Here is a 144,179-nt window from a genome sequence, read left to right as displayed (position 1 = left end):
TCGGTCATGCCTTTGTTGCAGTAATTGTCAGTCTCTGCTTCTCAGACCGGAGTTCTTTGAACATGAATTGCGCTGGAGCTCAAACCTTCAGCAGAGCGAGGGGGAACATTTTAATTCAGCCACACAAGGGGAAGAGAAACCATGACAGAGTAGCAGGTAGGAGTGGGTTTGAGTGCCTGCAGCGAGTGGTGCCAAACACACACATAACAGGGGAACAGGAACACACACACACACACACACACACACACACACACACACACACACACATACACAGTTGCAGAGGAAAGCGAGACTATGCAAATCGTCGAGCTAATGAATTTCTGAATTCCAGCCTTGGCTCCTGTGATGGTAATGAGCTTATTTTGGCACGAGCTCATAGAGGAGGTAGGAAATGAACAAATCATACGTGCACACACACACACACAGACACACCGACACACACACACACACACACACGGTGATCTAAGCCAAACACAATCTCCTGCTGACAGTAGCTCATCACACCTCCTCAATCTTCCTCTGCCTCCTTGTCTGTTGTCTTTTCAGCCTGCTTCTCTGCGTGATGTCACCTGTGTAAACCTGTTAGCACGTGTACACGACAAACACAACAAAAGATAACAGCAGAGACCAGCCGCCTCGTTTATCATCCCAGTGTACGCTCGTTCCGACAGTGTTTAAGCAAGCTGTAGAGACCCTGTTGTTGGAAAACCCCAAGTCCATGTCAGGTTGGAAACTGCAGGCCAGTCGCACAACCACCCTTCATATCCACAGTGCTGGTTTCACCTCAGTCTCAGACGTCCTCTCTCAGAACAATCCAACAATCCCTCCAGAACAGTCTCACAGGTTTAACAGCCTGAAACTGCACCGCTGTCCTGGAGAAACGATGTCCGGTCATCACTTCTCACCCTACCAGATCTGTTGGTCCACCAGAATCCTCCTGTTCACTCTCTCTGAACCAGACACCTCTGGTCCTCCTGGTTTCATCTTCCAGCTGCTCAGCTCCTTCAACAGGCACTGTTCATGTCTCACCTTGAGTACTGTAAGACCACATTCATCCTTCTAGATCCACAGTGCAGCAGCATGTCTGGTCTTCAACCTGCTGATGATGCCGGCTCCCTGATGTTCCTAAAACTGCAATTAGACGATTTAACACTTCAGTTAAAGGTCCTATTCGTAAGAAAGTTGATTTTTGAGTCTCATTCCCAAGTCGTCAAACACTGATGCTTTGGGACGGTCGGTCGGGATGGTCGCCACCCCAAAGATCACCCCTGATGATCAATGATGTCACTTTCATGGCAATGCAGTGCTCATACTTTGGTTTGGTTTGTGTTGCACTGCCCCCAGGACACATACATAACACATACAACCCTGACAGTGGCATCAGTTTGAACATCATACTAAAGCAAACTATTTTCAGAGGATGTGTTGACCTCTCACAGAGTAGCCACAACAATAAAACCACAAGCAGGTGAAGTAATTAACATCAATCATCTCGTTACAATCCAGTGTTCAGCTGGGAAACCTTGAGTCCTGGCAATCATGTGGAGGCAACTTCACACGTATCACTGACCCAAACACTGCTGGACCATCAGAACGTGACAAAGAGCTCAAGGTGTCGACCTGAACCCAATTCGATCGAGCATCTGTCGAACGTGCTGGAACAAGTCTGATCCATGGTGAGGCCACCTCGTAACCCAGAGGACTCAAAGGACCCAGACACCTCTGGACACCCTCAGAGGTCCTGTATTCATGCCTTGACGGGTCAGAGCCAAGTTCAATCCACAGTGTCGCCTCCGGGGATCCGACATGTTCTGCCACGTCCTATCAGATGAGCAGTTGGATTGGCATTCTTGTTTTTTTTCTTTTTTAAGTAAAAACCTGCAGCAGCAGATGAAACGGGTGAGATTTATTATTGATCAGAGCGTTAAAGGTGTTTGACAGATACTTTATATTTCATACAGGCTCTTGTAACACGCTTGCTGCCCTCCATCGCATCACATCGGCTGTACGTGTTAAACTGGCTCACAGAGAGGTGAAGACACAGACGACCGTAAACTGTTAAAACACAGAGTGAGAGAAAGAGCGATCGATCAGCAGCCAATGAAAAACAGATTACAGGCAGCCGCCCAGCAAACAGCTGTCGGAGTTAAACCCAGACGCTGCTGATTAATGAGGACTTAAATGAAGTTTTATTGAAGATAGAGACGGACTGGAAATTAAAAGGTGAGTGGAAATACCAATAAACAAACCATCTGTGATGTACCTGAGCTCTGGCTCCTCTGCTAACTTATTTTACCTCCATTTACATAGAAGTGAAATGTAACTAAGTACATTTACTCAAGTACACATTTGAGGAACTTGTTCTTAGATTTTACGGGAATATTTCCACTTTATACTTCTACTTTAGTACATTTCACAGGGAAATAATGCATTTTTCACTCGACTACAACAAGACTCTTAGTGGTGGAGACGTTTAAGTCATGTGACCGTGATGTCGTCTGTTTGTAGCCTAGCATTAGCTTTTTACTGCTACACATTTAATTTACGCTTCAAACATCATCTGGAGTTCATCTGTGGAGATTATCTGATGAACAGAACCTGGACGGATCAGAAACTTCAACTTCCATAATCACAAAGTTTATTCACCACTCACACACCTATCCTACAGTACACTGAGGCAAAGAGGCCAGAAACTGTTTTAATATTCAACGTACCATTTCACAAGTTCTGCTGCAACTGTAATTAAGTCCTGGATAGTGTTGATCGTACTCGGTCGGCTGCACCGTCTAACAGACTTAGTAGCACATACACAGTGTTTTTCTTTGGCTTTAAATCCTCAATGCAGTGAATTACACTAATATAACAGAGATTATGTAAAAGCATGAATTAAGAAAAGACAAAAATTAGAAATGACTCAAAACACTAAAACAGAATCTGAACTGGGTGCCGGCTGTGAAGCTGACTGTGAATGGACTTGTGTGCAGACAGTCCTGACGGCCGTCCACTTGAATACTGATGACTTGTTTCCAGCAGAGGCCGGTTGATGAGTATCTTTTGAGCTCCAGCATAAAGGTTGATGTATCAGCAATATTAACTTTTCTGCTGGGTTGCATTTTCCCCAGATTATCTTAACAGAAGCAAGTAAAGCATTAAGAATTCAGTCAGTGTTCAGGTCTGTGGACTCATCAAGGTTCAGTGAAAACAGTCCAGTACAGAAGCACTGATACCTGCAGTTTGATACTCAGCTGCTGTGTTTGACGCAGTGAAATACTGTGACATTCAGAGGTTGATTGACCCTGAGTCAGAGGTCATACTGTCATAAATGTGTCTGTTGGCTCCACACGTGGTCTGGTGAGGCAGCTTTGATGGCTGTCAGAGGCAGTTTACTCCACTACGTCTGACCAAAACAGTTACATTAAGGATTCACATAATCAAAACCCAATTATACCGATAATAAACTAACAACTACTAACAAATTATGATGCAAAATTTTAGATCAAGCCAACAAAAACTGTATGACAACTAGCCTCACCTTTACCAGCTATAACATTTAAGTAATCCTTAAATATTACTATATTATTATTATAATGTATCAACAATTTTAACAGAATGACATAATAAATCTTATTCTTCATTAATATTTAGGGAAATACTTAATTTAGCCGCGTGTTGATCAGACTTGTGATGGTGGGCCCCAGAAGATTTCATTTAGGGCCATGTCATTCTTAGGTTTGGGAATGTCTGGTGTAAAAAACAGGGTTAGTGTTTGTACCAAACCTGTCGTATCGTGTTTACATTATCTGTTTACCAGCCACTGAGATAGCACATACGTCTTGAAGACGCTGACCCAATAAATAGGAGTTACGTTAGAAAGACGTCGTCTGGGGAGTGTTTACTAATTGGGAAGACGTTGAAGAGACATCTGCATTTGGTCTCCCACTCCCCATACTACGTCTTTCCAACGTAACTTGTGCCGTTGTCAGCAAGACGTACGTGGTCCAGTGGGGCACCGGTTGCAGAAGGGGAAGGTGGTGGTGCTATCACAGCAGTTTGAGTCACACCACCAGATATTTCTAACAGCACTTGAAGACGGTTTTATCCGTGTTTTGTGGCATGAAAATTGGGACTTTTTTAGACCTGGGGACATTTTCAGCGATGCTTGTGGGGACCCAAACCAACTATTTTTTCACAGGAAGTCGGACCAACCTCATCCTCGATCTTGGCAACCAAAACTAACCCTAACCGTAACCAAGTGGCTTCTGCACCTAAACTTAACCGGAGCATTATCACAGCGTTGTGACAAGAAACACGGCTGCCTCCGTGTGGCTTCAGCGCGGTGTGTGTTTTTATGAAGCTCACTTTTGAAGACTTCTTTTATTATATAACTGGCAGGATTTTTTTGGTTACACTGTGTGTTTCCAGAGATATAAATACTGTTTGTCTGAAGAGAGTGTCACCGTATGATGCACAGACAACTGTACACACAGTAAAAATAGTCACTGTGTTGACTGGAGTTAGAGGTGAGCTGGGTAATCAGTCAGTTTTTCTCTTCCAGAAGTGACAAAGCACTTCTGCCTCCACATGTCACTCCTCTTCTCTCTTAAAAATAGAGACGGAAGAAAATGAAACACAACAAATAAGTTTCCAGAGAGAGAGAGCGAGACTGCTGGAGTCGTCAGGGATTGTGTCTCGCTGAGCCGTCTTATCAAAGTGATGGCTGCCATTTCTTCCAGCTGACACCTGTGTCTCATCTCTATCTCACACTGTGTGCTGCGTGTGTGTAGATGCATGTGTGATGTACGCAGTGAGGGGGAGAATGACAGTCTGTACCTGACAGTGATGATTACAGGTTGGCAGGAATTTAAAGTCAGGAAAACAGAAACGCAGAGCGTGAAAGGCACAAAAGGACTGATAAGTGAGGAGGGACGCGGCTCGTCGAGAAAGTAAAGTACAGAGTTGCGATTGATGTGACCACAAGTGTTAATCAGAAACAGTATCAGTAAGAAGTACATAAAATGTCAGCTGTCAGAAACGCAGAATCACTGTTTCCTTTCAGTCATGAGGTGATAACGTCGGGGGAAACAAACCAGCAGGAGATGCAGTGCTGCTCCTGATAATAGTCATCTCCTGTTCCCATCTGAGTCAAGAAGGACATTTTCTCCGGTGAATAAGAAACATCAGAGCGGAGACAAAAGGAACTCCATTTATTTCTCTCCCACTCGAACAATCCCCAGAGTCATTTGCATTGTGCGGTGGAAAATAAAGAAGTGTCAGTAAGACCAAGTAATGTCAGGGTGTTTTGATCAGCAGCGTGAAAGAGCAACTCTGTGAATGTTTAAGAGCAAAGAAATGAAGGCTCACCCACTGTGATGATTTAAAGGTTAAGAGTGTGCCGCGTTTTTAATTCACCGTGATGAGAAACAGAAGTGCAATCCGTCTCGTTCAACATTTTGAAAATATTCATGTTGTAGTTTTCCTCTGTTAAGAAAGATTGTTTCTGCCACCAGACAGCATCACTGTTCTGTATTTTGATTGGGTGACAGCATGAAACAGCTCGTCATGGTCACAAACTGCATCTGATCCCTCGAACAGCCTGTTCTGTTCACTGCTCTGCCATCCACCCACTCTGATCTTAAAGTTCACATGCAGTCAAAGTCACCGTTTAAGTGTTTTTATAACATATGTCTCGCTCCATGCTCCAGTATCAGGCCCAATACCGGCAAGAAGCCATTTTGTAGGTATTTCTATTGGTATTTCAGAGTTTGTCATTTCACTACTTGGCTGCTGCCTGTTTTTGCAAATAGCACTCAATTAGCTGTTTCATGGGGACTTTAAAAGCAGTTTGTATACAAAATGCTGAACAATATGAAACGATTTGTCATGTCATGGAAATTAAAAAAAAAAAAATCAGGTAAAAACTTCTATTAAATTCATGGGACGTTGTAAAATCAATGAAAAACAGCCTCAATAGGTATCACACAAAGATAGAAAACCTTGAAGTCAACACAGTACGAAGATAAACACCACTACAGCCAATGAAAAAAATTATAAAGGAAAAATAAATATGTCTGCGATGACTATCAGCACTTTCACATAAAAAAAAGTTTCAAGGAAACTTAAATAATCCTTCTTTGGAGAATGTGCAATCAAAATATCAATAGTGTGTTTCTCAGTCACTCAGATTTTTTTGCAGGACCAAATAACATTCAGCTGAAAATGAAAGATTATTGGTTTATCTTATTAATAGATGCCTTGTAAACATTCTGCAACAACTATTTAAATGAATACATGTTGTGAACGAGTTTCTTGGATGCTCGGGAGAAATTTCAACCCAATCCGGTGAAGATTGGTCTGAAGATGTTGTTGAGGCTGACACATACAAAGACTCACTAACATGATGACGTTTAGCTGTAGGATGTTCCATGAGTTTAACAGAAAGTTTTGACATGAATCTTCAAGAAACAGGAGCTGGGAGCTGGGTTGGTCAGTTGGAATGGACTGACCCTATAACAAGTTTAGCGAAGCAGTATCATAAACATTGTGTATTTCCCTTGAACTGGTTCCACAATATTTAATAATATCTCTCCTCACTGATCCTTCTGCTCTCTGCTGCTGAAGAGATGTTTAATTCAGGAAACTCAGATAAAGTCAAATCCTGTATCGTCTCCCACGCTGTAGTGTCTGTGGCTGCTGCGGCACCAGCTAACTGCTTGCTATCTGAAATAACCTTCAGGGCTTGTTCTGGGTCACATCAGAGTGGCACTTGAGCTGACTAAATGGGGCATTTGTGTCACTGTAACACCCCGGTGGCGTGACACCAGGGCAGAAATGATGCTTGGTCCTCTTAGTGTCTTTAAAGATGAATCCTGTGTTTGAAGGGCTCCAACATAACAGTGCACTTAACACTCAGAGCTGAAAGGGCAGGAGTGGGCGCTCCCCTTCAACACAGAAGTAAATAATCTTTTCGATAGAGGCTGCACTGTGATGTGCATACCATTGTCATCAGACTGGATTGATGGAGCATATTATATTTAGTAAAGTGTGAAGAACTGAACTATAACTGTGAAATGATCCAGATGATCCTGTTTTCCTCCTTCAATATTTTTAACTTGTGTTTTGCACATGAGGGCATTTTTACAAAAGCCCTCAGGAGCAAGTGAAGACATTTTCAATTCTGGTGAGTCTGATCTAAAATGTTTTCTCTCTTATGTTTTATGTCTTGAGACCTGGTTGGAAATAGTTTTGACAGGACAATCTGAAAAAAAAACCTCTGTGCCACGGCACTGTCATGACATTATACATTTTGAGTCACACAATATCGTCAAAGTCTGTGGTTGTGCAAGAACATCACTACTGACCAAAGTGGATCTGAACCCACAATCTCTTGCACTACAAAAGCTGTAGCAGTCCCATTGTTTGAGACTTGTTATCTTTCTTTGTTTTGGGCTGATTTTCCAAAATCACTCAAGACTAATTGCAGGGGATTCACATCACCTGTGTGCAGGTGGGGAGACTGACTCCTGATTGAGGAGTGGAAGCAGCTTGGGGCATTTCCCTCCCAGCCAATCATGGTGTGATGACACCCTTTTTGTGAAGGCTTAAAAGAGGTGGTAACTCTGAAGAAACTCTGGTCTGTTTGGGCCCCATTTGGTTTTCTTGGCTGCCCCACATCATTCTAGTGAGGAAAATTTGTTTATTTGGGAACCCCTTAAACCCAGGCCCCTATACACCTGCAGTTTGACATGTTATTCCTCTGGGGCTTGTAGGAGGCATTTGTTTATTGATTTATTGTCCAAGTAGTGGACACTGGGCATTCCCCTAGATTTCCATGCTTTTTAAAAATATTTTTGTGTAGGTTGGGCTGGCCTGTAAGCAATTTACTGTTAGTACCACCACAAAGCCTCACAGTGAAACAGCTTTCTTATCCACTGAGCTACTTTCACAGTTTTCTCACAGAATTTGTTTGTGTGAATCCAGGCGGAGAAAAACAAAATGAATGTGTGAAACCAAGAGGAATAATTGTTAAATTGATAAATGTAATTGTTTTCCCCCTGAAAAACATTTTTTTCACGTGTTTTAAAAGATTTGGGGAAAAAATTGAGGAAGATTATTCTGGCAAAACTTTTTGTCCCACTAGTTCTCAAGTCGAAAGCCAAGTGGGGAAAAAACAAAACTTGAAAAAACGTTTAATGGGGAGGGGATTGTTTTTTCCTTAACTGTGATTCCCAGTGAGAAAAAAAGTTTTGGTACACGAAAAAATAATCTCCCGCAAAAACTGTTACACACATTTAAAAAAAGTTTCCAGAAGAACTTTTTTTCTTTCGCACATTTTCACAGACAAGCCTGGGGTTGAAATGCCAACCTTGTGGATGCCAGTCAACTGGCTTTACCACTGAACCACCATGGCCTAATAGCAGAGGATTTGTTTTTCCCTTTTAGACTTATGTGCAGTACCGTTGACAGACCAGTAGAGGGCAGACAAAGACCACAAATGTGTGCCACAGCACTGTTTTGCTCAGTAATTTCGTCTCTCTCTTTTCACTGTTGGAGTGATACAAAATATTACAACAAATATGGCAAATATAAAACAGCATATAACATCTCTTAAGAAATATTGACATCCATATGGACAGTGATGAACCTGTGTGAGTCGCACAATACTATCAGAGATAGAGGTTGTGTATAAACATCACTCCTGCCCAAAGTGGGTTTTGAACCCACAATCTCTTGCACCATAAAAGTTTCTTACTACATTAGCTGTCTTATCCACTAAGCTATTTTCCCAGACCTGAGACCATGTCGCATTTTCAATTTTTTTTTTTAAATCCCAAAAATCTAAATTGGGGGAGGGACGAAAATTTTCACTGGCTTTCAAAAAACAAAAATCTTGAAATGTAATTCTAAATATTTTTTACAGATTGAAAAAAAATGCAGAAGATAATTCTGGCAAAACATTTTTCTTCCTCACCAGTGGGGAAAAAAGTCAGTTTTCAGAAGAAAAGTCAGCGTGCTAACTAAAATAAAGTTAATAATGGAAGTGAGCAGTGAGCAGTCTTGCCTTCACCCCCCCTTCACTTGCCTTCACCCCCCCCCCCCCTCAGCAGCCATCGTCCTTAACCTCTGGACTGTCTTCAGCGCTGAGAACAACCAACAATCAGAGAAAGAAAGAGGAGCAGACTGAGGGAGGAATCTGAAGAAAAGTCACCATGAAACTGGACTGAAAGTTTGAAATTCTGTCTGAACAGCTGTCACAGTTATCACTTTATAGCATTTAGCTCTTTTGCTAGAAATTCAAACAAAACTCACCACCAATCTGGAAAGAAACTACAAATAGTCCAAATAAAACATACAGACTTATTAAAATGTGTTAAAGACTGAAACGTGTTCACATTTAAAAATGACAAACTGAAGTTCAAACTCAGAGCTGCAGACAAAAAGGATTTAAATCTTGAAGAGACATAATTATTGTGTGTGAGTCCACCTTCAACACAAAGCTGAATAGCTCAGCTGGTTGATGAGCTGGTCTGTGATTCAGAGGTTTATAGTTCACTTCCTGCTTGTACCTAAAAATAATTTTATTCTGTCTTCAAGAGAGGACATTTTTCTGCTTTCAGGTGCAAACATTAACATGTATAACATGTTACATTAACATGTAACATTAACATGCAAACATTAACATGTATATTGTTAATGCAAACATTAACAATATATATTTGTCAGTTTCTGCATGAAAGCAATCAAATGTCACATATGGTTGTTCAGAGTTCAGGCTCAGAGTTTGAAACCTTCGCAGTTAGCTCTGTGATGGCTCAGTAGATTAACTAGCACACTGGAGAGCAGAAGTTGAAGGTTCAAATCCTGTTTGTGTTTTTCAAAATTTGAACGTGTGTGAGGACATTTTTTTCTAAGTCTGATCTAAAATGTTTTCTCTCTTGTGCTTAAGTGTTAAAATAGTGATTTTTTTGTGTGAAATAAAACAGTTCAAGAGAAAAAGCCTTTTTCTTTATTTTTGCCTGACAATTTTTTTTGTCCACATAATTGCCCTGGGGTTGAACTGTCAACTGGGAGGATGAAAGTCAATTGACTTCGCCACTGAGCCACCGCCACTGAGCCACCGCCACTGAGCCACCGCCACTGAGCCACCGCCACTGAGCCACCGCCACTGAGCCACCGCCACTGAGCCACCGCCACTGAGCCACCGCCACTGAGCCGCACCACCAATGTCTGAGAAAATCAACATGTTTTTGTTTCTCCCTTTAGACTTATGTGCAGTACCACTGACAGACCAGTAGTGGGCAGACAAAGACCACAAATGTGTGCCACAGCACTGTTTTGCTCAGTAATTTCGTCTCTCTCTCTTCACTGTTGGAGTGATACAAAATATTAAAACAAGTAAGGCAAATAAAAAACAGCATATAACATCTCTTAAGAAATATTGACATCCATATGGACAGTGATGAACTTGTGTGAGTCACACAATACTATCAGAGACAGAGGTTGTGTACAAACATCACTCCTGCTCAAAGTGGGATTTGAACCCACAATCTCTTGCTCCATAAAAACCTGTTGTTGCATTGACTGTCTTACCCACTAAGCTATTTTCCCTACCCTTCATTTAGACAACATTTTCAGATGTTTATTGAAAAATCTAAAAAATAAAAACGGAGAGTGGGCAAAAAACTTTCACTGGGTTTCAAAATATTTTTTTTTACTAAAATGTATATCTACATGTTTTTTGCAGATTGAAAAAAGAAATGAAGGAGATCATTCTGGCAAAACATTTTTCTTCCTCACCAGTTGGAAAAAAAACAAAAAATAAATCTTGAAAAAAAGTTTATCGGGGAGGGGATTATTTTTTCCTTAGCTGTGATTCCCAGTGAGGAAAAAAACTTTTGGCAGACGAAAAAATAATCTCCTGCCAAAACTGTTTTTTGTTTCACTTGGTTACACAGAGAAAGAAGATTTCAGGAAGAACTTTTTTCACTTTCACAGACATGCTTTGGTTACTGGTAACTTGTGGTCATTTGGCTTTACCACTGAGCCACTGCCTCCAGGTAAGAAACCCATCATGTTCTGGTTTCTTCCAGTTATGAAACTGTGAGACACAATATTATCACAGTTACAGGTTGTGTTTAAAGATCACTTCTGCCCAAAGTGGGATTTGAACCCACAATCTCTTGCACCGTAAAAGCCTGCCTCTGTACTAGTGGTCTTATCCACTAAGCTCTTTTCCCAGCATCGCATTTTCACACATCGTTGATGAAAAAGTGCAATTTTTTTTACAAGATTTGAAATTTTCATGTGTGACACCGGTTGATTTTTTTTAAAGTGTGAAACTGATTGAAATTTTTTTTCAGGAGAATTTCTTTTTTCAACGTGAGACCAAGCGGAAAAAAAACCCTGTTTTACAGATTGAAAAAAGGATGAAGAAGATGATGCTGGCAAAACATTTTCTTTTCCTCACCAGTGGGAAAAAACAACAGTTTTCGGAAGAAAAGTCAGCATGCTAACTAAAATAAAGTTAATAATTGAAACCAGTCTTGCTAGCTGGCTTTTATCAAGCCAGCTAACTCAACCGGACTTACCTCCTCACTGCTTCCTCTGAGGTCCACTTTGCCACTTTAAGTCGACGACGCAAATTTCGCACGCGAACGCAACGGTTGAAATTTTATTGACGTGTTTGAAGTTTTTGTTTTTTTGTTTTTAGTTTTGATGCCCCACAGACACATACAAACAACACAGACTGAGTATTTCACCTACCTCTGCTCTCCTGAGCCGAGGTTTGATCACACGTCTCCCCGTCAGCAGCCGTCGTCCTTAACCTCTGGACCATCTTCAGCGCTGAGAACAACCAACAATCTGAGAGAGAAAGAGGACGATAAATTGATGTCTTCCAGAAAATATGTTTTCTGCATTCACGTGGAAATATAAAACATTTATATCCAGACTGCCGATTAACTTTTACTTGTCTGGGTTGCAAACACACATCATCATGTTCTTGGTCAGCGTTCTTCAACACTGGACCATCTTCACTGCTGCAAACAACCTCCATCCACAGAGAGCGAGCAGATCAGACTGAAGGAGGCCGTTTGAGTACATCCACACCTCTCCCTGCATCGTTTATAATAGTCCATGAAATGACCTGCAAGTGTGTGTGTGGTTTGTTACGCTAATATTATTTTAAACTGTGAGCAGAGACTGCTGAGAGCTTTAGCAAACACACACACACACACACACACACACACACACACTGTATATATGCATATATGAGTACACTAGAGACAGTAAAATTCAGGCTGTAGCAAACATCCATAACAGCGCATGAGGAATTGTTCTGAGCATTATGGTGGCATATGTGTCTGCATGCAGGTGTGTGTGTGTGTGTGTGTGTGTGTGTGGCTGCTGTTGCATACATGCATGAGGGGCCTTTGATGATCCAGATTGCGTCCTCCCGAGGCTTCATCCGTCTGTTTGTGTAAGTGTTAATGGAGTTTATGGCTCCTTTAGTTCCGCCTGAGTAATGACTGCAGGAGACGGGAGCTGCCGAAAGGGACAACAAAAGACAGAAACAGAGGACAGACAGAGGAGGGACAGAAGGACATGGAGAATTAACATCTTAATACATCTATTAGATTATTTGTGTGTGTAAGTGCGCTAATAAATTGTTTCCTTCACGTTTTGTCTCAGTTGTGCAAACCTCAGAAAGATGTGCGCCGCTGATATCGTAGGAAATTAATGTTTGGCGAGCTGGTGGGTCCACTGAACGCTCCCCGTCATCTGTTTGCACAGGTAGTGATCAGTTCAGAGGAAGATGCTGAATGCTAATTATCTCTGTTTTATATAAACGTTTAAACATTTGAAGAGCTGACAGTCGAGAAGGTCGTTTCAGGAGGACTGTGAGCGAACAGACGAAGAAATATAATTGGCAGATTCACTGAGCGTCATGAGGAGGAAGAAGAGTGTGAAGAGGAGTCCACCAGTACTCGCTCTGTACTGACCCGGCTGTGCTGGGGTTGAACCGGCTACACTACAGTTTGAGTCACGCCAGTGGACATTTTTAAGGAAACCTGGGGACATGTCCAGCCTCTCTTGTTGTGTCAAAAGCAGGTTTGTTTTTAAGGAGAACTGGGACATTTCCAGCTGTTTCTGCAGTGATCAAAACCGACTGTTTCTTGATGGGAAGTCGGACCATCTCCATCCGTGATCGTGGCGACCAAACAGGTATTTTAAACCAAACCGTGATGTTTTCCTAAACCTAACCAGAGCATAAACACAGTGACGAAGATTCAACATAAAGAAACGTTCAGTTCGAACTGATCTGTGGTTTTGCAGAAACAGAACTACCGAACATTTATTCTGGCAACTGGGTCGTGTTTGATACATTTTTCTGTATAAAATATATCGTCTAGCTGCTTCGATTTTGAGAAATGTTGTGAGAGAAACAGTTACTTCCTCCTTCCTCCTCGCAGCTCACCTCCAGCCCATCTCCTCCTTCTCTGCCCGGAGATTATCTACAGTTTCTACACCAGCACTCCTTCCATCCTGCACACTGACTAATCTCTCTAACAACTCTCTAAACAACCTCAGCAGGGAGGTAATTGCTACCTTTCCCTTCCAAACCCTGCGCCACTGTGTGAACTGTATACTTGTTTGTTTTTCAGCGCACTTGTGCATGCTAATGCACTCGTGTTTTGCTCTGCAGGCATCTCGCTCCACAGTGTTTCACTTTAGCTTTGTGATTTCTCGTGATTGTTATATTTGGCAGTAGTAAATGAATTGTTTTAATGGGCAAGAAACATTAAAAAACACACAAACCAAAACAACCCCTATAGTGTGTGTTTGTGTTTGTGAGTGTGTGTCCCTGTGTGTAGAAGTGGGTCACGGATGTTTGTGCAGTGGTGCTAGTTGATGTGATTAACGGTTGTGAGATGGAAAATGAATAAAACAACATGTTTCACTGTAGTTTGTAACGAGACCGTTCCAGTAACGAGCCCTAGTTTCAACTAATGACAGGTCTGGGATATTATATATTCACACACACACACACACACACACACACTACTTAACAGTACATTCGTTTGGTTGGGTGTGCTCGAGAGCTCCTTCAGGTTTGTCTAATTGTTTATTCATGCTTCACAGGCTGTTTGTGCTTTTCTAATTGGACCTATCTCAACATGATGTCTGTCAAAGAATATTTCTCCAATTAGCTTACAAATGTTTGTTCATTTAAGACGAACAAACGTGAACCAAGAATCTTAGAAATGTTTGCTCATCTTGAATCCGGGCGAGCGGCTCTTTGAGGCTCGACGGCTCGCTGTGAGGAAACCAAACTGTCGGAGTGAGAACCAAAACACACACCAATCATTTGCATTTAAAATAATTACACAGACTTCATATGAACCTTAAAATCTTGTCCAACAATTCAGTTGAAATAAAATGCAAATGTGATTTTAGGCTTAAGACCAGACTGGTGGACAGGTGAGGAACGACAAGAAGCAGTCAGAGTGAACGAGAGGCGGCAGTGAGCTTGATGTGAAGAAAAAACAGGCGTTACATCCCGACAGTGAGAGCCGAGCGCTGAGCTTCACCTCTGGATATAAAGAGCATGTTAAACACACATCTGAAGCAAACTGGAGCATGACTGTTACACACTGTAATGTAACAGGCCCAGCCTCAGGCCACGCACTCGCAATCAGACACGCACGCTTCTCACCAGTGCTGGGAAAAATATTGAGATCCGGTCCCTGTAGACCTGCGATGCTCCGACACAGGTGCTCCCTGTTATTCTGCCTGACAGGACGGAGGAGCTCAGTGGGACCAGTCGATTAATCTGCTGACTGTTTTCTGGATTAATCAATTAATCAGTGAGTCTATGAAAATGTCAGAAAATGGTTAAAAATGTCGAATAGTGTTTCATCCACAACCCATAGATGTTCAGTTCACTGTGAGAGAGACCAAGCTGACACCAGAGAACCAAAGATTACTTGTAATCGACTAATCGCTGCAGCTGAGTTATTAATATTAATATTTACTGCACTGTGTTTATTTCACTGCTACAGTTCTGCAGATTCATATTTTACATAAAAGTCTGTGTAATGAAAAAGCAACAACTAGTCATTTGACTTGAGTAGGATTTTGCCTGCAGGACTTTTACTTGTAATAGAGTATTTTTACATTTTTGTATTGATACTTTTACTTGATTAAAGGATCTGAATACATCTTCCACAGCTGTGAACAGGATCCCCTCCAGCTCTTGATAATACTTCATGTAAAATTATTCTCAAACACTGAAGCGTTTGGAGAGCAGACGTGTCTTTGGCCTGTTTGAAAGGTTAAAAGCTGTCAGACGCTTCTCTCATGAATCTGTAGAGTCTGAACACACTCGTAATGTTTTAATGCAAAATAATCCTGCAGACGAGCTGTGACTGGCTCTGTCAGCTGGTCCACATCACACAGTGTAACATGGTCCAAGTTCAAATTAGATGAACACTCAACACGTGTTTTTCTGAGGAAATGTTCAGGCGTCTGGCAAAAAAAAACCATTTTCTGACCTCCACATACTCCAGCCTGAGAGAAACAGGAGCAACAGCTCAGCATTGATCTTAATTTCCATGTTTACATGAACTTTGTGCAAATAAAACAGTGCTGAGCAGAACTAAACTGTAAACCCAGATTTAGTTTTAACTAAACTTTTCAGAGCTCATTAATTATTATGTTTGTTTGCACTCATCAGATGAAGTCTGCAGCACAGCGGCCATGTTCACAGATTACTGAGTGTGTTGAGCGTCGGTGAGGGAGGGGAGGGGCCTGATGTGCAGCTCATGAGCAGACTTCCCAGCATGCATTGTGTGACGGTTAAAACTCTCCTGAAAGCGTCTCCGTTATAGTTTGAAGAAAACATAAATGATGGAAACCTGCTGTGTGTCTTTGAGACATTTTGATAAGAATGATGGTTGTGTGTTTTTACAACAATGATTAAGTGAAAACCACGAAGAAGGTCCGTATTTAATACAGTCACACTCACAGGACACTTTGTACTGGTTTCATCTGGTCATGATGAAGCTCCACTGAAATTATATTAAACAAATTACTTTACAGATAAAAATAAGAAGCAGCATTGATAATCACAGCTGTTTTTTTTCATTTAGACACAACTTGATGATGATTTCTATTGTGAAATGCATCCGGAGGACATTTGGGAAGATGAGAAGACAGAATTTGTTGGAGTTTGCTGACCGGCTGAAACACACGGACACTTCATGGTGAGTTGGCTGAACTTCAGACATGCTGCTTCGTTTGTTTGTTTGTTTGTTTGTTTGATGAGAATCTACACTTTCCAACGCTGTTGGTGTTCAACACAGTCGTCAGACGGCCTGTGGGCTCTTCACTGGACAAATGAAGTGAAATGATGTGTGTGTGTGTGTGTGTGTGTGTGTGTGTGTGCGCGCGCACGCTGTATGTGAACATGCACGTTAGTGTTGGTTTGCGTCTCTGCCGTCAGACTGTGGATCTTAACTCATTTCCTCTCAATAAATTCAGATCATGAACCAGAATGATGATAAACTGTTTTTTTGAATGTGACGAGATGAAATTCATTTGTGGAGTCTTTGCCGCCACAATCAGGTCATCATGTCTGCCGCCGCTCGCTCTCTCTCATTGTGTCGAAGCGTATTCAGTTTAAGTTTTCGTGGTCGAGCAAATCCCACCACTCAGTCAGCTTTATAAATATGTATTCAGAATACTAGAGGCTCTATTTGTCTGCTCTATATTCAATTTATAACTGCGAATAATCTGTGAACCATTAGGTAAAATGTAATCCCTCCTCATTCTCTGCCTTATTGAGTCTATTCACACAGCTGGCTGCTTCCACGCTGCAGCGCGGGGAGGAGAAGGCAGGTGTTAGCATGCTAATTCATCACCGTGTAACATACAGTGTGTGTGAACATGTGAGGGCTCATACAGGCTGTTTACAGTAGATATAATAACTGTGTATAAACCTGGATGCACTTGTCATATATTCATGATGAGCTGAATTAATGTGAAAGTCAACTGCAAAAAATCAAAATAAATAATTGATGTGTGAAGCTCTCGTGAGTTAGTGTCATGGAATCTAATTTAACATCTATATCTAATTATATTTGGGTCTCTCATTAAAAGCAAATGAGCAGAATACTTTAGTATTCTGAGTAATGTAAATGTAAACGCACTCAGCGACACAAAAGTCCCGACAGAAAGAGGCTTTTTAAACTGGAATGGAGGTTAAAGTGAGAGAGACGATGCATTTTAATTGCCCACCGGTCCTTCTTTGTAGACTCCCTGTAATTATATTATGATTATATCTGACATGCTGATGTAAAAAATGTTTGTCAGCAGTGTTTCTCAAACTTTTAATATTAATAACGACACATGTATCCTGCTCACTACAACACTTCATGTCTCCTGTTTCTCAGGTTGGAGGAGATTTTAAAATTACATAAACATCTTGTTTGAATTCAATGTTGGGTCGATTCTGTAATGATTGTGCGTTCAGATGACTTTGTGGACGTGTGGAGAAAATACTGTGTTCTTTATGTGGCATGCGGCCCAAGATGGCGCCGGCTGTCAACACATCCTGGAAGTCAAAGAAAAATTTAAGCTGGTTTTAGTTTCTGACTTTGTCTTTTATTTCAGTTCATTCTAAGTCGATCTGTTACTGGTGTTACAGTTTGATGTGTAGGCTTTGAACAGTATAATCACAACCTTCACTGAACTGACGGTCGTTAGCACGCTGTATTTTTATTTGCCCTGTGCGGGAGGATGAAAGGGAACATGTGAGAACACACTAATTGTACATTTTATATAATATTTCCCTTTAGGCAGCTGTGAGCTAACAAACACTGAGCAGAGCTCTGCTGCACCATTAAAGATTCATCTCTGTGCAGTAAAGTATAAAGTTTATTTATGTAAACAGAGATTTAATGAATGTGGACATGCTGCCAGAGTTAAAGTAAATATGTAAATAAAATCAGGACGGAGACGACGTAATGAGGGTGAAAGTGTTAACTGTCAGCTGCTGTTTCCTAATAAAATGTCACGTTGTTTGCTAGTTAGCCAAAAAATGAGCTCAACCGCTACATCATGCAACACTTCCTGATGCTGCTGCTTTATAATAAAAGCTATTCAATGACACAAGACCTGGTGAGTGAAAAAATTACATTTGAAACTGAAAGTTAAATAAGAAATCAAACTAAAAATGAGTTTTTCACTTTCAGACTTGTGGCTCTGATGTGGTCAGAGGGGACGGCCAGTCGCCTGCCAATTACTACACATTTTTTAAAATGAACAAACCTTGTGGCCTCAGTTTGGCTCCATAGATTTGCACATTGACACATTTCTTCTGCTGAGCGACGTGTTTGCAGCTCGGCTCGTTCTCTCCTGGTTCTGCAGGACTCAGTCTGACACCTGAAGCTCCAGCAGGTCCGACTCTCCTGATTCATCTCAACAACTTATTTGGCACAAAGCTTTGTCAAAGACGTTCACATCAGCCTGAGCTGGACTCTGTGTCTGCTGAGATGTCAGCATGCTAACAGGCTAAAGTCAGACCTTGAACATGGTAAACATCACACCTGCTGTCGCTGTGATGCATGTTAGCATTTAGCTTGAAGAGGCGCTGTGTGAGCGCCGCCTCACAGCGCTGCTGCTGCTGCTGCTGCTGAAATGTTCTTTTCATGCATTTCTGCGCCTCATGTGAAGCGTTTTGAATCGTCTCTGTGTCTGAAAGGTGTTTTTACAAATAAACCAGCGTCTCCCCGCCTCTGCTGGAGGGTGAGAGAGGTGAGAGGGAGGAGGGAGAGAAAGGAGAGTATGGGAGGCAAAAAAAAGATGGATGTCAAAAGGGAGGAGAGAGGGAGACTTTCAGCAAACAGATGAATGATCCTGCATTTCTTATCACGTTCCTGCACATGGTGTGTACATGTGTGTGTGTGTGTGTGTGTGTGTGTGTGTGTATAAACCAGTTTCTCCCCTTCAGACCGAGCACACACTCTTCCTCCTCTCCCTTCCTCGCAGGCTGATCTCGTTGTATTCACAGCGTATTGAATTGCGTATTGTGCTTCGTGTTAATGTTGCTGACAAATTACAACATGTAAATAGTGTCTGTGCAGCCGGTGGTCCCCTGGCAGCCCGATAATGGAGCACAGATTCAGCTGTTTATTGAATGGTTTTCACAGGATTGTAGCTGGAGGCGAGCTGTCCTCTCTTCTGTCATGGTTGTTGTATAAAAGACAGTGGAGGAATGTGTGTGTGTGTGTGTGTGTGTGTGTGTGTGTGTGTGTGTGTGTTTAGCCGAAGGCAAAGGACGTGTCCTTTAGGATGTGGCTGTGTGTTGTTTCGCAGCATGCCGGGCTCTTTGTGCTCAGTATTAATCTCACCCAGGGTGGCAGCGATGCGTCTGCGGCTCGTATGAAACGCTGGGAGCTCGACACGGGTCGCTGTTTGTTTTTACGCTCCGACTTAAATCCTCTGATACAATGAAACAAAAAGAGATGAAGCTCATTTATTTTATTTTTCAGCTTCATCACATCTGTCTGGATAAACAGCGTCTTCATCAGACTGAATTATGGACGGGACGTTCACTCGAGGCCACCGCAGTCGTGTGGTGGTGGAATGTAACTGAGTACATTTACTCTAAAGTACTGAACTACACATATTCAAGGTACTTCAAGTACATTTTATACAACTTCATATGTCCACAACACCAGATTTAGAGGCAGATATTGTACTTTTTACTCCACTACATGTTTTGATATACATGTATGAACTTCTTCACAGATCTGGTTTGACAGCAGACGAGCTGTGTGGAGACATCAGATGTTTTTTTGCTTCACCTGACTTTCATCAGCATGGAGGGAGGAGATGATGACTGGATAAATCCGCTTAGAAATCCTTCAAAAGACGCTCCTCACATGTGCAGAACCTGCCTTAGAAAAATCATGTTTTTAAGTCTTCTTCAGTATCAAAGGGACCAGTGATGTCTGTCTGTACATACATGAGCACGCTGCAAACAGGAAGTGCTAACAGCTAATTGGGCAAAGTTTTAAGAGCGTTTCCGAGCGACAGATGTTTCACAGTTTGTATTAATACATGATTTATTCATGGGTTGATTTTCACTGCTGGGCTGCTCCAGTGAATTTCCAGGAACTATTGAAGAGAGGCTCCACAATCCACCGTTACTTTGAAAATATGGTCCACTGGAGTAAACGGAGACGATGCGACTCTCTCTGGTGAAGAGCTCTGGACATGCCATGGTAGCAACTTGTCAATCAAGTTAGCCACGCCCTAAAACGCACCGTTTGATCGTCTATTTGACTGTAAATGGATCCATAATTTAGTAAATGAACATCGTTCTGTGTTGAAGAAAACTAACGATTGAGACCATGAAACTGTAGCAGGCTCATTTTCTCGTAAGCTTACATGCAATCAGGAACCGGTGGAGTCGCCCCCTGCAGGACAGTGGAGAGAATGCAGGCTTAAGCCACTACAGCATTGGCTTCACTTAAAGCGCCATCCATATTTTACACAGTCGATGGTCTCTGGTCTCTGCTCAGCCTCTTTTGTCGACCACAAGCTTTACAGACACTCCTGTATGCATGAATGCACACACACACACGCACACACACACACACACACACACACACACACACACACACACAGGTTTGTGTCTCGCTCTGGCAGCACTGGTTGGCAGAGCTGCTTCAGGTGAAGTCTTGGCTTCCCACCAGCACCAGAACTGGTCTGAACATCAATAACAGGCTGTGTGTTTTCATTTGAGCTCAGTGAACCACATGTGCTCGATGTTTTTGTCGCCGGAGCACGAGGCGCACCTGTAGCTCTGTCGGCCAACAGGAGGAGATTAGGAGGAAAGGACCATCAGGTGTGGTGACAAAGGGACTGGGCTCTGTACAATAACACCGTGACAACGTCGTGATGGAGAGAAAAGACTGAAGTCAATTTGTCGCCCAAACACAGGAAGCTGAACAGCTCGTGGGGAGTTTAACCGACCCAGCGGCCAGAATAAATGTTCAGAACCACAGATAACCTTCTGTTGGTTTAGGTTGAATTTTCTATTTCTCTGTCTCAGCACTGTGTTTATGCTCTGGTTACGTTCAGGCACAACAAACACTTGGTTAGGGTTAGAAAACATCATGGTTTGGATTATAATATCCGTTTTGGTCGCCTCAATCACTGCTGGAAATGTCCACAGGCCTCCACAAACACACTGCTGCAACTCAAACTGTGATCAGCTGTGTGACCTCGGTCCCGTCGACCTCCTGCTGCAGCTGCGTGAACGTGAGATACCACTTTGGTTCAGCCTTGGATGTGACCAGGGGGAGTGGTTGAGATCTCCCCCATTAGATGGAACAACCCTTCAGGACCCTCACACGTCATGTCTGCTGCTGTGGTGATCCTGCTGTTATCACAACGCCATTTGTATTTATCTGATGGAGATAGAAAATCATGGACGCTTACAATTTGTTGACAACTTCACGCTATCAATCGAGTCATCAAATAAAAAAGAGTCTAACATTAGCAGCCTTCTACCCACTGATATCAGTGGACCGGTACCATGTCACTGCTCGACTGTCGTTAAATGTCAGGCGTCATATCAAAGCGGGGCGAATGCATCGTTGAAATATGTCAAGATGTGAGACTGTCGTGCGCGAATCAGCGATAAGGATGTGAAGTGAGCGAGCAAGTTAGCTACGGCGTCACAGTTGTTTTCTGCTTGTTTTAAAGAAAAGGACACTGAAGGTGTGATCCGTAGCCTGAACCTCCATCCCAACAAGACTCCGGACCCCCTGCACCTCGACGGGAGCTCACAGCAGCAGATGCTCCGTCATCTTCCCCCTGCCAGTGTTTGTCCTGGTGACGTCTGTGTGCTCTGACTGTGCTTCAGCCTGTCTTGTGTGTTTTGTTTTGTTTTATTGCACCAATTTAAAAAGCAGTTCGGAAAAGTAGTAATTTCACACGTCGCTGTAAAAATGAAAACACTTCGGTCGTGTACGCGGGGATATTAGTGGCGGCTGTCATTTAAAGGGGATTATGAGGAGTGTGTCTGGCAAACTGCTGTAATATTGGCACCACAGCAGCTGTATTACTGCGTTAAATCAGGCAAATCTAACAGAATGTATTCTGATAAAAAACAAACTGCAGGCGAACAGAATGAAAACATGTCTCGTGTTCGTCTTCTCTGCACATGCAGCGTGAGTCATCGTCTTACACATATTGTCATGCACAGGAAACGGCAGCGTTATCAGTCCGTGACATGTTTCTTTTTTCTCTGGGACAAATACATCAATGAGAGCGCCGTGACGGGGAGTGCACCGCTGTCCACGAGTCACCTGTTCATGGCTGTGAGGCGCTTTAGTTAACACGTTGGTGATATTAATGAGGAAAATGACAATATTAATCAGATAATTCCTGCTTCTCACAACAGGGTTGGTCTTTTTATTATTCGCACCATCATCTCTGTTGGTAATATTCAACACAATAACAGACTGTTATGATTAAAAAGTCTCATTTCAAGGACGCCTTCAGACACACAAACCTGGAAATAAAAGCAATCCAGTGACAAGAACACACACTTAAAGGTCCCATATTATACTGTTTTTCATCAATTTCACACAGTGGTCCAACAACACTGTATTCGAAATGTACTGCCCCAAACCCATCCTGGTGGAGAGGATGCCACTTACACTAGCAGTAGCATGTGCTAATGTTTACGGTGGATGTATCACTATGGCTCGCCGAGATGCTGTCGTTCAACCACACCAGTTGGACCCAGAATCGGACCCAGAAGGAGGCTCAGAAACATACAGACTCTGCGGCTGCAGCAGGACTCACCAACACAACCACCGGCTCCCATCCCCCACTGACCTGCAACAGGTGACAGCTAAAAACAGCTAGCGAAAGCTGAGTTTGTCTCCAACACAGTCTCCAAACTCTTGGACACTGTTCGCATAGTCTCTGTCTCCAGTCTGCACATGTTTCCAGACTTTTTACTGTGACAACCAAGCTCCCTCGTAATATTATTAACATTAAACTCGCTTCAAACGCCGTTGCATAGCGGACTGAGGAGGAGCTAACTAGTTAGCCAGTTTCAGGCTGACTTCACCAGGCAACTGTAAATACTATCAAACGTGGCGACTCTTACCTGTGGCTCAGGTGCAGCTGCTGGGTTCTGTATGGTTGAGACTGATCCTTTTAGGAGGGTCAGTGTCGAGGCAAAGCCAGCTTTGTACTGACCCTCGTTACAAACAGACTCACAAGAACTGTAGCCGCCACGTTGTTGTTAAAAATGAAACACAACCACTGTCTCTTCTGTAGCTGGGACAGAGTATAGGAGCAATGTGCGTGTCTAGCTCTGAGCAACGACACTGCGAAACACTGCTAGCTTACTGCTGGACACACCGAACTTGAACGCCTCCTCTCAGATATCTCCGGGGAGAGCGGGGAGTGTTTTCGGCCTATGCAAATCACTCCTGTCGTTACGTAACGACAGGAGCTGAATCTGAACAGCCTTAGGAGCGTTAGCCGCTGTAAATCGCCTCTGTACTGTGTCCTCTGTCTTCACGCTGACCTCCGTCGCTCTCAGAGGCTGAGTTCAGTCCCAGTCTGCGGTCCAGACGTCTTCACCGGGAGGCTGCTGAGCCTTGTCGACCACAACGACTCCCCCTGTGATCAGCGGTCTCCATCCAGACGGACTCCAGTCAGCTGATAGGGCCACTTAGCTCCACGGCTAACTGAGCTACTTGCTAACGGCAGCTAGTCGCTACAGCCAAAGAGTTTAGTGAGCAGCAGTTAGTGGTTATACTGCCCCCTATAGTTTTGGAGTGACCCTCGACTCCCATTTTACTTCCTGTTTACATCCTCAAAGCATTATGGGAATGAGCTCTGCATTATTATAACACGTGTATTGTATATCAGTATTAAACCGTGTGTGTGTGTGTTATAGAGGAGTGTGTGTGTTTATAGAGGCGTGTGTGTGTGTGTGTGTGTGTGTGTGTGTGTGTGTGTGTTACAGGACACATGTAGGTGTGGTCTGCTGTGTGTCCAGCTTTAAGGTTCGGTGTTGTGGCTTTACTTTCGGGCCGTGGTCCAGTCCTCAGAAGTGCTGCTGTGTTCAGGGTTTAACAGCTCAGGCTTCAGGTCAAGGTCCAATCAGAGGCTGTAAATCCGGCGGCTCAGTCTCTCTCTCTGTTTTCTCCTTCGATACACTCCTCTCCTGTCCTGCTCCTCTTCTTCTTCACCTCTGTGTTTATCTGCAGCCTGCAGATTTGTCACTTCCTCCTCTCCTCTCCCTCGGGATTTGCTTCGTCCCTCATTTCATCAGAGGAAAATGTCTCCCTCTCTCTCTCTCCCTCTCTCTCTCTCCCTCTCTCTCTCTCCCTCGCTCCCTCTCTCTCCATGGTAACGCCGGCTGTGTTCATCAGGTTGAATTTCATTATTCTGTGTGTTTGTGCATCTTAATAAACACTGTGTGTGTTTTCTGGAGTGTGTGTTGACAGCCTATTAGTGTAAGAGCAGCGACGTCTGTGCAACCATATGTGTGCAATCACTGCTGTGTGTGTGTGTGTGTGTGTGTGTGTGTGTGTGTGTGTGTGTGTGTGTGTGTGTGTGTGTGTGTGCTGGAGATGTAAAGGGTTGACAATCTTTTTGAAGCCTGAATTCCTCCATCAACTGAGGACGAGAGCTGCGAGCGAGGGATGAGAACTGACGAGGGCGAGACAAAGAGAGAAAAAGGAAGCAGGGAGCCGAGAAGGAAACGAGATAAGAAGTAAACAAGAAGAAAAAGGGAAAAAAGACCAGAAGGGACTGATGAGGAAACAAGGGGAGAGGAGACAAGAGGACAAGAGAGAGGACACTAGAGGAAATGAGACAAATAGGAGATGAAAGGAAGCAGGAAACCAACAAGATGAGGAAGGAAGTAATAAGTAAACAACTACAGGAGAAGAGGGATGAGGAAACAAAGTGAGGGGAGACGTGAGGAAAGCAGAAGATTGGGAGGGAAGGAAGGGAGGAAGGGAGGAAGGAAGGAAGGAAGGAAGGAAGGAAGGAAGGGAGGAAGGAAGGAAGGGAGGGAGGGGAGATTATATGATGAGGATAAGAGGAGAGGAAGCAAAAAGAGAGAAGAGGAGACGACACCAGAGGAAATGAAAGATAAGGAAATGAAACAATAAGAGAGGAAATGAGAAGATGGGAGAGAAACACAGGAGAGGAAACAGGAAACAGGAGGAAATTAAACTAGAGAGAGGAGCCGAGGGAGGAAGACGAGAGGAGAGGAAGGAAATGAGGTGAGGAAGGAGAGAGGGAAATAGACGACAGGAGAAGAGAGATGAGGAAACAAGGGGAGGGAGGGAGGACTAACTGGGAAGGAAGGAGGAGGAGAGGAAACAAAATAAGAGAGTAGGGATAAAGGGGAGAGGAGACAAGGAGAGGAAAGGAAACAACAAGTGAGGATGAAGGTGCGTTAGTTCCTTCAGTGGATCCTTCTCTCCTCCTCCCTCTCTCCTCCCCCTCCTCCCCCTTTTGTTCCAGATCAATACATCTTAACCTTTCCCTCCCCGTCTTTAACCTTTTCAACTCTGCCGCGGTGCAGGTGTGTAATGTGATTACTCTCCACTGGGCTCAGCCTCTGATCAGCCGCAGGAGGAAACGTCTTCACTGCTGCCGCAAAGAAAAACAGGCTTTCTTTTTCTTTTCTTCTCCCTTTGAAGTGGAGGAAGGAAACGTACATTAAAGCTGCATCATCGCAGGAAACTCAGTGTGGTGACATCAGAGCGGCACGCTAATGAGTCACAGCGTGGAAGTGAGGAGGGTTTGTGTTGTTATGATTTCTGAGGCGACGTTCAGGAGAAGAAATGAAACATAATAAAAGAAAACTCGGTTCAAAGACTGTCCACGCTCACTGTTATACACTGCAGACATCCAGGTTGTGAGAGCGTCACGCTGCCAGGGTTGTGTTTCTATCAACATAACGAGGAGATGTTGTTAATGTGTTAGGAAAGTAACTGTGACGAGGTGCTGATCACTGGAAGTAGACGAGGGAGGTGAAACAAGTGTCGGGTCATTTTTCTTTTAAAACGTCTGTGTGACAAAGTAAAAGTAGAAGTACTGATTCAGCTTCTTTACTCCAGTAAAAGTAATCGAGTACAGGCTCTGACATGTACTCAGAGTATCAGAGTAAAAAGTCTCCCTCTGAAGGACATTTGTGGTCAAAGCTAACTGAAGCTCACGTCATATTAATATAATTCAAAGACTATTAAAGTTAAAGGTAGAGTCAGCAGGATTTGTCCCAGCTGTTCCTGAACGCACCACAAAGATAGTTGATAGTTGAGTCTCATTCCCAGGACGTCAAATAGCCACATGTTGGGTTGGTAAAGCGTCCCGAGCAGCAACAAAGAGAGAAAATAAGAAACTCTCTGCAGATACGAGACACTAACACGCCTTTTCTCCCCGTTCAGCCTCCCTCTCTGTCTGTTCACGTAAAAATCCATAATTCCCCTCAAATGCATCAAACTGCATCAATGTGAGGAGGAGAAAGTTCAGATATGCAGCTTCCTCTCACACGTCTGTTTCACATAAAGTGATTAGTCGACGTCTTCGTTCTCAGTGAGAGTTCAGAAAAGTTGACCTCGTTCCAAAAATGGCGTTTTTTCGCCGCACAATATTTGATGTGAAAAAACACACGACTCAAACAACAGTTCAAAGTCTCAAAGCGTATCTATCATTCAGGAATATAAGTTAGAGACATCATCGAGGCGCTGAACATGTTGATGAGCTGCAGGGAACAGAAAATAAAGCTCTCTGTGTTCACGTCGACAGTCGGATCACATGCTGATGGTTTATTACTGTGGACAGTGACTCAGCAGCAGCGGTGCATCATCAGCAAACACACACAGTTTATCACACAACACGATGAAACATGGAGACGTCTTCTCCTCACTTTGTTTTTCAGTTCATTATATTTACATTGACTGCAGGTGGTCTGTGTATTCAGCCGTCAGCTGTCGGTGCGAGGGAACAGTTTTCTTCACGAGGGAACAGATATCTTCCTCCTCTCAGTGTGTAATGTGAAACACAGTTCAACACAACAACCGACACACCAGCACAAAAATCAAGTGCAGCCGCAGACTCACATGAAAACAGAGAGTTTTTAAAGCAGCTCTGGACCTTCGAGTCGCCCCAGAGAACATTTCTGAGCACAGTACATGCTGATATTACAGTTCTGTGTGTGTGTGTGTGTGTGTGTGTGTGTGTGTGTGTGTGTGTGTGTGTGTGTGTGTGGGTGTGTGTGTGTGTGTGTGTGTGTGTGTGTGTGTGTGTGTGTGTGTGTGTGTGTGTGCACCATCACTGATAGTGAATCCAGCGAATTGTGTTTGCTGGAGCGTGGGGAAGCTCTGCTGATTTGGCCAATTACAGCTCGGCAAACAAAAGGTCACTGTTTCATTACACACCACACAACACAACACAAGACGACACAACACAACACAAGACGACACAACACAACACAACACAAGACGACACAACACAACACAAGACGACACAACACAACACGACACAACACAACACAACACAACACAAGACGAGACAACACAACACAAGACGACACAACACAGACGCAGAGAGGAAAGTGACGGAGGAGCTCGAATGTCTTCAGGAGCTGAAGCAGATGTGAAACGTCAGCAGGCGGCAGAGCTGCAGTCAGTTCGTTCACCTCACAAAGAAATAGAAGTTACTGTCATCATTAATCAATATGTCGATTATTTACTTCACTGATTAATTATCGATTGGTCCAAAACACGTCAGAAGCAGAACAGTAAAAAAGCCTCGCCTTCACTGCAGCACACTGCCTGTGAGTACAAATCAAAGTTGAGTCAGTTGAGTCTAAAATTAATGAAGAACTTAAAATAATTAAAGTCCAGATTGTGAAATCAGTTTTCTCTCTCGCTTCAGTGTTTGTGCTGCTCGTAACGAAACGTAAAGCTCTGTGATTTACCTGGAAACAGAGGATCTGTCACCAACGCTTGCTGATGTAACGTCAACTGGAAGAAAACGTTGAATCTAAAACTTGTGCTGATCTTTTCACCGACACTTTTAACACCTCACGTTTAGAGCAGGCTGTTCCCTCCCGCCTGCACACCGTTTCTAATCTGATTATTCAAAATGTGCATGAAGATAGAAACAGCTTCTGTCTACAGCAGGCGACTGTCGGGCTTCATACAGGAAGTTACATTTAGGAATTCACAGTTTCAGTTTACAGCAGTCGCTCACTGATTTTATCGCATCACATCTAACAGAGAGAAGAGGTGACGGATGATGAAACTGAACGAGTGAACTTACAGGAGACAGAACACGACCCAGATAAATGTTCTGTTTCCTGACTAACACTGAAGGCAACACTTCCCATCAGGAGGATATTAATGTTATTTCTAGCAGGCAAAGTCGCAATTAAAAAGCTGCTGCCGTTCGACAAAACAGCTCTCAGCTCAGATACTGTCGCACGGCGCTGATCCGACAGCTGCTATTAGACTGTGCATGTGTTAGTGTATTCTGCTGGGCTTTAAAACATTTGTATGAGTGTGTGTTGTGTACAAACACAACAACTCTTGGTCTGTGTGTTGCTTTGTGAGGGAGAGAAACAGCCTGAGTGTACAGAATGTGTATTAACTGTTTGGGTATTAGCCCACAGAGACGCTCGGGTCAGGACCAACATCCACCTCTCAGCCATTTTTTTCTGCTGAGCCGTCACATCTTTCCCCTGAAACACACACACACATAAAACATGGACACACGAACAGACACGAGGTGTGTCTGGGCTTTAGCTCTGAATCGCTGCCTTACGCTCTGAAATCCTGAGACAGGAGGGACGAGAGGACAGAAACACAGCTCAGACACTTCTGTTGTATGTTAGAGGAGCATGAACGTTCGCTTCAGGAGACGGAGGCGTGGATTCATCAGCTCACCCCTCTCTGATTGTCCGATACCAACCAATCACCAGGATACGACTCTGTGCTGATGCTCTGGTCGGGTTTAGGCACAAAAACCACCTGGTCAGGGTCAGAAAACATCAGGGTTTGGGTTAAAACACGTTTTGGTCGCCGCGATCACAGATGGAGATGATGTTGTTCTTTGAGGCAGTTCTGTCCACAGCTGTTCTTAAAAACCACCCAGCTTTGACACCACAAAGACAGATGGGATCGTCTCCACGGCTGCTTATAGCAAAAATCAACTTTTCTTACAAATAGCACGAAAGAAAAGTTGATTTTTTGAGTCTCATTTCCAGCTCGTCAGAAACGTTGGGATGGCGGCCGACCGTCCTACAATCCTCAAGTTTTTGACGAGTTGGGAATGAGACTCAAAAATCAACTTTCGTTACAAACAAGCCCTTTTTTAAAAAACACGCTGCTCTGACACCACAACGTGTCCAGGCGTCGTTAAATCGTCCGGGGGTTTGACTGGAGCTGCCGGCTCGTTAAAACACCACCACCTTTGCCTCGACCTCCTGCTGTGACAGGTGGCTAATAAACGTGAACATGATGTGATCGATCGGTTCACGTGTCACCTCGGACGCATCTGTGGATTTTGAAACGTCGACCGCCAACGTTACATCCTGCTGACTCAGCAGCGCCAGCACTAAATGAAATGTATCATTACTGTCTATGTGCATGAATTTACACTCTCAGTGTGAGTCAGGAGTCTGAGTGTGACCCCGACATGAACCTTCGACTGCAGAGAGCGAAGTGGAGTTTAATACAGGGAGCAACAGAGTGTGGCCGGGTCAGGACCGTCTGCAGGGAACCGAGCTGGACGCCTCAAATCGGATGTTTCTACCTTTTAACAAAGAAATGAATGGAATCGGCTCTGGAGGCGGTTCTGAGGTGGAACCTGTCGGCCCGAGCCTCGGTCCACACTCCTCTCAGTCACTGCTGCACCGTCTGCAGTTTAACATCCGGCTGCTCGTTGCGTCCATGAAGAACATTTAGGCTGACGAGAAGAAACAGACTGACGAGAAGAACGAGTTCAATCTGGAAGAAGCTCAGAGCGAGAGTCAGAGAGCAGAGGACATGTGTACTTCTACTGCGTGAAGCTGAGAGGACATGTGTACTTCTACTGCGTGAAGCTGAGAGGACATGTGTACTTCTACTGAAGCTGAGAGGACATGTGTACTTCTACTGCGTGAAGCTGAGAGGACATGTGTACTTCTACTGCGTGAAGCTGAGAGGACATGTGTACTTCTACTGCGTGAAGCTGAGAGGACGTGTGTACTTCTACTGCGTGAAGCTGAGAGGACATGTGTACTTCTACTGAAGCTGAGAGGACATGTGTACTTCTACTGCGTGAAGCTGAGAGGACATGTGTACTTCTACTGAAGCTGAGAGGACATGTGTACTTCTACTGCGTGAAGCTGAGAGGACATGTGTACTTCTACTGAAGCTGAGAGGACATGTGTACTTCTACTGCGTGAAGCTGAGAGGACATGTGTACTTCTACTGCGTGAAGCTGAGAGGACATGTGTACTTCTACTGAAGCCGAGAGGACATGTGTACTTCTACTGAAGCTGAGAGGACATGTGTACTTCTACTGTGTGAAGCTGAGAGGACATGTGTACTTCTACTGCGTGAAGCTGAGAGGACATGTGTACTTCTACTGAAGCTGAGAGGACATGTGTACTTCTACTGCATGAAGCTGAGAGGACATGTGTACTTCTACTGAAGCTGAGAGGGCATGTGTACTTCTACTGCATGAAGCTGAGAGGACATGTGTACATCTACTGAAGCTGAGAGGACATGTGTACTTCTACTGCGTGAAGCTGAGAGGACATGTACTTCTACTGCGTGAAGCTGAGAGGACATGTGTACTTCTACTGAAGCTGAGAGGACATGTGTACTTGTACATGGCTGTGCAGTACTTGTACTGCAGTAATGATCTGAGGTCTTGCAGTTATCACCACTAAATTATTTTTATTCATAAACATCTTCCACTAATTAACAGTGTTTGCTTACTTAATTTCCCATGATGCCGCTCTGCAGATGGTCAGCACAAACTGTTCAGTAGTCTCAGCTGTTCGCCGTCATTATCTCAGTGTACACACACACACACACACACACACACACACACACACACACACACACAGGTCACTGTACAGGAACAAATCAGCTCTGCTCACACAGACAACAGGATATTTGACTCAGATCCTTCACTTCAGTGAAAGTACTTCAGTAGAACTGCACTTTGAGTCAGTAAAAGTATCGGTGTTGGTTTCATGGTCCGCTGCTTCAGTCCGGCTCTTTCAAAGTGTCACCAGAACAATCTCAACGGGTCGTCACATCATTAAAAACAAAGGTCAGGGCAGTTTGACGACAGGTGATGCAGAACCAAGGTGTTACTAAACAGAACCGCTAACCTGCATTAATATCACACAGTGAACACTAGTAAAGATATGAATATTTGAACAGGACAGATCGTTCGCGCTGGTAACAAACGACTTCCTGTTGTTAATTTGATTGCTGTAAACATTCAGCAGCGACTACGACATGAGAAGATGCTGCTACGTTTCCTCAGGGTCTCTGTGATGTTCAGGTCCAGTTTCAGTGAGGCTGAAAACAAACTTACACTGAATCACTGAAATGCTGAAATTTAGCTCAGAGGAGCAAAATTCAAAAATTCATAACTTGCAGAGTATTCAGAGTTCAGCTGTGGGATTTTTTCAGGTCACATGAATTTAATAGAAGTTTCAACATGAGAAGATTCAGGATGAACTGGGGTACAGAGCAGCGAGTCTCGTCATGGGCTTCACTGTGTCAACGGCTGCACACTCCATTAAAGTCTCTGCAGCTACACGAACATGCGCGGATGAAAGAAAAGACCAGACCACAGCGAGCGCAGCACTGTTACAGGATAAATCCGTCTATAGCAACAAATGGTCGCACACACTCGTGTTTGGCATGAATGGCTCTGCACCAAGCTGCTGCCTGCTTACCCAGCAAGCATGCTGCAGGACTCAAATCCCCCCCGGTGTATACAGACAGAGCAGAGCCAGGGCAGCAGCTCGGTGCCACATGATCACGTTAACAGCCGCACTAATCTCAGCAGATCCTGTTCTAGCAGGTGGAGGCTTGGCAGACTGGATGCATCAGCAGGGTGAGCAGCAGAAACCAGACGAAGAGGAGGAAGTAAGCATCTTAATGGAGGTCGTTCTACTTCTACTGAACTCATCCAGGAGCACCGGGCTGCTGCTGAACTCTGCAGTTATGTAACGTCGGAGGTTTGATCCCTGAAGTGTCTCTTACGAGCTGTGAAGCAGGAGATCCAGAGACAAAGGAACGTAAAGATCTGCGTCCAGAGTGCGATGAACCTGCTGCTTCTCTCTGGTTCTCTTCTTTCAGCACACTTTGCAGTTTCCTGATGTTTTTCTGCTGCACATGAAAGTTTAAATATTTTCCACTTCCTGCTCCAGAGGACGAGCTGCAGCAGCGCTCAGTGTCACCTTCAGGTCAATAAAAGTTTTGGGTTCCTCTGCCAGAGGACGCTGGCGTCGCTGCGACCCGCCTGCTGCTCTCATTGTGCTGAAATCTGATCCGACCGCTGACGAGCGCTCGGGCTGTCCGCCAGCGTGCATGATTAACATGAATTATGTCACAGAGTGTCACACAATGTGTGTGTTTACGTCATGTGTCCAGAGACACACACACACACACACACACACTCTGCAGGCTAACGGAGGGTCGTCATGACAGTGACATCACGTCAGAGCTGAGACAACTCGTCAATCAAACCAAAATATCAGCAACAAGTCGAATAATAAAAGAATCGTTTCAGTCGTGTTTCAAGCAAAAATAATGAAAGCTGAGAATGAGTCTTTGTTGCAGCTTCAGCGACGTGAGAATCTGTTTTTCTTTGTTTTAATCAGAAACTGAATCTGGAGGTTTCTGACTGTTGGTCAGACAGAACAAGACGTTAAAGACGTCACTGTGGGAGTTTCTGATTCATATCGCTTCACTGTTTTTTGTGATTTCATAGATTAAACAGTTCATGAGTCGAAGTATTCATCACCAGGTTAATAGAAAGCTGCAGTGATGATGTAGTTGTGTAGCTAACTGAGGTCAGCATCACTCTGGTTCCCTCTGTGGGGTTATTGGACTGGAGTTTGGATTATTGCAGAAAATAACCAGAGTGTGAGCACAGCGCTGTGACCAGACAGAGAGAGAAAATTCAACCCAAACAAACAGAAAGTTGCAACGTGAAGAAACGTTCAGTCTGAACGCAGCTGCTGTTTTGCAGAAACGTACTCAGCTGACATTTATTCTGGTGACTTTGTTGTTCACGCCGCAGAACAAACGGTGAAAACATCTGAGACTCCTGTAAACTACAGACTTTATTTCAAACATCGAAACCAAAACCCATTTTAAAAAACCCCTCTGGCTTCAAGAGGAGGGAACAGGAAGTGCAAAACTGTGAACTGATTCCTGAGCTCCAGGACTCGTTGCTGCTGCGCTCAGTGACAACAGACGTGAACGTGTCCTGATTCATTTGTCGAACTCCAACACACCGGACTGATTTTTAAAACACGTGCACTCCACAGAGAAGCTGCTTCACCTGGATATTTGAAAAAATAAATGAAACCTGGGGCTGATTAGTTTTTTATTTATGTGTTTATGTGTTTTCCTTCCTGAACCTGGTGCTTTTTATTAGCGAGCTGACAGGATGTGACAGGAATGAAACCGGGACAGAACCACAGACGTCGCAGCTCTCGGACCGCTCACACCTGCACTCATTAATGTTTTTATTCTCATAATAGATTTAATTAATATTTTCTTTTGTTTTGGAATTATTTTATTTACTTGTTTGTATTTTTTACATTTCGATACTTTATTGTTTATTATACAAATCACTGATATTCATCTTGGCCTCAGGACAGATACTAATGATTGTGGTGATCGTCGGACTTTTCATCCAGCGCCACCGTGCGGTTCTGAGTGAAATACGTCATTTAACTTGTCCGCCTCTTTGTTCAGTTGATGCAGCTGAAGGCCTCCGTGGTCGTAGAGACTCCTCCGCTGCTGATGGTCTGCAGGTACGTGTGGTGATTCATGATACAGGCGCTGTGGCAGCTCCCTGACAGGACACACTGATGAAATGACTGTTTCTGTTCTGTTCGTCTGCATGTGGACTGAGCGGTGGAGCAGGCAGAGCTGTCGATGTGCAAACGGCTGATTAACAATGTTCCTCTAGATATTTAAAAACTGTGAGAGGAAGTCAGGCTGGTGGACGTGGGTCATGTGAGCACTGTCTGTGTGAAGCCTCTGTCTCCTCACGTCTCAGGACGAGGTCCAGCAGAGAGCCGGTCCTCAGTGACCCTGTTCAGACCCGGTACCAACATCTGTCCTGGTGATCCAAGCACAGGTGGACAGCTGACTGTTTACACTGATTTCACCATTTACACTCAATTTATGAAAGAAGAAACACTTTATTGATCTAAACATGTCACATTTTACAAACACACTAACCAGTAACCAGTATAGGCGACTTCTTTGTCCCCAGACTCCCTTAACAAATGTGTCAGTTTAGTGAGTTGTTGAGTTGGAGACACTTTATAAACTGTGTGAAACTCTGTCTCTGACTGATTCTGACTGATTTGTTCCTTCTTGTAAATTCAGCAAATGTTCTGCATGAACTTCTTTCTGTCTTTGAGTAGAAACATGGAGTCTGTTTGTCCCAGTGATGGACGGGTTTGTGTCATACAGAGCAGGAAGTGACATCACATCACAGGTGTCGCTCAGACGCAGGTTAATGCAGCTGTGAGGTGACGGACTTAACTTTGTTTATTTATGTTAATAGTGTGTTAATGAATTATTTCACTTTGAGTTCAAACAACATGTGACTGAGTTTCATGTGTTCATGTGACAGAAGTCATCAGTTCATCGCTGCATGTGGCACATTCTGTGTTCTTCCTCTTCCCTCATTAATTTAAACCTCCTCCTCCTCTTCCAGCTCGTCCTCCTCCTCGTCCTCGTCCTCCTCCTCGTCTTCCTCCTCTCCCTCCTCCTCCTCCTCCTCCAGCTCGTCTTCCTCCTCCTCCTCCTCTCCCTCCTCCTCCTCCTCCTCCTCCTCCTCTCCCTCCTCCTCTCCCTACTCCTCCTCCCCCTCCTCCTCCCCCTCCTCCTCCTCCTCCTCTCCCTCCTCTTCCTCCTCCTCCCCCTCCTCCTCCCCCTCCTCCTCCTCCTCCTCCTCCTCCTCAGCTCAGGCTGTGTTGAACATCAGCTGTGACTGCTCCTCGCCTGAATCTGCTGTCTTGTTCCTTCAGTATCTTTTATGCTAACTAGAAAGCTAACCTTTTAAAAGGAGTAGCACTTTTAATGTCTCTGACGTTTGCTGTTACTGGTCCTCTGACGTGGCGCCTCAGAGGCACAACACAACCACTTAAATTTGAACATTTACAGAGCGAGAGGAGCTTCAAACTGCAAACCCTCCCCGCTAACCACGCTCCCTCCCTCTCTGTCCTCGGGGCAACATGCTGCATCACTGTTCTGTTTCTGGGCTATTTCAGGAGGAGCAGCGTCATGTTACTGCGCTTTCATTTCCCAACAGCAGCCTTCAATAGGACACATGCTTTATCCGAGGCACACTGAGTATTTAATAGGACACCGGGCGCAGCGGGCTGGTAATCTGGCCCTGCAGCACCGTCATCCAGCTCCGATCACGCTGATATCTGCAGCAGTCGTCTCCGGAGCGACTCAACGGGGCCGAGCGGCACCGACACCACGTCAACAGTCTTTAACACAGTTTGGAGTTTCATTTCACAGCGATTATCACAGAGCTGTGTTTTAAACAACACGCTGCACAACAAATAGACCAAATTCAGTCACAAGTCGGCGAGTGTAAACAGCACACGCACACGCACACACACACACACACACACACATGCACACACACACACACACACACACACACAGTGAAATTAAATTCCCTCTGTCAGGACTAACTGAGGTTTATTGTGCTGAATACAGACGAGATGTTAGTTTCTGCCTCTCAGCCTCAGAACCAGCAGCACACACACACATTCATCACTGTAATGAAACATTATACACTGCTGCTTCCACTCCAGCAGCTTCACAACGCTGCAGGTTATTTACATTATTCACTATGTCGAGCCGCCAATTAAAGGCTCATTTCAACAAAGATGGAGGCTGATGTGTCTTCTGACACAACGCAAAGCATTTCTGAGGTGATATGATGCAACATGGTACAGAGCTGCAGATCATCGCTGGACTTTATGGATCGGTTTCCTCAACGCACAGAGAGGAGAATATAAAGGAGAGGACAGGGCTGAGCGTCGGTGCTGATCCAGATGTTCTGGAGGAATAAACACCTGGAGCCTCATCAGGTTCTGCTCTGATCCGGAGCCGTTCACTGACGGGAGGAGAGCTCAGAGATTAACTTTGTAACTTGTGGGATTAAAAAGGTGATTTATCTTCACTCCTGTTGATCAGCCTGACTGCAGCAGTGACCCGGAGGTGACCTCCAGGTTCTGTACTGTTGACTGCTGACTGGAGCTGGAGGGGAAATGGACTTTACTTCATGAATGTAGCGTTACAGAGAGGAGAGAGAGAACCAGAACCAGAACCAGAGTCTCTGCTGAGTGCTGACTTCACTCAGAGGTTACATGACCTCACAGCAAGCGAAAGACTTCGTGCAGACATCAGTCGACTGTCTGTAACCGGCTTCTCGCCAAAAGGATCTTGAAATTGTTTAGAAGTAGTTCTTGCTTCTGCAGCTTCACTGTATTCACTGCAGACCGGCAGCAACCAGCTAAATGAGACCAGTCACAAACCTGAGACATCATTTTTATAGAGAGACGATATTGAATGAAGTCACAGCAAAAGACGGCCGAATGAAACTCAGCGTCACCTTGAGAAAACTTTTATATTCCTGTGGTTTGAACACGACTGAACAACATATCTGGTCGTTTTCAGACATTTTAACACAGGAGTGGTTCATATAATCTAACATCTTTAACCAAAGTACTGAAAATTATGAAAATCAGAGAGAAAGTTAACGTTGATAGAGCCGCCCAGCAATCAGGCTAAAACCTGTCCTAGATTTGGAGACATGTGGAGACACATTGAGGACAGCAGAAAGACACAAAGGTTGTGAGTGTAAGAGGAGGCGAGCTGGTTTCATGTCCTGTGAACAGTGTGCAGCCTCGCTGTGATACAAACAGCAGCGTGAGACGACTCAGAGTCTGTAAGTGCAGAAAACAAATGAGGAGCAGCAGAAAAACAGACAGTGGGTGAAGAGGGAGCCGAGCAGACTGTAATCTGGACAAAATAAATTGCTTGTGTCTTTACCTGAACGCTGCGACAGTCTGACACTCTGACACTGGTAAGTAGGTTGCTCTAAAACTAGTGGGCCCTAAAGGAAAACAGCTCTGCTCCCCGCTGCTCTCCATCTGAGGGAGGAAATGAAGGAGGTCCGGGGAGACCGGCGAGGAGCCGCAGAACCTAATTGGCCGACTGGTATTTTTTATTATAGAAGTGCAGAAGCTCGTGTGAACTGAGACAGAACGCATGCTGATCAGATGTAACCGGGCCTTTAGCAGGAATGCTTCCTTTTTGTGCAGCCGCCTCGGAGACGCTGGGAGTTAAAGCTTCCACAGACAGAAACCAGCTGTGAGGAAAGAGAAACACGGTCTTATTAGAGGAAAGTGTCCAGCATGCATATATATAATGTTATCAACACGCTGTCCTCAGAGAGCCAAAGACAGAGAAGAGACAGAGTCCGGACGCTACAAACTGAAAGCTTCTGCAGGTCGACGTTAAAACTCAAGGAAACTCAAAATCATGACGTTAATTAACAGATAACAGAATCAGAGTCAGTTCAGCGCCTCTAAATCTACATGATGTCTGTGGTTTTATTGACGTTTCGGGGTTCTCGAGAATTTTTGTGTCCCATCATGTGTCCTGCTGCGTCCAGTAGCGAGACAGAAATAATGTCGTTTGTCTCCGTCCTGTTACTCATGAGTCCTTTAAATATCATGTTTAGAAGCACGTCAACTCATCTCCCCTCGAGAAAGGGCTGATATTTGTGCTGTAAATATAAAGTATGCTGTTGATGCTTGTAAATAAAAATTCCATTGATATGCATGCAAGTTGTAATTAATAAAAAACAAAACACAACATAATTTTTCCTTCAAAACATTGAGTTTAACTATATATATATATATATATTATATAACAATATATTATGAAATCTGATGTTTCCAGCGTCAGTCGGTCGTCTCTCTGTAACGACGTCTCTGCCTGTTGCCTGGTCTGATTATAAAAGCAGCTACTGGTTCGTGTTCGTGTCCCATCACAGAGCTCGCTTCATTCAGCTGGAAGCAAGAAGCAGAAAATGACGTGACGTCAGTTATGAATCCAGAAGTGTGAAAGTCTGTTATTACATTTTCATCAAAGTCTTCTTAATGTGAGAGCTGATTCATGAGGTGATTGGATGGGTCACAGTGACTCATCCCGTAAAGGTCCCCTGCAGAGTAACACAGGAAGCAGGCCCACGCCAGCCTCCGTCCCACACGCCGCAGTTTGAATCGTGTGTTTGTTACCTTAAAGCCGCAGATAGTTTGTCCTCCAGCTCGTAGATCACAACGTGTTTGTGTCGTCACGTAAATGAAGCCAAGCGGCTGATCACTGAAGTCTGACGTATTAACTGCCGGAAAGGTTCCTTAAAGGATAACAACCGTTTTTTACAACCTGGACCTTATTTCTAGCATAAGATATGATAATTTACTCACCCAGATAACTTTGGTGTCATTTGAAGTCGTTCAGATGAAATTAGATCCAGCGTAGCGCCGATATATCCATATAATGTGAGTGACGGGGCAGCGACACACAGCCTCTGTGAGCATTATCTGCCCCTCTGAGTCCGGGCTCGCCTGTTATCAACATCCGGGGTCAAACTAGCAGCAGCAGCTACAGGTAAACCAGCACTAAAAAATAAAATAGCACGAGCGTATCGTAACAAAATATTGGTGAAATGAACTAGTTTCGTGGCAGATAATGCTCATAGAGGCTGTGTGTCGCTGCCCCGTCACTCGCATTATATGGATATACCGGCGCTCCACTAGATCTAATTTCATCTGAACGACTTCAAATGACACCAAAGTTATCTGGGTGAGTACATGATCGTATTTTATGCTAGAAATAAGGTCCAGGTTGTAAAAAAACGGCAATTCCCCTTTAAAGTTGTACTCGAGTACAGTACTCGAGTAAATGTAGTTTATGAGTGTTTTCTTGACAACAGAGCAAATGTTGAGTTTGACATGAAGCGTGTTGACAGAAGATACAGTTCACTGCATCTCTCTGAAACACAAGGAAGTGATAAACAGCCGGAGGGGAGAGTTATCGCTCAGTGTTTACATTCCTCCTCCTCCACCTCCTCCTCCACCTCCTCCTCCTCCACCTCCACCTCCTCCTCCTCCTCCTCCACCTCCTCCACCTCCACCTCCTCCTCCTCCTCCTCCACCTCCTCCTCCACCTCCACCTCCTCCTCCTCCTCCTCCACCTCCTCCTCCTCATCCTCCACCTCCTCCTCCTCCTCCACCTCCTCCTCCACCTCCTCCACCTCCTCCTCCTCATCCTCCACCTCCTCCAGCTGCTCTACATTGAGATGAACTGTGTGTAAAATCAAGCAGCGAGCTCAGGATGGATAAATGCACCGTCCGACCTGTGTTCAGATACTGCTGCAGTCGACTGTGTTGGGTTGGGCAGGTGTTGGGTTGGACAGGTGTTGGGTTGGGCAGGTGTTTGGTTGGACAGGTGTTGGGTTGGACAGGTGTTGGGTTGGGCAGGTGTTGGGTTGGCCAGGTGTTGGGTTGGGCAGGTGTTGGGTTGGGCAGGTGTTTGGTTGGACAGGTGTTGGGTTGGACAGGTGTTTGGTTGGACAGGTGTTGGGTTGGGCAGGTGTTTGGTTGGACAGGTGTTGGGTTGGGCAGGTGTTTGGTTGGACAGGTGTTGGGTTGGACAGGTGTTTGGTTGGACAGGTGTTGGGTTGGGCAGGTGTTGGGTTGGGCAGGTGTTGGGTTGGGCAGGTGTTTGGTTGGACAGGTGTTGGGTTGGGCAGGTGTTTGGTTGGACAGGTGTTGGGTTGGACAGGTGTTGGGTTGGGCAGGTGTTGGGTTGGCCAGGTGTTGGGTTGGGCAGGTGTTGGGTTGGGCAGGTGTTGGGTTGGACGGTGTTGGGTTGGACAGGTGTTGGGTTGGGCAGGTGTTGGGTTGGTCAGGTGTTGGGTTGGACAGGTGTTGGGTTGGGCAGGTGTTGGGTTGGACAGGTGATGTAGTTTCCAGCAGATCTTCAGACTGTTCTTATCAGGATAGTTTCACTGAACCCAATAATGAAAACCCAGTCATTGCCTCCTCACCCTCACTCGTTAAAGCTGAAATCTGCACTGTAGCTGCTGAGCTAAAAGTGTTGGGATGCACCCCGTCTGAAGTGGGTTCACGTCAGGCTGTAAATCACCTCCTCAGATCAGTTCGTGGTCTCGGGGCCTCTGCAGACTGTGATCACAGCAGACGTTCATTCATTCAAAGGAAAACAGAAAACCTGAACAACGATGGTTTTACAGGAGCAATGACAGAAAACCCTCCGATGCATCTTCTGTCACGTGACTCATTGATTAATTGATTAATTTATTAATTGATTAATTGACTTGTGTTTTCAGCAGATTATTCATAACACAACATCACATATTGTGAACTAACGCACATTCAGTTCTGACATCAGCTATTTAAAGCAGGAGGAATGGATCTTTGTCAAACTAGTAAAAATCCATTTTGTGTATGTGCTAGTGTGTGTGTGTGTGTGTGTGTGCTAGTGTGTGTGTGTGTGTGTGTGTGTGTGTGTGTGTGTGTGTGTGTGCTAGTGTGTGTGTGTGTGTGTGTGTGTCTGCTTGTGTGTGTGTGTGTGTGTGTGTGTAGAGGGGGTGGGATCAGATAAAGTGGCTTAGAGGAATTGTTCCCTTTGTTCATTTCCTGAAACAGGAGCAGAGAAAACTCTCTGTCACAACCTCCAGTCCTGTCTGTCTCTGAGCCTCACCCTCTGTCTCACCTCCTGTCTCACCTCCTGTCTCACCTTCTGTCTCACCTCCTGTCTCACCTTCTGTCTCACCCTCTGTCTCACCTCCTGTCTCACCCTCTGTCTCACCTCCTGTCTCACCCTCTGTCTCACCTTCTGTCTCACCTCGTGTCTCACCTCCTGTCTCACCCTCTGTCTCACCTCCTGTCTCACCTCCTGTCTCACCCTCTGTCTCACCTCCTGTCTCACCCTCTGTCTCACCTCCTGTCTCACCTCCTGTCTCACCCTCTGTCTCACCCTCTGTCTCACCTTCTGTCTCACCTCCTGTCTCACCTTCTGTCTCACCTCCTGTCTCACCTCCTGTCTCACCCTCTGTCTCACCCTCTGTCTCACCTTCTGTCTCACCTCCTGTCTCACCTCCTGTCTCACCTTCTGTCTCACCTCCTGTCTCACCCTCTGTCTCACCCTCTGTCTCACCCTCTGTCTCACCTCCTGTCTCACCCTCTGTCTCACCTTCTGTCTCACCCTCTGTCTCACCCTCTGTCTCACCTCCTGTCTCACCCTCTGTCTCACCTTCTGTCTCACCCTCTGTCTCACCCTCTGTCTCACCTTCTGTCTCACCTTCTGTCTCACCTCCTGTCTCACCTTCTGTCTCACCTCCTGTCTCACCTCCTGTCTCACCCTCTGTCTCACCCTCTCTCTCTCTCTCTCGATGATTTAATTTGATTGAGATTAAATAATCCATAAATGTATTTCTGTCTGAGTTCTTCTCGGACTTACCATTAGGCAAAACTAGGCGGTTGCCTAGGGCCCCAAGTTCCTGAGGGCCCCATAAAAATCCTCATACACGTATGGTTAATACAGTTCTTACTTATTTGCGCACATTAATTATGTTCTTGATTAAGCACGGGGAGGGTCCGTCGTGTAGAGATGAACTAGTGAGTATCAAAACTGTCCAAGCGGTGATTTTTCCCCTTATATCAATAAGTATTCCTTGAAGGCGGAAGCGTATGAGTCATTTTGAAGTAGCTTTGAATTTCGTTTCTATTTGCTACAGAGGCTGAGAAAACATCAGAACCTATGCAACTTAAGGAAGTTAATTAACAACTACTACCCCAAAGATGGAGATACACTGTTCAATTATAGGAACTGTATTCAAATCTAAATTAAATTAAAATTAACTTGTATTTTTATCAGCATTTTTATCAAATATTAGCATGTTAGCTCAATAGCTTCCAGGTCATGTGATCAATTGACTCAAAATCAGTGTGGGATCATGTAACTACACTGGCTGCATGAGATACGCCTCTTGTTTTTACGTTTTACATCTGTTCATAATTTTTTATTAATTTTTATATGTAAATATTAGCATCTTAGCTCAATAGCTTCTCAATAGCTTTAAACACAGTATCTCTGCTTTAAATATCCACATTTTTATTTTGAAAACAGGAAGTCGGTACACGCTGTAGCCGTCTTCTCCGTGTGTTTACTGTAAAGTCTGTAATACGGGTGCACTTGAAATGTTGGAGCGGCTGCGAATGTCGAATATCCAACTTAAAACTAACTTCACTGAAGTCTTGTCATGATGTATTTTCCAGCTGGCCCAAGACGTTTTTTTAAAGAGTTTTGGCTGAAGAAGTCGCCCCACAAAGGAAGACTCTTTCAGTTTATCACAAATATTAGCATTAAATCATCATTTTGAGGGTACATGGTTTTCACTGGGCAGGAAGGGTTTGAAATATGTAACCAGCAACGTAAATGATGTACAGTAGTGGAGTAGAAAGTGCAGTATTTGCCTCTGAGATACAGCGGAGCAGACAAAACTGAAGTTGCATGAAATCCTAAAATGTCTACGTCAGCACTTGAGTAAATATACTTACACTTCACCACTGGGTCAGAGCCTGATACTGTGTTTGTGTGTTTGTTTTCAGAATGAGGGAGAGAGACAACGTGAAAAAGGGACAGGAAGAGAGGGACAACAGGTGAAACACATAATACATGTGTATTCTGTTAAAACGTATGTGTCTGTATAATTGACCTGTTGTTTTGTGTGCTGTCTTCTCACTTCAGAGGGCCCCATGCCTGCCTTTGCCTTGGGCCCCACATTTCTTAAATCCGCCACTGATGGTAACGTGCATATTTGTGAAATGTATTTCCTTTGCTCTGCATTGCCACTCAAGTACAGCATCAACGTGTTGTTTGAAACATCATCAAGTCCAAACTGACCCAACACGAACACACGAAGTCTGAAGAAGACTTCTGAACCCGGCGGTGGGACCATCGGAGGAGCAGCTGCTGAGACACCCTGACTGTGTGGAGACGCTGTGTTTGTTCTGATGTTGTCCAGTGTGAAGACTGGATCAGCTGATCAGAGGTAACACTGTGATGTAAAGTCACATTATATTGATGCCGTGTCTTCAGAGATTAACTTTGTAACTTCTGGGATTATCTTCCAGGTAAATGTCATGAGTTGCAGGTATTTGATCATCAATATAAGTATTGGACAAGATGAAATGCAGAACCTGAAGAACACTGAATGTTCTGTATTCTGGTGTGTTGCTTCATTTTGGCTCTTTGAACACGTTGGAGGATGAATCCAGAACCTCCTCCAGCAGCATTTTTTAATCCATACGTTCAGTTAATTTCTTTGGAGGCTGCAGGCGTTGGTGTCAGACTCAGACTCTGCTGTTTACAGTGAGTTTGTCCTCTGGTTGCTCTCCGCTGTGTGTGAATCCGAGTGTTTTTTTCTTCCTCGGCTGCTCATTGATCAGAGCTGCGAGTGTGTGGATGTAATAAATCCAATGCTTCCCTCTCCGTATCGATACAGACTCAGTCCGCTGGCTGCGATCATTACTCGGGGGTGCAGAAAGTTTGTGTCTTGCGGGGGCTGAGGCTGCACTTCTGACTCCCAGCTGAGCGGACCGATGTGTGAAGCAGCAGCACTCTTCTTTCATTTTACCCTCCTTTGTTCTTTTCCATCTTCCCTCCTGCTTCATTTTTCCTCCTCTTTGGCTGTAAACATGAAGGCCGGCTGCCTCGCGCTGCAGGACAGGTAAACATCTCTGTGTTGTTTAAAGGTGAGACTCTACCATCATTTCCACAGACAGACACTTCTGTTCCCTGTTTCTCGAGGTGTAATCTCTCTTTGAACATTCAGCGTGCTGCTTGTTGCTCTTTGAGTGGTGTTATCGGTGTGATAGGTCGCTGTGTTTAAAGGTGCCAGTATCAGCTAAATCTGTACTATTGCAAGAAAGAATAGGAGCATCCGTCACCCACATGATACATATCTGCTGGATAAGAGCAGAGCGAGGCGAGGAGGGGAAGGAAGGGAGGCAGGAAGACGAAAAACTCACAGATAGGGAGGAGAAAAGGTGGCAATTTACACCCAAAATACACAAAATCTACAATGACAAAATGTGTATGTGCTTAAAACAGCTGATGTGTTAAACACCTCCTGCCAGCGGTCCACTAAGTGCGTACATGTTTCCAAATTAACACCATATTCCTCACAAAGCCCACTGCTGCTGTCATAAAGTGAGCGTTGTCCCCGTCCTCCCCTCCAGATGTCACTCCACATGTTGGTTTTCTCTTTGGCTTCACTAAAAACCATGAAGATGTTCCAACTGAGACCATCTGTCACTGCAGCAAACTGTTTCTACCTTCAGAGGACAGAGGGCTTCCTCTTCATCTGTGCTGTAAACGCAAAATCAGAAATCTCGTCCCAATATGAGCAGATTTTATTCAAAGAGGATGAAAATTTGAAAGGAAATCAGTTTTTACTTCAGACGTCAGTCGGCTGAAACATCCCATCAACTCTGTGATGGATTGTGATGAGACGTGGTTCAGACGTTCATCATAACTCTGGTGATCCTCTGACATCATCAGGTCCAATGCTTTGGTTTATGACCACATACCTGCAGAACTGATGACATTCACATGAGCCTCAGATGGACTTTATATTTCTGCTCTCCTGTAGTTCCTTCAGTAAACACGCCGCCCTCTTCACTGTTGCAGTCCCTCCTCACCAGCAGCTCGAGTCGGCGTAGCCCAGAGACACAGCTGTGAGCCAAAGGGTTCAGTGTGTTTAACGGAGAAAGTACTTTGCTAACGGTGCTAGCGCTGGAGCTTTGGACCAAGGCAGGACAGGGCTAGCTGACCAGCCCTGCTCTGACGGCCAGAACCTGCGAGGGAAGTGTCATCAAAGAGGAAGATATCCATTTACCCAATTATCTGGTTTACGACCAACTTATGACAAGTGTTTATTTTTCTGATAAGTTCAGTTTTAATCAGTTATGTGAATAAAAAGGGCTGAAACGTCCTGAGTGACAGCTGAACCCTGCTCCTGATTGACCTGAACTTGATATCGCAGCTCCGCCTGATCGCTGCTGCACTGACTTTGGTTTTGGTCTCACTGGGAGACAAACATTAACATGATTCATGTAAAAAGACCCAAAGAGAAACGATATGTGATAATACAGCAGGTTCAAATGCTCTGGACCGTTTGCCTGAACTCTCCTCTGCAGCCTCAGTGTGTCACAGCTGCTTAACAGTTCCTGCACTGCCCTTCAGACTGAGTATCTGGGCCCGGCGCTCCATGTTAACCAGGTCACCTCCTGAGGATCCTGGTCTGTCTCATTAACACCTGACTGATTCGGCCGGCCACAGCGAGCACTGATTACAGCTTCCTGTCTCCCCTGCAGGCTCAGCGCTCAGCGACACACGAGCCTTCCACGTGTCGCTGCGCCTGTTTATCATATTTTATATATTTCAAAGCTTTCATTTATTTATTTATGTTATTTTTAGGTGCTGCTCCCACACCACATTTCACACCGGGTGAGTGTAAGTGCTGCGCGTCACTCACTCACACACAAACACACTCACATCGTCACTGGAGAGCTCTCAGATACGAACGACGACCTTCCTGCAGCCACGTTTCGCCTGTGGTGTGATGAGTGTGTCGGCTGAAACAAGAGAGCGACACACTGCTCTGTGTGTGTGTGTGTGTGTGTGTGTGTGTGTGTGTGTGTGAGTCTGTCACTGTGGTTGTGGTGATTGCTGCTGACACCCTCAGAGTGCTTTCATAGCCCTGTCACTTTGCCTGTTTGTGTGTATGTGTGAAAATTGCTGTGTACAGTAAATATCTCCCATGCTGCCTTGCTTTCCACGAAGCAAACTGTATTTCCTGATTCTGATCATTAGCACGTCGCGTCCGACAGCTCTCTGTTTGATTTCCTCGTCTCCGCTCAGGTTAGCGTACGTGTGTGTCTGTTGGTGTGTATAATTTAATGTTCTGGAGTGTTTCCACCTCCCTTCACCTCCCTCTTGTTTAGTCGCTATTTCCAACCTTTTAATCCCTCTGCCACCTCTCACTTCCTCCCTTCCAATTTCACAGTGTCAACAGCAGCCACGTGTTGTTGAAACATGAACGCACATTGTCAAAGGTAAAACACAACGATGGACCTGCAGTCAGCGGTGACCTGCTCTGTCCAGATGCTGACACCAGAGGCCATTATGAATCCTGAGTACAGACTCTCACCACTCTCACTGAATATGTGTTAATCCCACAAGTTAAAAACTCATGTCTGAGCTCTCCTCCCGTCGGATCAGAGCAGAAGCCCCTGGTCTGACTGAAGTGGTTATATTTATACTAATAATATATGTAATGACAGTGTGTTGGGTTTCTCTGGTAGTGATGAACCTGCAGAGAAATATCTGCTGCTCTTCTCAGCTTTATAAAGAGTGTCGGCTCGTTGTCACTGTCTGAACACGACTTTCAGCTCTCAGTGTCATTTTCAGAGAAAAAAGTGAAAGCGACTCTACACGACCATCTTTTATCCGTCAGTCTCTACCTGTCCACTTGTCTGTGTGGCTGTTCCAGTGTGTTCTGGTACGACAGAGTGATCCCTGTTGTTTCTGAAATATTGCCAACCAGCTCCTCGAGTGAACAATAATAAGTGTCGCTTACTGTCTCATTGTTTCTGGACTACCTGGCTTGGCTCGGTCGATGGAGCCAGTCCAAGAAGTCACAATGAAGTCTGAACTGAAATGGGGAAAAGATTTTAGTATGCTGCTCCCTCTTCCTGGAATCAGATTCAAAATTGCTGGAAAAACAGACCCAGTGATTGGTCCAGTCCTTCACGTCTCTGCTACAGAGGACAAAGCCTCCTGAGAGTGACACATTCAGCATCTCTTTATATGTTCGTATATTTCTGCGTTCAGGTTTTTCTACGTCTGCTGTTTGTGCACATCTGCAGTCCAGGTTCTGATTGGCTCTGTGATTGGCACATCACACTGTGTTGAACACAGAGGACGGTGGAGACAGATGGACACACTGAAGCATCGGACGCAGAGTTAATGAGGCAGAAGCAGTGAAGGAGGCCCTTTAAATATTCTCTCTCCTTGGCTGCTGTGTCACTCTCCTCCTTTTTAATCCCGTCTGCATCTCAGAGCACCTCTGCCCTCCCTCTCTCCCGGTTGTTTCATAATTACACCCCCCACACTTGTTGCTATAGTGACAGGCAGAGACAGAGTGTCCCTTTAGTCACAGACATTACATACATACCGTTACAAGTGCTTCTGACACAGACGCCTCAGTCGCTCTGCATACTGGGAGGTGACTGTGTAATGTACAGAACTACCAACGGTAAACTCCAGTCTGTATCCTCATGAGTCTGTCCCTGGTGGTCTGTTTGGTGTCCTGGAGACCCTGAGGGGCTTTAAAGGGGTTATATATATCAATCAGATATATAGTATATAGTTATATATATCAATATATCAATCAGATATATATAACTATGAGTCTTTAGCGACATGAACACTTTTCCTTGAAAGTTGGACCAGTTTTTGTTAACACAAGCACCAAAGTTAGCGAGCGTCAGCAAATAATGGGAACATGAAGAAGGGTCCTGTGTTCCTGGGTCAGGGTAGGCTTTAACTCAAACACAACAGAAGATTTGGGAACATAGGACCATGGGATCCTGTCTACATGGGAGCCTATGAACATAGAGCATGTTCATAGGCATTTTAAACAAACCTATTAAGATCTTTTTAAATGACATGGACATTAATTTCCTGGAGACTTACCATAATCATAATCATAACATGCCCAAACACAAAAATCTGCCACTTTCCCATCGGAGGTTCTCTGTTTGTCCCCAGCTGCACCGGCCGTCAAAAACTAACTGATCCTGAGCCTGCAACGTGTCCCTGAAAGTAACCAAAGTCATGCCCCACCAGCACACACACGACGCCACACAGACAAAATAAACATGGTTAAAAGTGTAAAAGCTAAAGGCTATCAGGGCTGCAGGCCTCACAGAGTCACCACATGAGTCAGTGAGGAGATCTTTACCAACACTGGCTCTATTTTCACACTAATTTAAGCTTCATTATTCTGTTTGGAGGTGGCCCGTTTGTCGGGTGTGTCAGCTCTCATTAACACGGCCCAGACTTCCTCCCTGCAGCCTCGCCCGCACTCACCTAACCTCATCTGGTGGCTGATTATGGCTTCTTCCCCAGTCGCTCTCTGCCCACTGTGTCCTGATGGAAACAAGGTGGAGCAGTAACACTGTCGCTGCGAGCCCAGCTGACATTAATCATTACAGTAAATGTCCGACACAGTTAGAGTCTTACCTTGCTTACCAGCGACCTGCTCTGTGCTGCAGGAGTGGAGAGGAGGGACAAGACAAGAAGAGAAAAGAAAAGAAGAGAAAAGAAAAGAAAAGAAAAGAAAAGAAAAGGAAAGGAAAGGAAAGAAACCCACAGAACCCCAGAAAGGACACGGCAGGTAGGTACTGTCACTTACCTATTAACTAACTTGTGTTACTTCCAAAATGTAATTACATATTACTAGTTACTCTCTGTGCAGAGTAATGAGTTACTGATTACACTACCATTACGTTCCTTTCACCAGACACCGTAAAATGAACATGTTTGGCCACTGTGTCCTCAGATTACCTGGTCTCTCTTGAATACAAGACCTTTTTCTAACATTGCTGCTTGGCTACGCAGGCAACCCAACAACCGACCCATACACCGTTAGAAAGGGAGAATGATTGGCTACAATTGTGGGTAATTGATTTGTTGATAACTCAATAGTCGTGTAGTCTGGTGTCCTAAAACCCAGAACCCAGTTCCCTTGTCTCAAAGTCTGTGAGTCTGTTGAATGTGTTTTCAGTTAAATGTGTGTGTGGTTTCCACAGGCTGAAGATATTTACACGTTTTGTTCTACCCCATAAAATACAGCACTAAATGTCCACAATTTAATTATGAAGCACACTTGTTGCTAACAAGTGTCTGAATGAGACTACAGAGGTTGTCGGGACGTTAAACGTCCTCACTCTGCTTGTGGTTTTCCTGCAGTTGGTTTGTGAAACAGCCAGCAGCGGAGCTGATGCAGCAGACTGTGAGCTGTAGTTTCCCCGGTAAACACACCGACCTCTTCGGCTGTCTCAGCTGCAGCTCAGAGACACTCTGGCAGCGAAGACCAGCTCCAGAGGACGAGTGACACCGAGAGGAGCAGCAGGAGACCAGGAAGGAGGCTGAAGAGGTCGGTGTGTTTACTGGGAAGCTACAGCTCATAAACCGCCATCAGAACCAAAGTAAAACAGGCAAAACCAGAGCTACACTACACGAACACAGAGACTCATCTACTCACTAGTCCGTCTTTACAGGCCCACTTTAGTTACACACTATTCTCACTCTGACTTTACAACTTTGTACATTGATCAGTTTATAGAAAACCTGGATAGTAATTGTGCAGTAAGACGCTCAGTGGTGGAGACGTTTGAGTCATGTGACCGTGATGTCGTCTGTTTGTAGCCTAGCATTAGCTTTTTACTGCTAGAGATTTAGTTTATGCTGCAAACATCACAGAGTGGAGTTCATCTGTGGAGATTATCTGGATGAACAGAACCTGGTTCAAAGTATCATAAATGTCTGTTTGACAGATTATTTTCTGCAATAATCCAAAATCTAAGTCAACACAGAGGGAACCAGGGTCATGCTTTCTTCAGTTAGCTACAAAAATACATCATCTCCAGGGAAAATCACGACGCTTGGCGAGTATGAATGTCGTAATGGAACAACAATTACTCAGCAGAGCGGCTGGTTTGTATGCAGATGCAGATGTTAACGAGAAATAAACATCTCTGTGATTCTCCTTCTGCCTGATGAAGAAAAAACCAGAGTCATGAGAGAACAATCAGCAGGAGAGACAAAGTGGTGAGGAAAGGTGCAAACAGATGGATCACACAAATGGAGATGTAAAGGAGGATGAAGCAGATGTGACAGAGGGATTCGGTGTGGAAGCGGACTAAATGGAGATGGATGGATAGAGTAAGATTTCACACAACCTGCTATCAGTGTCGTCTGAATCAAACTGAGAGAATAAGTGCTGGGATTAACGCAGAGTGATGCTGAGGAGGAGAAGAGGAGGAGATGCAAAGGAATGACAGAGTGACAGAGCTGTGTGAAAGACGGAGATAAGAGCTGTGAAATGCAGACTCACACCCACACACAGACACACACACTCACACACACACAAACACACACACACACACACATACACACACACAGACACACACACACACACACACAGACACACACACACACACACACGCACACACACACACACACACACACACACACACACGTACGGTCAGTAGACGGTTTTATTCTTTTTATTTAATCGTCCTTTTGACTGTCACAAACAGTCCCGCCTGTCAACACATCCAGCCCGCCTGTCTTTCTGTCGCCACTAATCTGTGTGAGTGTGAGTCAGTGTGTGTGTGTTTGTGTGTGTGTGTGCAGGTTTTAATCAGCACTACAGTGTATCATCGTCACTATCAGCAGCGTCTCTCCTGGCTGCTGCACAACAGTTATGAATCACAACTTATTCAACGCTCTGCAGGGAAAAGAGAAAACATATGGAATAAAACGAGTTGAGTCAGAGGTCTGAATTTAAAAGCCTCTTACTCACTTTCTGAGCACTTACGGGAGGAGGGGTCTCACTTCACGCCCAGGTGTGTTAAACAATTCAGAGCGGTCCAACTGCACTGACTCCGACGCAAACACACAACTCGCATCCGAAAAATCAAGGAGGACATTGCAGCCTCTGATGAATGAACTTAAACACTTCTGTCGAATGAAACGAACATTTACTCAAGTTCAGTCATTTTCTATGATTTTGAGATACTTTACTTATGTATTTCCATTTATTGCTTAATGCTTTTACTTAACTACATTTGTTTAATATATTTAGTCACAAGGTAATTCGCATTAGCTTGGTAGCTAACTCAACGCCACATTAGCAGAGGGTTGCCTTCACAGCTAACAACAAGCTAACAACACGGTGATAAAAGTGCAACACTCAGCTCTGCATACACTGTCAGAAGCAACACCCCCTCCTCATTGTGGGGCTTCTCGGTGTCTAGACATAGCTACTGCTTAGCAAGAAAGCTATCGGTTAAATATCCAAAAAGTGAATGGAAAGTAAATGGGATTAAAGAGGAAGATTGACAGAACTACTTTCAGGCTCCACAAGGTTTTTATTTTCAAAACATAGTCAACACTGTCCTTTACTTCCTCTCGTCTCTCTTTTCTCTGCAGCCTTGTTGAAATTCAGAAGAAAACCGTAGCCAGAGATCACGTTTGAATGTTTGAATGTTTGAATGTAGCCCTCATTTAGCAGAAGGACTGAACATCACACACAGAGAAGACACAGCTGTTGTTACAGATGTTACTTTTATTTAGATCTCCAGACACATATTTCAGTTACACTGCTGTAGCGCCGTTAAAGTTTACAAATATATCAGCAAATTTACAACCTCTGTCACCGTTCTCCTCCTCCATCTACTCGTTTCTCTTTCCCGCCACATTATCGTACAGTGTAAAGCCCCGCCAGCGGCAAATACAGACTGATAGTTTTCTTTCATATCTTAATAGTAGTTGAGATATCAGCCTGAGGACGGTTGTTCTCAATGGTGGATCATAATGTTTGGCTTATTATCACATTATGGCTTCAAAGGACTGACCGGCATACGGCTGACGACTTACACTGATCAGAAACAGATTGAGTCTTGATTTGGCACGAGTTATTTGAGGTGTCCCGCGAGGATCAGTTGTTGGAGCCTGTAGTCACTGAATCTTCATTTGTCTTTGTTACCTTACGCTGATGATACTGCCTTGTTTCTATGTATTTTTAAGTACATTTTGAATTAAACAAAGTTGCAAAACAGTTACCAGATTTGATTTTGAACATGTTGTTGCCATTTAAATACTCTGAGGATACTGTCCTAAATGTGAATAGCTCATCCTCTGGGGAACATGAATATCTACTACAAATATTATGGAAATCCCTCAAGTCAGGTTTCATGATCATGTTTTCACATTTTAGATTTTAGGCCATAGGTGATGCAAAACTAAGTTTATGGAGTTTCCTGAATGGAATAAGCTCAGTAATTAGCTTTTTAATATTTATGACACAAAACATGCTGCACACTGACATCACTTGTACTTTATTTTGGGAATAAAATGTAAAATTTCTCTGGAGACGATGGATACTCACACGTAATTCAACGGCAGACTGGCTAGTTTGGACAATCTTTACCGTGTTGTAACCCTCTTTTCTCGGCCGCTGGCGGGGCGATAACAATCATTCTCCCACTTTCAAGTATGTAAGAAAGAACAGTAAAGTAAGGCCACACCATAGTCACAGAAACTGATCTTTCTTTTCCTTCCAGCTGACGGAGGGCAGGAGGTGACGATCCACTCGAGACACCGACCTGGTGGCCGTCTTAACCAACACCAGGCCTTTGTTCGTTCCACATCCTGGTAGCTTCTATGAAACATAAAAAATACCCCACAGAGTGGCCAGAGGTAAAGAACACACTGAAGACCCCAGACACACACAGAGGTTAACACGTTTAGAGGAGCAGAGAGGACGTAAATATTTGAACCTTATAAGGAATTGAATACCTTTATTACTTTGATTAGCTTCATGAGCTTTATGTCCAAGTCAAATGTGGACGTGACATCACATGAGGAGAACAGCGTAGTTCAGCAAACGGTAGCATAAATGGATCCTGATGCTAGTGTTGACACTGATATCAGCCTGAACAGACGAGACTCAGTGGAAGTAGAGAGCAGAGAAACAGTTTGAGGAGAACCTGTGAAGAACTGAGCTGATGTGATCACTTATCAGACAGAACGACGACGATGTGGAGGACAGAACCTTCGTCCTGATTATGGACACTTTGAAGGACATAATCCAGTTTGCCAGGGGAAAGAATAAGACAATTCATTTAAATTTCAAGAATTCAGAAACAAATGGATCTTGAGCTACTTTTTGGACCATTTGGGTGATTTCATCCAACAAAAAGTTCAGCTATGTTCCAGTTAATCTGTCCGTCCTCGCTTCTGTTCAGTAGACTCAGATTGATCGACAACGACTGATCAACAAAACCAAATTTCAGCAGGTTGGTTATGAACAGCCCCGTCTCCAGGATGTAATGTTTGCAGTTAAACCACAGATATGTTCAAGGTTGACTTTGTACCACATGTGTCATATCAAGTCTACATTATATGACTGTTAGCCACCTGTTGCAGCAGGAGGTGCAGGGGAAGGTGGTTGCTGCGTTATTACAACCAACAAGGCGGCCAAACAGAGGACAGTCACACCACTGGATATTTTCAAGGACACCTGGAGACATTTCCATCCGTGTTTGTGGTGTTTTTCAAGAGGAGCTGTGGACGTTTCCCGCTGTGTTTGTTGCCACCAAAACCATCCATGTTGGACCATCGTCGTCCGTGACAGTGGCGACCAAAACAGGTATTTAAATCCAACCCTGACCCTGACCAAGTGGTTTGTGTGCCTAAACCTAACCAGAGCATGAGCACAGTGTTGTGACAAGAGAGAAAGAAAGTCAACCTGAACAAACGTCTGGTTTGAACTTATCTGTGGTTTTGCAGAAATGTGCTGAGGTAACATGTATTCTGGTGGTTGGGCTGTTTCATACAGATCAGTATGTAAGCAAGCGAGACCATCGCAGAGAAGATCGTCTGTTTCTTTCTGGTTCTTTATAATGTCATTTAATGTCACTAAGTTGGACTCTGACTCATCCTGGTTGAGTCCTAACATTAAAAAGTGCTGAGGATGAACTGAGGAAAAACCATCATCATCATCTTTTGTCCACATGGTGCCAGAATCTCCTCGTAGGAAATCTAACGTCATGTCCTCATAAGATTTGGTGGATAAGAGTGAAACAGACGGCCGGAGGCTCGTCTCCTGAATGGAAGTTATTGATTTTCTTTTTCTTTTTTTCTGACGGTGGTTTTTGTTTCAGACGCAGCAGTGAAGTTTCTGCACAAACGACACCGAGACAAAAGAATCCAGCGCTGTGCCTTTTACAAACTTTGCATTGCATAATGATGTAAAACTGTGAAATCCAAACTTTAAGTAGTAACAAAGATAAACTATGAACTATGAACACTGTTCGACTTTCCACCATCGACTCCCTCATGAGAAGTTTTAGAACAACTCCCTTTTTTCTCTTTTCACTTTCTCTGAATTTCTTCCATTGTGGCTCTTACAACATATAATCTGAGAAGTGAAAGTATTATTTTATGTTTCTGTGAGACTTTAAGTTGAATTTCTGCAATTTTCTCTCCAAACTCAAAGTTTATCACTTGAAAATGACCCTCTGCAAACCTCAAACACGGCGATTCAAACCACATGAATCCAGATATTTGATTTTCCAACAGCACATACGTCAGCTCCGTCAGTTCACTGGTATTTAAATGTCAACACTAAGTGTTGAGTCGTGAAACAGCTTCACATGTTGGTATTCAGTTTCTTATAAGATTTAAGTCCTTACAGTCTCTCTGCTGCGCACACACACACACACACACACACACGCCTCGCAGAAAAACACACACTCCCCAACAGACACACACACGTAAAGAAAGACAAACACACACACACACACACACACACTCACACAACTATACACTGACAGTATGTGAAATATACACTCTCCCATTGAGACTTTTTTCCACATTAGATGAAGTTTTTTTTTTTTACAGAACGTCGACAACAAAATTAAGATAAAGACCCGCAGAAAGCACACTGGTGTACAGCATGAGTGTTTGTGTCCGTGAGGGGACCCTGTTTGCCCGCTGACAAGGAGGAAGGTGTGTGTGTGTGTGTGTGTGTGTGTGTGTGTGTGTGTGTGTGTGTGTGTGTGTGTGTGATTTGTATGTTTGCAGTATAGACTTGTTGCCACTCGAGAGGTCCAGAGTAGTGATGGAAGGACCGGACCCATCTGTCCTGACGTCTCTCTCTCATGCCGCGATTTCTAAGTCTGCATGTGTGTGTGTGTGTGTGTGTGTGTGTGTGTGTGTGTGTGTGTGTGTGTGTGTGTGTGTGTGGTTTTGTGCTGGAGCCAGAGTCCGTGTGTGTTTTCAGCCCAGCTGTCTCGGATCCAAAAAAGCCGGAGGGAGTGAGTCAGAGCCGGAGCTGAACAAAAAGCACACAGACCCTCCAGACACGGAGCACGGGAAGTGAAGTCGCTGTGATCCAAAGTCCCGACAGTCCGTCTGTCTCTGCCTTTGTTGTTTGTCTCTCTCACAAAGTCCAGTTTCTTCTTCCTGTCCTCTCCCTCGCTGTCCGTGTGTGTGCGGCTGATCTGAACGTCCTCTGCTCGACGCTCTCTCTCCTCCGACGGCCGCTGACGATGATCGCGTGTCTGTTGGTTGACATTTCCCCGTAGCAGAGGGTGTCGAGTCGTGTGCCTTTCTCTGGGTCTTGCCATTCATGAGTGTGTGTGTGTGTGTGTGTGTGTGTGTGTGTGTGTGTGTGCGTGTGTGTGTGTATGTGTGTGTGTGTGTGTGTGCAGTATGTGTGTGTGTGGGTTCATGTTTATGAGAAGAAGAGTAGAAACGTTGGCAGGACGGACACACACACAGTCACAGAGATGTGGTGGAGCAGCGGAGCTGAGTGCCGGCTGCTGCTCTTGGGCCCTGCAGAGTCCTGAGAGTCTATTGACCCCTGAGCCAACAGAGCCTGAGGAGGAGAGGAGAGGAGGAGAGGAGGAGGAGGAGGAGGAGGAGAGGAGGAGGAGGAAGAGGAGGAGGAGGAGGAGGAAGAGGAGGAGGAGGAGAGGAGGAGGAGGGAGGAGAGGAGGAGGAGAGGAGGAGGAGGAGGAGAAGGAGGAGGAGAGGAGAGGAGGAGGAAGAGGAGGAGGAGGAGGAGAGGAGGAGGAGGAGGAAGAGGAGGAGGAGGAGGAGGAGGAGGAGGAAGAGGGGGAGGAGGAGGGAGGAAGAGGAAGAGGAAGAGGAGGAGGAGAGGAGGAGGAGGAGGAAGAGGAGGAAGAGGGGGAGGAGGAGGGAGGAAGAGGAAGAGGAAGAGGAAGAGGAGGAGGAAGAGGAGGAGGAGGAGGAGAGGAGGAGGAGGAGGAGGAGGAGAGTGATGGAAGGCGAAGGAAAGAAAAAGGTAAGTCAGTGAAAAGAAACACAGGATGTTTTCTTGCAGTTGCTCTGCAGCGAGCAGAGGAACATGAAGCGACCCGGTGTGTGGAAACGTTGCATCGTGCAGAGCGAGGTCATTATTTTTAATGAAAAGTGCGTCGACGCCGGCGTCAGATCCAAACGCTGCTGACGCTGAAATACTTCCAGTTGTTTTCTGGAAGTTGTGAAGTCAAATTTGTGCATTTCTGAGTGCACAGAATTATGGAACTGTACTTTCGGATCAGACCAGAACCAAAGGGGAAATTCTGATTTATTTCAACCTGATGTAATTCCCATGAATGAGCCCGGTGTGGCTCTGTGGGCTCAATGACTCTGCATTCGCCACCTCCGTTGTAGAGAGGAAACCAGCCAGCAAAGGAGGAAGTCAGGTGAGGCAGAATAAAGAGTACAACACATCCTGAACGACTGAACAGGTCGATGTAAGCGTCTCCCAAAACAACGCGACCGTTGCAGCGCACCAGAGACAGGTGAACCGGATCTTCAGGGCACAGTTTGTTTAGGTTTAAATGTAAAATAACTACAGTCACCAACAGACCTGCAGTTATGTTACGCACGTTACGTGACTTCACTGGATGTTGTTTTGGGAAACGACTTTTTGCAAACAACTGATCCTGTTGATCAGATATCAGGACATGTTGGTGAATCCTCTCATCTGTAGACACAGACAGCAGACAACAGCTGTTACAACGATTAATCGATCAGTTGTCAACTATTAAATTCATTACAAACTGTTCTGATAGTCGATCAATCGGTCTGAGTCAGATTTCGCTGCTGTCAGCTCGTTAAACGTGAATATCTTCTGCTTTCCTTCCTCCTCTGTGACTGTAGACTGAGTGTCTCTGGGTTGTGAACATTTTTCATAGTTTTCTGACATTTTATAAACCAAACAACGAATTAATTACTGGAGAAAACACATATACATATGATACATATAAATGAAAATAAATCAATAAAAATGAATGGATTTTTTTCTTTAGATAAATATGTATTCGTGCACTGAAACACGAGGTCAGATCGGGTCGAGCGCTCATCCTGCAGCGTCTGTGGGAGCAGCGACCTCCTGACGTCCACCCACAGCACATGTGGCTGGAGACGGCAGCAGATGGCAACAACACTGAGCTGATTGTTGTTTTTCCAGCTAAACTCTTTCCTGCTCATGATTCTGCTTCAGTTTGATCAGAGGATAAAAATAAAGCTTCAAAACTATAAAAAACTGAAGCTTAACGTTCATGTTTATGTATAAAGTTATTATTATTATGTTATAACGACTGAATGCAGTCCCGTGCTGTGATGCTGAGCGGAGGACGGAGGTAAAATCAGTGTATCATGCACTTGATGTAATATTCTTTATGGTCAGTAAAGCTTTTTTTGTTGTCTGACCTTTTAAAACCTGACGGCGTCTCTCTCCCTCCTTTTGTTTCTAATAAAACAGTCACAGACTTTCCACCGGCTTCTCTCAGACAGTAAAACATCCAGACGGTCGGTCAGTGATGAGGAATCAGAATCAGAAGCTGCCGGTTTAAATGTCCTCATCTTATATTCTGCGTCTCTACGGACCACGTCACTGTCGCTGTTTAGATTACAAACAGCTTGATAAGAGATGTTAAAATACAGTGTAGTTAAACTGTTTACAGTGACTGTGGGAAATATACAGTATATCGTACCTGCAGATGACTGTAATTCATAACTGTGGACTGAACTTTGAACCGTAATGAAGTCACCTGTGGCGTCTTTTCATGAAAGCTAACGCTGAATACACGAGCAGTGGTCTGATTTGTCACTTCCTTCTTTTTAATTCTGTCTTTTCGATGTCTGTACGTTCGATCGACAACAGAAAGAGGAAACGCCGATATAACGACGATACTCTCTGAAATATAATTACTAATAAAAGTACAACCATTAAACTTCTGCAGTGAAACGAACACGATGAACCTCTCTGTCGTCAGCTGATATTAATAATCTGTTGTAAAGACGGTGTGCTTGAACCTCATCAACACACATGCCAAAAATACTGAGAGTGACAGAGATACTGTGTGTGTGTGTGTGTGTGTGTGTGTGTGTGTGTGTGTGTGTGTGGACGTTATGAAAGCAGTAACGAGTTTTGTGTGTGGGATCAGAGCTGCTCACCTCCTCGCACTCAAACTCATCAGAGGGGACGCACTTCTGACCTCCATCCTGTAAAACAAGAACTCATTAGGAGAAAGTATCAGAAACACACAATTACCGCCGTGAAGCTTTATTTTCCCGCCCGTCCGCCCACGCACAGTCAGGACAAACAAGTCGGACTCATTAAAAGAGAGTTTTCGTGACTCTGCCGTTATAATTGCAGGATGTTGATCTTTAACTAACCTGCCACTCACAAACACTGACGACTGTTTGAAAAACTTCACATTTAGTCCGTCCATTTTACCCAGCATGCATTAGGAGCTGACTATGATAATAATAATGATTATAATAATAATAATCATAATAATGAAGATTTCTGCATTCAACAGAAAACTGATTTTAATGTGAATCGACTTTAATATAATACAAAACCTTTTCAAACATACTGTGATGTACAGCGGCAGAGTCGTGCATAATATTAAAGATTACTATATATCACAGTATATTACAGTTGTATCACAGTGAGGACAGCAGGTGGTAGCTGAGGTAAAAGTCTGAACATCTTTCTCCATAAACAGTGTTTCACGTCTCGTCCTCAGAAGCTGCATTTCAGTTCTGCACTGCTGAAGCTGAACTGAAGCTGAAGATCACACTGAAGGAAACTGATCACTGTAAGAACGCAGCATAAAGAGGCAACATGTGAGGAAGCTAACTGCTAACTGCTAACTGCTGCTCACTGTACTCCCGGTGAAGACGTCTGGACCGCAGACTGGGACTGAACTCAGCCTCTGAGAGAGACGAAGGTCAGCGTGAAGACACAGTACAGAGGCGATTTACAGCGGCTCTGACCAGGACTATGACTCCGGGGACGAGAAGACACGGCAGGCGGGGGACAATATTTCCACATGTTACTCTGTGAGGATTGATTTGGACTGAACCAGCGGTGACTGTGGAGACAAACAAACAGTGTTCTGGTGACTGTGGTTCAGTTTGTGTCCAGTTTGATGAGTTAACGAGGCGATGAAGCTCGTCTGAGTTCAGTCAGAGAGAAACTTGAGCTCAGACGGTGGACGGTTGTATTTTTCTGTTTAGAGGGAAAACAGATGTTCTTGTCACTGTGTGACTGTTTTGTGTCATTGGATTACTTTGCTGATACGTTTTTATTGTTCACGTCTTTATTTCCATGTTTTTTAGACTGTCGCCTTCTGGGTATTGTCGTATTTATCGTTGGTTGAAATAATTAAAAGTGGCCATAAGATGAGCTTATGTGATCATTATCATTATCCTGGTGGTACTGTTTAAAATTCAGAAGCAGGAACCGTCTTGTGATTGTCTCTCGGAGGGATGACGAACAGTTAAAATGAGCTTCACGAGCTTCAGCGTCATTGAAATGCAGAGCAGCAGCGTGACACACACGCAGCATCATTTATCTCCGTCTTCCATCAGCCTCTTTGTCAGCACTTCATTAGCATATCTCCTCCCGGTACCTGGGTGGGAGAGCCAATCAGATGTTATCGCTCGCCGAGGAAGGAAGAAAAACTCTTTTCAGAGACGGGAAATCATCGAGAGCGGGAAGAGGAGCCCGCACGCCGGATCATTATCGCTTCCTCTGAAATATACATGTCCATAAATATGCATCCATGTGCACATACAGCAGGTTGTTGTAGCGATCATTAAAGCCTGGGATGAATCATTATCATATTGACTGTTGCCGCAGTAACCTGTGCTGACACCGAACGCCTCTGCAGGTCTGCTTCCTGTAAACTGACTGCTCAGCACGGCTCAGAGAAATGATAGCTGTGTTCATGTGCTTTGGGGAAAATGATAGGATTCAGAAAAGAGATCCACAGCAGCATGTATGAGCTGATGTCCAACATCCAGAGGGACACTGTGTTTATATCATATCTCTGTCTTTATCTGTTTCCTGTCCGTCTCTTTTCACACAGAGCTTCCTCTCTGCTGCTGTGGGACCGTCATTATTTACAGATGCACATTGCAGGTATGTAGAAATGCTTTCAAAGTGCTGACAGATACAGTTTGCAGGTTTCACGGGCCCGACGGAGCGGTGCTGGGGGTGTTCAGGTTTAAATTGTGTACAGGAGGCGTCGTAACACGGTGTCATCTCGCTCACTATTTCTTAAAGGACAGGTTCAGACTCAGAGTGAGTCGAAGGCCACTTATTTCGGGTTCATGTTTATTTCACAGTGCTGCTGTAGTCACGTGTGTGAATCACAGTGTATAAATGTCATTTTCTTCATTTAAACACATTAGTTAAACATCATTTGGACATGGCAGGCAGGGGCGGCCAAAACCGGCTCTTTGTTAAGGAAGTTGTTTCCTCTCCATCTCTGATCGCGGCGACCAAAACAGGTATTTGAAGCCAAACCACGATGTTTTCTGACACTAACAACTGCTTTTTGTGCCTAAACCTAACCAGAGCATCAGCACAGTGATCCACCTAAACAAACTTAAAGCTGCAACATGATGAAACGTTCAGTTTGGACTTATCTGTGGTTTAACTAACATTTATTGTGGCGACTGGGAACGATCAGCAGTTACACAGTGTGCTGGTATGGGGCTTTTATTGTGAAAGGCAACAAAGCAGAAACAAAACAAGTTATTAATTCATTTTCAGACTCATCGTCTGTGTGATTTGGAGGCTGAAGTTTATTTCTGCACTGATCTTTATGAAGTCTTTCTGTGGGTGAAGGTTTACGTTCAGTTGTTCAGTTGGTGTTAATGTTCACAGAGCATCGTATTAATATGGATATTTAGCGTGGAGGCGTCGGCCTTGTTACTCCCGTACAGCAGCGCACACTTACAGCTCCCTGTGGAGGTCTGATGTAAACACACTGTTGTGTTCACACTCAGCGTTTCACGTCTGCAGCCTTGAGCTCTGATCAGCGTCTTCACTGTTCTTCCTTCCTCACATAACTCAGATCTGAACACACATGTTTTTCTGTTCAGTGTCAGTCACTTCCTGAGGATTTATCTCTGGATAAACGCCCAGAAATCTTCTTTCAAATCATAAAAAAGACGATCATTATTAGGAATTTTTCTTCAGTATCAATGTTATCCAGTGATTTCTATAAATTCAGCACAGTAATGGTGACAGTTTGAATGAAAATAGGCTCAAAGGACGGAGCTAAAGTTACAAACATCAACTCCACGGCCAAAATGATGGTTTAAAAAATTTGAGAATGATTTCCCAAATAAAAGCAATAAAAAAATAATAATAGAATAAAAAATCCATTAATTTTAACTTCAAACTGTTTCAGACTGGGCGACGGTGTGTGTCTGTGCCACCAGAACAAAGCTGAAGGTTCACAGGTCTCTGCCGCCTGAAATCCTTCATCTTTCTGTCCCCAGAGGACCTTGGCCCTCAATATTAAAGCACCCGGTGCACGACCCTGATGTCCTCATTCAAGTGCACTCCAGCAGAATCTATTAATCTGCACTCCTGTCTTTGCAACACCTGCACCGGCTCGGTCACGTCAGCTGAATGGAGCATTGCCAAATCCCAACAAACACCCCCCCCGCTGAGTATCGAGCGAGCCGGCGGCACCAGACAGCCTCCCCGTGCTACCGGGATGTCTGCAGGCTCGACATGAAGGGAAACACCATCGACCCCGAGGCACGGCTGAGTTTAGGGAAGCATCACAATGAGCAGACAGGAGACATGAGCTGTGGGAGGGCGGGAGGACACCGGCGCTGCCGTAAATCAATAGTGATGGTATAAAAACATTGGTCCCATCCCGTGAGGGAGGAACCACACCTGTTGTTTCAACACCGACTCCAGGAAAGAGTTCAGGAAACATAAAACAGACAGAATGTGATGCTTGACTCTATTATTTCTTTTTGAGGTATACTCAACTGAAAACAGTACGGAGACAATATACTTCATCAACTTCACTGATTTTTAAAATATCAACTCATCTTCATAACTGAAACACTGAACAGGTGCGACTCATGTTGCATTGTCAAATCAGGAAAAATCTGTTGGACCTACAAGAAAAAGGTCATTTTACTATTTAACTTCCAGAACCAGAACCAGGGGCGCTGAAAACGCCTCCGCCCACTGAGCAACTGTATAGCCGTGGGTTGCCAGGTATGGTCAGCTTACTTGCCGACCTCAAAAATCGACAGGATTTCAAAACCAACTCGGAAAAAATCTGAATTACAGAGACTTTGTTTTCCTGATTATCATCAACAGCGCCAGGCTAGCTGTTTCCCTTTGTGTTAAGTCTTTTTGCTAAGCTAGGCTAACCACATCGTGACTCTATAGCACCGGTTGGTTAACAGGAGATGTGGTGTCCCTTCTTATCTTTTATTTTACCTTCAGCAGTTGTATAAATAAAATATAATATAAGCTACCTGGGGGACTTAATCTCCACAACAAGATATAAATGAGCTAACAGTGAAGCAACTGAGTGAAATATCTCTACATCCAGCCGCATTATATGTCGAGGTGTTCTATAATTCATGCTTTAAATCTCTTACATAATGGATAGCAATTTACACTGGCCTCTAACCTCCAGCCTTACACCTCTTGCCTGCACATAATGGATGGGTTTGCACTTTCACTGGATGCAGGCAGGATGACGCTAATGTGTGTGCAGGTGAAGAAGAGCAAACCACATAAATCTGTTCTGCTCTGACCTCCTCAGCACCGTCTGAATGTACAGACTTCCTGTTCGACTGGCTCTCTTTATCTCTTACTGATAAAACAGCAGCGTTTTATTGACGTTCTGCCTCATAAAGACACCGGACAGTTAATAAAGAGCCAGGGATGTTGAGGAAAAAGGGTTTAAAGGTTTCAGGCTTCAGGCCTCAGGCTTCAGGCCAGGAAACAGACGGATGGAGAGGAGTTAATGTTTCATTTTGTTTCAGTATTTTACCCAAATAAAGATTCAAAATAGGCAAAATCTATCCAGAACTACATAAACCACAGTATCAGACTCAGCCAGAGCTGCAGAGACGCAGCCAATGAAAACAACCAACCAATCAGATGTGAAGTAGGACAAACAAAGGCTTTCTTAACACCACGTCAGGGGTGACGGTGTTGGAAACACAGTTATTGTTTGGTTTGGGGTTATTGTTTGTCAGATATCAACGATCCATTGTGTCGAAATGACAACTTCATTGGAAAACCTCCTTATTTATAATTGTAAACTTATGTACCATCAAATTTGACAGACATCAACTTATGTGAGGTTCAACTTGACTACTCGACAGGCCTAATATGAGGCTACTGCACGTCAGCTTTGCAGTGATCCCTCCGTGTCATGTAGGTCAAGAAGAAACTGTAAATGCAATAATTATGAGAAAAAAAACCCACCTGCAGGTTCGCACAAGTGGAAAACATACAAGCACTGTCCATGGGCTTGATTGCATTGCCGTGTAGAGAGGGAGCGGGTTTGGAGATGATCGGCGGCTGGGCGGGAGGTAAGAAGGTCGATGACGGCTCGGTTACAAGAAGAGTTCCTCCCTCTGAGCCGTAACCGAACGACTGGATGGCATTTTCTGTGAGCAGAGATAAAGAAAGCAGAGCAGAGAGGAAACGTGAGAGACGAGCAGAGAGAACGACAGACAGCAGAGAGACATCGTTATCAATATTAGACCAAACGACAAACAGCAAAACTTCCTGTCTTTATATTTACAGACAATGCAATCTGTATATGAATCAGTTAATTACGCAAAAAATATCTTTTCATATTCGTACCCAAAGTACGGACGGACCACCCTGGGAGTCGCTCTTGTTCTCACATTTAAGTTTTGCTGCTCAAATATGTTAAATAAAACAGTTATCATCATGTAGACACATAAAGTCATGAAAAAAAAGAGAGTTATGAAAGTCATTTAAGTTGGTCTACTGCAGGTGGAAATGAATAAAAGAGTTAATGTAAAATTGGGTTTGAAGAGTACAAGTCAGAATTGTATTAACGAGAGGTTGAATATTCAATGGGAGGAGGCCAAGGTGAGTGTAAAACTGGTTTAAAGTTTGTATGATTAAAAATATTAGAAAGCTATTCATGAAAGATGCATCACTTTAGCTCATCATTTTTAAAAAGGTAGTTTGTGTATGCAGTGGGAAGAGGTCAGGGTGAAAATTAAGTTGAAGTGTCTGCAAAGAAATGAAAAAGCTATTAACAAAAATCTGAAAAGCTCTCTCGGCCATTGTGCACGCATGTTTGAGACGCTCCCCAACTCGTCTTCCCATCGACTCTTCTGTATCTCGATGTGCCGCGCTTCAATGTCACGTCACAAACTCCATCCTGCCCTGAGCGGCAGAGCTGACGCAAACCTCTCAGGACGAACCTTCCTGAGTGTCTGAGAGTAGAAGACATTTTGGTAATTCAGGACAGTGGAAAGTCGAACTGCTCCGGCTTTAAAAGCGACAGCTGGTCATATCTGATTCATGAATTCTGACAATCCAATTTTGACAAGTTGGTTTTGTGTGTTCAAGTCCGTCCATCCATCCATCCATCCATCCACCCACCCACCCACCCATCCATCCATCCATCCATCCATCTTCTGCCGCTCATCCAGAGTCATGTCGCGATGGCAGAAGTCTGAACAAGGTAGTCCAGACGTCCCTCTCTCCAGAAGCTTCTTTCAGCTCCTCCTGGAGGGTCCTGAGGTGTCCCCGGGCCGGATGAGATATACATCCATCAGCCACAACATTTAAAGGACTGACAGGTAAAGTTAATAACATTGATCATCTTGTGACAATTCAATGTGCTGTTAGGAAACCTTGGGTCCAGTTGTCCCCTCATGGTCACGGCACTCCACGAAGGCAGTGCAATTGTCCCCCGAGCAGGACAATGTGTCCAGACACCACAAAATCTGCTCAGAAATGGCTCGCAAAACTTGACAAAGAGCTCAAGATGTCAATCTGAACTCCGAGTTGCCCAAATCCCGATCCGATAGAGCATCCATGGGACATGCCGGAACAAGTCTGATCCACAGAGGCCCACTTCAAAAGAACTCAAGAGGTCCGATGACAGCACCCTGCTGCCGGACGCCACAGGACAGTCCCAGAGGTCCTGTGTCCGTGCCTTGACAGATCAAAGTCTGGTCCACAGTTGGGTCTCACACCAGGTGCCTCGAGCTCTTTGTCACGTTCCTTGAGTCATTCCTGAGCTGCTTCTGAGGAGGTCCCTGATCACCTCAACTGGTTCCTTCCGATGCAAAAGGATAAGTTCCTTCTGGATGTCCGAGCTCCTCACACTTTCTCTGGTGCTGATCCCAGACGGGATGACAGATCTCATTTTGTATCTGTCATCCCATTTCAGTCTCTACCCAAAGCTGGTGAGGAGTACATTGTAGATCGACTCCAGCTCAGCTCTCTTATCCACATCGGCCAAGTACAAAGTGAGTTCAAGTGCTTTCAGGCTCCGTTGTAACAGCATGACATTCAGGAGTCCGCTGGCCTTGGACAGGTACCAAAATAAATCTTTAAAAAGGTCAGAAATCCAACAAACAAGCAATCATTCTGCGTGGACTCCAGGGAAACTAGTGACCACTTCCAGAGGCTAATGGAGATCTGAAGAGTCTAGGCCTACACATCCAGTGACCACAGCAGCAAGGTCAACACACATACAAACCTTTTAGTTCAACACACAACAAAAATAAGTCATTTGCAGTCATTAGACATTCCTGGCAGGTTTATCCTGCATGTAGCTGAATCCACTCTGGTGTGTTCGGTGAATGATTGATGAACAATCGTGTGATTCAAAGCACTCAACATGAAGCGAAGGCTGCTGCTCAGCCTCTGAGGAGAGCTTCACCGAGACCGACTGAAGGTTATTGTTGCATCAAAACTGTAAAATCTGTTTTTCCTCAGTTCTCCTGATAACATGACTGTTTCTGTGTGTGCTGCCTGTTTGGGTGTGATCACAGCAGAGTGAAATATGTGTAACCTTTCAAAGAGCAGATATCACTTTCTGTTACTGACAGAAGATATGTTGAGTTCACCAGCAATAACTGCTCAATTTAAAAACACACACGAAGACGCTTTCATTGTGATTGAAGTGTCACAACCGTTGTTTCACTGTCATGATCTGATCCATTCGGTCTAAACAGGAAGTTAGCCGACTCGGCTGGCAGAGGTCTGTAGTGTTCACGCACAACGTAGAAGATCCTGTCACAGAATCATGATATCAATATTCACGATGAGCATGAAATTAAAACATGAAATGGTTGTTTTTGGATGCTCTTTTCAGTTTTAGTTACAGACTCTCTCCACCTCCCTTCTGTAAACAACACAGTTAAAGATTCACCTGATTGCATCATGTAGTGAAAATCCTTCTTGTTGAACTATTTTGGCTTCATGCACCACGAGCAGCTTTCACCGGTGCTGTATCCAGGCCTTATTTGACATCTATGGTGGGCGTGTTAGCGGTTAGCTCCAGCCCTGCTAGTTGACACCACGTTGTCTAGGATCAAATATTTAGTGAAGACGTGTTTCTGGATTCACTCTAACGTCTGGTGTGATGAACAGTGAAGTGTAACTTTAACCTTCACCAGATGTGTTTGTGCCTGAACAAACTGTTTAATGATGCAAAATGTAAAAAGCAGAATAAACCTGGTCTCACTGATCGTACACAGTCTTTACACACTCTGAGTCCAACAATGTTTAATACATGATAACACACAGCTCTGATTATGAAGTATATTGACGTGGTTCATCTTTGCCACAGGCGCACTTGGCTCGTGGATCTGCATGTATATGTGGACATTAAGCCGGAGGAGGAGCGGCTGTTTGTTTGATGGAGGAGGTGCAGAGGTGATATTGTAGCTGGGTCGCTGTTATTTAAAGAAAGTATCAGGGGATCTTCAACACACTCACCGTCTCAGTCTTCCTCCTCCACCGAACCTTTCCTCTCAGCTATCTGACTCGCTCACACTTTTCCATTTACAGTATATATATATATATATATTTATATATACATACTGCTGTATACACAAATAACGCACAGCTTTAGGTTACTATACTCAGAAGGCCTTCTCTGTCTATTTAAGCCACACCTGACCATACTCCGCAAATGCAAATGTTTCCAGCACGGTCTCCAGGACATAGTGTCAGCAGTGTCAGAGGTTTCGCATAAACATACTTGGCTAACATTTATCTGGTGTTTCGTTTGCTATTTCTATTAATCGATTAGTTCATCAAGTCAATTTTCTTGCAAAAATGCCAAAACTCTGTTGGGAGTGTCCTGGATGTGAATATCTTCCTGCTGTCTTTGTCTTACAGTGCAGTAAAATAAACATCTGTGGGTTTTTGGACACAACAAGAAGTCTGGAGGCAGCTCGTTGTGTCCTACACAGTGAAAATGGACATTTTTAATAATCTTTTAAGAAAATAATCTGCAGATTAACTGATAAAGAAAAGAATCACCTAAACCTTATTCTGACGGCTGATGAGCCCCGACTTTGAAGGACTTATTAAAATCTTGGTGGCTTTGTTTCTAAATGTGGTCCTGATGAGTAAGGACAGACAGGTAGGACTCACTGAGGCAGGTGTTGTGTGTGAAGTCCCTGTGGAAAGCCTCACACTCGGGCTCCTGACTGCCAGTGGCCCTGCAGGTGCACCACAGGCTGATGGTGATGTTGGAGGGACTGCTGTCGCTGTAGTTAGGCGTCACATCAGAGCCTGAGAGGGAGACAGAGAGACGGACAGAGAGACAGAGGGACAGACAGACAGACAGTGAGAGAGACAGACAGACAGAGAGACAGAGGGACAGACAGAGAGAGGGAGAGACAGTTAGTTGGGGAGGAATCAGAATTAGGATGGAGATAATCCAGGAGGAGGTAAAGAGGATTTTTGTAAATTGGGAATTGAATCACTGGATGATTTCCAGCGAGGACGTGAGTCACACGTCTGCGTCTCACTGAAGTCTGAAGAAAAGACAGTTTTCAAATCAAAGTTTACTCTGCAGTAATAAAAAGATAAAAGGTCGCTCCCTGACTGTGATGTAACAGTTAGCATGAGCACGTCAGGGACGAGTTATAATCACGATCACATATATAATGTTTTCAGCCATCGACGGACCGCCGACACAACCCGTCATGATGTTTGTTCACATTAAACAGAAGACTGCGGGACTTTTAATGTGAAAATCCTTCCATTCATGGGAGCTTATCATCCACTGACGTCGTCCCTCTGCTGCTCAGCTGACACCAGACTAACATCATGAGTATGTGCAGACGTTCGAAGAAAAGCTGATGGTGACATTTACCGAGGAGGCCGACGTAGGACATGAGGCAGCCGTGGTAGTTGTCGTGGGGGCAGCTGGTGACGGTGTGAGACGTCATCTGGCAGTTCATGTGGAAGTCAGCGAGTCGAGACCTGCAACACAACGACAACACGTCCGTCAGAGACACAACCACAACACGTCCGACAGAGACACAACCACAACATGCACGGCACATGACGGGAACTTTTCTCCAAACACTGAAGATGAATTAGTCCTGCAGCACACACACACGTATAAAGTGTAGAGCGATGCATAAATGACGTGGAAATATTTAAAATGAACTTCAACAACCTTTAAAGACGCGACTGAGTCAGGAGTCTTCACTGTAGTATAATCTTTCATTTTCACAGAATTTTACTGTTAATTTTTACAGATTTCTTCTGTATTTTTTAGATACACACAAACAAACTGACTGACTATAGATGTCTAATGTAAAATAACACTGTACGTAACATTTTTTCAAAAATACATCAAACATGTAAAACAAACTAAAAGCATCGGTTGGTAACTCGATGAAGCACGAGCACAAAGTTGTTTCACCTGATTACAGCAGAATTTTTACATTTTTACTGTTTTATGAGTGATTTGTCATTTTATTACATTAAATACGTCGACACAATATCTCTCACATACAAGCACAATATAACAGCAGTGTTTAAAGGTCACTTCATTGTTTTAGTGTGTAAATATTCTTCATTTAACATCGAAATAAATTAGATCTCATGTTAAGTTAAAGCTACAAGTATTTCCTGAATATTACCGTTAATTTACAGTTTATTTCACGCTGTGTTGTCTCATTTTCTTCGGTATCTCTAACCAGCAGCACCAATAATCAATCTGGCTTCATCGTGATCCAAAGATGATGAACTTGGTTTGTTTTAGACTCCAACACGTTTGATTTGCAGGTTGATTCAAAGGTTTCAGACTGTATCTCTCACACATCTCACACAGCAGGAATGTTGATGAAAGATCTGAAGCAGAAAGCAGAAAATCCTGTTGGAGAGAAAAAGGCTGATTCACACAGCAGCTCTGAGATTATCTGTCTCCACCACATCATGCATATGTTAATGCACGAGGGACTGTCACAGGCAATAACTGCACAGCTACTGAGCTTAATCCAGCTCCTGTCCCACTTCTGTTTCACCATCCTGTCTCGTCTCCGCTCCGTCTTTGTCTCTCTGTCTTTGTCTCTCTGTGTCTTTAAGTCCTGAGCCTCTTCGTCCTGATGAGTGTTGTGTTGTTGAGACACGGAGGGAAGAAAAGTGAAAGATGTCGTACGGTCGAAGCAGCAGGACGACAGAAACGTGCGATCCAAACGCCATATGATACCGCTGTCCAACCGCGCGTGTGTGTGTGTGTGTGTCTGCATGAGTGCTCGACACAGACACACACAACTCACTCACATGTGAAAGTGTTTGTGTTTGCTTGTCTGTCGTCTGCAGAGGATGATACAGTCTGACAGGTCTGAGTGCTGCGCATTTGACTTTCACACAGAGGTCAGTGTGTGTGTGTGTGTGTGTGTGTGTGTGTGTGTGTGTGTGTGTGTGTGTGGAGTTGGGTGTTGGTCTGCTTTAGTAATCTTGCCCACTGATGTCAGCTCGAGACAAAAGACACAAACATCATCCGCACTGACAAACACACACTCACTTTCTGTTTCTCTACATGACACACACACACACACACACACGCACACACACGCACACACACACACACATAGTGACACCTTCATCCTTGGTTTGTCAGGGCAGATTGCAGTGTGAGGGAGTGACTCAGATACTGAAGAGTCGACCGCTGTGAAGCTGTGTGTGTGTGTGTGTGTGTGTGTGTGTTTGTGTTTATTTCAGACACACGAGGAGACACGTATGAAGGATTTTAAAGGACAATGCCACCATGTTTACATCCAGCGGCCAACATACGAGCCGTTCTCACAGCTTGACAGTGTTTCTTTGCTCACACATGAGCGACACAAAGCTCTCAGCCTCCAGCTCCACTCAGCCTCTGGGAGCTCGTTCAGTCAGTGGAGCAGCTTCAGTGTGTTACAGCAGTCAGTGTGTTACAGCAGCCAGTGTGTTACAGCAGTCAGTGTGTTACAGCAGCCAGTGTGTTACAGCAGCCAGTGTGTGTTACAGCAGTCAGTGTGTTACAGCAGTCAGTGTGTTACAGCAGTCAGTGTGTGTTACAGCAGTCAGTGTGTTACAGCAGCCAGTGTGTTACAGCAGTCAGTGTGTGTTACAGCAGTCAGTGTGTTACAGCAGTCAGTGTGTTACAGCAGTCAGAGTGTGTTACAGCAGCCAGTGTGTTACAGCAGTCAGTGTGTGTTACAGCAGCCAGTGTGTTACAGCAGTCAGTGTGTTACAGCAGTCAGTGTGTTACAGCAGTCGGTGTGTGTTACAGCAGCCAGTGTGTTACAGCAGCCAGTGTGTTACAGCAGTCAGTGTGTGTTACAGCAGTCAGTGTGTTACAGCAGTCAGAGTGTGTTACAGCAGCCAGTGTGTTACAGCAGTCAGTGTGTGTTACAGCAGCCAGTGTGTTACAGCAGTCAGTGTGTTACAGCAGCCAGTGTGTTACAGCAGTCAGTGTGTGTTACAGCAGCCAGTGTGTTACAGCAGCCAGTGTGTTACAGCAGTCAGTGTGTTACAGCAGTCAGTGTGTTACAGCAGTCAGTGTGTGTTACAGCAGCCAGTGTGTTACAGCAGCCAGTGTGTTACAGCAGCCAGTGTGTGTTACAGCAGCCAGTGTGTTACAGCAGTCAGTGTGTGTTACAGCAGCCAGTGTGTTACAGCAGCCAGTGTGTGTTACAGCAGTCAGTGTGTGTTACAGCAGCCAGTGTGTTACAGCAGCCAGTGTGTTACAGCAGCCAGTGTGTGTTACAGCAGTCAGTGTGTGTTACAGCAGCCAGTGTGTTACAGCAGTCAGTGTGTGTTACAGCAGCCAGTGTGTGTTACAGCAGTCAGTGTGTGTTACAGCAGCCAGTGTGTGTTACAGCAGCCAGTGTGTTACAGCAGTCAGTGTGTGTTACAGCAGCCAGTGTGTTACAGCAGCCAGTGTGTTACAGCAGCCAGTGTGTTACAGCAGCCAGTGTGTGTTACAGCAGCCAGTGTGTGTTACAGCAGCCAGTGTGTTACAGCAGCCAGTGTGTGTTACAGCAGTCAGTGTGTGTTACAGCAGTCCGTGTGTGTTACAGCAGCCAGTGTGTTACAGCAGCCAGTGTGTTACAGCAGTCAGTGTGTTACAGCAGTCAGTGTGTGTTACAGCAGTCCGTGTGTTACAGCAGCCAGTGTGTGTTACAGCAGTCAGTGTGTTACAGCAGTCAGTGTGTGTTAAAGCAGTCAGTGTGTTACAGCAGCCAGTGTGTTACAGCAGTCAGTGTGTGTTACAGCAGTCAGTGTGTTACAGCAGCCAGTGTGTGTTACAGCAGTCAGTGTGTGTTAAAGCAGTCAGTGTGTTACAGCAGTCAGTGTGTGTTACAGCAGTCAGTGTGTTACAGCAGCCAGTGTGTGTTACAGCAGTCAGTGTGTGTTAAAGCAGTCAGTGTGTTACAGCAGTCAGTGTGTGTTACAGCAGTCAGTGTGTTACAGCAGTCAGTGTGTTACAGCAGTCAGTGTGTTACAGCAGCCAGTGTGTTACAGCAGTCAGTGTGTGTTACAGCAGTCAGTGTGTTACAGCAGCCAGTGTGTGTTACAGCAGTCAGTGTGTGTTACAGCAGTCAGTGTGTGTTACAGCAGTCCGTGTGTGTTACAGCAGCCAGTGTGTTACAGCAGTCAGTGTGTTACAGCAGTCAGTGTGTTACAGCAGTCAGTGTGTGTTACAGCAGTCAGTGTGTTACAGCAGCCAGTGTGTTACAGCAGTCAGTGTGTTACAGCAGTCAGTGTGTTACAGCAGCCAGTGTGTGCTGGTGAACAGGTGACAGTCAACAGTGATGAGACTCACTCAGGTGATTTACATCTCAGCTTTACTGTTCATCCTTCAGTAAATGTCACAGGAGCGTTTATGAAGTGAATTTTAAGTGACGACGTCCTCGTCTTTATCTCCTGACCGATTACTGACAACTATCTGAGAAGGAGGCTGAGATCTGAAGGAGATGAGATGTTTGACTGGTACTCTCGCTGGGATCTTTTCATTATTTACTCAAACTGTCTCAGAAGTTATTTGTAAAATGTTTTAAATGCAGCAGTTTAACCTGAAGACACGCTGAAGTCCTAACGACGTCCTGAGAGTCTCACATGTCCATCACTGTTAAACACTCAGTCCACTCTGAGACGTCCTTCCAGCTGCAGAACTTGAGACTCTTCATGTTTTAAGTGTTGTCTGTCCGTCTGGGGCTCGGCTGCAGACCGGAGCTGCCGGTCTCGGCCGTGTGTCCTGCAGCGTTCACGTCCTCCCTGCGCTCACACCTGCTCTGCACTCTTTAAACCTGTGCTGTAATGAATCGGACCTCTGAGTCGCGTCTTGTGTAAATGTGTTTAGTTCTTCGTGGCGTTTGGTCCAAAGTCCTGTTCTGACGAGCGTGTGGAGTCTGATTCAGGTCAGAGAGAGTACAGCGCTCTCTGTGTCTCTCTCTCAGCTGGTGATTAGTTGAGATGAATCTTTAACGAGCCCTGCGGGGAAATGAGAAAAAGCTCAGACAGGATTTGATGGAGAGGTTTCAGAGGCGTCGTCTCTCTGACCTTCACTCGTCAGCGCTGCTAACAGCTTCTCAGACAATTAAAGAGCATTGTTTAAAGATCAATTAGTGTCTCATGTTTTCATTAGTGCTGATATTAGCTCTCATATCAGCAGCTGGCACAACTTTTAAAACTTTGAAAGTGTAGATACACACAAACATCAGGGTCCAGAGGAGGCGGCTCTGCTGTGTGTCAGCAGATGATGAGAGGATGGAAACACAGCAGGGACGACAGCACCAGGTGACAACTCCTGACACTTAGCAGCCACGTTAGCTCGTGTGCTAGGACAGATAGGAGAGGGTCTTTCTTATCTTTGGAAGTGAAGACAGGACGTTTGTTCTGTAACGAGGCCTCAGGTTTAAAAATACTAGAGTTCCCCTTCAAGTGGGATTAATTTGACTCAGCACATCTTTACTGCCAGTGGACGAGGAAACGTTAGCGTGAGTCAGAAACACAACGACTGAAGACACAGAGAGCTCAGTTTACTTCAGAAGATACGTACAGAAATCATCCACACTATAAGATTAGAGCTGCTCCCACACACACCGACCTGCTGCCCTGACATCTCCATGTGTGTAACATGAATTATCAGTGTGTGTGTGTGTGTGTGTGTGTGTGTGTGTGTGTGTGTGTGTGTGTGCAGGGGGAAGGTGAAGAATATTTAAATGAAATAACAGCGAGGCTGAGTGAGTCCAAACGGTCTTATCACTGACTGGTACAGGCAACACACACACACTGCTGGAACGAACACACAATTATCTCCACACACATGTCGGTCTTTATAATAGCTTCTATTCACACACACACACACACACACACACACACACACACACACACGTGTATTCACGAGGCGTGGTCGGCTGTCAGAGAGGCATCACTCTGTGTGACCTCGACGTGTCAGTCATGGTGTAACACTCAGGATCCCTCCAGTCTGATTCAATTATCACGTCTGCATTAACGGATAAACAAGCACACACACACAAACACACACACACACACACACACACACACACACACACACATTCATTCTGTCTGCATATATTTTTGAGTTTTGAACCATGAAATAAACATTAAGCATTATTTAACATTTATAAACGGCACCTTCATGGAGCGCTGGGAAGTTTGAGTGTCATGTCGCCTCATTATATCTGTGTGCAGACCTCAACAAGTATTTTCACTCGTTGGATATTTGGCTTTGCATATATTTCAGGTCACGCTAACGTGATATCAAGTGGAAGCAAAGCAATTACGTTTCATTATCCTCCAGAACATGAGGCTGGAGGCAGGAGGCAGGAGGCAGGAGGCTGGAGGCTGGAGGCTGGAGGCAGGAGGCAGGAGGCAGGAGGCTGGAGGCTGGAGGCTGGAGGCAGGAGGCAGGAGGCTGGAGGCTGGAGGCTGGAGGCAGGAGGCAGGAGGCTGGAGGCAGGAGGCTGGAGGCTGGAGGCTGGAGGCTGGAGGCAGGAGGCAGGAGGCTGGAGGCTGGAGGCTGGAGGCAGGAGGCAGGAGGCTGGAGGCTGGAGGCAGGAGGCAGGAGGCAGGAGGCTGGAGGCAGGAGGCTGGAGGCAGGAGGCTGGAGGCTGGAGGCAGGAGGCTGGAGGCTGAGGTGATGCTACATTATTGTTTACAGAAACTAAACTGTGGAGATGATCAACGTCTGCAGAGCTTTCCCACCAAGTCTAATATTCTCAAGCTAACAGGCTAATGAGCGAACAAGCTAACTGTGTGACTTGAATCTGAGAAGACCCGACTGCAAGTGGAAGTTCAGCGTGTTCAGAGGAGCTGACATCCACCATATGCCAGACATACACCAGACATTTTGTCAGCAACTCAGACATCTGCACGAGACTCCCTCCACTGTCTGCATGATGCTAACAACGCTACAGTTCAGTCGCTCAGAGACAGTCAGACAGTCAGAGGTCCTCACAGTCTGTCCTCCAGGAGAAGTTCAGGTACTTGTGTACAAACAGACTCTGGTAAAAGTAGAAGTGCTGATTCAGCTTCTTTACTCCAGTAAAAGTAATCGAGTACAGGCTCTGACATGTACTCAGAGTATCAGAGTACAAAGTCTCCCTCTGAAGGACATTTGTGGTCAAAGCTAACTGAAGCTCACGTCATATTAATATAACTCAAAGACTATTAAAGTTAAAGGTAGAGTCAGCAGGATTTGTCCCAGCTGTTCCTGAACGCACCACAAAGATAGTTGATTGTTGAGTCTCATTCCCAGGACGTCAAATAGCCACATGTTGGGTTGGTAAAGCGTCCCGAGCAGCAACAAAGAGAGAAAATAAGAAACTCTCTGCAGATACGAGACACTAACACGCCTTTTCTCCCCATTCAGCCTCCCTCTCTGTCTGTTCACGTCTTTTACGTCTTTGTGTCGTCTCGCTGCGTCTGCCGTGCGTGATGTGCTCTGATAGGTCGACATCAGTCTCGTGATGTTGGGAAGGCGGCGTGCGATGACGCCGAATAACAATAATCCATAATTCACCTCAGATGCATCAAACTAAAGTAACGAGGCTGTTTTGAAGCTGTGAGGAGGAGAAAGTTCAGATGTTTGTGTTCAGATGTAGAGAGGAGAAGTCAGAAGGTGTCAGAAGAATAAATGGTACTTTGTTTCTTCCCGACTCTCTGAAGTATCAGGAGCTTCAGTATCTGGAGTCGGTGTCTGCTGGTTGTGACAGAGAAGAATGGACGTGGATGATGTCTGTGGTTCATGTGGAGCAGAAACCAGAGTCTTCTCTCACTGAGTGTTTGTGGAGGGTTCAGATCTCATTACGTCGAACAAACACAACACAGGACGTCTCTGTTTGTTGTAAATATGAAGCTCGGCAGCAGCCGGCGGTCTCAGTGAACCTGCTCGCTGATTTATTGTGTCGTTACGCTGCAAATTATATGAAAAATGACAGAGTATGGTTACCAGTGAAGGCATCTGTAGAGATGTCTTTCACCTCCGTGTGCTTTGTCATCATCCTCATTCAGTGTGTGTGTGTGTGTGTGTGTGTGTGTGTGTGTGTGTGTGTGTGTGTGTGTGGTGATTAGCTGCTTTGTTTTGTCTTGATGTTCTCTTTAATTAACAATCCCTAAGTGGGGCTGCTCATTTGCATATTTACATATTTGCATAGCTTATGAGCTGCCGCTCTCCATCAGCATCAGGAGCGACGCCTCCGGTCACACCTCGGCTTCTGTCGCTTCCTGCTGCGTCTCCGGAGGGTTCGCTCGCCTTATTTCCCCTCAGAGGCTCGTCGCTCGCCGCTCGTCGCTCCTGTAAACCATCCGGACACATTCAGACACGCGGCGAGGAAATGAGATGAATCATGGAGAGTTTTTGTGTAAACTCACACACGAACGCGAGGAGAGTGAGCGGGAGGGCCTGTTGCGTTGCCGGCGTCCTCTGTGACCTCCAGAAAAAGAGGCAGCTATTTCCATCACGCCACCACCGCACCTCACTGACCGTGTAATGGAGCGATGCAGTCGCTAGATTGGCTTCCTCGCCTTAAAACACCACTCAGCTGCTGCCGCCGGCTTTGGAAAAGCAGTTTAGCTGAGCACGCCTCAGTGCACGGCCGTGTGTGTTTGCATACATACCACTGTCATTAGTGGAAGTGTTCTCCGTTTGATGGGGGTCAGGAGGAAGCTCATACACATAAATCTCCACAGCCGCCAGATGTGTCCTGATGGAAACCTCCAACAAGTCTATTAGAAGTGAAGTTGTGTGTTCTTTGTCCGACCCTGGTCGAGGTTGTAAAGGGTCGATTCACACAAATCATAAACGTGTATGTTCCTGCAGGAGTGGGTGGATCGGCACCGTGTTTCAGAGACGAGCACATGAAGCTGAAACTGTCTACAGGGACAACGACTCCGGTTTACTGGAGCAACTACAGACAACAAACAAACAACTGCAGCTGCAAACATCTATTTCATTTAATGACTTTTACTGACTGGATAATTACCTGTGAGAGGTGAACAATAAGCAGGCCACGTTTTTGAACACTTCTCGTGCCGTCATGAGACGTAACGACGTAACGTTAACGAAGCAGAGCAGCTGACAGCCGCTAACGAGCTAACAAACACACACTGCAGCGGCCAACTCGTTAAACCAACTGTGGTGAAGAAAGTCTCTCAGCGTCTCTCATCACGTACGTGTACGACTGTTGGAAGCTTTCAAACAAACTGCTGTTAATATTTCTAACATACAAAGACTGCAGATGTGTTTCATCTCATATTTCAGCCTTTTCCTTCTGTTCACCCGACAGAATCGATTCTGGATCGAATCAGACGGAGAATGAAAAAGGTTCCCGCCCTGAGTCTGCACGCTAACGAGCTCCGTCATGACCACAGACTCTCATTATCAGCTGGTTTTCACACTTTGTGTTGCTGTCGACTGGTCAGTGGAAACAACAGTGTGACCTTTACATCAGAACATACGTGATGAAACGAGCTGCTCGCATGTTCTCCAGCTGCAGCTGCACAGACCAGAGTCACGTGACGGTGCGCTGAGCGTCGCACTCACCATGACTTTATTCACCTCATTAAATAACAGTTATAGTTTCCACTACATAGTCTGAACACCTGTCATCCTGCAGCAGACAGCGACTCACTAACTGCACATCTGGCCCTCTCCGTCTTCTCTCCACACCGGAGATCCTAAGATGGCAGCCGATTGATTGACAGCTCATTTGAGCAGATAGGAGCTTCTAAGCCCGCCCTAGAGCCCACAACAGCCAATGACTGGTCGTCTAGACAGGTGAGCCACTCTCTCTTCTTCCTCCTCTCTCCTGAGCCAATCGCACACCAGCCTCCAGATGATTGATGCATCATGTAGCCAATGAGATTTCAGATCCAGTAATATATAGTTTATACAGAAGTTTATCTTGTGTCTGTGTCTTTTATCTGCACAAAGTTAGTGTGAGGTTTCATAAAATCACATTTTTTTATTAAATTTGAGCTCGGCCCGTGTCAGACTACATGATGTGGGGCCGTCACAGCTCATCTGCACGATGTTTTCAAACTCCTTCAGATTAATGGCAGGAGCACGGACGGAGCTGCTGACAGCTTTGGGGAAAACATCAGTGTCTGACCTTCAGAAGAGCCCAAAGCTGCGTCTGTGCTCACAGCTTGGACTTTACGTTGGGCTGCACTGAGGAGTAAGAACAGGAAGTGTTGTTGATATCAGTCGTATTATCACATAAAACAAACAGTGATGACTGTGGGTCGAACCTGAAGTCTGAATCTCTCACATGCTGTCACACTGCAACACTTCCTGTCAGTGATTAAGAGGAACCAGTTCTGGTTCAGAGCGGTTACTGTCCAATCAGCTGCACAGAAACGTCTCTGATAATTAAAGGACATTCACAGTAATCAGCGACGCTTTCTCTCTCAGCATCCTGTTTCTGTGTGGAGACTCATCTGTTTGTCCTCATCTACGACCGGAGCTGAGAGGTGAAGCTTTACGTTCAGTCGAACACATCAGTGTGTGTGTGTGTGTTAATGTTCACAGAGCAGTTGTATTAATGTGGATATTTAGCGTGGAGGCGTCGACCTTGTTACTCCCGTACAGCAGCGCACACTTACAGCTCCCTGTGGAGCGCTGATGTAAACACACTGTTGTGTTCACACCGACACGTCTGCAGCCTTGAGCTCCGATCAGCGTCTTCACTGCTCTTCTTGTATGAAACATATTGACACATGAGTCGTTTACAGTCCTCTTCCTCACCTCCACTCCTCTTCCTCACCTCCACTCCTCTTCCTCACCTTCAGTCCTCTTCCTCACCTCCACTCCTCTTCCTCACCTCCAGTCCTCTTCCTCACCTCCACTCCTCTTCCTCACCTTCACTCCTCTTCCTCACCTTCACTCCTCTTCCTCACCTCCACTCCTCTTCCTCACCTTCACTCCTCTTCCTCACCTCCACTCCTCTTCCTCACCTCCACTCCTCTTCCTCACCTCTTACAGGCACATTGTCCTGTTTCTTGGCTCATTACTGGACCCTTCATCAAATCCATCTGACAACATCTGTTCAACTCCTCAACAAAAGACACTCGGCTGCTGTACGAGTTATTTTCTTATTAAAATAAGTGTTAATTATCTCTGTAGTCCAACAGTCAGTCAGCGTGTCTCTCCTCCTCCTGCTCACGTCATCCAATCAGGTGGTCCTGTCTGAAATCATACCACCCAACACATCATTTCTTTATCTCCTGATAACCAATAATGTACATTTTCCATTATCAGGCTGATCATTAACAATTAAGTGCCCAGAGCAGATCGAGCCAGACAGGAAGTCAGACGCAGGAAAAGCATGGAACATCTACATTTTCAAAATAAATCACCCTGAATTATATTAAATTATTAACAATAAACACACTTCAAACAGACAAAGAAGCTCAGCTGACTACGTCGCCGACTCAACCAGAGAGAGACAAGAAGCAACGAACAATGGTGAAATAAACGTGAGGCGTCCGACACGTGAGGTCACAGAGACGAGCCGGTGTCAGTGAGCTGGCTGCTGCATCGTCTGGACTGTGTTGCCTGTTGTGTCGGCGCTCAGTACAGTAGTTACATTACAGTTACATTACATCACATTACAGTAGATCCTGTGGAGCAGGCGGTAATGGTCGGAAATCCAGCGGGAGTGAGATTGAGGCGACAGTTCAGGGCTCGACTCTGAAGCTAATTGGTGCCGTTAGAACGGAGCGAACGGCTCGCGGTGAAACGAGTCGGCCTCTGAACGCGTCTCTGCAAAGTGAAGTCGTTAATATTTCCCTGTGAAGACAGAGACGCTCTTAATGTGTGTTTGACTTCTAATTATAATCTCTAATTCTCGTGTAGCTCCACTTTAGTCGTGTGAACCTTCAGAACAAAGTGAATGTTTCACCTGCGGTTCTCGCTGAAAATTACCTGTGAATTAAAGGTGTGACTGCGACTCTCATTTGAAATGCAAATAGATTTTTTTCTCGCTCGTAAAAAAGCTTTCAGAGCTCTCTGTAGGATTCTCGTGCATTACTGGTGGCAAAGACCATATTTAATGACTCTGTGTGTCAGTCAGCGCCGTCCCCGAGCAGCCACTTCCTCCCGCCCGCTCACACCCACAGCGGGAGGCGAGGCTCCCTCCGAGGCCGTCAGCACCCGGAGGACCGCTGGGATCCAGCTGATTATGCAGCTCTCTGCTCTCCATCGGAGGGTAATGGAGGCTAAAAATGAAAAGCCTACTCTGGACTCCTTTTTGCAGCCAATCAAACAGGATTCATGCTCCATGCATGATGCCGGAGAGAAGCAGTCAGCGGCCGCCGCGGACGCCATTGTTGTCTGACTGAGGGGATGAACAGAGTGTGTGTGGCGTTTCAGGGGGAATCTGGGGCAGAGCTCATTAGGAGGTTTTTTGGTGGTCTGTGGGCTCTGCAGGGCGGCTGAGTGTGTGTGTGTGTGTGTGTGTGTGTGTGTGTGTGTGTGTGTGTGTGTGTGTGTGAACGTCAGTAGACTGGTAAAGTTAAAGTAAACAGAAATGCAAGTCCATAAACCAGAGCGAGAGCACACTGCTGTGAACCTAAACACACATTATGTTTAACTGATTTGTGGTTTTGCAGTGACGTTTGTTCTGGTGACTCGGTTCTGATGAGCAGAACACACCGGTGCTCGTGTTGTCAGTGAGAATCTGCTGAACGTGGCTGTGATGACTCTGAGGTGATGAGTCTGAATCAACAGGCGGCTCGGAGGCAGAGCGACGGGAGGGAATCACCGTCCAGACGCTCGACCTCGCCCGGGCTTCACATCACTCACTCTGCTCTCAGCCTGTGTGTCTGCAGCCAACAGCAGCTCGCACACACACACACACGCACGCACACACACACACACACACACACACACACACACACACACACACACACACACAGAGGAGGAGGGCTGTTGTGTCCATGTGTCATGAGGGACTGAGCCTCACGTCCAAGTCTGACAGGACGGCAAAAAATCAGACGACACACGGTGTACAGACACACACACACACACACACACACACACACGCACACACACACACACACACACACACACACACACACACGCGCGCACACACACACACACGTCTGGAACAGAGGGAACACACAGCGACAGACAACATGTAATTAAAACAAAACAAACGAAACAATTACAGATGTAATTACTCGTCTGAATCGTCATCTTGCTCTCAGTGAAAGGTCAGAAATGTATGTTCTCCTAAAAACAAAGTGAATTAACGTAGACGTCACTTTTCACTTTTTTCGTAGTTCTTCACGTGCACAACTGATGCAGGAGCTGCAGGCAGAGCGTGTTGACAGATGTTAGCTGCAAGCTAGCTAGTAATGCACTGTGTGTGTGTGTGTGTGTGTGTGTGTGTGTGTGTGTGTTTCTGTTGTTTCCCTCCAGTCCATCTCCTGTTTAGACAATTAAAGGCTAATTATTATACAGAAGTCTGAGTGATACTTTATCTCTCTCCGCTGCCTTGTGCTGCCAGGAGACGGGAGAACAGTGTGAGGTGAGTCTGTCAACATCATCACAAACAACAACACTGAACAACATTAAAATAATTCACCATACCGACGTTATTGCGATATTTTCTTGAGTAATGGCCAAACGTGTCGTGTGAGGTCACAGTGCACTTGACTTCTGATCGTGGACATTTGTACTTTCTGAAGAAACTCCCTCGAGGCGTTTTTCAGATCATGTTCACAGGAATGAAGCGGACAGACAGAAACATGTGACGCTACAAACTGAATCTGAATCTTTTATATTTGAATTTGAATTGTTTAATTTGAATCATTGCATTAAAAAACTGAATCTGAATATTATAATTTGAAACTGAATTTATTAGTTTGTAACTGAATGTAAGATCATGAAATTTAATTCAGTTTCTCTGAAACTATATTTGATCCTCTACATTTTCACATTCAGTTCACAATTCAATTTCAGTTTACTGTGACAGACATCCGGGTAACACATCTTTGGCCAATCATTACTACGTTTTTGAGCACGTAACAAAGTGGTAATTTACCTTCACGCTGGCTGGTTGCAAGTTGAATTGTGAGAACTGAATGTGAAAATATAGAGAGAGTTGAATTTTCAGTGAGGATCAAATATAGTTTCAGAGAAACTGAATTAAATTTCATGATCTTACATTCAGTTACAAACTAATAAATTCAGTTTCAAATTCGAATATTCAGATTCAGTTCCTAGTGGCGCATGTTTCAGCCCATACAGACAGATGGACACCATGAAGACATAAATCCTCCGGCAGCAGCGAGCACAGAGACCCAGACTCCTGCTGAATATGAACTTGTGATCCTACAACTCGTTACTGGAAAAGTCCTCTCACCGTCCAAACTGATAGAAACAATGAAAATAAGACTCAAGCTGCACGAGTTTTCCTCTCAGCTCTGATTAAATGTGTCTCAACCTCCTCAAGACTGACGACTGCTGCTGCCCTGCAGGTTATCACACACACACACACACACACACACACACACACACACACACACACACTATCACAGCTGGTGGGCTTCATACATTTGGATTTATATCTCAGAGTTTTGAAGGAAATCAATTGAAGTAATCTTTTGTGCTTCTTGTAACTACAGACAGAAACACACGATAACTTGTTTTCTGTAAAGGTGAGAGGAGAATGATGTTGCTGAGAGGGAGGAAGACTCATTATTTACATTTGTCTCGCTAATTGCTGAAGACGCTCGCTCAGAGACAGACGGCGGCTCTGTAAACTCAGCCTTGACCATGAGAGCAAAAACACTGCGAGTGTGCAGCAGAAGAAGAGTGAGCAGCCAGAACTGATCCGATGGGATCGCAGAGCTCGGGTCTACATCCTTCTACCTGCTGGGTCCTCTCCGCCTGCGTGACAACATCTATCCACGCTCATTAAGACACATTCACTCATTATCGAATCAATAATCACGTTCAAAATGTCAGAAACGACTGAGAAATTCTCATTGACGACTTCAAATGTGTTTTTGTCCAAAGTTTCAGCTTTTTTATCATAAATGATGAAGAAAAGCATCAAATCTTTCTGATGTTGATAAAAACTGAAACACGTCCAGCTGCCAACGATACAGCGCTGATGAATGACCCTAAAACGGACGACTTCATCAACATCACATCTTTACATTTTACAAAATGGTAAAGAAACGTCTAAACAGACGAGATAAAACAGTCAGTCAGTCAGTCAGTCAGTCAGTGGGCTTTAGAGATGCTGGCTGTGGATTTTGCTGCCTTTGGACAGAGGGAAGCTGTTTCCCTCTGATCCAGTCTTTCTGCGAGGCTAAGCTAACCAGCTTTTATCCTGTATCCTCATATTTATGCTGGTGTTACAGATCCCACTGCTTCTCTTGCAAGATCAGCCCTCCTGCACCTCTGAGTGGAGCAGCTCATGGAGCTCTGGTCGTGTCTGTCTTGTCTTGTCTGTCTGATACAGCGGTTTATGAGCTGTAGTTTCCCAGAAACACTGCAGCCGCGACAGCTGAAGAGGTCGGTGTGTTTACCGGGGAAACGACGGCTTACAACCTGCTCCATCAGACATAACCCATAAACCCAGGCAACCACTGAACATACAGTCAGGAAATAGCATGCTAGCTTGCTCGTTCTGGACTCGTTAGTGTTTCCCCGTGGCTCACTGACCTCCCTCTGGTTGTCCAGTGGACCAGTACCACGAAAGTCACTGTCAGATTTTTTGACCCAGAAAAAACGCCTATAAATTGAACTTCACTGTTTTTCTCGTCTTCGCAGGTTTTCATCTGTCGGGAGGACAATGTGATCTTCACTTCTTGATTATCACGGCCAAAGGGATTCATGATAACGACATTATTGCGATGTTCAGTGTAGCAGGCAGGCGCACGATGCTGAAGCAGCTAGCCAGCTAGTTACTGCGTTTTCCTCTTTCCCCGTTTCGTGGCGAGTGGCCACGGGGGTTGAGGTGCGTTACCACCTCCTACAGTGACATCTACATGATGTTATCATGTGGGTGTCGTCATCTTGGTATCAATATTTCATTTTTAAATATGACGATTGTCATTATCTGTATATCGTGTCACACTGACAGTGGACAGCTGGTGATGCTGACGCCACTCAGTCAGTTCAGTGACAGAAACAATCAGCAGGTTGGAATAAAGACTGAAACACCACCTTTCAGTGTTTCAACATGTTGACTGACTTCACATATAAATCAATAGAAATTAATTAATTTGTGAGATTTCCATCGAACAGTGTTTGCAGTGAAGTTTCATGGTGTTAATGAAAACCTCCTATTTCACACGTTCCTCCTCCCGTCAGCTTCTCTGCGTCGGCAGCAGCTTCCTGTTCTTCAGCTCTGCCCCTCAGAAACCTGCTCTTCCTGCCTCCATCACTGCATTCAACATGAATTCACCCAGAGAAAGTCAACCAATCAGCGCTGCTCCTTTATCAAGGACACTTCGTCTGCAGTCACCACAGGAGGGGGGTGGCTGCTCCTTCACTTCCTCCACTTCAAACTTCTCTAACCTTTAAAGCCAGTCGTTATCAATCAAACATGCAATTTTGACCCAAGAGAGTGCTGCATTTCTGTCCAATTAAACACTCCAGCAGCTGATTTCACTGATTAGTTCCTCCTCCTGTTTGACTATAATCATTGAAATGAGCAGCATCGAGCTGCAAAGCCTTCCAGGGAGAAGAAACAGCAGGTCACGATCACACCTGATTGGCCGCTGAAGGCCAGGCGTCTCACCTGCAGAGAGCGTCGGAGCGGCAGGTACGTCGGAGCTCCAGGCAGCTGGGCTTGTGCCGCTCCTGGTGCGAGCAGGAGGGAACGATGGTGCGGCGGCGGCGTTCGGCACACGCCTGATCGGGACACGAGCAGAACAGCAGAGGGTAACTCAGCTCCCATGAGACCCGCTCGAAGAACTGACGCAGGGCCTGAGACAGAGCGGACACACAGAGGGTTAATCATCTTCTGCAGTTAAAGCTAAAGTGTGTTATGTGATGAGAAATTATCAGAAGCTGCGCCGAGGTCAGATCTTGAATACACTTTTATTACTGCCACTAAAGATCAGTTAAAGTGAAGGAGAGGAAGAGAAACCTCATTCGGCTGTTAGCAGCACAGTGAGAGATGAAACGAGGGACGGAAGCAGAAATGAAAAGTTAATAACCTCAAATCAGCAGCCAGCAGTGAGAGAGGAGGCATCCACATCCTTTACTCATGTAAAGTACTGATAACACGCTGTGGAGGGGCGTCTTTACATCCACAGCCCCGATCAGAGCCTCACTTAAAGGGCAACGCCACCAATTTAACACTCAAAGACGCGCAACAATGTTTGAAGGCCTCCTGTGTTTCAGTCTGAACGTGATGTGACCTGAAGTTTGAGTCCGGCTCATTTAAAGTCCCGATGTTACATTTCCTTTGTCTGAGAATGGATGAATTAACCGCTCAACATTTGTTTTATGTTTAAAACCTCTGGAGGTTTTTTAATTTCAAAAGATGTATTTGGATGTTTCAGACTTTTTGTCTCCACCTGACCTCTCCTAAGCAAGTCACAGCGTTTTACTATAATGTTATCCGGCATTTTTAGTGAAAAACTAGTGTAATCCTTTATTTCTGTTACTAACCAGGCTCACCACTGATCCCCTGAGAGCCCAAACAGACTCACACGAGTTTTTAGGATTATTGATTCAAAACATTGTGAGAACAACAGCTGTTTCTTGTTTGAGGGTCACAGTGTGTTTACAGCTAATAAACTGCCTCCAGTGACGTCACTCAGTGGGTTAGGTGCATTGTGGGTAATGGAGGCACCAGGTTTATAACGAGTGAGTGAAAAGATGAATCTCTAAATCTCACTGCTGTTTATACTGAGTGTGTTTCTGTTACTGCTGAATTATTAACAGCTTAACCTGAATATTAAAACTTGACTTTGACGTCAGCAGATCATCTTGTTTTGTTTTCATTCGATGTAAAAAGTTTCCATTTGTTCGTTTATTAAAAACCACTGAAAACTGACAGATCTGAAGAGATTAGCATCGTATTAACGTCTGTGTCGGTTTGTTCATAACAAGGTTTCACTGAGTTCAAGTCACTAATTATATTTAAGATCAAGACGCTGAGCTGAAACATTTCTCATCTTCAACCTGAATTATTATTATTTCACTTGTTTCTGAGCTTTCTTCTTGTTGCAGGTCTGAATCCGTCGCTCACACACTTAGATCAATAGATTTATTGAATCCTGTGCAGCAGATGTTTCACCAACATTTCCTCACGTCTGAACTTTCTTCTTGTGTCTAGTCTCTAAGATTGAACCCAAAATAAATATTAATAAAAGAGATTTGTGCACCAACCTTCTGACATCTTTTCCGACTACACGGCTCCTGATTGGCCAGAGAGGGCTGAGGGGGCGTGGCCTTGCTGCAGATGGAGTTGTAGGCGGATCGCAGACGTTTACACGTCTCGTTGAGGTTGCAGGCCTTGGCCGCGTCCAGACAGGGGTTACAGGGTTTCCCCGCCTCGGAGCAGGGGCTCATCTTCGACAGAGACGAATCTGAACCGCAGAGAAGAAAAGATTCAGTCACATCACAGTCAGACAGGACCTGAGCTGTTTGGACAGGCTGATGTGGAGGTAATGTTTGGGTTGAATATTAATAGAAAAAGATAATTGAACATTTTCATTTCCTTCAGTCTGAACCTTTCCAAACATCACAATTATGGAGCTACCTGACTTCAATCAATCAGAATCAATATATAAACTTTTTCTCAGATATAAAATAAATGTTTTTTCAAGGACAAGAAGCTGTTACATGTCGTTATTCATCAGCAGACAAAGAAAAGCGTCAGGACGCACACTGCTGCGATGATCGAATGACAACAAACACACAAACACAGGTGACGGACTGACGGAGCACGTGTTGCACAGCAGGAAGAAACTATACAGCTGAAAAGCTGCACAGGCTCGGTTCTGGATGTTTCGGAGCCGCAGGGAAGTGAGATGCAAAATAAACTACAATGAGACTGAACCAACAGAGAGACTCAGAACGACTACAAAGACTCAAAATCAGTGCAGAGGAACAAACACAACCCGGAGCGTCAGTGTCCGTCTGAGCTCAGGTGCATTAGATCACACAGATTCTGTCTCGTGTCCGTTTGTTCTGATTTGACCCGATTATGAGTTTGAGTTTGTCTGCGGGCTGTCAGACTGCATTATCTGTTCATGACTGTCGCATGTGTTCATGTTTCATTTCATTGTAGCGCTGCTGACCGGTCAGCTGTCTGTGCTCTGACCCTCACAGTCCGCGTGTTCATGTGAAGCAGGAGGAGACGTTACTGACGATGCATCGCGCTGGTGCTGCCGGACCAGCTGATCCTGAGTCAGTGGAGCTGCAGACCTGTGACAGTGGTGTTCGCTGATAACGGGCTGGTGCCACTGGGAGCTGATCAAATCTTAAGTGGAGATTAAGTGGTGCTGTAATAAACTGACAGAGAGCGGATCAAAGTGTGTAACAGATCTCCGCTCATTGGGTAAAAATCAAAACAGGGACGGTCAACGGGCGAATCAGAGCGCTTCCTGCTGAAGAGCTCCTGCGATGGTGGAGATACGTGATGATCTCCACTCTGAGGGAAACATGGCTGTTGTTCTGTCTCTGCATTAACATCAGGTGACAGCTGAGACCTGTGGACGTCCCGTCAGCCACAGGTGAACATGAGAAGATGTTACCTGCAGCTTCTCAGTCTGAGCTCCAGTCATTTTCACTCTCATCTGCAGTGAAGAGCTGCTCTGAGCCGGCTGACGTGAAGGAGAGCAGCGCTGCGACACGAGCAGGTTCAGCCGGTACTGAACCGGTACCTTCTGCCCGGTACTGATCATTAGTAACAGTATGCTGAGGGAGCACACGGCTGCTGGCTGGAGATCAGGGAGGATGGTGGTCTCAGTACTTGTGAAACAGAAAGCTGTGTTTACGCTGTGGCTCAGCGTCACAATGCTCGTGGCTGTACGACCTTGAACAAACCCTGAGACGAACGAGCAGTTTGTTTTCTTTTCATGTCTTTGTCAAGATCTTTATGAACTAATGTGCCTCTTGTTACACAGCAGTAGACTGTAGAGGCGTACAGGAGACTCTTCATGGCTCCTGAAGGTGTGACGGACACAACCTCCACCTGAGACCTAGATAACACCATCCATACGGTTTGTATATGTTTGCATCATCTGATACCAGCAGTCCAGCTCTGATATCTGCTGTTCAGGTTTCGTTTGTGCGCGTACATTTTGTTTGTTTCTTGCTTTGGGGATGATTTCAGAGCGCAGATACCTGCTGCACTGACCTCTCCTCAGCCTCAGCTGTGCTTTGTGTTAAGTACTAGTTAGCAAATGTTAGCATGCTATCATATTTGTGAACATTATGATGGTGTTAGTGTGCTGGTGTTAGCATTTAGCTCAAAGCATCACTGTCTTGGAGTACAGCCTGGTACAGCTGCTAACACGGCTGAGTGTTTTTCACTGTCCACCTGCTCTGCTATTGGAGGAATATCACAGCTCCTGATTGGGAAATAAAAAACAGGAAGCAGCAACATTTCCTCCAGGATGTTTCTGCGAAATCAAATATTTTCTGCATGAGCAGATTTTGTCGGAGCCGTGGTGAAAATAACTACACATTCTGCCTCGGTTAGCCACAGTGAGCTTGAAATCATCTTTAAGCTGCCAGAAAATATGAACATTTCCATTTCACATGCAAACATTTAACCAGCAGCAGAGTGTGTGAGCGCCGCCACCGCTGCTGCCACACAGTCTGAGAGGAGCAGCCGGCTCTTCAGACCTGAGATGATATCTGCTGCCTTCACTGACGGGTCACAATGAACGGAGAGGAGGAAGACTCCTCGTGCATCAAGTGCCATCTCTGATGAAGGGGAAGGTGCTGCACAGATCTGGTTACATGTGTGAATGTCACATCACTGTGTCAAGTGTGAACACTCGTGTGTGTGGACACCACTGAAGTCCAACACATCCAATTACACAAGTCTAATGGAAAAGACAACTGTAACCTCGGCCTGTGAAAGCTCTTTAGTCTGTGGCATGACGGCTGGAGTCAGAGCTGCAGCCTCATCCAGCATTAATGCATATTTATTAGTAACATAGCAACTGCAGAGAAACGTCTTGTGCAGCCACCGGCCTCAGTTCATCTGAATGAAATCTGAAACCACATGTTACATTGTCATGAAATCATTTAATCTGCGTTCACGGTGTTCAAACATGCAAATGAAATGTTGATAGAAACAGGAAGAGGACGTGATGACAGAGCTGCAAATCAAACAAGCATCACAGTTGGGCTCCTCAGCAGTGCTGGATGTTACGTGGTGTCGCTGAGGTTGGATCACAGCAGACTAGACAGCGTCTCTGTTATATTCACACACTGAGATCCTCTAAGTGCATTTGGCTAAAGTGGCTGACCAGTATAATCAGGCAGTATCTTTCAAAGCGCTCTTTCTGATCGTGAGTTCGATCTTCTCCACACTAATGCAGCGATGTGACTGCAGAGTATAGACAGAACATATCTAGTAGTTGCTAACATGCTAACACCAACACACAGGCTGATGTAAGAGGCAGCGTGACGACAGAAACAATCAAACCCACCAGGAGAGCAAAGCCTGTGTGAGCCGAGCTGGACGAGCTGTTAGCACTTCCTGTTAGCAGCGTACCTGCTGACGTACAGACGACTGTCATGAGTTACTCTGATACTGAAGAAAACATGAAGCTTCTCATTCTGAGCTGCCGTCTTTCTCTGATTTCTGAGTGAATTCATGGACGTTGCTTCTGGATGGACGTCAGAGATGACGACGTCCTCGCTCACTGAAAGTCAGATTATGAATCATAGTGACTGAAAATGTTGGACATTTTGTCTGTTGACTGAAACGTGCCCTCAGATAGTCGTGCAGGTCGGTCGTTACCTCCCTCTGATGGGTGACAGAGAGGGAGAGGGTGACGGAGAGGCCACGGCTGTGAGCTGTCATCACCTCCGTCTGTGATGTCACATAGGATTAAATATGAATACGACTACAATTAACGTGTGCGAGCATCAAGCTGTTTGTAGTATCAGTCTGTTCACTTATGTTGCTTCCCCTGCAGATAACCTTGAGCAGACACACACACACACACACACACACACACACACACACACACACACTCAGTCTCTGTGTGTGCTCTGTATGTACGAGTTTACAAGATGAGGACTACTGTAGTGCTTTAGAGTATTTTATTACCAACTTATCTCCTCCACTGAAACATATTTTTCTTCACATTCAAACATCTACTGGCAGTTTAACACACACACACACACACACACACACACACACACACACACACACACACACACACACACACACACAGCCCTGAGCTGTGTAGATAAACAGTAGTGTATCAGTGTGTTTCCAGGAAAGGCTGAGTTCGTCGTTACTGAATGAAACCAGAGACAGTTTTCTCCTCTGGTGACACAATCATCCTTTTCTTGTCTGTCCTCACAGTCAGAACCGTTCTGCCGGGTCCTATCAGGATGTTTGACACAGACGATATGTCCACATGTCTTTCATCATCTCAGTCAGTTCAACATGGTGGTTAGCAGACATGTAGAGTGATGGCTGTGGTGAGTCCGGGAGTTTCAGCCCAGTCGACAGGATGAAATGTTGCATTTTACATTTCTGCAAACTGAAATGTTCCCGAACAAATTGACATTTCTACAGTGCAGTACAGTACGTGTCGCATCACATTCAGATTACATGTATATGAGCTAAGCTGCGTGTCAGGAGGTGGTGGTGTTACCGCTGGGCGAGAAGGCTGCCAAGCCAGAGACCACCGGAGACAACGGTACAACATTTGTAAGCGTGAAACTCAATATTTTTAACGAGACCTCCGGATATTTTGCAGCCGTGTTTGTGGCAACAGAGCAAAGTATTTTAAGCCAAAACCTGATCGTTTACGCACCCTAACCGACAACCGAGTGCTGTCACAACACAGAATTGAAAATTGAACCTAAAGAAATGTAAAGTTTCAACATATCTGTGCTTTGCAGAGCTGTATACTGCCAACATTAAAGCTTGATGTGTGCTCCTGCATTGTCTCTACACAGAGTGCCATTAAACGTGGTTTCCACATGTATATTCCCCTCAGGATGAAATGTAAACACTCTGGAGTTCCTCTGACTTTTCATCTCGTGCCACCGTCAGGACCACGTCACCTGGAGGAGCCAGTAGAGGGCGCACTGTTAGCTGCTGTTTGCTGCTTCTGTTCATCCCTTGTTCTCCTGTTTATTGAAGTGAGGCTGGTCAGAAATTGTAAATTGGTTTCTTTGTTTTTGTTCAGTCATATTTGTGTTCACTTCCTAGTTAGATTAGTTTTGTGTTGTTTTGGCCTTTGGCCCCTGAATTCAATTCTCAGCTCCATTTGTTTGAAAGCACTTTGTAAATAAACTCCTCGGCTGTTGAAGCTCAGCAGTCTGTCTCTGTGGCTGTTTGGGACTTGAGGTTGATGAGTATTTTCCGTCTCTCGGCCCGAAGACGAGACAACAATGACAGGCTCGTTGTTCTGCTGCACAGTTATGAACAAGGTCCACCGTCACAATATTTCTGACACTGATAAGAACCACCATCATTTTTCCAAAAACGTCACGACCTGAAAGACTTTGGACGTTAACTTTTTCCCATCTTTTCATTTCCTTTACAGTGAATATTAAATCTTCACGGAGCTGCTGATGTGGATGTAAAGAACACGACAGCACCTGAAGCATGTTGGTGGATCTCTCTTTGGCTTTTGATGCTGTTCACCTGCTTTTAACTGAACTTACTCGACTACACTGTCGTGGTTTCTGCTCAGAACTGATTTCATGCAAATCTGTGACAGAATAAAGGTCATCTGTTATGATTTGCTGGAAACAAATAGTGTACCACAAGGGTCTGCAGAGCGCCCTTTATTATTTTTACTTCACATAAACAATATTATAACCCAAACTGACCTATAACATCCATTTTTATGCAGATGACACAGCCCTGAGCATTTGGCTTTATCAAGATTACAATCTGCCTTTCACATTCTTCAAACATTTCTGCAGAGGAAGGTTTGAACTGAACGCTGACAAAACGAAGCAGGCTTCATTCTTAAGAGCTCATCTTTCCACTTCACACAACGGCACTGAACGGAAATTGCCCAAAGGTATAAATATCTGTGAAATCATTTCAAACAACAGTCTTACTTTTCATCAGCACCTGGAGCAACAGGAACTAAAGACAGAGCGAGTTTCTAATGTCAGAAAAACCAGTTTGTGTCTTGAGGATAATGATGTAACACGTCTGCCCTTTTCTATGGAGATATCCTTTATTCTCCCTGATGCAGTTTCATCAGAATCACTGCTTTGTGTTTCGTAACAGGAGATAAATATTGTCTTTGCACTCTGGACTAAATGGAAAAGTCACCTGGTCCTCACTAACAGCAGCGAGAAAACAACATTATTATTCATGAAGGTCTCCGACAGAAGCCGCCTCACATTTAAACATTTAAAACCCCAGCAGCTCTCAGCCCTGTTGGACTGTAGTTACCCATCAGGTAAACACTGAACATGGACAGACTCTGAACTCAAAAATGGACCGATGAAAGGACGACTTGTCTTCTCACACTTCCTGATTTCTAAACGTTTAAACTGTGATTGAAGAGTAAAAGTATAAATAGTTTAAACTTGAATGAAAAGTTCTGAAAAAACAGATTGAGGTTAAAGTAATGAACCTTTTCTTAACTGGCTTGAGATAATAAACTGAACATTACTCTCAGTAATGTAACATCTCAGTCTGTATCATTCATCTCCGCTCAATTGAGCTTTGAGTGAAGTTAACAGGAGCTTTTAAAACAGAAATCTAGTCAATTAGTGTATTTGCACTTAAATCTGCTCAGCTGCTGTGGCTCAAAAGCAAACTGGTCCTGTATACACCGATACATCTGTTTGTATGCATTTAAGGAAGTTTCACTGTGTAAACTGTGTTTCAGCTAAATCTGCTGGAATATCTTCACATTTTCATTCTCAGCTAACAACGGGCTCATTTTCTCCCTCTGCACATCCAAACAGGGACTTTGAAGTCGGTACAGTGAGAACGACCAGGATTTAGCTGCATTCGTCCAGAAAGCTTAATGAAAGGAGCTCGGCACCACTGAGGTTTGTGAAGCACTTGTTATGCACAACATATGACGACGTGCTCAGGGGCGGACAGGAAACATGTGCTCCGTGCCCATACATAAACTCTCAGGCCGTTTCAGTGTTTCTCTCCTTACGACTGCATTAAGGCAGGAAACACTTAAACAATCCCCTTCGGTCTCTGAGGAGCAGCTCGCACCTCCTCACATCGCAGCGTATTGATTTTGTGAAGTCAAACAGACTTCCACCGCTGGAAGCACACTCGGCTTAACGCTCGCAGCAGCTCTGCCGAGTTTGAAGCGGCTCTTAATGACTGCAGATTAAAAACTTCACAGTAACTCCGGCTGCTCTCGTCTGTGCAGGTTAATAAGAGTCTGTCAGGCTCAGATCGCTGTGACAAGAGAGTTCACGTTGTTTAACTCGGTAAACGTTCCAGCTTCCTGGTAAAAATCTCATGTCAAATACTACATAAACAAATCAAATGAAGAGTGTAGATACAGTAACAGTAAAAGAACATCTCATCCAAATTAAAGCAGCGCTGAGAGGTTACCACATGTTTGAGATGGATTTACTGAAGTGAACTCTGTGGGTTCAGATTAGTTATGCTAGCAGCGTGAAGACGTTCACTGTTTCAACATCAAACGGGCGGAGAGAGAAGCTCAGTCTGTAATCTATTACAACTAATTATATATATTCTGGAGCTGTTTGCCCAAAATCCATTTATTTGAAATGTGTTGCCTTTTAATATGAACTAGGTGATTAAAGCCGATTTTTAGTGGAAATTTATTCCCTTTCTGTAATCAGACATCTCATGGCTGAAATAAGCACAAGGAACAACAGAATATGATACTAATTTGTCTTTTAAGATAAAATATGAAACACTTTTGGATTAAATTTGTCTAAAAACAACTCGAGGTGAAGGTGCGTTTTATTTGATCGCCTGTTGCTATAACTTCCAGGAGAGAGTCAGAGGGTGAGTCAGCATATGTGACAAAACATAACGGAGGAAAACATCAGATAGATTTTAATTAGTCCTGGTGGTTGTGTAGCTGCGTGGTCACCATCAAGAAGAGTCTGACAACAGCATCATTTATGTTCATCGCCCCGAGCAGCTGATTACTTTACTGCTGCAGTCGGGTTGATAAACAGGAGTGAAGATAATCTCTGAGCTCTCCTCCCGTCGGTAAATGGCATTATGCAGTACTGCTCTGTTTTGTCTGCATCTGTAAGCTTTCTGTAAATGTGCAGTCCAGACAGAAAGTCTGTCCATGTCCGTATCTAACACTGAATGTATATTAGCCTGAAGCATGATGAAGGGACAGCACATGTAATTTACTAATGGTTGGACAATGTCAGGACGTCCTGTGAGCGCGCAAGTTTTTGCGGTGTGTCCTGAACTTTCAGTTTTTCTGCATGTTGAACCGAGAGTCAGTGCACAAGAAGAGAAAGAGAAAGAGGAAGAGAAACAGAAACAGAAACAGAAAGAGAAAGCTCTTCAACGCACATTAACAGCACTTCCTTAATGTGTGTTTGATGTGTCTGGGTCCTGCAGTGACTCTTTAATTTCACTGAAACAACATCAGCTGTGAGCAAACAAAGGAAGCAATCCTTATGAATTAAGAATAAGTACGGAGGGAAGCATATTTACTTCATCATCAGAGACCAAACCCAGACAGACTTCTGGAGCCATCAGGACTCAGGTTCAACATCCAAACCCTTCTTCACCGAGACGTCTCTCACAGCCGCACATCCACAGCTCACAGCTGCGAAGCCTAATTGTGTGTTGACACGAGCTGAATACACAACTGCCTTCAAACAGACACCGCTCCTTTTTTCAGAGTGATATTTTCATTAGCGTCGGTGTCACTGTTTAACCCCCTCAACCTGAGGCACCCTCTCTCATCTCTGAGCTCCCTCCCCCCTCTCTCTCTCCCCCCGCCTCTGTAATGCATCGCCTGGCTCGCACTACCTCACCGCAGATAGTAGAAGAAGAAGAAGCAGCAATAGGAGAGCAGCGTTTGAAAGGGAACAGATATATATAGAGAGAAAGAGAGCAAGTATCCGGGGCAGGAGAGCGGGCCAATTAGAGAGTTGCCCTAGGTTGTCCTGTTATCTTCCTCACACACAACCTCAACAGGATCAACACACAAAGCCCTGCCCTGGGGTGTACGCACACACACACACACACACACACACACACACACACACACACACAAACCACTCACTCACATGTTTTATTAAACCGCTGTGTGCTCCAGCGTCCGTTCTCCATCACACACACACACACACACACACACACACACACACACACATATATATATATACACACACCACTGAGACATGATCTAACAAGGTCAAAAGCAGAACTGGAGGGAGGAAGTGGGCGTGAGAGGGAGCGAGGGGGCGAATCGAAGGAAAAGAGGCCGGGTTGTGACAGAAAGAGAAAATGAATCGAATGAAGGAAGACGTGAAGAACGACCGAAGGCGGTGAAGGAGGGGAGACGCTGGCTGTGGTTGGCAGCAGGCTGGAGACTGTAGAGCTGCAGTCCACAAGGAAGCTGCTCAACAAACACTGACGTCTGTCTCACACGACCTCCACCTATCCAACTCGATCCTGAGATGTTAAAGTGGAACTACTCAGATTTCCCACCTCAGCTCGTGTCAGAGAACTACTGTGTGTAGAAAGCTTTTTGTCCTGACCTTATAAATTCACCCAGCGTTACTGAGGAGGTCTTTGCAGAGCTGCAGGTTTGTGTTTTCTGCAGAGAGTGAGGAGAGAAGGAGGCAGATATGAGGGGATACCTGTCCACGTCTGCTACCTGCAGCTCTGTCTGAAGCAGTTTAGTAATAACCTGACACGCCAGATGGTCAGACCCATCTGGGAGGGAACCGCTACGAACAGTTTGGAAAAGGGCAGGTGCTTTCAAAAACCACTTTGCAGGTGATTGGAGCAAACCATCCGTCTGTCACCGTCTATCACGGGCCAACCTCAACCAATCAGATCAGCAGGAGGAGCGCTCCACCACCAGTGGAGCCAGTTGACAAAATCAAGCTTTTACTGGAGCGAAAGTGAAAACATCTTTCCATCTAGAAACGCCTTCAGCACTGTTCTCTGCTCATGGTCTGTTTACATCCAAATCTGTTTTGTCCAAAAAAATAGCGCAGAAATGTATAAAAACTTAATAAGTCACAATATGTAAGAATTTGAATTCAAATAATTCCAAAAATAACAACATTTATCAACATAATGTGAAGAAATAACAGTATTGATGTTCTGTGAAGGACTTCTTTGTACTGTGTTGAAGAGATTTCTACTGAAGCTAGCATGCTAACCAGCTAGCCCCAGGCCTGAAAACCTGCTAGCAGTGTCAACACCAGCACTCCCCTGGAAGTCTGGCTAGCTGCACAGCTGACTGAGCTAACAAGCTAGCAGTAGTTACATTAATGGATGTATGAAATAATCTGGTTAGAAACAGCTAGCTGTTATTCTTGTGATACGCTGCCCCGATTTGTTGGGAGTCTGAATTCAAGGTTGTCATTTCTTATGATTGCACCTTTAAGGTATGCACACAGCTGAGGAACATGCCGGGAAAAATATTCAGATGGACCTCAATGTCAGCAGGTTACCGCCTGCAGAAATATACATTTGACCAGTGAAATCCTTTGTTTCAGCTGATGTCCAGCTCAAAATGGGAGGAAACATCATCAAGTTCGTTTCATAGTGTCCTACACTGTACGACAAACACCACAACGACTACCAACAACCAAGTCAAAGACATATATGACTTTAGATACAATGAAGATGTAAAAAAAATGTTGAAGTTCATTTCCCAAAAGTTGTTTCAACTTTTTATTTTTCACAGTGTGTCGTCAAACGCATGCTGATAACATGCTGATAATCATAAAACCACGTTTGTGACTTTTCTCTAGATGGTCTAAGAAATATAACACAACTGCATGAAGCTGAAACTGCATTCAAACTGCATAATGTAGCAGCAGGCTAATCCTAATCCAAATACTAATCCAAATCCTAATCCAGGAGCTAATCCTAATCGAGCCCATTAAAGTGAAAATCAAATAGCTTTTCACACATTTTCCAGAAGTTTGTGTCTCAAAACTGACCTCAGCCTGAACAAACTGCAGCTTCACGTCGGCAGTAAGTTTGAAACGTGTTAAATCAGCAGCAGAGGCGACGATGTTTCAGCTCCGAAAACTTAGAAACATTCAAGATGTTTAACTAGATGCAGACTCAGAACATCTTCATGCGTATTTCTGTCTGTACAAACTACCTCCTGGACACCACAGCTGCTGCTGAACTCCTCACTCTCATCTTCAATCTGACTTTTTAACTCGCTGCACACAAAAGATTCAAAGTTGTTGTTCATTGTGGCCATGGAAACAACAAACGTTACGTTAGAGAAATTTAATAGAAAAGGCTTCATTTTCTGGAGAAAGTGTACATCCACTCACTGTTTATAATGTGCAGTGAAATAATCATTTATCCGTCATTAGGCAACACAGTGCTGCATAATGAAATGAAAGTTCATAAACTCCTTCATGCTACACAAATTACAGAACATAAATACAGTTATTCACATAAAAAAAACATTTTAAAGGAAAAACTGTCCATCAACTGTGACTGTGTGTGAGTCCACCTCTCCTCGTCCAGCTGTAGTCCTGCACTCTGTCAGCTCAGAGCACAGTCCACCCGCCAAGAGCTTGATACAGGATACAGATGTGGTGGAGACAGGTCTCTGTAAAGATGTGGTGGAGACAGGTCTGTGTGAAGATGTGGTAGAGACAAGTCTGTGTAAAGAGGGGATGGAGACAGGTCTCTGTAAAGATGTGGTAGAGACAAGTCTGTGTAAAGATGTGATGGAGACAGGTCTCTGTAAAGAGGGGATGGAGACAGGTCTGTGTAAAGATGTGGTGGAGACAGGTCTCTGTAAAGATGTGGTGGAGACAGGTCTGTGTGAAGATGTGGTGGAGACAGGTCTGTGTAAAGATGGGGTGGAGACAGGTCTGATGTGGTGGAGACAGGTCTGTGTAAAGATGGGGTGGAGACAGGTCTGATGTGGTGGAGACAGGTCTGTGTAAAGATGTGATGGAGACAGGTCTGTGTAAAGATGTGATGGAGACAGGTCTGTGTAAAGATGTGGTGGAGACAGGTCTGTGTAAAGATGTGGTGGAGACGGGTCTGTGTAAAGATGGGATGGAGACAGGTCTCTGTAAAGATGTGGTGGAGACAGGTCTGTGTAAAGATGGGATGGAGACAGGTCTCTGTAAAGATGGGATGGAGACAGGTCTCTGTAAAGATGTGGTGGAGACAGGTCTGTGTAAAGATGTGATGGAGACAGGTCTGTGTAAAGATGTGGTGGAGACAGGTCTCTGTAAAGATGGGATGGAGACAGGTCTGTGTAAAGATGTGGTGGAGACAGGTCTGTGTAAAGATGTGATGGAGACAGGTCTGTGTAAAGATGTGGTGGAGACAGGTCTCTGTAAAGATGGGATGGAGACAGGTCTCTGTAAAGATGGGATGGAGACAGGTCTCTGTAAAGATGGGATGGAGACAGGTCTGTGTAAAGATGTGGTGGAGACAGGTCTCTGTAAAGATGGGATGGAGACAGGTCTCTGTAAAGATGGGATGGAGACAGGTCTGTGTAAAGATGTGGTGGAGACAGGTCTCTGTAAAGATGTGGTGGAGACAGGTCTCTGTAAAGATGGGATGGAGACAGGTCTGTGTAAAGATGGGATGGAGACAGGTCTGTGTAAAGATGTGGTGGAGACAGGTCTCTGTAAAGATGTGGAGGAGACAGGTCTCTGTAAAGATGTGGAGGAGACAGGTCTGTGTAAAGATGGGATGGAGACAGGTCTGTGTAAAGATGTAGTGGAGACAGGTCTGTGTAAAGATGGGATGGAGACAGGTCTGTGTAAAGATGTAGTGGAGACAGGTCTGTGTAAAGATGGGATGGAGACAGGTCTGTGTAAAGATGGGATGGAGACAGGTCTCTGTGGACACAACAGTCTCAGATTTCACGTTGTTTTGCAGCCTGAGTCCCATTTTGTCCATTTCCTCTTCCTGTGATCAGACATCAGACGGCAGCAGCCTTAAACCGAGCTGGATTAGCGTGGCTCTCATTCTGACTGCTGAGCTGCTGAAAGAGATCCTGGGAGTTTCCACCGAGGACTCACTCAACCCTGATTAGGACGGTCCTCCTGATTAAAATCATGCGAGTCTTCATTTGTGAAAGCAGTGGAAGCACTGAGGACAGTCCGGTGTGTCCACAGAGCCTGAAGTCTGTTCTTACACAATATAAACTCATCTGAAGGAAATGTTTCACCTCAGTGTGAGGGCAAGAGCAGCATGTCGCCTCTGTGATGAGAGGAAATATAAGAACATATACAATCACACTCAGAAAATGTTGTTTTCTCAGAATCTACAGGACACACACACACACACACACACACACACACACACACACACACAGATGAAGCTGTGTCAGGAGGTAACGTCTTACTGTTTGCTCCCCTGTGGATAGATTATCTACTCTCCTCTGCTTTCTGCTTTTTCAGGCTCTCGTCTCACATTTCCTCTTCACCTTTCTCCTCTTTTCTTGCTTCGTCCTCTCTCAGCTCCTCTCCTGTTTCCTCCCCTCCTCCTTCACTTCTGTCCCTCCATCCTCCCTTTTCTCCTCTCTTCTTTCTTGTCCTCTTATCTCCTCTCCAACCTCTCCTCTCCTCTCCCGTCTGAAGCACTGCAGCCTCACAGATCCTCATTTGATCATGTCGGAGCAGATATCGTAGACAGGACTGTAAAGTCCGGATGAAGCCTCGCTGAGACAGAGACGGTCTTTGAACAGCCTGAGACGGGCTGAATGAAACAAGATGGCCTCTGCTCTCAGGCTGAAAACACAGCGAGTCTCTAATGGATGCAGATTTGATGGAGAGCTAAAAGGATGAAGATTGAGACGAGGCGTGAGGATGAAGAGCCATTTATTTGGATCAGAGAGGTGATGAGTCTGATCATCAGCTGTGGAGTGATTGTGTCTGAAGTGTTGGAGGACACAAACAACCACTAATGATTTCAGGTCGTCCTCTGGATGAATATGAACCAGATTTTCACCTCGGTTCGTTTGCATCTTCGGCCTCTTGTCACATGAAAACAGTTCTGATTAGTTTCACAGTTTTGATCAGGGAGAATCAGAGCGGTGCATCTTTTTCACAGTCCGTTTTAATTCACCACAATCAGCTGATGTGCCGACACTGCGCCTTCTTATCAACACTGTGCATTGTGTTAACTCATCTACATCTTTTAAATCATTTCTCACAGTTTTATATCGCAGCAGTCTGAAGACAGTTAAACCACAACATGTGAAATCCTGCAGCAGTGACATGAGAACAAGCTCACTGCAGTTTAACAGATCTCTGCACGGCAGCCATGTTGGAAATCAGACAGTTGAGCTGCAAACAGACGAGCAAAGGTCTGACCTGCCAGAAACTGATCGTCTGATGGTCTCTGATCGATCAGGTGATTAACGTCAGCGTCAAACAACAACTCGTATGTAAGAAAATCATTTTCTTTGATCAGTCGGTCTTCAAAACCTTCAAAAACTGAACCAACATTATGAACAGAGTGTGAAGAAACACGATGACTACAAGAAACGAGATGTCTACTGAAGTTAGCATGCTAACCAGCTAGTCTGTTAGCCCCGTAGTTTCAGCTGGAGATGTAAAAGCAGCCAGTTCACTACTGAGTCTAATAAGTCAACAGAATAAACTCCCTGAATGTGAAGAAAGAAATATTTTGACATCTATTTTCCTTCTAAACAGAAAAATACAACCTTCCACCGTCTGAACTCAAGTTTCTCTCTGTGACTGAACTCAGACGAGCTTCATCACCTCGTTAACTCATCGTCAAACACACTTCATTCAAACTGGACCCAACTGAACCACAGTCACCAGAACAGTGTTGGTTTGTCTCCACAGTCACCTCTGGTTCGGTCCAAATCAATCCTCAGTTCACAGTAATATGTGAAGATATTCTGGCTCTACACGCTGATGATGTCCGACTCTCGCTCTCTGTCCTCTCCTGTCCCCGCCTGCCGTGTCTTCTCGTCCAGGAGTCATAGTCCTGGTCAGAGCCGCTGTAAATCGCCTCTGTACTGTGTCCTCTGTCTTCACACTGACCTCCGTCTCTCTCAGAGGCTGAGTTCAGTCCCAGTCTGCGGTCCAGACGTCTTCCCCGGGATGCTGCCCCTGTGATCCGAGGTTTCCATCCAGACAGACTCTCAGGCCACCGGCTCCACGCCAAACTGAGCCATGAGCTAATTAGCTAATGGTAGCTAGCTACAGCCAAGGATAGCTAGCAAAATAGCAGCAGTTGTTGGCTCCTCTGTCGATACGCTGCCCCCTATGTGTTCACAGCTGCCTTTGAATTCTGTCCATATTTTACAGATTACACCTTTAAATCTTACTTGCAGATAAGTTTCAAGTCTGTACAGTTCACTACTTTTGAAACTCCCTTTGTCACATTCACACACACACACAGACGCACACAGACACACACACACACACACACACACACACACACACACACACACATCCAGCTCCATATTCACAAACACTCTGTCACGCCTCGCCTTCCCCTCCAATCAATTTGCGACACTCTTGTCTGAAACATACTTTAATGTTCCAGCGCTCTTTCTTCTGCCACTGCTATTTAACACACTTGTGTATTATCCTCTTATCTCCTCCTCCCTCCTCTCTCCCTCCATCTTGTTTCCTCTTTATCTGCTCTGAGCATTCGCAGCCGCTCTGACGCTGGATCTTCACATCATGCTTCCAGATTCCAGTAGACAGGTGATTTGAGAGACACGGACACACTGCAAACAGCTTTAACAGACAGCACTGACTGCTGGGAAGCACCACAGACACACACACACACACACACACACACACACACACACAGACACACACACTCTGAATCCTGCACATGTATGAGAATACGTGTGGAGATTGATGTCATGTTTCTCAGCGATGTTATAGGTCGGACGTTGGAAATAATTGAAATGTTACACACCACCTGCACCGCTGCACACTCTGCCTGTGTGTGTGTGTGTGTGTGTGTGTGTGTGTGTGTGTGTGTGTGTCTGTGTGTGTGAGATAGGAGAGGGAAAGTGCTTTTGAAGTTGCATTGGTTGCAGCTCTCCTGCTTTGAACATGTTTGTACTTGTGTTGTGTTAATCTGAGAGAGCACAACCCAATTTACAGAGCTGCGAGTCTATTTCACAGCTGTTTGACCACACACACGCACACACCCAGAGAAAGTGTAAATGACGATGTATCGCTCGGGGCTCCTGACATTTAAACACTCCTCAGAATTGCGTGTGAAGCGGACACACAGCCGGAGAAAGAGCGAGCGCGTCGTGCAGCAGGTCTAATGCAGTATGACCAATCAGTGAGCTGCTGATGGAGCGATGCAGCGAGGACATCGGCTCACTGTTTACATTTCATGTCTCCGAGGAATATTTGCGTTTGCGTGTAACGTGTTTATGTATGAAGCTGACGTACAGCACGTGTCCGGGGGCGTGGCTGCATGGATTTATCAACACATTGAATAGTATATTATTAGGTTCTTGGTTGTGGCTGTTTCTAAATAGAGCGCTGTAGTTTGTAGTCCTAAAACAAAGAGTTAGCTGTCTGAGGTCAGCTCTGTGGTGACCACAGGCTGGAGATGTTTACACGTTTTGTCCCACAATTTAAAGGTGCAGTCTGTAACATCTGGCCAGTAGCTGCCATTAGCTAGTTAGCTCCGTTAGCCACGCAGCTAGAAGTCCAGAAGGTGAGCTTGGAGTACTGGGAGAGTGTTGGTGCTTACACTGCTAGCTTTGGACCGGGACAGGTCAAAGCTAGCTGGTTAGCATGCTAACTTCAATACATAGACGTCATAATGGCAAAACTGTTATTTCTTCACAATCTGTTGGTCAATGTAGTGATTCCTACATACTGCACCGTTTAATTATAGAGCTGTGTGTTAAAAACAGTTAAGTCGTGTGACCGTGATGTCGTCTGGTTGTAGCCTAGCATTAGCTTTTTACTGCTAGAGATTTAGTTTACACTTCAAACATCACAAAGTGGAGTTCATCTGTGGAGATTATCTTAAAAATAACACCTGGAAGGATCAGACACTTCTGCAATAATCCAAAATCCAGTTCATTAATCCCACAGAGGGAACCAGCGCCATGCTAACTTCAGTTAGCTACAGAAACACATCATCACTGCAGCTCTCTATTCATGGTTGTCTAAAAAATAAACCGTGCATGCTCTGTGTTATCACAGGACAGCTGCCAGAATACAAAATCTGAGGAGTCGCAGGAGAAGAGTTACTGCGTCTACCTACGACGTCTGTGCAGTTGAATGCGTCTTAATAAATAAATAAATGAACAATTTCTACTTTTACCTTTTATGTGATGTTACTTTTGACAAACAATGAAGTCTCAAGATTCAACTTCAAGCCGTTGCTTCAAACAGCAGCTCTGTCTGAGGTTTTGTCTGTAATTTGTTCAGATTTCAGTCGTCTGACCACGTCAGGGGATTTCAGCTCGCATCTGGAAAACAGTGCTGCTCAGGAACTAAAGACGCTTGATGTGTTATCGTCCGTCGAGGGGCCGGCTCAGTCTGGACCTTGTCATCACAAAGAGTCTGAATATCTCTAAAAGCGTCAGGGACTCGTCTCTGTGTTTTCTTTGATGCGTCTGTGTTCCCACACATTCACAACTGATCTATGACTTTAAAGAGAAGCAGTCACAAATGATCACACGGGCGCTCTGAACGACACCGTCAAGGACCTCGAGTCAACCGTCTGCGTCTGGAGACAAAACCTGTCATTCAGAGACGATGAATAGAAGTTTGGACAAACGGAGAGCGGCTGGAGACAAAAGCCAGCTGTTAAACTTCAGGAAAGAAAATGGTGATAACACACACGACTGAACTTCATGAAGAGATGTTTGACACTTAAAATACTGAGAATCAAGAAAGTCTTTCTCTGACATCATCATCTGCACCTGAACCGTGTCCGTCAACACGTTTGCATCGTGTTTCGGGGGAAAGTTGAGACAGACGGACAGAACAGCATCAGCATCATCTTTCTCCTGCCCACACCTTGTGTTATGAATCCATCTCCTACTGATCAATACATTGAAAACCCAAGGTGCTGATCTGTGGTCGTCTCCAGGTTGTTTCACTGCAGCGTGTTTTAATAATTAAACACTGAAGACGTCAGTGAAATGATAATGAGTAGTTAATGTCTCAGAGTTGACTCCGCCCTCCTAACACAGTCTTTCTGTTACACATGTCAAGTCTCCAGATAACCCTGATGACATCACTCTGACATCATCAGGGTTTTTCCTCCTGCAGAGCAACAGTCGACTCGTAAACTGACCTTTCTGTGTAAAAATTGGTGGAGTGGCCCTTTATTGGCCAGCATGTAGTCTAATACAGGTGTTTGTGTGATAATGTGGACGCGGACAATAAGTCGGTAATGAAATGAGCGAAGGTTATCTCTGTCTGCCCTTTGAATAATGAGAAACGTGTCGTGGCACACAAGAATTTTCGACGGAAAACAGGTTTTCATGAAAGGACCGCTTCAGTCCGAGTGGACACGCACACACACACACACACACACACACACACACACACACACACACACACACACACACGTTATTACAAAGACAAGCATTCACAGATGGAGCGAGCGGGTCGAGCTGCTCACTTCATCTTAATCAGCGGGGGAGCCGCGAGGATTTGTATTCTTCTTGGTAATCCCCCCAACACATCCAGAGACTATCACTCACTGCTGCTGCAACCTTGATAAGTGTGTGTCAGTCTGTGCAATCTCCTCCAAAACACACACACACACACACACACACACGCACACACACACACACACACACACACACACACACACACACGGCAGCAGTACCTGAGATGATGGAGGCATGTCGGAACTCCTCTGAGAAGTGGATCGGCTCGTAGGGAGACGTCTCGTAAAACTCTTCCCCTGAAAGACAACAAACACAAGAGAAGTGTTCACACACACAGCAGCTTTGTTTCAGACGGCAGGTACACAAACAAACAAACACACAAACATCTGGCTCTACCTTCAAACTACCTTCGGAGTCAGATTGTCCGTGGTGTCGTGTAAAAAGCTTCAGAACCAGTTTTACTTTAAACACATTGGAGACGGAGAGGAAACGATTACAGCAGGGAGCGTTCTGACTGAACTACTGTTTATCACGGCAACGCCTCCTCCAAAATGTTGGAGAAAGTTCAGCAGGAGGTGCAGAAGGAGCGGCAACGTGACAGGAGGTGCAGGTGTTGTTTAAACAGGAAGTCAGTTATCACACTCTGAACCCGACTGAGTCAAAAACCGTCCTCCTGAAGTTGTCTTCAGTGTCAGTGATCCAGAGATGGTCGTCTGTAGATCCATGTTCACGCTGCCAACAGGAGCCGACAGCCAACGTGACACCATGAAAACTCAAACAGGCGTCAGATGAAACAGTAGATCCAAGAACTGGAGCCAGATTATCCTCAGAACAGACACAAGAACAAGAGTCTAAGTAAGAGCGACAAAATCCATAAATATCCACCTGCTTCATGTTGCACCATCAATATTTAGATGTTCAGAAGGCTCAACATGGCGCAGCAACATGTTTCCCTCGATTCCTGTTGACTGAACATTATTAAACTGCTGCTGGTGAGGAGAGCGTTCACACCGCGGTGACTGTCGGCTGAATAACAATACTACCATCACATTCATCACACCTTTCATAAACTCAGTCATTATCTCCTCAGCCTCGTGCTGCTGGCAGGTGAGGTGAAGTTTTATTGTAACGAAATTAATTTGAAAAGACGTTTTTTAAACATCCTGATGTGCAGTCGAGCTCGTGCACACACGGCAGACGGGCCGGGGCTGCCACGACATCAGACTTTTATCAGGGTCAAACAAAGTCACGACCATATTATCAAATGTTATTAACAAGATCGTTATTAGTTTTTTAACGTATCATAATTCAGGAGAAGGACGTCAAATAGCCACATTTTGACGTTTCAGATGTAGAGAGGGAAAGTCACAGAGATACTCAGGTACAGTACAGATACCTGAAACATGTACTGAAGTACAGTAATGAAGTATTTGTACTTTATTTTACTTCCCACCTCTGCAACTATCACTGGATTACTCTGATATGAAGAAAAGTCTCAACAAGCCGAGATCACAAACTGATCTGAAGACGTCATTTACACCCTTTTCAAACTGAACTCTTCACTGTAGCTGCGGAGCTGAAGGTGTCGAGGCTGTAAATAACGTCTCTTGTTTTACTGTGAAGCTCCAGAAATGTTTTGTGGACTGCGAGACTTCACCTGACTTTCATCAACATGGAGGGAGGAGATGATGAGTTTACATTTCTGGGTGAACTGTTCCTTTAAATATCTGTAAAATGACCTCACAACATGTAACGGTAGTGAACACACTGACACTGACGTTGTTGTTTGAACATGTGATCTCTGGATTCATGTTCTGATTCCATCGGGATGTTAAAACTATTTTTAAAGATAAAATGTGACGACTTGTGATTCGAACATGAAATGTCGTCCTGGACTGAGCAGCGTCATGTTGTGATGCTGAGCAAAGATTTGAGCCTCTGTTAGTGAATAATGAGAGAAAACCTCCTTCACTACTGACGGCAACTGTAAAGATCGTCTCCACTGAGTATTAATGTGTCGACAGGGAAAATAAGTGCACCTTTTTATCAGTCGTGGCACATTACAGCATCTTTTTATGTCATATTTCATATTATTTTAATTCTTTTTTTTACAGTAAAAGTCAAAAGAAAAAAAACAAAATGAAGATTTTATTATTTCACATCAGATTTTGTTTTTCACACCTACGTTGTGTCATTCAGGCAGCGGAGACGTCATCAGGTGTGACAGCTGCAGCTACCTGATGATTAAATAAAAGCTGTCACTGTCTGACAGAGTGATCACGTCGACACTGAGGTTTAAAATATTTCCACTGAGATCGATCAGAAGGTAACTCTGTGTGTTAGAGCTCATCACACTGAGATCAGCTGTCATCGTCGCTCATGTTGTCGAACACATGACATCGAGGGCGACTCATTAAGAGCTGAGAGCTGCGACTGACACGGAGCTGAGACTGAAACAGTCACAATTAAATGAGCTCAATTTGGCCGATTGTGGAGACGTCGCTTCACTTCAGACTTATCGTGTTGTTTCCACTCAGACTCAACTGAACCGTTCCTGCAGAAATGTGCTGCAGCGGTTTGATGACGTGTTGGTCCGACACCGACGGTGAGATCAACTTCAACCAACAACCTGTGAACACGAGCTGCAGCCAGAATATCGTTCATCGTGAAGAGCAGTTATCACACTGTGAACATCTGCTTATCTAAAGTGTTGAAATCTGAATGATTTGTGTTGTTAAAAATGACAAATATCAAGTTTAGATCAAGTTTCACGTCAGTCAGAACATGTTTTCTGAACTTATAATGTTCCTCCTCTGTGTCTTGAGTCTGTGTCCTGTTACATGCTGCAGTTTGTTCATGTAACACAACACAGAGGCTGTTTGTTCCTTTCCAGGTGACAAATATTCAACATTCATGTAGTTTCAGCTGGCTGAGGTCGACAACGTAAAGCAAAACGTCCTGGAAGTTTGAAAACTATGAAGGAAATCAATGTCACAGAGGGATTTTAATTCAGTGGTCAGTGTGGATAATAATGAAGCAGCTGGTTCTGCACAATGCAGTGAGACAGCGTCACCTCAGAAAGCTGTAGGAAACGTATCACACGAGTTGCTGAGTTGCTGCTGAAAGATGGTGGATGCCAGTAAACACTGGGTCGATGGTAACGTGCATCGTTCTGTGTATCGGCTCATGTGATCGTTTCCTTTGAGCGTTCTTGTCACTCAAGTTCTGGAAACAGCCGTCAACGTGTGGTTTAAACTCTCCATGCTGCTCCCACAGTCCAACTTGATGCACATGAACACACCAAAGTGGAAGAGAAGGACTTCTGAACTCTGAAAGCGAGACCGTCGGAGGAGCATGTGGACCCGTGTCGAGTACTGGTCGGGCTCCGTTACTTCCCTGGAGACTGTCGAGTGTGGACAGGAAACTATTGAGCTGCACCTGTCCCCTTCACCAGAGCGGAAACCTCACCGACTCCTGTCCGTGTCGTACATCAGAACAGTGAAGGTTTGGATAAAAATGCAGAATACTGGAAAAACACTATAGGGCCCAAATTACCGGGTCCAGCTTGAAGTGTGCACGTCTCATTATACTGACTGCTTTCTGCTGTTGTTGCACACAAACAGGACGCTGAGATGTCTGAGTGTCACTTGAGGACAACACTGCTACAGCAGCAGACGGCAGAGAGCTTATCACCAGCTCCACTCTTTCTTCTGCAGCTACATTAACAAGAAACAAGCTCACAGTCATCCAGAGGCTCCGTCAGCCGGCCTCCACCCGCAACACCCGACTCCACTCCACTCTGAGGGGCTGTGATGTCACATCCATGCTGGAGAGCAGAGCAACATCCTCACATCACTCTTATATGACTGAAGATTAAATATTCAACCTGCAGAAGTGTTTCTTCTTTTTTTTCAGATTTGACTAAAGCACAGTACAGATGTGTTGGAGCGAGCCGCAAACTGTGACGATGGAAACGTCACAGATCAACTGAACAGAGTCCATTCAAGTCTTCAGGTTCAGGCTCACCTGCTCAGGGACGACAGATCAAAACCAACCTTCTGGCTAATTTGAGCATATTTCCAGTCACGCTCGTTAATATGCTCTGTCCTTGAGAGATAAACCAAATAAATAAAATAGACATGATGCAGAATATCTTGTTTTTCAGTGGAGAAAGAGAGACGGCTGAAATGAGACCAGATGTTCTGATGAAATGACTCCACAGGTGATTTATTAGAGGATTCAGTGTAAAGTTTAATGTCGTGTTCCTTCATCTTCTCAGAGGAACTGAAGGTTTGCGTCACATGTTGCATCTTATTGTCACATCCTGCATTCATTAACAGTATTTCTATATTTATACCTGAATTAAAGCAGCTCTCTCTCTCTCTCTCTCTCTCTCTCTCGCCCACACACTGAACATCTCTGTATGACACGTGCATGGTTTGACGAGCAGCAGGAAGGTCGTGATGATGTGTGAGCCTTTGTTTTTATCTTACAACATATATTAGACAGTCGGCATCTGTTTGTTCAGTCGTGTTCATGTTCTCACAAAGAGACAAGGATCCAACAACTCATCTCAACAGATGGTGTTTTAATGTTACAGTCCTTCACAGCTAATCAGCTGCTGTAGATGTACTTTATTTTATTCATAAACACAAATGTTCAGCCTGTTCGGCGGATTCAAACGTTGGCTTTGACAGAAACAATAAAACCGTATGTGTACAACAAGTGTCTTTGTGTTCAGACTACATGTGACTGACGGTGTCAGCGTGACAGCTGGCAAGATGGCTGCCGAGCCAGAGACCGCTATCAAAGAAAACGTTTCAACATAAACGTGAAACCGCTGGAGTCCAGCTGTGTTTGTGGCAACAAAACCGGACGTATTTGAAGGTATTTTGAACGAGATGTCAGGAGATCTCCCAGATGTGTTTATGGCAACAGTGTTTTAAAACTAGAACCTGATGTTTTCCTGAACCTGAGCGGATCATGAGCACAGAGCTGTGACGGCATTATATTAAAACTGAACATAAGAAACAGGATGAAACCCACAATCACAATCAGCTGAGCTCCTCACAAACATTTAGTCCACTGAGGCAGACGTGTGTGTGTGTGTGTGTGTGTGTGTGTGTGTGTGTGTGTTGCCTCTGACATATTACCTGATGTTCTCATCATCAGATCCGGCGTGTCTCCCTACAGCTGTTGTGAAATGAGCTCATTGACTCTGAAACATCACAGACTGAACTTTGTTCTAAAGCAGCTTCATGATGACAGAAAATAAAAATGTGTCTGTGTTGTTTAAAAGGTTTAGAGTTAATATCTGAGGAGTTAATATCTGTGGAGTTAATATCTATGGAGTTAATATCTGTGGAGTTAATATCTGAGGAGTTAATATCTATGGAGTTAACATCTGAGGAGTTAATATCTGTGGAGTTAATATCTATGGAGTTAATATCTGAGGAGTTAATATCTGAGGAGTTAATATCTATGGAGTTAATATCTGAGGAGTTAATATCTGAGGAGTTAATATCTGTGGAGTTAATATCTGAGGAGTTAATATCTAGGAGTTAATATCTAGGAGTCAATATCTATGGAGTTAATATCTGAGGAGTTAATATCTGAGGAGGCAATATCTAGGAGTTAGTATCTGAGGAGTTAATATCTAGGAGTTAATATCTATGGAGTTAATATCTGAGGAGTTAATATCTAGGAGTTAATATCTGTGCAGTTAAAATCTAGGAGTTAATATCTAGGAGTTAGTATCTGAGGAGTTAACATATGTGCAGTTAATATCTGTGGAGTTAATATCTGTGGAGTTAACATATGTGCAGTTAATATCTAGGAGTTAATATCTGAGGAGTTAATATCTGAGGAGTTAATATCTATGGAGTTAATATCTGAGGAGTTAATATCTAGGAGTTAATATCTATGGAGTTAATATCTGAGGAGTTAATATCTATGGAGGTAATATCTAGGAGTTAGTATCTGAGGAATTAATATCTAGGAGTTAATATCTGTGGAGTTAATATCTGTGGAGTTAACATATGTGCAGTTAATATCTAAGGAGTTAATATCTAGGAGTTAATATCTATGGAGTTAATATCTGTGGAGTTAACATATGTGCAGTTAATATCTAGGAGTTAATATCTGTGCAGTTAATATCTGAGGAGTTAATATCTAGGAGTTAATATCTATGGAGTTAATATCTGAGGAGTTAATATCTATGGAGGTAATATCTAGGAGCTAGTATCTGAGGAGTTAATATCTAGGAGTTAATATCTAGGAGTTAATATCTGTGGAGTTAATATTTATGGAGTTAATATTTGTGGAGTTAATATCTAGGAGTTAATATCTGTGGATCTGAGCTCAGACAAACCTCTCTCAGCATTTTAATACCTGATCATCTGCTCAGCTGCTCTGCTGTCGCTCCAGATCCTGACAGTGAATCCTGTTCCTGCTCTTCCTCACCACCTGACTGCTCACCTGTTCCCACTCTGCTCATTAAAGCAACACTAGGTAGTTTGGACTCATTACTGCCCCCGGCTGGTTGAGAAGTGCACCGACTAAGTTACTTCCAAAACCGACGTTAATGTGTTTAGTAACGTCTGAAAATATAACTATGTTTTCTGGAGTTACTGAATACACGTTGATGTTGTGTTTGGTGTAATAACTACAACCAACTCGGTACGACAACAGTAAGTAGCATGCTAACGTTACCTCCCGACCACACTGTTCAACAATTACGTTGATTATCTGCATGAACTAAGGAATCTGCAACTTTTCAAGACAAGACGTTCAAAGTGTTTTAGTAAGTTAGTCATCGTTTACAGTCACTACATGAAAACGAGCAAGCTATCGAAACGGACAGCATTAGCTTATCTCCCGGCTTTATTACGGTTATAAACTGTGGACAAATAGAGCCCCAATGAACACCACATAACAACAAATCAACTCAAAGTAAAAGTCGGTAAGATAATAAATGTGTATATATGTAATATATGACTTACAACTCCAGTAGCATCAAGGCTAGGCTAGGTCGCCATCAGTTCTTTCAGCTCATCTCCACCGAGTGTAAGCTAGTCCAATATTTATCCCTGTCCGGCTCGTGTTATATCACTTTATCTTTTTTTTTTCTTCACCTCCTCAGACAATACCTTCTTGGCTTTTTTAGCTGGCTCAGCCATGGCGTTGGTTTACAAAAAATCCAAGTAGCTGCTGGCTAAATCCACGATGAATAAACGTGTTGTAAAGCAGGTCCAACCCGCTCTGGGAAGAAACATTATTTTAAGGTCGAAAAACTACCTAGTGTTGCTTTAACTCCTGCAGTATTTATACCACCTGAAACCTGTCGGGTCGCCTCGTGTGTTCATGTGAAGCGCCAGCTCGACCCGTTCTGCCTCGACTGTAACAACAAACTTTTGTATCTGTTGTCCTGATTTCAGTCCTGCGTTCTCTGACAAACATATTTATCTGTTGGACGTTTACATCTGCAGGAATGACCTCAGTCAGTTCAGTCACACCGCTTCACTCAGTGTAGAGAGGAAGTTTTCTAAAAACTGGCAGTTGAGATTTAAAAACTAAAATCTGTTGTTTCACTTATTTTATTTTAGGAAACTGAGAAACTCATCAGATATCTTTGTTATCTCAAGCTGACAGTAAATGCTGAGGGAAAATATCAGAAAGAAATCCTCAGAAAAGGATGTAAACTTTATTTTGTCACCTTAAATGTTTGTGTGTGAATGTTTGCAGAGCACCATAATTAATTTGAACATGAATTACGATGCAGAGCTTGAATTAATTTGCTGTTTACAACACATGTTGGTCGGAGATGTATGTTGTCTACACTCCCTGCGGATGTATGATGTGTACGAGCATTTAGATCTTTGACTTGAGTAAAAGTAGTAAGAGAGACTAATGTGAGCTAACATGCTACTGTTGTCAGAAACTTAAAATCTGACCTGCAGATCTCTCTGAAGAGCAGAAACCCTCCTGCAGACTGAGTCTCCTCACTCAGCCACACTCTTTAAACCTGCACACACTCTGTGGGCTGCACAACGCTGAAGATCTGGTGCTTTTACAGCCCGGAGGTTGTGTCACTCTGGCTTCACGTGCCACTGAGCAGCTTTACAGGAGTGAACGTGGCTCCGTCCACAGCGCTGTGTCCAGGTCCAAATGTAACATCCTTGGTGTGAGTCCAGCTTCAGTCTGCAGAGTCATTAAGCTGGAGCGCTGAAGCCAAGTCTCTGCTGCTGCTCAGTGCTGTTGTATTAATATTGAATGTGTCACATTGCTCCAAATCCAACACTTCACTTCCTCGTGTCCTCAGCAACAAACCTGCTGCGTGTGAAGCAGATCTGATGACGAGTTCGTGTGAATAACAAACAGAGATTTGTCGCTTTATTGTTCGATTATCTGTCTGTACAACTGACTCCACTTAGGGCGTCTTAGTTGTTGAAAAAGTATTTAGTTAATGAACATTTAGGCGTTCTTATTATGGCATCATAATGTGTTATAAACCAATAATCACATGTTTATTTAAAGGATAAGTACGGAGAGTGAAAGTGTTTCTGTTTCGTCTTTAAAAAAAGCTTCTCTCCTAATTTAATTCCCCCCGAGCTGCAACACAGCGCTGCAGTCTGAACACGACTTTGGAAAGTGACTCCAGAAATACTAAATGTGGCATTGACGCACGAGCTTAGCATCGACTCAACAGCGGCTGATCAAAGAGCTTGTTTTCTTTTTACCTTTAACAGGAAATGGACGGAGGATTACGGCAGATTGCTCCCAACAGCCAACATTTCCCTTTATCCTGCAGGTAAACACTCAGCAGCGAGTGGCTTATTCACACTGCACTCAGACGCTGCTTGACATTTTCATTGGCATCTCCGGGAACACGGTGTGCTGTGCCAGCACCTCCAAACCAACTACTTCTGTTCATTTGGTGTTTTTGTCTTTAATCTTTGCACCACACATTCGAATGCCAACAAACTCAAGTGCTGATTTATTACAGTCCTGCCCTTAGTTTCTCTGTAATCATCTGCCACCCGTGAGCATTTGTCTGGCATTTAGCAGTGACGCGCCCTCCCACTGCTCCACTGGCACGGCTCTGCCTATAGTTACAGAGCTGAGATCATCACATCCTGCCGAGCTCCAGCTCATTTACTCTCACACAGTGAAATAATACTTAATGAGAGTCAGACAAGGCCGACACAGACAAACAAACAGTTCGACTTGAGTGCGACCTGTGAACGAGTCATCTGTCTCCATGTTGATTGTGTTATAAGAGGACAGACTTCTCCAGAGGAAGGATTTCGTATCTGCGTTTTAAAGTAGCGACGTCTCTAAATAAATGCAGGATACGAGAGCAGCCTGTCTATTTTTGGCTGTCTGGGTAACGTCCATAGATTGGTGCTGAGGGTAGATGAAAGGAGGCGATGGGCAAAAGTGCTGCTCAGTGTCTGCAATTACTGGCAGCAGCTACATTTGGGAGAAGCTGCTTTTTGCATTGTTAACACGAGCAGACGCAGCTCAGCGTCCTGGGAGTCGAGTCCATGTTGGACGATTCTGCAGTTCACGATTAATGCTGGAGACTGGAGTGACCTTGACGTGGAGGTGTGCAGGGTGATGGTGCAGAGGTGGAGGTGCAGAAAACAGAGTCGCTGCAAAACAAACCACAACATTTTGAACTACTGAGCAGATGTGAGATGTGGCAGCAGCTCGACTTTCAGGTTTCATGTATGTAAGCTTGACGGACAGGATTCAGCAGCCGGCAGTGAATTCAACAAGCAAAACCATCAACGTTCAAGGCAAGAAGCAAACAAAGAGTCGGTGCATGCAAGCAGACAACGATGAATAAATGCAATGAGCAGAAATGTTTAATAAAAGCTGCAGTAGGACGATGCTAACTCTGAGTGTCTGCTCAGGAAACAGATGTGACTGTGTCGTGCAGTGGTGACATCATTATGGAGCATGTACTCATTTAAATGTTCTGCTCAGCCATACGCTTAATGACAACACACTCACTGTCGCACCTGAAGGTTAATTATCACAGACATGTTCTTCAATTAGGAGCCACCTTGAAACCACGAGTGTGTCAGCAGCAGTGTGTGTGTGTGTGTGTGTGTGTGTGTGTGTGTGTGTGTGTTAGCGGACTGGTAATCCAGCCTGAGGGTGGGGTGTGTGTGTGTGTGTGGGGTGTGTGTGTGTGTGTGCGGGGTGTGTGTGTGTGTGTGTGTGTGTGTGTGTGTGCGTGTGTGTGTGTGTGGGGGGGGGGGGGGGGCGTGCGTGTGTGTGTGTGTGTGTGTGTGCGGGGTGTGTGTGTGTGTGTGTGTGGGTGGAGGTGAGATGTTTATGTATGAATCTGTAACAGAGGTTTAACCTGCAGGCATGAACACACACTCTGAGGCTGCACACACACACACACACACACACACAGACTACACACTGATCAAGTCAAGCTGAAAACACGGAGGTTGTCATGAATAACGCTTTTATATTTTCTGTGACGGAAATGTTTTGACACGACTGTAAAACTTGTGTTTTTACATGAGTGTGAAGAAGGAGCATCCTGTCACATCATCCGTCTGAGTGCAGCTGATGAGGCTCTGATGGACTCAGTATTCAGTGACTCTCCTCAGGTCCGACTTCCCGTGAAACTCAGCCAGCTTCGGTCACTAATAAAACACATGGAGCTGGTCCGAGTTGCTGTGAAAACATGACGGTTTCGGTTCCAAATAAAGCTCCTGGAGACGGTCCTGATTTCCCCACGGACTCGAATGTGTCCATTTGGCAGTCCTGTCTCTTGTAATAATGCCACCTCCTTCCCTTCTGCTAAGAAGCATATAATGTGAACGTGATATGCCACGTCTGGTGCAAATGTCAACCTCCTCTGTGGTTTGCAGAAACGTTAACTGCTAACATTGTATCCTGGCGACTGATGCACCGAAAACACTGCAGGAGAGCGTCACCATGCCGACACACATCTCCTCCAAAACAGGTCTGGTCAAACAGATCAGGACTGTGTGAAGGTATCTGTTCAGCGCTGGCAGCAGACGTCTTCAGTCACTTGAGTGTGTTTTGAATCTGAAGAAAAGCTGTAAACAGCCACTTAATTCCCACAGCAGCTCGTCTGCTGAAGGGAGGAGGCTGTGCTGCACTGCGTCTCCTGTACCACTCACATCTGCATGCGTGTGTTTTGCCTGCTTGCATGTAGAAAGTGTGTGTGTGTGTGTCAAGGTGTGTGTAATAAGCTGAATTTGAGGAAGTGCTTAGTTGCACTCCTCCCTGCTGCTCCTCTCAGCTTTCACTCCCTTTTAATTATTACTGACAGAGGAGAGAAGGAGTGTGTCCACCCGCTGAAACAACCGCCGTCTTCAGCGCACGTCCTCCTGTTTTACTCTGTCAGAGCGCGTTTGTGTCAACTCTTCATTTCTCTTCATTTCTCTTTGCTCTAATTACAATAACAATATTTTAAATAACTGTTAAAACACTGAGTGTTTGGGTCGCTCGTATCAGCCGAGTCAGCAGCTCCCCTCAGCTTTACGGAGCCTTAATGTCGGTTTCAGCTCATTTTCAGAATAAAAGCAGTAAAAAGCTGCTGAACACCTGCTGAGCAGCAAACAGCAGACGGACACGGTGAGAGGTTAGCTGGTGAACACAGTGACGCGTTCAGCAGCTAAAGAGAGAGATGACTGGACTGAGATTCATCAGGTGACATGGAGAGATTCAGGTCTGTCAGCAGCCGGTCGCCAGAACTAAATGTTGCCATTGTTCATTTCTGCAAAATGGTGGTGTGTCTAGATCCGACTGTAAACACAGCCGTTCATTCACCTGCAGGATGTCACCATAAGATGGCGCTTCACTCAATAAAAACATATACAGGATAAACACCCTTTAAACCTGAACCTTATTCTTCTACTGGATTACACCTCAGAGGCAAATATTACACTTTTAATCCACAACACAGGTTTAGGGAAACATTTTGGATTTGGCTTAAAATAAAGACTCTATGTAAATAACTTAGGATACGAACGTACCTCTGTGCAAACTTCAGTGAAGTAATATACAAGAAGCACCTTAATGATAAGATCAATGTTGATGTTTGCTTCCACTCCGGACATGAACACTGACCACCTCCCTGAAGGTCCTGTGTTTGTCTGACACGACCGTCCAACTCTGTCCTCCATCCTCAGACATGTTTGCTCTTTATGCTACTTCAGCTGAAGTCCTCCTTTGCAGCCGCAGTGATCACTACAGCCACTGGAGGTCAGCGCCTAACGACAACTGTAAATGGCTCATGATGAGCTGATGTCACAGTCGATCCTGTACGTGGTCGTGTGTATGTTCATGGTGCTGTGCTGTTTTACAAGACCAAAAGTTTTGCGATGGAAATGTCATCGATACAAGTCATTATTCCTGAGTGTGTGTGTGTGTGTGTGTGTGTGTGTGTGTCATGGAGGGCTGAGAGAAGGAGGGAAAAAGATTTGTTTACTTTATCCTTAATGAGTACACACACACACACACACACACACACACACACACACACACACACACACAAACACACACACACACACTCAGCTGAGCGCTGCCAAAGAAGAAACTGAGAATAATTTCAGCCCTAATCACTGTAATTAGTGTGTGTGTGTGTGTGTGTGTGTGTGTGTGTAGCTCTACATAAAGGACGAGCCATATGTGCTGTTGTTTGTTACCCACGAGGGCTCATTACATAAAGGTGCTTCTCATTAACACAAATCTCTTCATAAAGTTGATAAAACCTTCATCCTCCACTTTCTTAGTTTCATGGCAGCAAATTAAAGCTGTGAAGGATTTAAATCTTACAGGAAGCTGAGAGCTGAATATCTGTTAATACGAGTTGTGGCATTCATCACTGAGTGTAAATGCTGCCTTTATTCAGGAGCTTCCTGCAGGAACGAGGAGGTCACTGTGGAGACGGGCGGTGCCTCCGGCGCTCATCATGATGGTAACTGACGCACCGGTGGCACTTCAGCTTCAGAGCCGTCAGCTCAGTGTTGGTGGTTTCCACTCGATAAAGTCGCTAACTAGATCTTCATGAATGATCCGCTGCGCCAGTCGCTCTAAGAAAGACGATTGTTGTCCTGTAGCCGGTTCAGGCAGGTGACTCGTGACACGCCCCACTCTCCACACTCGTCTACCAAACGCACTCTGTCAACTTGGGCGTTGTATTAAAACTGCAAAACATCTCCCATCTCTCTCCAGCATCCACCTGTCGGCTCCGGCTGGGCGCTCATCGCTCGCTGATATCTCTATGTAAACATTTCTGTGAGGAGTGATGAGGTCGGAGCCTAGACGCCAAACTTTAACCACGTTTATCTGCTCTAATAAACATAGGTCAGAGGTCAGAGGTCATAACTCAGGCAATCTGAACACACAGACAGGAAACATGTCTGCTGCAGGGGAAGCGACACACACACACACACACACACACACACACACACACACACACATTAATTGTGACCATATTCATATTTAAATACATCTGACATCACAGACGGAGGTGATGACAGTTCACGGCCGTGGCCTCTCCGTCACCTCTCTCTCTCTCTCTCTCTACATTAACGTGAGGATTAGCAGCACTGACCTGTCGACTATCTGATGGCACAGTTCAGTCACTCAGAGTTTAAAGGAACAGTTCAGCCAGAAATGTGAACTCAGCCATCATCTCCTCCCTCCATGCTGATGGAAGTCAGGTGAAGAGACACCTCGACATGCTAACACATTTAGCTCAGCAGCTACAGTGAAGTCTTCTCAGATCAGTTTGTGATGTCGGGGCTTGTGCAGACTTACAGCAGGTTATATTCTCCTCCATCACAAATACGTCTTTTATGTTCCAGTTAATGAAGTCATGAAACTGAGTAATCTACTGATAGAATGAGCTATGTTCGAGTGAAGTGACCATTTATTTCACAAAAGTATCGAGTTATTTTCCATTAATTACTTTTTCCTCTCGGCCATCGTGCTAAAATTAATAATGCAAAAATGAATTATTTGCTGATATTTAGTGATTTCACTTGCTGAGCTGTAGCACATCTGATCTCATGTAATTTAATATAAAGAGCAGAATTTTATTCTCGTTTCAAACCTCTAAAAACATTCAGAGCCGGATCGTTCTCAGACTAAACCAACTTATTTCAGCATTTCTTGTCAAATAAAATCATCTTGCTGCACGGACAGCTAGTTTCACTACTATTAAATCATTTTCTTCTCAAATTCAGTGTTCATTTCTTGTTTTGTAGCGTCTCTGTGTTGCAGTGTGATTACACCCACAGAGAGAAAGTCTCTCTCTCAAAAACTTCCAATTTGAGAGAAACAAACGAGCCGTGACAGAACGAGATGTGATTATGAATTTTGTTTTTCTGGAACTGTCGTCTGCGATCGCTCATATTCACACTGGAACATTAAAAAAAACACATGCCGTCCACATTGATATGCATGTTGAGCTGACGCTCAGCAGACTCCCAGTGACTGTTTCTGTGTGTGCATCTGTCAGGCAGCTGAGAATGAGATGAGTAAACAGTGAACAGTGGCGTCTCTCTGTGGAGCAATACTAATCAGCCTCCAGCTCGCTCATTAGACCGCATGCTAAATACCTCGCTCATTAGCCTGCATGCTAAACACATCAGTCATTAGTCAGGCTCGTAAATTAGCCATTTATTTGACTGCATGCTAAATACCAATGTCAGAGTTAAATGTGTAATTTAGCAGGCTGAACTCTGAGCACCTCTGTGATTAGGGCCAGTTACTGGACAGAATACTTAAAGCCTGAAATATTAGCATGCATGCTAAACAGCTTCGGTCAATACTAAGTGCCCCCAGCTATTAACTAAAGGATTTGGAAATCTAGTCTGAGCAATTACTTAAACACTGGCTGGTCATTGTGTGCCTGAACCGCAGTTTATAAATTCTGCACTTTCAGCAGTTCAGCTGGAGGCTGCGGGGGGGAGGAGGGTGGAGGGTGGAGGGTGGAGGCTGCTGCACCACCCACAGCGAGCTGAGCTGCTCCACGTTCATACTGTTGAGAGATTGTTCCTGCCGGCACATTAAACCCAGTGTTTTAATTACTTTGCTCCCCGCTGAGCTCGCACAGAACAACAGAACTTCTGGTCCACAATCAGTGATCAGTGATGATTTATCGTGTTTGATTATTTTATTAATTCACCGTCTGTAAGAACAGCAGGACGGGTCAGGGTCCAGTTCAGATGTGTCTGTATGAACAGCAGGTGTACAACAGAAGCCTCCATGTGATATCCTTCAGACACACACTAACACACACTAACACACACACTAACACATTATTACACACTAACACACACTAACACACACTAACACACATTATTACACACTAACACACACTAACACACACTAACACACACTAAGACACACTAACACACATTAACACACATTAACACACACACTAACACATTATTACACACTAACACACACTAACACACACTAACACACATTATTACACACTAACACACACTAACACACATTAACACATACTAACACACATTATTACACATTAACACATACTAACACACATTATTACACATTAACACACACTAACACACACTAACACACATTAACACACACTAACACACATTATTACACTCTAACACACACTAACACACACACTAACACACACCTGCAGGATCCAGCAAGAATATTTCCTGGAAAACGGGAGAAGACTTCGGGAACACTCAGTGAGCGCTGTGAATCAGTTCATGGTGTTCAGCCTGTGCTGTTGTGTTGCTGTCTTATTGTTTGGCTGACGTGTCAGCTGGTGCTGTTCAGGTGTGATTTGGGGTTCTGCGTGGACCCATGCTGAGTTGTTCTGATGATACATACAGCGACCGGTCCGTGTTGTGTTGCAAACATGTGTTTTGTACTTTATTTCCGAGAGCGCAGCTGACAACACGCTGGGCATACAGCAGACTGAGCCTGTGTGCTTGTTTCTATGTCGACATGTGCGACACCATCTGCCTCCAGTGTTTCTAACAGCCCAACACATTACTGAGCCGCCTCCTGAGCGCCAGAAGTCTCAGGATGATTCTCAGTCTGATCGCATGTTGGTCCATTCTGCCTCCATACAATCGTCTTTGTTGGCGCGCCACGTGTGTCTGTTAACAAACAGCAGCTGGAAGCAATCAGACTGCAGGTGTCCGTGGACATGCAGTCAGTGAGCGGCGCTGATGGAGCTGCACCAGAAATGAACACGGCTAAATTACTTTCACCTGTGAGGACCTGCGGGCAGCTGCAGGTGTTAAATGTGAAACGCTGCAGCAGTGCTCCCAACATCAACAACCCATGTTCTGACTGGTTCCTCATGACTTTTAGCTAATGTTTCAAATCTACTGACCTCCTGCGAGACGTCCCTTTGTCGTAGTTTGGTCCATTTCTTGTTTGTATCTCTTAATTTCCTGTCATTGCTGTCAGCTTATAGTAAGTGCAAGTAGGTCTCTGTCCTGATTGGTTGGTACAGCATCATGTACCTGGACCTGATACCATCTACCACAGACAGCTGATTAAAACAGATTCTTTGTGCAACTAGAGAAGGTCATTTCTGATGAAAGTGTGGTGTAGATGCTGGAGCTTGTAAAGCTAACGCTAAACTGCATCGCTGGCTTTAAAGTTGAATTATACCGATAATATATGGAAGATGTGCAATATTTAAAGTTTTGTCGAGAGCCTGACACTAAACTAAGTGCTTGCTTTAATTTGTTTGAAGTGGCATCTGAAGGAGTGTGAACAGTGACAAAATGAAGGTGCAGCTGCAGAATGCAAAATATATGAAGTATGTATGAAGAGGTGAGGCTCTGGTCTGATTTAATATTCTGGCTTAGTTTCACTGAGTAGATAAAAGTTATCAACAGTATCTTAGAAACAATGTGTGACTCACTTTATTAAGATGATTTCAGTTGCCACAAACGATTACTAAAGCAGCTGATAGAGGCGAGGAAAAGACGCTCACTATCTTTTCAGCACTGTGTTAATTTACTGCTTCTAGGAGCCAAACATTTTCTACTCCTTCACATTAAAAGCATTTAGCTGGTGAAACACGACTTGACTTTTATTTTGAAGTAGGCTGGTCACAGGATTTTAGCACTTAGCGCTTTCGTGACCAAAACTGCCACTACAGAGCAAAACATTTTCTACATTTGGGTCAGTTTGAAGTTTTATTCAGTCAGTGAGATAAATAACCAAGAAGGAGCTGCACACCTCCAACTTCTCAGCGAGGTAACTGACTCCTTTAGGGTTCCCAAAAAGGTGCATTTGCGTTTCACTTTGACAACAAATCCTCCAACATCGTGTTGTCGATTACCTCAATAGGTTGTAAATTATATGTGACTCCTGCTGCTGTTGCAAAGAGACACCTTTCATTTTATCATTGTAACATCCGTCACAAAGCAAAACAATGTTGGAGGTGGTGGGCGAGTAATGTAAGAGGTATATGCACGAACATCGTTTAGACAGGACGTAAAATAACAACATCAGAGCACCTCCTTCTTACTGAAAATGCAGGAGGTCATTTCATTTCCACTTTTTACAGTACAGCTAACTATTTAAACTATTTATTTTATGGTTTTCTTCTGTTTTTTCAAGGATTTTTAGGTTATTTCCCTCTGTATTGGGACATGGATGTGTATAAATGTAAAGACTGAGCTTTATATCAGCTGACTGATATTATCGGACGATATTCACCCATCACAGACAAATCAGTCTATCTGCTGCCTGATATGCACCAACATGAACATCTTTAGTTTTTAGAGATTATAATGCAGAAAAAGATGCTTGGAGTGACAATATGCATGTAGACTGTAAATATCCAGCCTGTGTTACAGAGCTTACAGACATTTTTCACTGTAACAAAAAAGGGTGTAAATCGAAATGTTTTACTCTTTATCAGAGTAAAAGCCCCAAAACTCAGTCGAGCTCTAGTAAAAAAGTACTGATATGTTAAATCAAAACTCATTTATTACTCGGTGTTTTGTTGTATATTGCAATAATAATCTATGGCTGTAACAACATGAGCTGATTTAAACCAGTAATCCTTTGCTTTAAGCTAACATGCAGGTTCAGCGGAGACACACGGCTTTAAGGTTTATTTCGATGGTCATTTTCTTGCAGAACACAAATCTGTGAATATTTATTTTCCTAATCAAATCATCATTTCTATCTATTTAACATAAATTAGCTGAGTTCCTCCAGACTCTCCCCTCCTGGACTGCAGCTCTCACATCCCGACAGTCAAGTTTGAATCTTTTCCATCGCAGAGCTGAATTGTAATTCTGAATATCATTATCTGTTGGAGGCAGAGGTGCAAGAACCTGAATACAGTTTATTCTTATCGTCCGCCTGGAATGAAATTCAGAAAAACGTCAACTCTATCTGAAATGATGATTTTAAAGTGTATGTCACTTATGTTTTATTCAACACTCTGGGTCAATACTCTGCCAGTGTTTCAACAGAAGGGACTCATCGGCCTCTGTATTTTGTCCTTTTTTGTTAGTTCCCACATGGCCTAAATATTTTAACACTTCCTCCTAAAAATATAGTCGAACACAAGCAGTCTGCAAAGTAAACTGGAGTTTGAAGGGAACATTGTGCCACACAGAATCTGCACGATGAGGAAATGTGTGAATGAATGTATCTGCAATCGAGCTGGAAGTGACTTCTGGATATACACCAAAAGGAAATGAAACAAAACATCCTAAACAGCCTCGTCTCATTATGAATTCATGATCACTGAACTCTGGAGTTTAAAATAATTGTAGCATTTTGTTTACTTGAGCTCTGACTCTCCCACATTATCGTCTTAATGACTTTTTAATTGCATACCGATGTAAACTTGGACGATCGTCGTCGTCAGGTTCCAAAACACAAATGAGCAACGTGACACAAAGAAACAGACGAGTCAAAGATTTCTCAGAGGAAACATTCAGCAGCCGAGGTCCATTAAACAAACTGTGTGTAGGCAAACGTCTTAAAATAACACAAGCAGCGAGTCTCTCTCGTATTCATGTTCATTCATCTTTTAACCCTTCAACCAAGAGAGTCTGTGCCGTCACCGCTCTGTGTCTGTCTGACTTCGGTTCGACGCCCGTGATCGACACTGCAGATTTTATTGGACCCTCTCTTTCAAAATGTAACTACCGTTATGTGTCTATGAGGAAACGCTACAGATCAACTCCATATTCCAACCAGCCTCCGTCGTCATTGTCGGACGGCGTCCCGGTCCGGCGATGATAATTGAGAAGCTGCTGGTCATCAGTATGTCTGTTAGCAGTTTCTTTAGCAACAAGTAAAGTTATCTGTCCAGACCTGGAGCAGCAGAGAGAGAGTGGGAAATAAGTTCTGACCCAGTTTCACCTGAATCTCTAAATGAAGTTATAAAGTTGTGTTTCTGAACAGTAACCGAGGTCGAACTTTCGCCCCCGAGTGCCGGATGAGGCCTCAACGTTTGTCATGATTTCCCACGAAGTTACAAACTCTGAAATACCATCAAAATAAATTTGGACTCTATGTGAACTTTATTGTTTAGAAATACTCTGAGTTGTTCGCGACCCTCCAGAGGTGCAGTCAGCTGACCGCCCTCTGCTCTCTCTGTGCTGAGCAGCAGCAGCAGTAACAGCAGACGATGGAGACATTTCAGCGGCTGTCCGAGTGCTTCGGTCCCACCAGGAGCTCAGAGCAGAGGTGAAGGAATCAGCCGGCCGTGCACAGAGCTGCCCGTGACTAATGCTGCCGCCTGCAGCCTGGCCTCCTGCACACGACCCCTCCAGGGACAGATTAGACCAATCCCTGCGCAGATTACTGCGAAGCCTCTGCACTCCATCCTCCCTCCAGTCACAGCCAGACTCCTCATCCAGATAAACCAACAATTATACAGTTTGTGTTGCCTTAAAGCCTCATGAGGGGGTTTCTTTCTCTCCGAACAAATACGAGCAGTCTGATCATCTGTCATGCTTTGATGTGGCAAACAGTTTCAATTTGACTGTTTTTGTCCCAGCTGTTCACATCTCTTCATCTCAGAGGGATTATAAATCAATGAAAAGAGTTTTTTATCAAAGCTTTTTGCGAGCGTATCAAACAGATTTAAGAGGAGATGAATTATCTTTTGCTCACTCTTCTCTCGGCTTCGTTCACCTGGATCTCTGCTCTCCAAGAGTTAACGGAGAGGCCGTCCTCCATCTCACCCTCATCTGCTGTCTGATCTGCTGTGTGGCGATAAGAGAACTGCTGATTCACACTCAGAGAGCTTCTCCTCTGAAGGTCATCAGTGAGGATGAGATCCAAGTGTTACCTGCTGGTATTTCTACATTGTTTCATGTCATCAGTCTGTCTTGAAAGCATTTTCTTTATTGATAAGGATGGAAATCTACTTTTGTGCTATACTCTCTCAGTCTGTCTTTTCTGTTTCTATTTCTGTCATTTGCTTCATATTTCTTCTGTAAAAGTGACTGTTCAGGCAGAGAAAGATATTTGCCCTGAACATCTCTGAAGAACGGTGACTCAGAAAGAAGCCATTTGTCTTAAATGTCTCTTCGTTTCCCTCACTTGCCTGTTTTCCTCCCACATAACAGAGCGACAGCAGCTGTGTCAAAAACACACGTCACAGAAATACCAAACCAGAAAAATATTAAAAAAGAGACATGTTTGGATAAAGTTTCTCACTGACGAGTAGTGATTGATTTGCAATCTCATCTGTTAATGAATGGAAATGACACCATGGACAATTAAAAGATGTGGTGGAGACAGGTCTGTGTAAAGATGTGATGGAGACAGGTCTCTGTAAAGATGTGATGAAGGCAGGTCTCTGTATAGATGTGATGGAGACAGGTCTCTGTATAGATGTGATGGAGACAGGTCTGTGTAAAGATGTGGTGGAGACAGGTCTCTGTATAGATGTGATGGAGACAGGTCTCTGTAAAGATGTGGTGGAGACAGGTCTGTGTAAAGATGTGATGGAGACAGGTCTCTGTATAGATGTGATGGAGACAGGTCTGTGTAAAGATGTGGTGGAGACAGGTCTCTGTAAAGATGTGATGGAGACAGGTCTGTGTAAAGACGTGGTGGAGACAGGTCTGTGTAAAGACGTGGTGGAGACAGGTCTCTGTGAAGACGTGATGGAGACAGGTCTCTGTAAAGACGTGATGGAGACAGGTCTGTGTAAAGATGTGATGGAGACAGGTCTGTGTCGTATGGTTGCTGGTTTGAATCCCAGGCTCCCCCAGCTGCATGTCCAAGTGTCCTTGAGCAAGATCCTGAACCCCAAATTGCTCCTGATGAGCAGTTGGCACCCTGCATGGCAGCCTCTGTCATCAGTGTATGGAGGGGTGAATGTGACATGTGCTGCAGCACACAGCGCTGTGAGCGGTCAGGAGACTGTAGAAAGTCCATTTATTTATTTTATTTTCAGTGATGTTCTTATTAAACAGCTTTGGATTCACTTTGAGCTGCACTGAGACAGATGCTCAGGATCATTTTGATAAGATTTCCAGGAATAAGAACAGGATCAAATATCTCACCAACCTGCCATATCTTTACTTTAAATGATGTATGAAGTGTGACCACACGCTCTCTGTTCTCCACTCACACAGTTAACAGGGTAATGATCGCCATCGTCAAAGCGTGGTTTAATGGACCGGCAAACAACAAACATCACACGCCACACATCTGTGGCAGAGTGATGGATCATTTTGGGACAATCAAAAGTCAGATCTCCATATATCTCCTCGATGTGTTCGGAGGCACGTCCACCGCCGTAATCAAAGAGCCAGACAGCGATTCATGATTCATTGACCGTCTCTGCTGCAGAGCGTTAAACTTTACAATCAAGAGCCCAAAGTTTTCCACACAGAGTCGAAACCTCCGACACGACAGCAAATAATCTTCAAATGGGCTTTTGAGACAGGACGCTGCTGGTTAACCTCAGCTGAGACACTGTCCTCTGTACTTTAATACATAGAAAGCATGTCAGAAAACAGATAAATGGAGGTTTGATCCTGCCTCCACCCCAACATCCATCTGATCTCATCTGTCTGATCTCTCCCCGCTGTACTCCATTTCCTCCTTTTTCTGTTCCTCGTCCTTAAAAATTGCTCCTTCCTGTCATCTGTGGCCATCATACTTTCATCTGATTCCCAGGATATCAGTCTTTTATCTGCGCTGACGCTCCTCTGTGAGCCTCGCCTCCTCCGACCCTCGCGCACACACAAACACTGTTGTTTAATCAGCGGCTGGTTCGTCTCAGATAGCCTGAAGGACTGCAGACCACTGAGGAGATTAACCTGCCGTCAGACAGATTACAGACCAGCCAACCACACAGTCAGGATTTATAAACTCTATATTACCAATTAATTACTGGGTTATAATGTCGTCAGGAGCAGGTAGTAGTGTTGCCAAAAGTATCGAATATATTGCCAGATATCCTTCTCAGTATCGATGCTCTCCTCTCTCTCTACACAACCGTCTCCTCCAGAGGTAAATGAACTCACATGATGTGTCAATTTCCCCACAAAGGATCAGATATCAAAATGTCTCAAAGTATCGAGGGTAGAAATCACCACAACAGTTAATAAATGACTGATAGCACAGAATAACATTTACGTTACAACAACATTAATGAGTATTAATTAGTGCAGGTACTCGTGGAGCCTGACAGTGAGTTCACAGCTGAGGAACATGGACACCTCGCTCATGTGTGGATCTGGTTCTGGCTCTGCTGCTGTTGGACTGTGGTGCCGCTGCTCCTGAGAGCTGCCAACAACCATCTGTATCTGCAGGTATTACACACTGACATGATAAACAACGTACCATCAGTGAGCGCTGCAGCAGAATATTGCTTTCCTGCTCTCGGCGGCCTGTCCGTGGTTCTGGTTATTGCTCCTGCGTTCACCTGCAGGTGTTGTTTGAAATGGTCGTGATGAAGAACGCAAACACGACACAAATTAGGATGGATGACGAGCTCTCCGGCGCCGGGCAGGAAGCTGCACGAGAGCAGACTGATATTTAAAAACAGCTGAAGTATAAAGTGGGGCAGCAGAGAGGAGAGCCGGGCTCGCGCCTGCTAACCGAGATGACGGAGATTCAACCCGTTCACCTGAATGAAAGTCTGCGGCGGCACCGGGCCGGGAAATCTTTGAGGCACTCTGGAGGAGATGAGTCCAGAATAACTGAGTGACTGGACCTTTAAGACCTCCACCCAGAGGTGTGCGACTTCTGAAGCCGGTGGAGCAGTTTGTAAAACACATACATGATTTATTAAGACTGATTAATGTACTGATCCACTACAGCTGTGAGACAACAGGGTCCGGACCGGCATGAGAGAGACGCTGAGCCGGCTACAGCACCGAGACCCTGAAGTCACCCTGTGTCTCTTCAGCTGTTTGTGTCTCTTTTGGTCATTTTACATCTTTTTGTTGTTTTATGTTTTTTATTAGTTGTTTTGTGTTGGTCGTTGTTTTCCGTTTATTTTTTACTAATTTTGCATCTTTTTAGTTATTGAATGTGTTTAAGTTGTTTTAAATCTCTTTGTGGCTGTTTTGTGTCTCATTAATCATTTTAGATCTCTCTCTTGTTTGGATCTGCTTTTATTTGTGTCTCTTTTTAATTGTTTCGTGTGTTTTTGTTGTTTCTCTTTGTGGACTTCTGTCTTCGTTCTGTGTCTTTCTGTGTTTCTTTCATTTCGCTTGTGACTTTTCTATATTTAATATTTCCAGCTGACAAACATGCTGTCACGTGTTGATGATATGGAAATAAAGACGTAGCCTTGTTCTCGCTGGGTGGAGTTAGCTCTGCTACTATAGGTCGTTTTTAACATTACAGGAACAAAGACTCTGAGTTTGCAGGCTCACTGATGTGTTTTTGCAGCTGTGACACCGTGTCAGAGCTGCTAACGTTGCATAAAACTGAAGCTGGTGCAGCCTCGTGGCCTCTGACCACAAGTCCTCACCGCTCCACCTTGTTTCACTCCATCGCTCTTTTTAAACATGTCTCATTGAAGCAGCTGCACAGTGAAGGTGTGCAGAGACAATGAGAGCAGGAGGATGGAGACGTCTTGAGTTCGACTCTGTTCTGTCTGTGAGTGTTTCCTCCGCTGTGTCTCCGGCTCGGAGCGACGGGCCTCAAAGAAAGAAGAAGAAAACGTCAGAAAGAAGAAAAAGGCTGCGAGATCGACGGCAGCGCTGCGTCTCCAGACTCGGCTCCTCCACCCACAACCAATTTTCTGTCTCTCAGCTCATTAGTCATCTCCACCCTCCCCTTCAACACCTTCTAAACTGCTCTCTGAGGATCTGCTGGGTAATCACACGTTCGGAGGAAGCTCCACCGAGTGAAGCTGGATGCTGCTGTCAATCACGACCACCTTAATTACCCTGCTGATTCGCTGAAGTGAGACGTGACATCATACGACTGTTCTGAGTCTGAATGACAGGTTTTATAACCAAGTGTCCTCATTTAATCAAAAAATCATCATCATTATCTTTTTTATTTATCTGTCGGTCAGACAGAAGCGGTGGGTCCATGATGATCAGAATCAGAACCAGATCAACACCTGTTAGACTGTAGAGCTCCTCAGGAGTTAGTCCTATCATGAACTTCAGTTATGATGTTTAATAATGTCCAAACGATGTCTCAAAGTTTTAAAGATCCAGAAGTCTGGACGCCTGCCGACGTCTGAACCAGAAATCACTGCAGCTGCTGAACTTTTAACCAAAACCAGGAAAAGAGACCCGACGCTCCACGTTCATCATCTCTGCACTGGCTGAAGGATTTCTTTGACGACCTTTGAGGCTCCAGATCCGACCAGCCAGCGTCCTGTGAGGAACCGCCGGCAGCTACAGGCGACCAGCGAGAGAAGCAACGGCGGCTCCTCCAGATGTTAGCGTAGCTGCTTCAGCATCGGTTCATCAGTTTATCTCACTGAGAGAAGAACAAAGAACGACACTGAAGGAAAGATGTTGTCCTCTCTGCTGCTGTTCATCTGGTCACCTGGTCGTTGACCGACGGAGGTCGACAAACAGTTTCATTCACCTGCTGAGTGTTTTTTGAAAGTGCCTGATCTTTTCCCAACAATATCCACGGACGACTCACTGCTCCTGTTCCTGTAACCGAGACCTGCTGAGGCTGTACTGTCCCCGAGCTGTGGACCAACCTGCCTGAGGAGCTCACCTGTCATCACCTTCTCATGCTTCAGCTGTTTGTAACATGTGATTGTCTTTAAATCGCTGTACAATCCTTGTTTGTTAATATAATAAATAAGCTGTATTGTCCCTGAACACACCTCCCTGCTCTCTACCCTGACTTTGTACTTCTTGAATTTTTAATCCTCCTCTCCTAAATCCAAACTAACCTTGGACGTCTGGAAACTTGTGAATTATGTCTCTCTCACCTGGTCGTCCGCTCTGGAATCTATTATACAAGTTTTAAGCTGAAAAGCCAACAAATCCTCTTCTGCCTTGTTAAATATTCATGCATGAGTGAGAGACAAAAGTAGAGCAGAGAAACTCGTCTGTTCAGAAACTGTGAAGTCAAACTTTCTATAAGTTGTTTATAAAATCATTTGTCGTGTAATGAAGCGTGCAGCAGGTTCCTCCGAGGAGCAGGCGAGTTTCTTTGTCCTCACGCTGCAGGACGCTGCTGTGTTTGGACTCGTGTCTCAAACCCGTTCACCCGGGCCCTTCGGGTTCTGCCCACTGAGGTGCTGAGCTGTTTTTCTGCTGCTGGTGTCGTCCATCAGAAACATCATGTTTCATGCGACGAGTCTCTGAATCAGCAGCTTCGTGAGGAGCGATCGTCTCCTCGACAGCTCAGGGTTGCGACTTGTGCTCGTGGCGTCTCCACATCTTCAGTGTTGGAACACAGTCCTGAACAGTGGTGTCTGGCCCGGTCGGCCTCCTCGCTCATCTCTAACTGCACCAGCGTCCCCTGCACCTCCCGACATGACAGTCAGCTCAAACACATGTGAATAGAAATGACTAAAAACACGTATTAATCAATCAACTGATCACATCAGCTCCACAACTGATCCATCAATAACCAGCGATGAGTGTTTGTTGCTGCAGACGTGACGCCACGCTGAGTAATTAGACTCTGAGCTGTTTCTTCACAGTAGAGTCTGTATTGATAATAATAATTATAACAGTGTTTTCCTGCTAATCAACATCTGCAGCCTGCACGCCTCCGCCGGTAATTAAGTACAAAAAAATAACAAAAATGAAAACAAACCTCAGAACAGAGCGAGCTCACATCAGGACGTCTCAGAGTTAACGAGCCAGGACACTGAAGGAAAAGATCTTTAAGTGTTGAATAACAACAGTCTTCTCTGTCCCTGAACGCACCACAAACACACCACAGTCCTGAGACGACTCAACAGAGCTACAAAGTAACACAAACTGCAGTTCCTCTAACGGCCACTCGAGGCTGTAAAAGTGAGTCGATCCACAGCAGACTCCACAGCAGAAGTAAACAGTAACGTGGCCACTTTGCTAACTAGCTGCTGATCTTCACCTCTCAGCCGTGTTTAATGCAAATATCAGACACAGTCCGTCTTTCTGTGCAGTTAATTGGACTGACGGGCCGGAGTGAAGGGACAGAGGCCGGAGCTTTCAGATGAACGAGCCGCTCGGTCAGCGTTCACCGGCGGACGGCTGCTGGAGCCGGATCATCTTCACTCTCCTGCTGAGACACTGAGGTGCTGAAATCCACTGGAATATAAAGTAGTTCGCTCTCATTTGAGTACTGAATGGAGGGAAATGTACAGATCCTGCAGGACAACAGACAGAACCAGAACCTCTGGTGAGTGCTGACTTTAGTCAGAGACGACCTGAGCACGAACACACACCCTGGGTGCTGGTCGTTGCAGCTGATGTACAGTAAAGTGAAGGTGAGCTTCTCCAGCGGTTTAGCCGTAGCTAGCCTGGTAGCTTCCAGCTCTCTGGGCTTGTTGAACTAACGAGGCCCGCTCCAGCTCCACCTCGTGACCCATTTCTGATCAGCCAGGAATGAAGCGGAGTCAGGCGCTGCCAAGATGGCGACAGCAGGTACGACCCACTTTGAGCTCTTCAGAAACCTGTGGGCTCTGTCCGATATTCTATACGGTCAGTGAACGCACCGCAGCAGTTGCGTGTTGCAGATATCTGAGACGATGCGTTTGTGTTTCTGTACGTTGCAGCTCTGTCCTCCTGTGTGTGGTCGCTGTGTGTGTGTGTGTGTGTGTGTGTGTGTGTGTGTGTGTGTGTGTGTGTGTGTGTGTGTGTGTGTGTGTGCGCGTGTGTGTGTGTGTGTAATGCAGCGGCTTTGTGAGTATTGCTGGCACTACAGAGACGTCCTTAGTGGAACAGAGAACAAAGAGAGAGGCTCTTAATGAGCTCTGCCACTGCTGAGACCCAAACTAGGCCAGCCGACAGGCCGTGTGCATGTGTGTGCATGTGTGTGTGTGTGTGTGTGTGTGTATGCGGTGCTGACACACACAGAACACGGTGCAGGACCAGCACTGGGACCTGTACCAACCAAAGACGTTAGCCAGGTGACTCACAGCAGCTCTGCAGCGAGAGAATGTTTCATGTGATGTTTGTTCCATTAAAATTCCCACAGCACACCAGAACCACAGCACATCAGAACCACAGCACACCAGAACCACAGCACACCAGAACCACAGCACACCAGAACCACAGCACACCAGAACCACAGCACATCAGAACCACAGCACACCAGAACCACAGCACACCAGAACCACAGCACATCAGAACCACAGCACACCAGAACCACAGCACATCAGAACCACAGCACACCAGAACCACAGCACACCAGAACCACAGCACATCAGAACCACAGCACACCAGAACCACAGCACATCAGAACCACAGCACACCAGAACCACAGCACACCAGAACCACAGCACACCAGAACCACAGCACATCAGAACCACAGCACACCAGAACCACAGCACATCAGAACCACAGCACACCAGAACCACAGCACACCAGAACCACAGCACATCAGAACCACAGCACACCAGAACCACAGCACACCACAACCACAGCAGCAGCAGCAGGTCGTTGCTGGAGGAGTCCTGCACAGATTTATCAGCACACTCCTGGAACTGGATCGATCCAGAATCGTCAGGTGTTCTGTTCTGATCAGAGGTAAACGTCACAGAACTTGTTTAGTGTCTAATGAAGCATTCCTGCCTCCTGCACAATGTTTCTAACTATCTGTCTTCATGTGTTCGCTCCTTTGATCCGATATGTTCTGGCTTCATGGTGAGCTAACGTGTGGCGGGCTCAGGTTCTATCTGACGGGTCCAACACGTGATAAAACAAACAGTAAACTATCAACAACAGATGAGCTGCAGATTAAAAAGCAGGAGGAGAAAATACTTGAGCTGTACTTTAGTTTTCTTAATGAAACCAGAGATATCGTCTTTTCTCTCCACACGGTTGCCAACATTACCCACAATGCAGCTGGGCCGCCTCGAGTGACATCACTTGAGGACATTTATCAGACTGAACAGAGACACTAAGAGATTTATATGACTTTACAACCGGTGCAGCAGATGGACACCTGGAGACACTCGCTGAGGTGTACAGTTACGACGAGGAGAACCAGCGCAGCTCGCTCCTCCTCGCCTCTTTGTCCCTGTTGACACGTGAGGCAGAACTCAAACAGAACCCACTCAGCGACCGATCCTCACACGCTGCATGTGGCGTTCTCACAGCTCTGTTTCATCTGCCAGCAGCTCTGAACATTGTGGGGAAATCATCGGCAGCAGCGGGAGGCTTAATGAAGCCTCGGCAGGGCTGTGTCGGCGGCTTACCCTCCGTCAGGCCCATGTGGATGCTCCAGTAGTTCTGCAGACACTGCAGCTCCTTCTTCATGCCTCTCTTGCAGCGGCAGTCGTACAGCGGCGAGTCCTGCAGCACCTCCAGCGCCCCCTGGCACTCCTTGGAGGCCAGCATGGCGCTGCGCTCCTTGTCGCCGCCGGAGAGGCACTGGCGCATGATCCGGTACCGTGAGCTGCACTGGCTGTTCTGGTTGCACAGTTCAGAGGCCCGGACGCAGTCCAGAGGTTCCCTCCAGCCCGGGGCGCCCAGCTCCGAGTCACACACACACACATCTGGAGGGGACACACACACACACACACAGGAGTCAGAGGTTACACTGATGATAGGCTTCATGTGTGTGTGTGTGTGTGTGTGTGTGTGTGTGTGTGTGTGTGTGTGTGTGTGTGTGTGTGTGTGTGTTTTGCTTCAGATTTAATTTTCACAGTAAAACTTCATCTTAACACAGAGAAAAGAAAAGATTATAAATCATCAACACTGAATATATTTACAGACTTTGGATCACGTTGCGTCGCGCTGTCGTAACTTTTAATGTGAAAATCAAACAGTGACGATCGTCTACCTCTGCTGCCACATCTCAACAAACAACCACAGGCAGTGGAGACCAGGAGAAACCCCACTGAACATGTGATTGTTACCTGTGTGCTTTGATGAAGAAGGTAACATCAACTTTTTTAATCTGCTCTTTATAAATAACAGAAATGAGACAGATCATTTAAAACAGGCGTCGACCGATGTGGCTTTTTACCGACGCTGATTATCAGAAATCAACGAGACTGAAACTGATATTTTGAATTCATCTGCAATAAAAAGTACAATTTTCAAGTACTGTACTTGAGTATTTCCATTTCCTGCTACTTCATACTTCCTCTCCGCTACATTTAGTTACATTTAGTTACCAGTTACTTGTGTCCGCGAGTCTTCCTGTCAGGCTGCTGACATCACGACTAACCTGCATCAATAAGAGGAGTTTATCCTGAACGAACACTCGCTGCTCCTGAAAACACTGCAGACTCAGAGGAGCGTCAGGTGTTCACGTCACCTGTCAGTGTTGTCTCCTCACATACAGGGAGTCCAGCTGAGACTGAACATCTCAACATCTCTCACTGAAACCTTCAGTGTGAGAGAAGCTGCAGGTCATGTGACTCATCAGTGTTTCATAAAAAGATAAACCTCTAAAAGTAGATATTTCATCAGGACTCAAACACACCAACAGGTGGAATCAATCCAACAACACCTGAGCTGACGAGCTGACGAGCTGACGAGCTGCCGAGCCTCGACTGTCCGTCAGAATCACTGCTCGACTGAAACTGCTCCTCAGACGTCACTGATTCAATGATCACTGCTACGTGATGAATCATCAAAGTCTGATGGTTTGAAATGTGACATGATGAAGGTGTTTGATGTCAGAACAATGCAGGAGACGCTTTATGAACATTTATTTAAATGTCACATTTAAAGAATAATAACAGCCACAATTCAATGATTTATAACAGCCGGGCGCTAAACCGGAAGTTCGATGGCTCAGTTAGTCTCCAGATGTAATATAACATCTGTGCGTTAGCAACGTGAGCGTCAGCCAGCTAGTGTTAGCAATGTTAGCTAGTGCACAACCTGCTGTGACGGCAGAAACACCTGAAGCTGCAGCTCAGCAGGACGCGACAGGACGAGGAGGGAACTCAGACGCTTTCTCCTGATAACAAGTTGGATTTTGTTTGTTTCCTCGAGATCACGAGTTCTTTGTTTCACCATCAAATGAAACAAATGTTTTTTCCTCAGATTGTTTTCTTCTCTCGAGGAAACGAGCTTTGTTTTCCTGCGATAACGAGATAAATGAATCCGTTATGACGAGAAAACAAAAGGTCGATGCTTTTTCCTCACAGCTTTATGTTTATCAGATCAGCATCAAGATGAATCGAGATGAATATGTCAGATTAATAAGAATCCATCATCAACAGCAAACAGTCATCACGTTCAGGTGGTTTGCTCTGCAGTCGTTTTCTCAACATTAATTATCTCAGTCGTTATCACAGGATATAAGATGTTTGACTCCGACGGTTCAGAGCTTCTGTTGAATAGAAATATTTCCTTTCTCAACATTTTGTGAGTTTATTTGTTGACTGACTGATTTGTTTGATTCTTATTAATAACAGTTTATATGAGACATTGTGAGTCTTGTGGTGATATCACGTCTGTTTCCAGGATGAAGAACGTGTTTCTGTCTCCGACCGTCCTGCAGGTTGTTTTAAGTGTTTTGTGTTTTGTCAGCAGGTAAAAATGTGTGTAGAGTTTCTGCAGATGCAGCAGAACATCGGTCACATCGTCTTCAGCTGTTATGAAAACTGATGACCGACAGGAACAACCGTCACGTCAGAGAGCGTCAGGAATCGGCTGCGCGAGGTCGGCCCGGCAGACAGCTCAACAGCTTCCACCGACACGCCGACGACAACATGCAGGTGGCGTCCAATTAACTGAGCGTCAGACGACCCGGTAAGAAAGTTTACCGGCCGGATGTGAACGTTTCCTTCCAGCTGTGTGCCGACAGCTCGGAGACGAGCAGCAGCTCCGACGCCGCTCAGCTCACAGCTGCTGGGTGTTTTACAGTCGGACGTTACATCAGAATCTGTTTACTAGGTTTGAAATAAACGATCAGTCAGTTTATCAAATAATCAGCAGAAGAATTCATTAAAATGAGAAACTGAGCGCTTTGATTCAGAGTTCATCATCTCAGTCCTTCTTTTAATCAGGACTGGAGAAGAGGTGGGATGTTTTTACTGATGATTTTTGTGTTTTGGATCTGAACACAACAACACAACAACACAACAACACATCTGAACACAACAACACAACAACACATCTGAACACAACAACACAACAACACATCTGTTGGGTCTGAGGAAATTATGTCGGCATCTGTCACCAATTTCTGATCCAAACTGAACGAACAACCAACTTACTGGAGATAAAACCAGCAGTGAAGGACGGACGGATTCTATGAAGTGTTAATAATCAATAATAAAGAATTCATTAGCCTTTATAAAGAACTGTTCACTTTAGATCTGGTTAAAGGTGAAATATGTCGAATTCATAATCAAAACAAATAAAAGACAGCAAACGACCAGAGGAACTGCTACCTGGTGCTAACTGTAGCTAGCAGTTAGTTAGTTAGCTCAGTTAGCAGGGCAGGTAGCTTGGTGCACCTGGCGCGTGTTGATGACGTCGTAACGTCAAAACTGTTATTTCTTCACATTCTGGGATTATTTTAATTAACTTTTGACATATTGATCCTTTAACGGTCATTAATAAAAAATCAAGTCTTAATTTTAATAAAACAAACAGAAAAGCTTTAACAAACACAGAAAGGATCAGTCAGTTAGACTCAGTTAGTGTGTTTGTAATGTTGTTATCAACTATTTTAATATTTTATGAATATTATCTATAAACTGTTTGTTGCCACTTCTGTAGTCGTGTTAATGTGAATCACATCTCATCAGAGTCTTTTCATGTTTAACTGAACTGAATGTAAAATGTTCCTGATGACTTCACACCACCAACTGATCCTGGTTCAGGCTTTTCAAAATAAAAGCTGCTTTTCTGAGAGCCAGCCGTTCCCTGTGGAGACGACTGGTTTCAGCACCGAGGACAGCTCCAACAGAACCGACACCGGAGACGCTGAGGTCTCAGCAGCTCGAGTCGGCAGAGACGAGCTCCTGTACAGCAGAGGCACAAAGTAACTGAGTATTCAAGTACTTCAGTATTGATACTTTATACTTAATAAAGTATACACTAAATTCTGACATTTTTCCCGCCGCGTCAGGTGACGACGTGTCGATAAGGATCCCTAACATCATCGTCACCGGCCTCCTCGCTGCCTCCTGCTGGTGAACCTTCAACATCCTCATCTCAGGTGATTGATAACATTATTGTGAAACATGTATCAGCTGATCGATATCAGTCGGCCGATAAGTGACCAGAATAAAGAACAGTTTGTCCAGCAGAGGGCGCTGATGAGCTCATTCCTCCACTGTGAAACGACATATTGATCGTTCAGAAACATGAACATGTTTGTTGTTTGTTGTTTGTGTCGATAAAATGAAACAGATTGTTTTGATGATGTCACAGTGACATCATCATCAGCCTGAAACATCAGTCAGGATGCGTGTCACATCATCACACTCACTGAGGACAGGAGACACCTGCATCGATCAATCGACCAATCATTCGATCAGCTGAACTGATCTGAGGCTGTTTCCTGACGTCAGCTCGTTGAATGTTTCTGCTTTCTGAGTCAACAAAACAAAAACAGGATCGAACATCTGATCACCAAACACCTGATCAATCAATCATTCAATCAATCAATCAATCAGTCAGTCACTGATGACCGACACCTTTCACCTCTGATACTTTAACCTTCTGTAATCGAGTATTTTTACTTTGTGGTCAAATAAATGATCTGACTTCTTCCTCCATCCTCCACACACACGCGCGCGCGCACGCACATGCACATGCACACACACATGTGGACACAGCGCAGATAGCTCCTCTTGTCTCGTGGCTGTGTGTGTGTGTGTGTGTGTGTGTGTGTGTGTGTGTGTGTGTGTGTGTGTGCGTGCTTGTGTTTCTCTCTGATTTAAAATCTTTAGTTTGACTATAAACCCTTGAATCACGCACGAGCCCCGCATGTGGATGTTGATTAAATCTGCCTCGTGCACCTTTACTTCAGTGATGGGGGGGGGGGGGGGGGCTCCGTGGACCTGCCCTCACCTGCCAGTGTGTGTGTGTGTGCGTTAGGTGTGTATGCGCGTACACGTCGGTGTGTGAGCGCGCATTAGTTGTGCATGAGCGTGCACATCGGTTGCGCGTGCGTTAGGTGTGTGTGTGTGTGTGTGTGTGTGTGTGTGTGTGTGTGTGTGTGTGTGTGTGTGTGTGTGAACTCACCCAGCACAAACACCAGAGTCAGGATGTTGAGGAGGATCATCTCGGCGGTAATCCGACAGGTCCTGAAGGCGGAACACAGGCTGTCCGGTCCGGTCCGGTCCGGTCCGGTCCGCTCTCTCTCCCGCTGGCTCCCGGTGTCTCTCACTCCCTCTCTGCGCTGTAAACCGGAGGAAGTGCCGCCGACATGTTGGAGGAGCTGGGTCGGTGGTGACGGGGCGCCCGGAGCCCCTCGGTGGACTCAGAGCAGCGCGGAGGGACGAGAGTCCGTTAAGGACCGCATGTTCCGGCCCGGTGTATCCGGTCCATGAAGAGGTTCTCCCCGCTGCCGCTCTCACTCCGTCCGCGCGCCTCACTCCAACTTTCCCGGTGCTCGGTGCTGTAGTTCAGACTGACGGCGTCCTGAGCGCGCTCACGTTCATATTAACGATCAATAATATCAATAATATCAATAATGATGATGATGATGATGACGCGCCTCTGTCGGCACTTCAATCGTGCTGCCTGGTGCGTAATGGCACGCGCGTCTCCCGGTAAAACTGCGCCTAATCCACTCCAGCTGCCTCGTGCGTCCGCTCGTGTCTCCTTCAGCAAACACAGCGCGTGCGACCACTGAGGAAAACCTAGAAACCGCCCCCCTCCTCCTCCCCCTCCTCCTCCCCCTGACACACACACACACACACACACACACACACACACACAGATACACACACACACACAGAAACACAAACACACACACACACACACACACACACACACACACACACAGAAACACAAACACACACACACACACACAGAAACACAAACACGCGCACACACACACACACACACACACACACACACACAGATACACACTCCAGGCGCGTGCGTGCCTCTCTCTTTCTCTCTCTCTCTCTCTCTCTCAGGTGTCCAACACGCACCACGCGCGTGCACGGACGATGCGCACGATGACCCGGGGTGATGCAGCGCGCTGCGACATCAAAGCGGACAAACCCCAAAATGCACTCAGTGTGCGCGCGCCCACAGGAAGGGTGTAGCTGCGTGTCAGTGAGAGGTTCAAGAGCGACCAATGAGAACATCTGGTACTGATGGAATGTAACTAAGTACATCTACTCAAGTACAGTTCTGAGGTACTTGTACTTTGCTCGAGTATTTCCATTTTCTGCTTCTTTATACTTCCCCTCACTACATGTATCAGATTACTGTAGTTAGTTACTGTGTAGATGATTAATCTGTCATGAGATTTAAATAATAAAACATGCTGAATATATTAATATATCCTGTAATCGATCAGGCCAGTAAACAGTAAATAAATACATGTAACTATATGTATCGTTTACTTTTTACTACATTTCATATCAAATACTTTAAGACTTTTACTCGAGTACTATATATTCATGTGTGACTTTCACTTGAACCAAAGACCACCAACTGATCCTGGTTCAGGCTTTTCAAAATAAAAGCTGCTTTTCTGAGAGCCAGCCGTTCCCTGTGGAGACGGCTGGTTTCAGCACCGAGGACAGCTCCAACAGAACCGACACCGGAGACGCTGAGGTCTCAGCAGCTCGAGTCAGCAGAGACGAGCTCCTGTACAGCAGAGGCACAAAGTAACTGAGTATTCAAGTACTTCAGTATTGATACTTTATACTTCTACTGCACAACATCTCAAAGTCAAATTACACCTGATCTCATGGCTCTTCTCCACTGGTCAGAACTCCCACCTGACTCTGCAGCAGACAGGTGGTATCACCTCGGCTGGACCCGGCTGAACACGCTAAATTCAGACATTTGTTCACCGGCCTCTTCGCTGCCTCCTGCTGGTGAACCTTGAATATCTTTGTCACAAGTGATTGATAACAATATTGTAAAACGTGTGTGTGTATCAGCTGATATATCAATATCGGCTCAGAAATCAACGATTGGTCACACTCTCACTCCAGATATATTGATATCAGTCAGCGGATAAGTGACCAGAATGAATGCATTTTTTGAACCCGGACGAAGTCGCTGCAGTTTAACGTTTCTCAGTCGAGACTCGTCTCTGCAGAACGTTGTCGTCTGATGAATGTCGTGTGAATCATCACACGTCCTCGTTGTCACTCCACACATTCTACTTCACACATTATACCTGGTGCCTACATTACCCACAATGCAGCTGTTCCTCTGACAGCGACACGCTGCTCTCCAGTGAACTCTGAACTCCGGCGTTGTGTTTGTGATGTGAAACGTTCTTCAGTAACTTTGTAGTCGACGTTTCTTCATTTGCGTTCAGTCGATTCGTGGTCTGACAGAAGTCGACTGTTTTATTCTCCAGATCAGAAACTGACTTTAAAAAAGACATTGTTTACATCCTCGACGTGCAGTCGAGCTTGTGCACCCAAGATTTGGGCATAAAAGAGGTTATAATAAAGTTTTTTCAAATCAATTATGGATCTCTTCTCTCCTGCAGACTGTGATCACAGCAGACGAGCTGCATGGAGACATCTGATGTTTAAATCAAGTCTGTTCTACTGTGAAGCTCCAGAAATGTTCTGTGGACTACGAGACTTCACCTGACTTTATATCATCAGGAGGAGACGATGACTGAGCCTGACTTTATATCATCAGGAGGAGACGATGGCTGAGCCTGACTTTATATCATCAGGAGGAGACGATGGCTGAGCCTGACTTTATATCATCAGGAGGAGACGATGACTGAGCCTGACTTTATATCATCAGGAGGAGACGATGGCTGAGCCTGACTTTATATCATCAGGAGGAGACGATGGCTGAGCCTGACTTTATATCATCAGGAGGAGACGATGGCTGAGCCTGACTTTATATCATCAGGAGGAGATGATGACTGAGCCTGACTTTACATCATCAGGAGGAGATGATGACTGAGCCTGACTTTATATCATCAGGAGGAGACGATGGCTGAGCCTGACTTTATATCATCAGGAGGAGACGATGGCTGAGCCTGACTTTATATCATCAGGAGGAGATGATGAGGTTTTGGGTGAACTGCTCCTTTAAGAAGTTTCTCCAGATGGATTTTATTAATATTTGATGACCTCATCGCCGCCAGAAACCAGAATCTTTCTCCAGATTTCCAGTTTTGAAAATGTAAAAATAACTAACCGTGGCGCCGCAGCAGGAGGCTGAAACATTGTTGGATCGCAGCAGAAGAAGCTGCAGCAGCGTCTCAGATCAGCTTCTCTTCAAAACCTGATGATGAAAAACTCCAAAGGAATATATTTTATCTTTAGCTCGATGCTAACACCAGCTACCAACATGCTCACAGTGACAATGCTAACATGATGATGTTTAGCAGATATGGTTCATTTAGCCTGTTAGCACACTAACATTAGCTAAACGAGTAAACACAGAGTCGAGCTGAGGCTGATGTGAAAGTCATTATTTCTGCAGGTATCGGACACATTTAAATGTTGACCTGGTGATGGCGCTAGAGGGAAAGTCACCCTGAGGGGACCAGCAGGAGGATAAAGTGTTGCAGGTTTATTCATCTAATGATTCATCTACGTCTGCAATCAACACCTGTTTTCCTCCTTCTCTGCTCATTGTTTTCTTAATTAATAATTTGCTCCATAAACGTCAGAAAATGGTTCAAAACTCCCACAATTTCCACAAAACCACGGTGACGTCTTTGAATGTGTAGCAGATCCTCCGTCAGAGCAGAAAGCACGAGAGGACTTCTGTCCTCTGTGTCTGAACCTGTGGACGGCTCCTCCTCCATCACTGCAGCAGCAGTAAATAAACCTCTCCTCTTGAATATTGATGCTTCAGTATTCCTGATGTGATGTGGTCAGTTCACGCTTTGATTCATGAATAATTTCCCCGACATCCTCGAGCACACGAATCATGAGTCAGCGCTTCATATCAAACTTACGACACAGAGTCCAAATGTGAGTCATCGGTGCCACAGCGAGACGCAGACCTGCTGATCCTCTGAACATATTTTTAGCTTCTAAATTACAGCTAATTTGAATAATTCAGCCATTAAATACCCTGAGAGATGTCAGCAGGTGATCCTGGACTCAACACACACGACATTGTTCCCGAGTCTGAACGTGTTCTCACACCAGGACGCTAAAAGCTCAGTGACAGAAGGAGTGGAGGTCCGCCGGGTCTGGATCAGGTCACACGGGGCTCGTTAGAAACATCTGACTTCATGTTAATGAGCCGTCTCATCTCTGAAAATATCTGAGTGTACTTTAAGTAGAAATACTGCATGTAACTGTGTTTGTATGTAACATGATGGGATTATTCTTGCTGTTGTTTCTCTGTTCGCAGCGCTTCATGTCGCGTCTGACGGGAGTGAAGCAGCTGTCAGACACTTCATAACGTGGTTTAAGACAAGTTACACAAATTAAGAGGAGCCATCAGATGAATGCAGCGCAGGAGAAGAAGTACAATATTTCCTCCTGAGATGCAGAAGAGTAGCCGAGAGGATTAAACTGAAATGAAGTGAAAGTAAAGTTTGATGAATGAATGAAGGACTTTATTTCAAACCAAAGATTTAATTAAGTAATAAAAAACGAACAAAACTAAAGAAACAGTGTCCGAAAAGGAGTCGGTGAAGTAAAACGTATACGTCCCGACACCTTTCTCACTTTTCTTCTTTTAACTTTTATATTATTTCCACAAATTCTAAAATGTATTTAAAACTAATATACAAACACAGTTTAACTGAAATCCAAATATCGACCCAGTGTCACAAAATAAATAGGAACACCTCTGACACAACCTTTCTCTTCCATAAACCTGCCAAAAATACCTTTTTTGTATAGTTTTTTAAAT

At 44.8% G+C, this 144,179-nt stretch overlaps 1 protein-coding gene across 1 annotated transcript; it reads right to left on the bottom strand.

The window, feature by feature from the left end:
- Nucleotides 1-51,832: 51,832 nt before the first annotated feature.
- On the bottom strand, nucleotides 51,833-139,965 carry gfra2b (GDNF family receptor alpha 2b). The gene is made up of 10 exons (XM_084383809.1): nucleotides 139,383-139,965; nucleotides 134,420-134,719; nucleotides 105,789-105,866; nucleotides 86,990-87,189; nucleotides 85,389-85,576; nucleotides 68,981-69,090; nucleotides 68,254-68,394; nucleotides 64,078-64,262; nucleotides 58,761-58,808; nucleotides 51,833-56,169 (listed from the first exon to the last, which is right to left on the bottom strand). Exons 1-10 carry the CDS (start codon nucleotides 139,420-139,422, stop codon nucleotides 56,026-56,028), a joined length of 1,434 nt encoding a protein of 477 aa, XP_084239935.1. The 5' UTR covers nucleotides 139,423-139,965; the 3' UTR covers nucleotides 51,833-56,025.
- Between the last annotated feature and the right edge of the window lie 4,214 nt (nucleotides 139,966-144,179).

Source organism: Pagrus pagrus, assembly GCF_965226575.1.
Source record: "Pagrus pagrus genome assembly, chromosome: 19".
Taxonomy (NCBI): Eukaryota; Metazoa; Chordata; class Actinopteri; order Spariformes; family Sparidae; genus Pagrus; species Pagrus pagrus.
The sequence above is the reverse complement of the archived record's forward strand: the minus strand, read 5'-3'. Positions and strand labels throughout refer to the sequence as shown.

What these genes read in the sequence shown, in the direction of transcription:
- gfra2b (XM_084383809.1), bottom strand. Translation starts at nt 139,422, where the DNA reads ATGATCCTCCTCAACATCCTGACTCTGGTGTTTGTGCTGG. An exon ending in ACATGCCTCCATCATCTCAG is followed by an intron (nt 87,190 to 105,788) that starts GTACTGCTGCCG and finishes TCTGCGGTTCAG; the next exon opens with ATTCGTCTCTGTCGAAGATG. An exon ending in CCACTTGTGCGAACCTGCAG is followed by an intron (nt 58,809 to 64,077) that starts GTGGGTTTTTTT and finishes CTTGTTTTACAG; the next exon opens with GATGGAGGTCAGAAGTGCGT.